Source organism: Elaeis guineensis, chromosome 1 (assembly GCF_000442705.2).
Source record: "Elaeis guineensis isolate ETL-2024a chromosome 1, EG11, whole genome shotgun sequence".
Lineage (NCBI taxonomy): Eukaryota > Viridiplantae > Streptophyta > Magnoliopsida > Arecales > Arecaceae > Elaeis > Elaeis guineensis.
In genome coordinates this window covers 128,798,565-128,942,743 of record NC_025993.2, presented here as the reverse complement: position 1 = coordinate 128,942,743, position 144,179 = coordinate 128,798,565, and the positions used below count along the sequence as shown (strand labels likewise).

Genomic DNA, 144,179 nt, shown 5'->3' with positions numbered 1-144,179 from the left:
TTGAGAAAGAAGGCTTTACTTTTGCAAGTAAAATTAAAAATCAAGGATGGAAACTCTATTGCTCTCTTAAGGAAGTCACCTATGTTGACCTAGTAAGAGAATTCTACCAGAATCTACATTATGGAAATGGGTCAGTGACTTCAACTGTAAAGGAAATTGATATCTGCTTGGATTCTAGGATATTGGGAGAAATACTTCAGTTGCCTAGTGAAGGATATTCATATATGGAACTCCCAATTAAAGAAGAGGGGATCAGAATGATCGTAGGAGAAACTTATTCAGGAAGTTTAAACAAGTTAAAAGCAAAGATTTTGTCCATTGAGATGAGGGTGCTGCATCAGATAGTTTCAAAGCTCTTCTTTCCTAGAAGTGGTAGACATGACTTACTTTCCAGCAGAGATGTATGTGTCATATTTCATGTCATCACTCAGACCCCCCTGAACCTCCCTGCACTTATGATAGAGGCCATGAGAGAAACTTTGAACAGATCCAAGGCACACTTGCCTTATGGTATGGCCCTTACTAGAGTATTTAGGAGGTTTGGAGTTAGCTGTGAGGGGGAGGCACCTACCAAACTCTCACATGTGGACACTTTCAACCAACACAGCCTGCACCGAATGGGAATTACAAAGACTGTTGGTGGTTGGATCAAGGGCTCTGAAGAAAGAACTGAGGATAGAGCTGAAACAAGAGCTGAAGACAGAACTGAAGGCAGAGTAGAAGAAGAAGGTCCATCTTCTCCTGTACATGACTTCAGGGCAGCTTCACCAGATACCCAGTTCATTCCTGATACTGAGGCTGGCCCTTCAGAGTTTACTAGGATGCCCACACCAGTGTATCAGCCAGAGAGCAGAGCACCTCATTCAGAGTTCAGACTGGCTGACGATCAGATCGAGCATATATCTCAGCGTGTGGCTTCTTTGCTGTCTAGTCAGTGGGGTAGTACTTCTTTTGCACCTGGAGCCACCTCTTCTGATCAGACCATTACTCCCCACATCTCCACTGTGTTTCAAATGATATCAGATCAGTCCATCAGGATCCAGCAGCTTGAGGACACAGTCTGAAGACTTACTGGCAGAGTTCTTGACTTGCAGGGGCAAGTCCTTGCTTTGGCCCATCCCCAGCCACAGGAGTCTACTATTGAGGTCACAGACCTCACTGCAGAGGCTGGCAGGCTCAGAGGAGCACTAGAAGGTGGATATGAATTACTGAGGAAAGAGATCCGAGGATCGAGTGAGCATGCTACCACTCAGTTCACTGCTCTACTTCAATCTGTTTCCAGAGCACTGAATGTACTTGATTCTATTAGACTCACCCTTTCTGTTCAGTCCCTAGCATCTCAGCGTTCTCAGCCACCCAGTTCATCTCGCTCTCCTGCTCGTGGCAAAGGCAGATGGGGTAGAGGATGCACTTCTGATCCATCATCTCCTCACCCTATCTCTGATGACTCCGATCATTGACTTATCTTGATCTTTACTAGATCCTAGGTGTTAGTATCTTGTTCTAGGATCTATACCTTGGGGCCATGTATTGACAATTAGCTGGTTGAATTTTATTTTTAAGAATTATGTATTGAAATAATTATGATATTAATGGAATCATCTTTTACCTATATTTCTACCTTTTGTAATGATATTGATCATATTTTGGTTATATATATTCTCCTTGTTGAAATATTGTTGTTGTTTGCTGTTGATAATTGCTATATTAAGGGGGAGCAAACATCTGTGATATACTCTAAAAGGGGAGAAATTAAAGAATATTTCTGAAAAAGAAAAAGTTAACCATGTCTGATGATGTCAAAAAGGGAGAGAAAGTAAACAATTAAACAAAAAGCAAGCAACTCATTAAAAGCAAAACCCTAAATTATGAAAGAAAAAGGGGGAGAAATTAAACAAAATGCAACTCATCAAAGGCAAAACCCCAAAAGCAAAATTACAAATTATGAGAAATTTGGCATCAAACAGAAATTAAACAAAAAGCAATTCAATTATTGAAAAATTAAACAAAAAGCAACCCATCAAAAGCAAAATTACAAATTATGAGAAATTAATTGAAGAATTTAAAGAACAATACCAAAAGTACAATGCTAAGTACAATAACTTTTAAATTACTTCTTTACATATGCTCTGATTTACCTTAAAAATTTAAATATGCTCTGATATATTTCAAAATTCAAACTTGCTCTGATATATCTTTTGAAATTTACCTTGATACATCTTAAGAAATTTAACTTACTCTGATACTCCTTAAAATTTCTTTTAACTTGCTCTGATACATTATAAAATTTGCTCTGATACAGTGTGAAATTTTCTCTAATACATTACAAAATTTGCTCTGATACAGTGTGAAATTTTCTCTGATACATTACAAAATTTGCTCTGATACAGTGTGAAATTTTCTCTGATACATTACAAAATTTGCTCTGATACAGTATGAAATTTTCTCTGATACATTACAAAATTTGCTCTGATACAGTGTGAAATTTTCTCTGATACATTACAAAATTTGCTCTGATACAGTGTGAAATTTTCTCTGATACATTACAAAATTTGCTCTGATACAGTGTAAAATTTTCTCTGATACATTATAAAATTTGCTCTGATACAGTGTGAAATTTTCTCTGTTATATTATAACATTTACTCTGATACATTGTAAAATCTTTTCGGATAATATTGTAAAAATTATTTTTTTTGCTCTGATATATTAAAAAATTTATTTTTCTCTCTTGCTCTGATATATCTTAAACTCAAAATGATCTAATACTCTTTTCAAATGTTTATGAAAATGGACAAACTATTTTTGCATATGACCATTTATATCACATGCCAAAAGAATCATATTTTTCAAGCATATACACCTATAGTGCATTTTTTTGAAATTAATGCATTCACATAAATGCTTTTGTTCAAGTATTTTGTCATCATCAAAAAGGGGAAGATTGTTGCTCCTAGATTGATTTTGATGATTACAAAGCAGATTGAAGGGATACAAATAATTTTAAAATAAAAAAGTCCTTATGCTCTTCAAGGAAAAAATCGTAATTTCACTAAAATCCTGATTTGATAGTACCATTTGGTAGAACAAATGATTTGAAATCTATTGGTGAAAATTTCATTGTGTTTGGACTTATATTTTTAAAGTTATGAAGGTTTGAAGTGCATGAGTCGACTCATGAGTCAACTCATGGCACTGTGAGCTGATTGGCACGCAAAAATTCTCCTTGGCACGCTAGTTTTCTGGCTTGGCACGACCTGTGAGTCGACTCATGAGTCGACCCACAAGGCATGAGTCGACTCATGAGTCGACCCCTGCTAATTTGAGCCAAGAATTTCCAGAAACGCATTCTCTGATTTTTGCAACAGAGGTCGACTCATGAGTCGACCCCTGAAGCATGAGTCGACTCATGAGTCACCCCTGCGACGGGAAATGTCAGCAACGGCTATTTTTTTGCCCGTTTTAATTGCCTTTTATGCTTCCTAAAATTGCTCTAACGGCTCTTTATCTGCCTAAATTGTTTTCTCTTGCTTCTAATGTCATAAAATGCTTTTAATGGTGAAAGAAATTGCAGATTAAATAGCAGATCAAACGTGAAATCAAAAGAAAAAAAAAAGAAGAAAGGATCCGAAATCTGCACGAAAAAGCCTGAGATCAACGAAATATCCAAAAAAAAAAAGAGAGAGGATCCACAATATACAAGAGAGATTGTGAAAGAGAAAAGCAAGAGCATTCAAGAGGATCTTTCAAGCCTATTGTTCAACCTTGATCTAGAGATCTTCCAAAGCTTTCAAGAGATCTTCAATCAACAAACAACCTCTTCTCAAGCATTCATTCAAGCGTTCATCCACTTTGAGAAAATTCGAAAAGGGTTCTTCATTTGAGTAAAGTTTTTATTGTTATATTAGCTCATTTAAAGGAGTTGTTATTGTATTAATCTGTGCTCAAAATTTTCTAACTCTTTGTGAGTTTTAGTTCTTATTTTTGGAGGATTTCCAAAACAAGGAAAGGTTGATCCGAACCTGAAATTGGAGTGTTTTGGGTTTACTTGTATCCGGGAAACAAGTGATCTAGCTTGGGATAGCTAGTGTCGGAGTTTCCGACGTTTTGTATTCGGGTTGAATACAAAGTATGGTGGATTGAAATTCCCAAGTAGGAGCTTGGGGAGTGGATGTAGGTGCAAGGTTAGCACCGAACCACTATAAATCCTTGTGTTTGTGGTGTGCTTTATTGCTTCACTTTATTTCTTTATTATATTCTTGCATTCCTGCTTTAGGTAATTAATATTGAATTAAAGTCTTTGTTTTGTTCTTCATAAGTAATCAGTTGGGGCTTAAAATTTTTAGAAACCCAATTCACCCCCCCCTCTTGGGTTGCATAGCTGGGCAACAGTCTCAATCAACTAGGACTCTTCCTAATTGATTTTAAAATTAAACTCTTTTAATTTTGTTGAGTCCACAAGTTAAGATTGACATCTAGTAATGTTTCATGACTATCCGAAAGATTTAAAATTTGATAGAAATATCAAAATTATCCTTGTGTGATGAAGTACCGTATAATTCAATCTTTCGATCACACAACATCCCAAAAAGATCATGGGTATAGAAATATGTCAAGCCCAAATACCTAACTATATGTATCTCGATCTGATGATGATGATAACTCAATTGATGAACCAGTAGAAATTATTTTTACTATTCATCTCTGCTCTGGTCAGAGACTCTCAGAGTCACCATCCTATGAGATCACATAGGATATTCTCTCCTCCTATAAGGAGTGATCGATTTTTTGTTGACCACTCATAACCTCCATGCATACTTTGCCATACCCAAAATATCTTGCACACATCTCAAAATGGTGTGCTAGAGAATAAACCAAAGTAAGGATCCATGTACATAAGGTACCATGGTGATCTCAAGTCAAAAGATCACATGCACCACTCCCACTGAAGAACTATCTGCTGACATGTTGTAAGGCTCCATCAGATGTTCTTTTATAGATCAGTTCAGTGAACTTATTCTCTAATGAGCACCTACATCTTTGTATTAGTGTCACCACACAAGTGCTTGTGAGATCAACCATCCTCTCCGTCGAGCATATATAGGATGTACTAGTCTTACCGGAGTTATTGATCCTCGACTCGATGATCCAACAGCTGAAAATATTTTAGATTGGGATTATCAAGATTTTAGATCTCACTGGTATGATCTCATCATGGTCCTAAACTCATTGTCCTAATCTATGGAGTTTATCATAATCATATAAAAATGATACAGTAAATGATAAAATATAATACCTCATATAAATAAAATAACTAATATCATGCAAATGAGCAGAAAGATAATGAAGAAATATCCCATCACATCTCATGCGATTGGCTTGTAGGGCACAATTCTTTCAATCTCCCACTTGCACTAACATCAATCACCCCTACACCTGATGTCCGTGCAATCAGGATGGTGATTACACTGCTGTTGTGTATGGCTTAGTGAACTGATCTTATTACACTGTTCTTTAATATTAACTCATTTTATGATCATATCATGAATGAGGTGAAAGTGCCTAGTATGTGTGTGGGTACTCGGTGAGACCAGACCCAACTTAATGATGAACCCTTCATCAGGCACCTTTCCTAAGCAATCTTTACTAACAGCATTTAACTGAAACAAATACAGTATGCTGTTTGGAACATTTTCAATTCACTGCTCCTCTTTTTCAAGTACTTTGAGAATACTTTTCACAGTTTTCAAAAGATCATATCATGGATCAGCCCGAAATCAATGATTATACACAAGGCATAATTCACATCAAGCTTGATACATTAAATGTATGGGTAAGTAAATACCTTTACACCTATTCATGTTGAACCCTTTCAACATTAAATTCTATGTACCTAGACTGGGACAAACCCTGCATCCATTAACATCTATCCCTATAGATACTAAGTATATTGAATGCTTAACTTAAGTCTATTCTATGAAAACTTCTGTGATAAGCAAGCCATTGACCGAGTGCAATATCGAGCTCATCATCCCAATATGCTGTATGTCCTCCACATACATAACTAAAAAGTTAGTGAAACTCCCACTTATTTTCTTGCACACATATATGGTTCATCCATATTTGATAAAATTAAATATTTTGACTGTCCCATCAAAAATAGAAGTATCCACTCCTCATAAACTACTCGAATTCATAAAAGCATTTGCTCTCCCACTAAAGACAACTTCTCTAGATGGTGTACGGCAATAGCAAAAATTCGAATAGGTATCCTTGACAGCAACCTGTTGGGTCATACCTATAGGTGCTTCAACCATAATCCAAACTTGGTTGATGTACAGGGAGTCGATTTCGAATGTCAAGATTTCAGGCCAACTGTTAGAGTCTCTACTCATAACATTCTCCAAATGGGTCAAGTAAAACATCATTCACAATGATGTATGGTGTACTGTCATTCATAATGACAAACCCATATTTTGAGTGGTACATTACTCACTCGGATTGATCATTCGGTGAGGAGGTGTGTATCATGGTCGTGCCTCATCACTGGGCATATTTGGTTGAAAATTAACTTATGGATACTCCACAGGTTAAGATAGGATAGTTTATAGGTCTTGAACTTTTCAAGTTTAATTATCCTCCCACTGTCTCCTTTCAAAAAAAACTTTTTTCCTAAAAGGTGGCATACCTACTGACAAAACATCTTTTGTCAAGTAGGATGATAGAAATAGTATCTCATACTATTCTTTTAGGATAACCTATAAACTAATAAAAACCTGTTCTAGCACAAACTTATGTACATCAACTCTTTTCATATAAGTTGGACAACCTCTCTTTTGTCTTTTCTATATCTCATATGAAGTGCTCCTAATAGATTTTGATAGTGTCTAATTTATACAGCAATTTCTAGGACATTTCCCAAAAAGAGACAATAATATTTGTAAAGTATTTTAGAAAACAAATCATATCACATATAAAGTGTAATCTCTGGATCAAGATATTATTAGTCTTTGAACATCTATATGTTCAAGACCTAACACCTTGCTTGTCCTGAGATATATGATCATTACATATTTATTTCTTGTTCTCATAAATATGAAGAACATCATCATCGAGTGACTGAAACATAAGACCATTATAATAAAACCATAGCCACAACGTTTACCAGATGTCGAGTAACTTTTACTCTTAACATTAATTTCAAAATTATGCTACAATAGCAAAAGATTTGAAATAATATTTTTGATAAATTTAGGCTCATATCAATAGTCTATTAGTCTCTAAATAAATAGGTTTCTACATCCTTAGCATCAATGGACTATCCATTAGTGCCAAAAGTAAGTAGTCACCTCACTTCAGCTTTATAGGTTCCGCAAACACTTTGCATAAATGGAACCTATATAAGGTATCACATACCTAAAATTTTAAAGTCGAAACACTCAATGATTTATTAATTTGTATCACATACAAACTATTAGTAGATGCAACTTTTGCATCCTGCTATTGCTTCACACTTACAAAATAATTCTTGCAATTTATTACTCATCAAAGCTGTAATGATATTAGATATTCTATAGTGAAGACATTCTTCACTTTCTATTCCTCAACCACTCCATGACATTCGATCAATTTTAAAGATATCTTAAGTAGTGAATATAAAGATGCAAATGTATATATAAGAACATAAACAGGACTACTCATGATGACATGCACAAGTTAGACGAGGATTTTTATCTAATTGTGTCTCCCACTATTTTAACGAATTTCATAGCTCTCAAGTATAAAATCGAAGAATCATATCATGAAGTTTCTTAGTGAGGTTGAGATCCTAATTCCTCATAAAAAATCTTGTGAATAGCACAACAAGCTCCTATGAGTTCAAAGATAAGTAATTCTTTACTAATTGCATCTCATACAATTTTCAATATAACTTTTATCTTTAAAATATTTATAGCCTTGTGGATAGCACAACAAACTATAGCATTTTAGTTAAGTCATACCCTTCAATCTTATATAGTCATACCTGAATAATACTATCTTTGTGGATAGCACAACAAGACAGCACTACCAGAATATGCCATAAGCATTACTAGATCAACATCATACCAATCACTATAGCAAGCCTTGTGGATAGCACAAAAAACTCACTACAGTTCTTGATATATTCTATTGACTTAGTATGAGCTAAATACAATTAGCTTCATAATGCACCAAGACAGTATTAAGCCAGACCCCATAGCAAGTCTTGTGGATAACACAACAAGTCTACTATAGTTCTTGACATAATAGTGACTTAGCATGAAGGAAGGCATGGATAGTGTTCTTAACATTTTGCCATTAAGACAACATAATTTAATTGAGAGACTTAGGTCTCAAGCACATCCTAAATATTTAATCATACATCATATGCAATTTAAATTTAATTTTTTTTTTAACTACCAGCACATATGAGCATATCAAGGAAAATAAATAGTTATGAATTTTTAAAAAAATCATCCGAGCCATAGGATGATCTTTGGGTCTAACCCCAAGTGCATCATAGATTGAACCATCTCATGGTCAATCTTAATGTGTCTCAGCTCTCCAAAAGCCTGGTAGTTCAGTCTTCATCACCATGAAGACAACCATGAATGCTTGATCTTTTATTTAAAAATAGAATAAAATAATTTCAATCTTTTCTATAATTTTACATCATTATGTAAAAATCTCAATTAATAGTTGTGAATATAGAAAAGAGAGATTCAGCTAATAATATAATGCATCAGGAACGCCCAGCCCCTATTGCAACTCTTGTAGATGCATTAATATAATCAACTAGCATGTAAGCATTCATGCATATATCCATCACATGAATATTCTATAGTCCATAACAATTCAACATAATATTTTATAATAATTATAAAATATTATAACAAATAACTCATGTTATTTCAATTGTGATATCATTCAAACACATGTCAATTATGATGTTCAAAAATATGGGCATAGGACTCATCTTTGGGTTTTCAATTCGGATTCAACACTTGACCCAAAGTTCAATATTAGATCAAAATCATTTATCATCCATATGAGTTAGGTTGACCAATTCTTAAGTTAAACCTAATTCAATTAGGTTAACTCAAATTCGGTCACCCATAACTTAAACTCTAATCTAATTAGGTAAATGACAAAATTTGATTAACCAAAATTAAACTTAGCTTCTAATCAAATTAGAATAATAATTTTGGTTTAATCTATAAACATTAATTCTAATCACATTAGAACAATGAATTATAGTTAAACCAATCTATCGGTACAAAAATCCTAATTGATATCTGATGCATCCTTTTCATGACCAAAATTTTTTGACCCCACGCATGCCTCAGGCAACAACCAAAATGGTCGACCGACAATGGTGAGTCCCCAATAACATGGTGGTCAGCCCTTGGATCTTAAGTAAATGCAATGCAAAAATCTTAATCCTTGGCAATGTACATCTATTTGCAGCATTCCAAGGCCCCTGCACATCTCATGCACTGAATTTTAATTCCATCGAAAAATAGATCATAGGATCTAAATTAAACTTGTCACACAAGTCTATAAACCATGAAATTTCATATCTAAAATTTGATCATAAATTGATAATACTTTATCAAAAATAAAAATACATCAAAATCATCAATGAAACATCAATCAGAAAAACTGATTTTGACATAGTTCGAACTGGATCTAATCTATATCACAAAAATAACATGAAATTTGACTGAATCTATCAAGGGTGGCTCTGATACCACTGTTAAATTTTGATGATATAGCAGAATATAGATTTTAAAATTTTTTAACATACATACAATAATGAAAACTAAATTTAACAATTAAACTCATCCACCGAAACTCAAAAACCCTAGGAACCCCTTGACAATTACAATAAAAAAAAATAAAAACATGCATATGAGGAGAAGATCAGAAGTCATATCCTACCATGAAGATCATGAACTAGTAATTTTAAGATCTCCATGAGACTCCAAAGCAGAAGCCCTCCAATAGTGATCCACACAGGATTGATCAGGGCCCTTCCCAACTCATCATGGTGCTGCAGCCTTCTTCGCAAGTGCACTGCCGATTATTCTTCGCAAGAACACGATGCACCATTGCTTGTATGCTTTCATAACCTCCACAAGGAGCTCCCTAGAAACCCTTTCCCAAAGTATCAAACCACACTCTAATCAGATTTTTTATTCAACACATGAACAATCTGATTTTTAAGACAAGTATCTCATACTTTCCTTTTTTCTTCCTCTCTTCCTTTCTATTTTTCTCTCCCTTTTCCTTTCTATTTTTACTTCAGATTTTTATCACCTCTTTATCATCTAATACCATGTCCAAAACAAATTTTGGATGAATTTTATGCCATATGGGGCATCCCTTAAATAAAGGATGAAGGGGCACCACACAAGACATCAAGGGGTGCCAACTCTTGGCGTCCCAACTCCCTTACATGCTCCATATTAATTTTTGCATGTAATCCCATAGGTTAAGGTATGAAATAGGAAGAGTTTAACAATTAGAAGGACTCCTCCTCTGTGTAGAAAAATTTGGACACCAAAATAAGGTGTGTGGAAAGGGAGAACGTGGAAATACCAAGAGTCCATGACAAGGTGGACTCTTCCATATCCAACACATAAATAAATGACTTTCATTTATTTGTGGTGTTCAAACTCCTTGTCAGAGAAGGACTCTTTCTTCTCTTCTGTGCCCATAATCCCAAGAGACATCTATGTCATGAGGATTTAAGAAACACAGAGAGAATATGAAAGGAAATAAGAGTCCAATGTAAAATGGACTCTCCATTTTCAATGCCAAAATGAAGGGATGTCCCATATTTATTTTTTGCATGGAGTTTCTTCTCAGAGAAGGTCTCCATCTCCTCTTCCACACCCACATTATCCCAAGGCATCATCACATGGTGCACAAAATTAAGGGACAGGTAGATCATGTAAGAAAATTAAGATAAGTAAAGGAGAAGGACTCTTCTCCTTAACTTCCCGAAATAAATGTGATGCCCATAATTCTTTGGTGTGTGGTTTTTGACATGGAGGAGGTTGGTTCCATGTGGAATACTTCTACAAAATCAGATAAAATTAATTAATTAATTAATTAGTTCAAATCTAATCACATTAGGTCAAGGCAACAAGACTAGGTTAGCACAAACACCTTTGCACTGAACCCAATTGGGAACTTGGGTTATTTCATGTGCAAGTAATTTAATTAACCCATTGAATTTATAATAAATTCAAATTGATTGGATCAAGATCAAATTTTTATTATGTGTGATCCATTGGGTTTCAAATCTAGCCAGCAGTGGACCCAAACTCTCGATGAAACCTTAATCCGATTGGATTAGGTCAGCTCAAGAGTCTCAATCAACTAAGATTCTTTCTAATTAATTTTAGAATTAAATTTTTTAATTCTATTGAGTTTACAAGTTAAAATTGATGTTTAGCAATATATCACGACTACCCGAAAGATTTAAAATTTGATAAAAATACTAAAATTATCCTTTCGTGATGAGGTACCGTACAATTCAATCCTTCGATCACACAATATTCCAGAAAGGTCATGGATATAAAAATATATCATATCTAAATATCTAACTATATGTATCTCGATCTGATGATGATGATGACTCAATTGATGAATCAGTAAAAACTATTTCTACTATTCATTCCTGCTCTGATCAGAGACCTTTAGAGTCACCATCCTATGAGATCACATAGGATGTTCTCTCCTCCTACAAAAAGTGACTGATTTTTTGTTGACTACTCATAATTTTTATGCATACTTTGTCATATTCAGAATATCCCACACATATCTCAAAGTGGCATGTTAGGGAATAAACCAAAGTAAGGGTCCATACACACAAGGTACCATGGTGATCTCAGGTCAAAGGATCACATGCACCACTCCCATTGAAGAACCATTTGCTGACATGCTGTAAGGCTCCATCAGATATTTTTTTACAGGTCAGTTTAGTGAACTCATTCTCTAATGAGCACCTATATCCTTGTATTAGTGTCACCACATAATTGGCTATGAGATCAACCACCCTCTCCGTCGAGCATACATAGGATGTACTAGTCTTACTGGAGTCATTGATCCCCAACTCGATGATCCAACGACTGAAAATATTTTAGATTGGAGCTATCAAGATTTTAGATCTCACTGATATGATCTTATCAAGACCCTAAAATCATTATCCTAATCTATGAGGTTTATCATAATCATATAAAAATAATACAGCAAATGATAAAACATAATACCTCATATAAATAAAATAACTAATATCATGCAAATGAGCAGAAAGATAATGAAGAAATATCCCATCGCATCCCATGCGATAGGCTTGTAGGGCATAATTCTTTTATAGTTACCATAGATCTTTAACTCTTGATGGTAAAATCAAGAAGGGGCTTAAGCACCAGACTCTGATACCACTTATTACCCAGCTATGCAACTCAAGAAGAGAAGTGAATTGGGTTATAAAAAAAAAATAAATGAGTAAACCATAAAAAGTGTCTTGAATGTGATAAGTAATGTATAGTGACAATTAAGAATAATGTACAGGATATTGAGACAAGCAATGGAGAAATTAACATAAGAGAAAAAAAGAAAAAAGCAACACACCATAAACATAAGGGTTTATACTGGTTCCATGCCAACCCAGTGCCTAATCCACTCTCCAAGCTCCTACTTGAAAATTTCAATCCATTAATCATATGATTACAATGTCAGATCCCACCGACCCTAGCTTGCTAAGCTAGACACTTATTTCTCAAGTACAAACCAACCCTATATACTCTGATTTAAAGTTTGGATCAATCTTTTCCAAGTTTTGGAACCTTCCAAAACTTTACACAAGAAAAGTAAGCAAGAAGAGGATATATATAACAATATAGAATAGATTTAGCTCCTTAATAAGCATAATAAAATTTTAAATACATTTTACTCAAGGTTGGAAAAGTCTTTAAGAATACTCTCAGATGGAATGGAGAGTTGAATGTACTTTGAAGAGGTGGTTGAGCTTGAATTGAATGCTTCTCTATCTTGGAGCTGTAATTTTTTAAGAATAGATTTTTCTCCTAATTTTTCTTTTATTTTTTCTCCTTTTGAATGGCTTTATACCATCAATTAATGCTAAAGAATGAATAGTAGCCGTTGGAGAGCATTTAATGGGTATTTATAGCATCAAAAATGGGCTAAAAAACTAGCCATTATGTACATTTCTGTCTCAGAGGTCGACCCATGAGTCGTCCTCTACAATAGAACAAAAAATTGTACTTTCTATTTTTGGACTGCAGCACAGCAGGGGTCGACCTATGGGTCATCCTCCGACATAGGGGTCTGTTGAAATTCGAGGTTTAGGGCATGTATATGCATTTCAAATTTTTTTTTTAAACACCGTAGTGGAATACAAGACTAAAATATTTTTAATCTGAATTATGTATAAATAAAAATAAAAAATCACAAGGATCTAGTTCATGTACTAAAATTGACATATATTGAAATTCAAATTGTGATCAAATCGAATACCTGTTTCTAAATTTCTTTCTTCAAATCTGGATCTGAAAGAGAAAAAATTTTCTTCTAGCCGTACAAGTGTCTGTCCTCTACGGGTATCCACTCAAGATTAGTCTGGAATAGTCCACTTCAAATTGAATTTTTTTCTCTAAGAAAATTTAGCCTGTTGAATCTGAACAAAGTTTAGATCGCGATCAACACTTGATCTCTTTTCTTGATCTTCTTTTTCTCTTCTTCTCTTGTCTTTTACTCTTGCTTTGTGCTGCTACCAAACACCAGGAACCAGCAAGGAGGGGGTGCCCAACCAACCTTAGGCATGAGGAAGAAGGGATGCCCAAATATGAAGGACATGTGGGACGTCCAAGGGAGAAGGAGAAGGGAGAGGAAGAGAGTGTTGGGAAATGTGTCCTTAAGTCAATCATCTAAATTGTAGATGATTGTGTTCCATACAAATACATGAATTATAAAATGATAAATATTATGTGACAGATTCATCATAAGAAATACATCTTTCAAAATAGAACTCATATGTTATGATGAAGTCCTTAGAACTACTATCAAAATGATAAAAGAGGATTTATTATGTTGTTCTTAAATCCTGCTCATGATCAAATGATACAATTATTACAAAGACGATAATTATATCGAGTGTAGGTCATTATGTGCCATATTAGTTGGTTGTCCTCTTAACCAAGATGTGTAGTGATACGGATATGGCATACAGATGATATATAGGAGTACATTTCACTAAGCGTGATCACTTTCGAAGCACTCTACTATCAAGGATTGCTTTGATGGGATATGGGTATATATGTCCCTCTGACTTGAGACTACCTTGATGACTTGCAAACAACTTACTGTGCTTTGGTGTCAGACTATCCGAATTTCTAATTCAGTGACGAAAGATTTTTGGATACAATCAAGTACTTATGAAGTCTGAGTATGAGTCAAGATGGGATTGACCGCTTCAAGTAAAATTAGAGATGATGCATCACTGTGTTTCAATTTAGCAAAATTTTGACCAAAATAGTTCTAGTGAGGAGCCACAGGATTTTTGAGGTTGAGACACAATGTGGACCACTCATCCTGGATTAACAGTTTAACCCAAAGTCATCCTTGAGCATCAAATGTTAAAGAGATAAATTATATGGTAACTATATCCACATGGGTTTTAAAGTGTTATTGAGTATACATTCGGCCTATCCGGATATCAGGTCCCATTGCTAGATGGTTACATTGAATAGTACAGAAATTATTTTTGTGCTACCAACTTAGGTTCGAACCTATGGGATCACACACATAAAAGTACCTATCTGATCAAATGACTAATCGATGATTATGAATTATTGAAGGATTTAATTATCAATTTGATTGATGATTAATCCTTTGCAAAGGTTGTAATAAAATATTTACTAATAGTTGATAAATTAAAAAAATAATTAATTAATAATATGATTGTTAATTGACTCAATTTGATTGAGCAATGGAGATTAGATTAGATCTAATTGAATTGCATTCAATTAGATTGGTTTTAGATTGATTGGATGCATCTCTATTAAAAAATAAAGCTTATTCTAATTGATCTCAAAGATGCATGAATATGAAATTATTTTTATATAGGCTTGGATTAGATCTAACCCTATTAGATAATAGGCTTTGATTTGATCAAATATCATTTGATAATAGGCTTGATTGGATTAAGCCCTATTATTAAATAGCTTCTCTGATATCCATCAAGAATCAATCTCTGGATCCATAGGATTTTAATCTAACTAATTATAAATTCAATTGGAGTCTAATAATTGGGCTAGGATCTAATTAATTAGTTTATTATAACTAATTTCTAAATTAGTTAGGATTTGATCCAAGAACTAGTTAGAATTTGATCAAAATCCTGAATCCTATTTGAAATAGGACTAAACCCAAACCAAGCCACCCTATGTGATAATTAATTCCTCATGCCCTACTCTCATTAACATGAGATATCCTTGCCCCAAGTTGTGTGCCCCCTCTCTTTCTTTTATGAAAAAAAAGGAGGCATCCCTCCCTTCTCCATGTCGCCCAAAATAAGGAGGGGGCATCCAAGAGTGGGATGTCCCAACATCCACATGCTATCTCTCCTCTTCTCCTCCCATCTTGAAAAAATTTTGTGAGAGTTTTTTATTGATTTTTAGATATTAAAAAGAGACTTCTCTGCTAGTTATACAGTAGAAAATTGGAGAAACAAAATTCTTTCCAAGGAGAGAAAGATCAAGGAAGAAGATGGGTCTTTTTTCTTGCGTGCAGCCTTGAAGAAGGAGTTTTTCTTCTAGATTTTTTTTTCTCTAAGATAAAATTAGATTTAATCTGATTTTTAATATGAAGATTTGAAGAAAAAATATCAAAAAAATCTGGTTGGGCATTTGGAGCTTCTTGGAGTTCTAAATCAAGAAAGAAGATGGATCTTCTTTTTTTGTGCACAGCCTTTAAGAAGGAGTTCTTCTTTCAGATTTTTTTTATATTTTTTTTAAGATAAAAATTAGATTAAATCTAATTTTTAACATAAAAATTTAGAGGAAAAATATTAAAAAAATTTGATTGGGTGTTTGGGGCTTCCTAGAGTTTTAAATCAAGAAGAAAAAAGGAGAAGAAGAGAGAAGAACGGTTCTTCTCTTGGATCCCTCTTTTGGTTTTTTTTGGATCTCAAGATTTCATACAATTTTTAGTATGAGAAATCAAATTAGATCAGATTTTTATCATAAAAAATTAGAGAAAAAAAGTTCTTCTTAAGGGTGTGAAAGGAAGAGAGAAAGGTTCTCTCTTATGCGTGAAAAATTGAGAAGAAAGGGTTCTTCTCTTGATTTCTATTGTATAGATCAAATGCATGGATCCAAGAAGAAAAAGAGAGAGTCTCTTTATTCTTCATCTTTATCATATTCCTCTTAGATCAACCAAAATATGGTATCTTCGTGAGCTAGCACTCTCGGAGAGATCGATCAGCACAAGGACTTCATGTGGATATCCGTAGAGGTCGGATGCGTATGCGACTGTCAAACATCATGAAGAATCATTTATCATGAATTTTAGCTATGGTGATCTATTACTCATGCTCAGATATGAGGTTTTAATCTCAATTAATATTTAGATGTGATCTAAATATCAATTAGATATGTTTTATACTTGCTGAATTTTAGATTTCAAATGTACATACATGCATATTAATTCATATCATAGATCCTGTATGATGATTTTAGATTTGATCTATGTATGCATTCTAGATTAAATTATTTAATCTATGTAAGTTTCACTGTAAAATTTTAAAATTGTATGCACATCACCCACCATGCTTCCCTACAAATGGTATCAGAGCAAAGGTTTATTATGACATGAACATATATGTATGAAGAGTTAAAATCTAGATTTAGCAATACATGAGATGTGTTATGATCTGATTTTAGGTATGATCTAATGTAAAATCAGATCTAATACAATTTAGATTTGATCTAAATTTTTGTATATATGATATGCGAATTAGATTAAATATTCTAAGTAGCAAAATACTCAGATTGGATAATCATCAGGCCGTCCGATCATAGGAGCAAGTAAGGTTATATGATCCTCTCTTCCATTCAATGGGATGCTCTTCATAGCATGTAGGGGTGCCACTGTGAGGTCTCACGAAGAAGAAAGCGAAAAGAGAAAACTTACTTTCTTATAAAATCCTAGATCTTGAAACTCTAGGTATTGTTGTATGTGATACAAGTTGCGAAGAAACTAGTTACATCTAATCTTGATTAATCAAAATTACTTTGATTAAAAATCATGAAAATTTAAATTTGATCTAAAAGATTTTATGATTTAATGTAAAAGGTTTTGTTGGGTATAAAGTACCCCCCGACCGAAGTTTATAAAGATTGATCCCTCCAGGGCTCTTCAAGCTCCCGACCTTATATGTGGTGCCTCTCCGAACTCCCTCGGTCGTTCGGACTTCTCCGACAATGAGTTCCTCCATTCGTCTACCGGGCCGCCCTAAAAGCTCCCTGGGCCTCGCTGACAGTCAATCTCCTACAGCAGCCAACCATTCCCCGGATCTCTCCTGGACTTCTTTCGACCACGGACGACCCTGCTTTGAACTTCTTCCGAGCTTCATCAGCATCTGGGCTTCCCCGACAATGAGGTTTCTACAGTAACCAGACTCCACCCAAGTTTCTATGACGATCGACCGCCTCTCGGATCCTGATCGAGCTCCCATGAGAGTCGAACTTCTGCTACGAACGGTCTACTCCGAACTCCTACAGCGGGCCGTCTACCCCAGATACCTACTGTAAGCAAATTTCTTTCGAACTCCCGTTACAGGTAGACTCCAGTCGAGCAACTCCGTAGCGAGTGGGCTCTAGATGAACTTCTAGAGTGGGACACTACTCTGAGCTCCTACGACAATTGATCTTCGATCGAGCTCCAACAACAAGCGGCCCCCTTTTCGGCCTCCCACGAGAATCAGACTCCGTCCGAGCTCCTACAGCGGATGGATTCCGAATGAGCTTTCGCAACGGACGGGCTCCAGTAGCTGGATTTCTACAACGGTCAATCGCCCCCGGATCCCCTATACTCCTTCAGCAGGCGAGTCTCTCCAACGCTATCCGAAGTCCATCACCGGCCGACCTCCTACCAGGCTCCCAGTGAGACCGAACTTCCCTAGCAGTTGGGCTCCTATCGGACTTCGCCAATCGAAAGTCTTCATCCTAGTCTCTACAGCAGATGGTTCTCACCTATAACCTCAACGCCCAAGGCCTCCGACCGTAGTAGGCTCGTCAGCGACCTTGAAAACATCCAAGCTTCTCCTGGATCGATGAGACAGAGAGCCATTCCGCTCCCTCAGACATCCCAGCCGAGCTTCAGCTGACAAATCCGAACTCCCTGACAAGCCATGACGAGGGCCGCTACCCTGCTCTACTCTCTGCAATGGATTCCATGTGGCTCCACCCCTCTCTGACAAGCCACGACAAGAGCCGCCATCTTGCTCCACTCTGCAGCGGATTCCATGCGGCTCCACTACTCTTTGGCAAGTCCCGACAACGGACACCACTCCACTCTCTGCTACAAGCTCCACGTGGCCCTGAACGACCCCTGACACCACTACTCTCTGTAACAAACTCCATGTGGCTCTGAGCGGTCCACTACCAGATGGTTGCAGGCATCGCTGTCGGTTAGTTATACCCTCCGTCTATAAATAAGGACCCCCAATGCATTCTTCTCTAAGCTGGTAACTCTGTCTCGAAACTCTGTCAAAATTTTTGCTCGAGCACTCCATTTCTGTTGAAGCAGAGTACTGACTTGAGCGTCGGAGGGTCTTGTCGGAGCAACCCCCACTCCGATTTAGACTTTCTTTGCAGGTCCCAGTGGCGGCCGCAGTCATCCCAGCTCCAGCTTCTCTGACTTCAGTGGAATTCTGCACCAATAGAATCGGTGCTAGAGGAAGGGCATGTGTCTTTGCAGTATCCTTGTTCTTAAAGGAGTGCTCAACGGGACTGATTCCGATCATCTTCTCCGACATTCTCTTCTCTTTCTACTAGATTTTCACCTGATGCCTCCCCGTAGAGCATCCACCAGGCGATCCACGACCTCCGTGGCCAGATCTCGAGCTCCGACCTCATCTCCAGCTTTCCAGGCTCCTCCTCCTCCTCCGGCAATAGTGGTCGACAAATTCATCCGACGTCGGACTGAAGGTAGGGAGAATCGGTCGAGGGCCCTGCCGCGATCGGAGCCACCGAGGAGAGAAGAACAACCTAAAAATGACCTCCAATCAGGATCATCTGCACCATCCCTGGAGAGCCCCAGAAGGAGCGGCCAGCAGATCAACCAGACCACCCAAGCGACAAAGAACCGAAGGACCCATAACCTTTACTGAAGAAGACGCCCGAGAGATACGGTTTCCCATAATGACGCGATTGTAGTTTTTTAAATATTGCTGATTATGATGTACAATGCATTCTTGTCGATAGTAGAAGCTCGACTGATATTTTAAAATTACGACGTCTTCTCAAAAATGTCCATCCCTAGCGGTCGTTTGGGGCCGATTAGCTCTCCTTTAGTAGGGTTTACCGGTGATGCTATCCTAGTGGAGGGAGTAATAACCTTGATTGTGGTTGCAGGTCGATATCCAAAACAGTCTGGGGCTCTGGTGGATTTCTGGTGGTGAAGGCGCCGTCAGCCTACAACGCAATTCTCGACCGACCTGACCTCAACGCTCTCTGGGCTGTAGTATCAACCTACCATCTGAAATTGAAATTTCCTACTGATCAGGGGTCAGAGAAGTTAAGGGAGATCAGGCCCTGGCAAGGCATTGCTATAATATAGTCCTGCAGGGAAGTAGTCAGCCTGACCCCTATCCGGTTGATGGATTGGACACCCATGACGACCTGACGGAAGAACGGGATGGGCCAATGGAGGACCTTGTCTCAATTCTTTGAATGATGGGAACGAGGAACACGTGGTGAAGATCGGCTCCAACTTGGGGAAGGAGGTGCGGACGCAGCTTATTAATTTTCTGCAAAAGAATGCGGACATTTTTACTTGGACTCCGATGGATATGCCAGGGATCGATGCTGAAGTCATACAACACCGCCTGCCCACCGATCCCAAACATCGATCAACGAAGAAAAAAGTTCGAAGTCATGCGCCGGAGAGATAGGTGGCAATAGCTGAGGAGGTTGATAAACTCCTGAAAGTCGGGTTCATCAGAGAGGTCAACTATCTGAGCTGGGTTTCTAATGTGGTCTTGGTTAAGAAGGCGAACGGCAAATGGAGGATGTGTATAGACTTCAAAAAACTGAATAAAGTCTGCCCGAAGGACAGTTACCCCCTGCCCAGAATCGACCAACTAGTAGATGCAACCTTGGGCCACGAGCTTCTCACCTTCATGGATGCATTCTTCGGCTACAATCAGATCAGGATGATACCTGAGGATGAGAAAAAAATCACTTTTATAACTAATCGTGGCCTTTATTGTTACAGGGTCATGCCTTTTGGACTCAAAAATGCCGGGGCGACATATCAGCGGCTGGTGAATAAGATTTTCAAAGAGCAGATCGGCCGCAACATGGAGGTCTACGTGGATGACATGCTCGTAAAGAGCAGATCCTCGATGAACCATGTCGCCGACCTTGAGGACACCTTCAGCGTCCTTCGAAGATACAAGATGAAGCTGAACCCAGCCAAATGCGCTTTTGGAGTAACCTCAGAAAAATTCCTGGGCTTCATGGTGTCGGGGCACGGGATCGAGGCAAATCCGAAAAAGATTCGCACCATCCAGGAGATGACCGCCCCGAGGTCAATAAAGGAGGTTCAGCGCCTCACCAGAAAAGTAGCGGCCCTAAATCGCTTCATCTCGAGATCTGTCGAGCGATGCCTACCTTTCTTTCGGACCCTCAAGCAGCCTAAGAACTTCTATTGGACCGTTAGATGTCAGCGGGCGTTCGAAGAGCTGAAGAACTACCTCGGCTCATCACCATTATTGGCAAAGCCCGAGCCTGGAGAGGAATTGTTCTTATATCTGGCGGTTTCCCCTGTGGCCCTCGCTGCAGTTCTGATCAAGGAAAAAGCGAAGATCCAACGGCCGATCTACTACATAAGCTGAGTATTGAGGGACACCGAAATCAGGTATACTAAGTTAGAGAAACTAACTTACGCCTTATTGATTGCAGCTTGAAGGCTCCAACCTTACTTTCAAGGACACACCATAACGCTGCTCACCGACCAGCTGATCAAGGCGGTTCTGCATCGAGCAGATGTCTCAGAGAGGATCGCGAAATGGGCAGTCGAGCTCACAGAGTTCGACATCAACTATCGACCGCAGTCAGCGATCAAAGCTCAGATATTAGCGGACTTCGTGGTGGAATGCACTATCCCAGAGGAAGTCGAACTTGGACAAGATGAAGCCGACAATCTCGGGCTCCGACCGAACTCCCCCGAAGAAAGAGCCGATCTCCCTGATGGTTCTTGGGCCCTCTACATGGATGGTTTCTCCAACATGTCGGGTGCAGGCGCGGGCCTAATCTTGATCAATCCAGATGGAATTGTCGCAGAATATGCACTGCGCTTCGAGTTCCCCGCAACGAATAACAGAGCAGAATATGAAGCTCTGATTGCGGGACTGAAGGTCGCCAAAGAATTAGAAGTAGATCGGCTTCAAGCCTACAGTGTTTCTCAATTAGTAGTGGGACAGGTCAGTAAAAATTATGAAGCTCGGGAGAACAGTATGGCTAGATATCTCGAAAGGGAAAGGGAGATCATCCCTACCTTCGGCAGCTTCGACATCAGGCAGATCCCGAGATCGAAAAATATCAGAGCCGACCTTCTCTCCAAGTTGGCTACACTGGCTCCGACCGAACTGCCTAAGGAAGTCTTCTTCGAGGTTCTGAAGCACCCAAGCATGGAAGAATCATAGTCTGTGATGGAGGTCAGCTACGAACCCAGTTGGGTCGACCCACTAGTTACATACCTCAAGGACGGGGTTCTTCCTCCTGATGCAAAAGAGGCTCGGAAGCTTAAGAACCAGGCCTCCCGATATATTCTCTACGAAGGCAAGCTATACAAGAGGTCGTACTCCTTGCCCCTCTTGAGATGTCTCCGACCTTTCGAAGCCGACTTCGCCTTGAGGGAGGTACATAAGGGAGTCTGTGGAAGTCACATGGGGGCCAGATCTTTATCCCATAAGCTACTTTGACAAGATTATTATTGGCTTACCATGTACCATGACTCCGTTGAATATGTCCGAAGATGTGACCGGTGTCAAAGATATGCCAATATACAAAGGCAACCCGCCTCCGAACTGACACCATTGAGTGCCCCGTGGCCGTTCGCACAGTGGGGGATGGATATCCTCGGACCTTTTCCCATGGCATCAGGGCTGCGAAAGTTTCTCCTGGTGGCAATAGACTATTTCACCAAGTGGGTCGAAGCTGAACCCTTGGCAAAAATCACGGAAGCCAAAGTGCGGGACTTCGTCTGGAAGTCGATTGTCTGCAGGTTCGGCTTACCCAGAACCCTCATCACTGATAATGGGCGATAATTTACTGGAGCAAAGTTTGCTGAATTTTGTGAGGACCTAAACATCTTCCATAACTTCACTTCGGTGGCCCACCCTCAGGCAAATGGCGAGGCCGAGGTGACCAACAGGACTCTGTTGCAGGGCATCAAAGCGAGACTTGAAAAAGCAAAGGGAGCTTGGGCTGACGAGCTCTATCATATGTTGTGAGCATACCAGACTACTCAGAGACTGCCCACGGGGGAGACCCCCTTTGCTTTAGCTTTCGGGACAGAGGCCGTGATCCCAATAGAACTCAAGCTTCCGTCAGCACGAGTCATGGCATTCGACGAACAGTGCAATCCACAGGATCTCAAGGCCCACCTCGACTTGTTAGAAGAAAAGCGAGAGACGGCTCGAGTTCGGATGGTGGCCTACAAATAGAAAGTAGCCTGCTACTACAACTCCCGGGTCAAAAGCAAAGTCTTCAGAGCGAGGGACCTGGTGTTACGGTGAGCCGCTGCCTCACAACCTCAGAATCGGGGGAAACTTGCCCCAAACTGGGAAGGCCCGTATGAAGTCAAGGAGGTAGTCCGGCCCGGAACATACTTTTTAAAAGAGCTCTGAGGAGCAGAGCTTCCACGACCGTGGAACTCGAAAAACCTACGAATGTATTACCAATAGCTCCGTCTTAAATAAAAGTTTCATATTTGCATATCTTTCTTTCAGCATGAGTTTATAACGACGGGAAAGACTCTCCCATGCAATTGGAATTAAGCCTTGTTAGGAACAGAAGGAGAACCTCGTCCTAACATGAGCAAAGTCGAAGGCCCGATGTCCTAAAAGACTGGATGGAGGGAGAGGCCCTCACAACGGCCCTGATGTGCCCCCACAGCCTTGTTAGGAACAAGAGGAGAACCTCGTCCTAACATGAGCAAAGTTGAAGGCCCGATTTTCTAAAAGATCAGATGGGGGAGAGGCCCTCACAACGGCCCTGATGTGCCCCCACAGCCTTGTTAGGAACAGGAGGAGAACCTCGTCCTAACATGAGCAAAATCGAAGGCCCGATTTTCTAAAAGATCGGATGGGGGAGAGGCCCTCACAACGGCCCTGATGTGCCCCCACAGCCTTGTTAGGAACAGGAGGAGAACCTCATCCTAACATGAGCAAAATCGAAGGCTCGATTTCTTAAAAGATCGGATGGAGGGAGAGGCCCTCACAACGGCCCTGATGTGCCCCCACAGCCTTGTTAGAAACAGGAGGAGAACCTCGTCCTAACATGAGCAAAGTCGAAGGCCCGATTTCCTAAAAGATCGGATGGAGGAGAGGCCCTCACAACGATCCTGATGTGCCCCCACAGTCTTGTTAGGAACAGGAGGAGAACCTCATCCTAACATGAGCAAAGTCGAAGGTCCGATTTTCTAAAAGACGGGATGGAGGGAGAGGCCCTCACAACGGCCCTGATGTGCCCCCACGGTCTTGTTAGGAACAGGAGGAGAACCTCATCCTAACATGAGCAAAGTCGAAGGCCCGATTTTCTAAAAGATCGGATGGGGGGAGAGGCCCTCACAACGGTCCTGATGTGCCCCCACAGCCTTGTTAGGAACAGGAGGAGAACCTCATCCTAACATGAGCAAAGTCGAAGGCCCGACTTCCTAAAAGATCGGATGGGGGGAGAGGCCCTCACAACGGTCCTGATGTGCCTCCATAGTCCTGCTAGGAACAGGAGGAGAATCTCATCCTAACACGAGCTGAATCCGACTGTCGAGAATATGGGGAAGACCTCGTCCCGATGCAAACAAAGACTCGGTTGATCAACAAGGAGGAAAGCTTCCTCAACACTACCTCTACGCTTTCACCGCCCCGTTAAGAGCAGGGGGAGAAACCCTCACTCGAACACGAAAGGGAAAAGGAAAGATAAAAGAGAAAGGCCGACAAACTACTTCTACGATGGATAAAAACAAACTACATCAAAGACATAAGGAACTTCATCCCAGTCGCTAAGAGGGAACCTAACATGGGTCGAGGATAAATCGACCTCTTCAGGGTAACGGGAAGTTCGGACCCCTGAGCTCGTATACCGGGAGAAAGCGTCAAACTCAAATGACCCCGAAAGAACCCAGGGTCATAAACTAAAGAGCAGATCGACACTGCAATGATCGGGAACCCCCAAATAGCGTCGGCATCGAACACGACGAAGGCCAAAAGGAGTCCGGTAAATAACCGGTTAATACCAGAATGGGCGAGGTAATAAGCAATTTCATTCTTATTTCATTGGTGAAATGTACATTACAAAGCCTTGAAGGCCCAAAAAAGAAGGAGAAGGGGACGAGGTAACGGAAAATTCTCTTCTCATTCCATTGGCAAAGTGCATGCTACAGAGCCTTAAAAAAAAAATTACTCCAGCATTATCTTTGAAGTACATGTAGATGCCATGATGACGGCAAGCATGATCGACAATTACTCCAGCATTATCTTCGAAGTACATGTAGACGCCATGATGACGGCGAGCATGATCGGCAATTACTCCAGCATTATCTTCGAAGTACATGTAGACGCCATGATGACGGCGAGCATGATCAGCAATTACTCCAGCATTATCTTCGAAGTACGCGTAGACATCGTCTTTGCCATGCCATGGTTTTCGCTGCCTCACGGTGACGGCGGGCATGACCTTCTTTCTAAGGTCAGGTTCCCCCTCACAGTGATGGCGGGCATGACCTTCTTCCTGAGGTCAGGTTTTCTCTCACGGTGATGCGCACCAGGAAGCCCTTCGGTCGAAGATGTGGCATAAGCGCGGGCTCCGGGCCGTCAAGGCGAAACATGGCCAGATCTGTCTCTTCTACCCTCATCTTTTTCACCAACTCGAAAGTTGCAGCGTCTTTCCGCTCGCGGGCTTTCAGGCTTTGGGCTAACATCAGATCCGCATCCGCGCCCATATCGGCAACGAAGGAAGATCAGCGTAGTCTACGAACGGGGCCGCAGAGGCAGAGAAAGCTTTGAGGCTAACCCAAGCTAGTTGAGGGATGTGAGGGTACAGAGATGAGGACGACTCGACGGATGCCTAAAGCCAGGAAGGAAAGACTGAAGAAGCTCCCGTACAAAGTGAGATCCCCAAAGGGAGGGGGAGGCAAGTTTAAATAAGCAATGAGAGCCGGTGCAATAATGACTGCAAGACTCCTCAGATCAGTCCGTGACTGCCGCATGGCCCACTCACCGTGGCAGGCGGCTAGAGGTGGCCGATAATTAGTAAAACCATTATGGCACCGTACCTAGGGCTGCATTCCGGCTGAAATTCCAAAAAGAAGAAGCCTTTTTCGAAAAGTTTCAGTACCAGTGTACCAAACGTCAAAATATCTCGCGACTGCTGAGTATGAAAATCAAGGAGAGTAGCTCCGACCGTGAGAATTTCTCTGTACTTCATTCGAAATCCAAACTCGAAAGTAGGGGGACCGGTGTTGGGTATAAAGTACCCCCCGATCGAAGTTTATAAAGATCGATCCCTCCAGGGCTCTTCTGGCTCCCGACCTTATATGTTGCGCCTCTCCGAACTCCCTCGATCGTCCGGACTTCTCCGACAATGAGTTCCTCCATTCATCTACCGGGCCGCCCTAAAAGCTCCCTGGGCCTCGCTGACAGTCGACCTCCTACAACAGCCAACCATTCCTCGGGTCTCTCCCGGACTTCTTCCGGCCACGGATGACCCTGCTTTGAACTTCTTTCGAGCTTCATCAGCATCTGGGCTTCTCCGACAATGAGGTTTCTACAGTAACCAGACTCCACCCAAATTTCTACGGTGATCGACCGCCTCCTGGATCCTGATCGAGATCCTGTAAGAGCCGAACTTCTACTACGAACGGTCTACTCCGAACTCCTACAGTGGGCCATCTACCCCAGATACCTACTGTAAGCAAATTTCTTTCGAACTCCTATTACAGGTAGACTCCAGCGAGCTACTCCATAGCGAGTGGCTCTGGACGAACTTCTACAGCAGGACACTACTTCGAGCTCCTACGATAATTGATCTTTGACCGAGCTTCAACAATAAGCGGCCCTCTTTTCGACCTCCCATAAGAATCGATTCCATCCGAGCTCCCACAGCGGATGGATTCCGGACGAGCTGTCACAACAGACGGGCTCCAGCAGCTGGATTTCTACAACGGCCGATCACCCCCGATCCCCCATACTTCTCCAGCAGGCGAGTCTCTCCAACGCTATCCGAAGTCCATCGCCGGCCGACCTCCTACCAGGCTCCCAGTGAGACCGGACTTTCCTAGCAGTTGGGCTCCTATCAGACTTCACCAATTGAAAGTCTTCATCCTAGTCTCTACAGCAGATGGTTCTCACTGTAACCTCAATGCCCAAGGCCTCCGACCGCAGTAGGCTCGTCAGCGACCTCAGAAACGTCCAAGCTTCTCCTGGATCGACGAGACAGAGAGCCATTCCACTCCCTCTGACATCCCAGCCGAGCTTCAGCTGACAAATCCGAACTCTCTGGCAAGCCATGACGAGGGCCGCTACCCTGCTCCACTCTTTGCAATGGATTCCACGTGGCTCCACCCCTCTCTGACAAGCCACGATAAGAGCCGCCATCCTGCTCCACTCTGCAATGGATTTCATGCAGCTCCACCACTCTCTGGTAAGTCCCGACAATGGACACCACTCTACTCTCCGCTACAAGCTCCACGTGGCCCTGAACGACCCCTGATGCCACTACTCTCTGTAACAAACTCCATGCGGCTCTGAGCGGTCCACTACCAGATGGTTGCAAGCATCGCTGTCGGTCAGTTATACCTTCCATCTATAAATAAGGATCCCCAATGCGTTCTTCTCTAAGCTGGTAACTCTGTCTCGAAACTCTGTCAAAATTTTCGCTCGAGCACTCCATTTCTGTTGAAGCAGAGTACTGACTTGAGCGTCGGAGGGTCTTGTCGGAGACCTCCAACTCCAGTTTAGACTTTCTTTGCAGGTCCCAGCAGCGGTCGCGGTCATCCCAGCTCCAGCTTCTCCGACTTCGGCAGAATTCTGCACCAACAGGTTTATATAAGAAATTGTTTCATAATCTTAACCTATGTTGATGCTAACTTAATTAAGAATTAAGAAATATATTTTAGATCTAGAATTATGATTAAAGATCTAATGACATTGCATAAAACATGGGCATGGGTTAGCTCAAATCAGATCCTTTTAATTGGATTAGACCTAAGATTAGAATCAAAGACTTAATGGACTAAAAAGAGTAGTTGATCTAATCTAACCAATAGTTGATTTAGATTAGATCAAGGGTACTCTAAATCAAAAATAGTAGTTATAGTTGATTGAGTCAATATTTTTGATTAAACCAAATGGACTTTGATTCAGGCTGAAAGATTGAGCCCGAGTCATTAGGCTTATTAGATCGTTAGATGACTCGAGCTTATCCATGTTGTTGAGGTTAATCAGTATGATTGATTTAGGTGCCCTGGACCGACTTGTCTCTAATTTTTCTCATGACTTGGTAAAGTCAGTAGGAGGATCTACGACATATCGGTTAGACCCACTAGTCACTAATCCTTTTCATGACTTGAAAAGTCAGTGGGAGAATTTATGACTTGTAAGTTGATTAATATTTTATAAAATAAATTAACCAAATTTTTTAAATTATTGGATCTATAAAATAAGCTAGTTATGGAGATAACTAGATCATAGCCTCCCATTAAGGTGAATAGTAATAGATCTATTACTTTAGATTGACATTACAAAAGCCATTCATCTGGTGTTCTTTCTGAATGATAGAATTATCATTCATCATATGATGACTCTATTGAACTATCTAATGGTGGTCAGGTTGATCAGCCATCCTCGGACTTGATCATTTGTTGGTTAGAATCACTGAGTAGGTTCATGTTAATGGTTGGACCTAACCGAGACTTTCAGTGGAGGCCCATCACCTACTGAAATGAAAGCTGAGGCAAAATTAAATACTAAAAGTTGTTTGAAGAAATAATTCATTGAGAACCTACCCATGGATGTATATGAATTGATCGAGCCATCCTCGAACTTATATGCAGTCTGTGTGGATTCTAGTACCCACTAAAGAATTACGATAATTCTTCAAATTGGAGGTAGAGGCTATCAATTTGTATTAAATAGTGGGAGAACCTTTAGACTGAAGAGCTACTAATAGATCAAAAGTTCTCTTTTCAAAAATGGCTAGAATATTATCGCTCTGTTCATTGTCAATAATGACAATGTTATCAGATCTGACTTCGATAGTCAGTATCGAAAGTTGAATATAGTTTTTGAGAGAATTAATCAAGAAGTCTTAGGCTAATCCAAATAGGCTTAAAAGAAAAATCAGCAAATCGTTGCTGGTCCAGATGTTATGTGATAACTCCTTGAAGTTTTTCTATTGGTAATACTACTATCTGGGTATAGGATATCGATAGTGCAAGTCATATTTGCAAATAGTTGCAAAAGACTTCAGGATAGTAGAAGATTTGAAAATGGCAAGAGATTCCTAAATGCAAGACATGGAAGTCTGTTTCAGTCTTAACATTAAGAATCATCAAGCTTGTTCTCAATCCTGAAGATGTCATTTTAAGTGATTGTCACTATTATCCAATCTTATTGATAGTGTCAATAAGTATGATTGTTGTAATATCATTGTGAATGATACTGCAATAATGAGTGAATAATTGAAAATAACATAAATTCAGTACCATAGTCTGTTAGTGTAAAGTATACATCTAATTAGCATCCTAAATTAAATAATGTCATTGAAGCCTACTTTTGGTATAGTTAACTTATTCATCTTTTATTAAAAAAGATGAACGAGACAGTGATGTTCTGAGTTTGATACATATTGATGTATTTGCACTCATGAACATAAGTGCTAGAAGAGAGCTTTACTACATTAAAATCTTTGACGACCTATCTTGGCATGGGTGTATTTTGCTTATGAAGCATAAATCTGAGTCGATTGAAATATTCAAATAATTTTGCAATGAGGTAGAAAAACAAACTACAAAGAATATTATAACTCATCAGTTAGACTGATGAAATGAATACCTTTACAATAAATTTTTGACATATCTTGAAGAGAATTAGATTCTCTCTCAATAGACCTCTCCTGGGACACCACTGTTTAAAAAGAAAAATTAAACTTTGTAAGACATGGTTCGATCCACTGTAGGTTTGCCAGTCAGTCGGAAGTTATGCTTTAGAGACTACTTGATATATGCTCAAGAACGTTTCGAGCAAATCGATTATCAAAACTCCATATAGGATATGGACTTGGATAATTCGATACTCTCTGACTTTGACATTTGAGATGTCAAACTTATGTGAAATATTCACAAACTGACTAGCTTGGATCTTGATCTGATAAATATTATTTTAAAAATATTCCTTCTACCTTTCAGATGGAATGAGATGTTCATGAATCTTAAGGCATTCTTTTTGGAAAAGAAGTTCCTTAGTGAACAAATTAATACCGTTAAGAGCAAGCTTGGTGAAGCTTGATAAGTAGAGGAACCGACTCTAACACAAATCAACAGAATCAGAGTTGATTAGATCAAATTCGGAGCCCAATGTAAAGGCATCTCTGAGTAGATATGGTAGAGTACCGTATCAACCGAATAGATACTTCAGTTTCTAAGTTCGGAATAGAGATTTGATCTCCCATACAGATGCTATACAAGGATCTAATTTTGAGAAGTGACTTGGAGTCATTAAATCTAAAATGAAGTCCATCAAGATCGACGATGTATGGATATTCGTTGATTCACCTGAAGGGATAAGACCCATAGAGTGTGAGTGGATTTCAGATGGATAAGAGGCACAGACAAAAAGATGGAGACCTATTAATTCTGTTTGATTGCCAAAGAATTTCATCAAAGTTATAGTATTGACTATGACGAGACGGTTTCCTTATGGCAATCTTTAAGTCCATTCGATTGAATCAAACTTCTCAGAGTTAGAATATATTTTTGAATATAAGGCTTCATTAAGAATGAAGCAGAATCCTGTATGTATAAATGGACTAATAGTTCTGTAAAATCATTCTTTATACTGTTTGGATGAAATTCTCTTAATAAAAAATGACATCTCTATATTACAGAGAATAAAAGCTTGATTGTCATCTCTGTTCTCCATAAAGGTTTGGAAGGTTATGAGAACCATCCTTAAATATTTATGAAATACTAAGGACCAATGGCTTGTTTATGGAGAATCTGACTTAAAATCTATGGAATATTGATTCTAATTTCTAGTCAGAAGGAAATGACAAATTGTGTCAGATTATATTTTTATCTTAAAAAGATGAGCGACATGCTGGAAAGTTCTATACAGTATTTAGTAGCCAATTTTATTTGCAATACGGAGTTCTTTTCGATATTTGATGCTGATAAAGAAGTTGTTTGATTATAGAAGTTTATTAGCGAGCTTGGAAAGGCACCCTCCATTGATGGTCCAGTCCTTCTGTATTAACAGCACTACTAGAGCCATAGCTCAAGTGAAGAACTGATGTTCCATCTATGAACCAAACACTTTCTGCATTACAATCACCTTGTTCGATAAGATCGAAATAAAGTCGACCTTAGGAAGATCGACTGAAAAAAAAATTTGACCGACTCATTGACTAGAGTAATCGAATCTAATGAGTTCGATGATCTCAAATGAAAGATGGATATTTGATACCGATCTGATTGGCTTGAGTCTAAGTGGGAGTTGTTAGAAAATATGTCCTAAAGCCAATCATCTAGATTGTAGATGATTGTGTTCCATACAAGTATATGAATTATAAAATGATAAATATTATATGGCAGATTCATCAAAGGAATACATCTTCCAAAATAGAATTCATATGTTATGATGAAGTCCTTAGAACTACTACCAAAATGATAAAGGAAGATTTATCATGTGGTTCTTAAATCCTGCTCGCGATCAAATGATACAATTATTATAAGGACGATAATTGTATCGAGTGTAGGTCATTGTGTGTCATATTAGTTGGTTGTCTTCTTAATCAAGACGTATGATCGTATGGGTATGGCATACGGGTGATATGTAGGAGTACAATTCACTTAGCGTGACCATTTTCAGAGTACTCTACTTCAAGAGTTGCTCTGATGGGATATGGGTATATATGTTCCTCTGACCTGAGACTGTCTTGGTAACTTGCAAGCAACTCACCGGACTATTCGAATTTTTAATTCGATGATGGAAGATTTTTGGATACAGTCAAGTACTTGTGAAGTCTAAGTATGAGTCAAGATGAGATTGACGCTCCAAGTAAAATTAGAGATGATGCATCACTGTATTTTAATTTAGCAAAATTTTGATCAAAGTAGTCCTAATGATGAGTCACAAGATTTTTAAGATTGAGACACAATATGGACCACTCATCCTGGATTGACAGTTTAACCCAAAGTCATCCTTGAGCATCAAGTGTCAAAGAGATGAATTATATGTAACTATATCCACATGGATTCTAGAGTGTTGCTGGACATACATTCGCCTATTCGGACGTCAGGTCCTATTGCTAGATGGTTACATCGATTAGTAATAAATTATTCTTGTGCTACCGACTTAGTTTGAACCTATGGGGTCACACACATAGAAATACCTGTCTGATCAAATAGCTGATCGATGATTATGAATTGTTAAAGGGTTTAATTATCAATTTGATTGATGATTAATTCTTTTCAAAGGTTGCAATAAAATATTTACTAATGATTGGTAAATTAGAATAATAATTAATTAATAATATAATTATTAATTGACTCAATTTGATTGAGCAATGGAGATTGGATTAGATCTAATTGAATTGGATTCAATTAGATTGGTTTTGGATTGATTGAATGCATTCCTATTGAATAACAGAGCTTATGCTAATTGATCTCAGAGATGCATGAATATGAAATTATTTTTATATATGCTTGGATTGGATCTAATCCTATTCAATAATAGGCTTTGATTTGATTAAATGTCATTTGATAATAGGCTTGATTGATCAAGCCCTATTATTAAATAGCTTTCATGATATCCATCAAGAATCAATCCCTGAATCAACAAATTTTAATTTAACTAATTATAAATTCAATTGGAGCCTAATAATTGGGCTAGATCCAATTAATTAGTTTGTTATAACTAATTCCTAAGTTAGTTAGAATTGGATCCAAGAATTAGTTAGAATTTGACCAAGATCCTGAATCCTATTTGGAATAGAACTAAACCCAAATCAAGCCACCCCATGTGATAATTAATTCCTCATCCCTACTCTCATTAATGTGAGATATCCTTGCCCTAAGTTGTGTCCCCCTCTCTTCCTTCCATGAAAAAAAGGAGGCATCCCTCTTTTCTTCATGTCGCCAAAAATAAGGAGGGGGCGTCCCAACTCCACAAGCCATCTTTCCTCTTCTCCTCCCTTCTGAAAGGATTTTGTGAGAGTTTCTTGCTAGTTTTTGAACATTAAAAAGAGACTTCTCTGCTGGTTATACAGCAGAAAATTGGAGAAGAAAAGTTCTTCCAAGGAGAGAAAGATCAAGGAAGAAGATGAGTCTTCTTTCTTGCACGCAGCCTTGAAGAAGGAGGAGTTTTCTTTCAATTTTTTTTTATTTTTTTAAATAAAATTAGATTTGATCTAATTTTTAATATAAAAATTTGAAGAAAAAATATAAAAAAATCTGGTTGGACATTTGGGGCTTCTTGGAGTTCTAGATCAAGGAAGAAGATGGATCTTCTTTCTTGTGCACAGCCTTGAAGAAGGAGTTCTTCTTTTAAATTTTTTTTTTATTTTTTTTCAAGATAAAAATTAGATTAGATCTAATTTTTAATATGAAATTTAGAGAAAAAATATCAAAAAAATTTGGTTGGATATTTGGGGCTTCCTAGAGTTCTAGATCAAGAAGAAAAAGGGAGAAGAAGAGAGAAGAACGATTCTTCTCTTGGATCTTTTTTTGGATTTTTCTAGATCTCAAAATTTTATATATTTTTAGTATGAGAAATCAAATTAGATCTAATTTTCGTCATGAAAAGTCAGAGAAAAAAAGTTCTTCTTAAGGGTGTGAAAGAAAGAGAGAAAAGTTCTCTCTTATGCATGAGAAATTGAGAAGAAAGGATTCTTCTCCTGATCTCTATTGTAGAGATCATATGCATGGATCCAGAAAGAAAAAGAGAGGATCTCCTTATTCTTCATCTTCATCATTTTTTTTTAGATAAACCAAAGGATGGTGTCTTCACGAGCTAGCACTTCAAGGAGATCAATCAGCACAAGGACTTCGTGTGGATATCCGTAGAGGTCGGATGCATGTGCGACTGCAAGCATCATGAAGAACATTTATCATGATTTTTGGATGTGGTGATCTACTACCCACACTCAGATATGAGGTTTTGATCTCAATTAATATTTAGATGTGATCTAAATATAAATTAGATATATTTTATACTTGCTGAATTTTAGATTTTAAATGTACATACATGCGTATTAGTTCATGTCATAGATCCTGTATAGTGATTTTAAATTTGATCTATGCATGCATTCTAGATTAAATTGTTTAATCTATGTAAGTTTCGCTGTAAAATTTTAAAATTGCATGCACATCACCCACCACGCTTCCCTACAGAGAGGGCGTGGGGGGATCTAAGAGGCATGGAGGGCTGCTGTTTGGATGCTCTAGAGACCTTAAGGGAGATCCCTTTAAATAGGCATGAGGATTGAATCCTATTCAAACTCATAATATAAGTCCTACTTGCATTGGGTTTCCTAATAACTTAAGTTCTTTAACTTACATTAGGAATCCTATTAGGTGCCAACTCTTGAAGTCCTTGTACCCAATTAAATACACCCTCTTTTGTACACAAGGGACACCCCATATCAGATTAAAAGGCCTTCTAATCATAAGACACGCCCAACTTGATCCAATTAAGGTGGCACCCCATAATAACTATCAAGGAATATTAATTAGGAACTTGCACCATAATTCAATTGATCCATAACCTTAGACACCCAATAATTGGAGTCCAATGAATCTAATTCATGTAGGTTATTAGTAAGTAATTAAGTTTGAATTATCTTATCAAATAAAAATCCAAATAAAAAGAAAATTGGGTCCAATCATGTGCTAGCAAGGTTACCTAGAATCCAATCAGATTTCTCTAAACACAATTGACACTTCACAAGCTCAATTACTAATTTCTGACCTAATCCCTTTATTATGTGACCCATAAGTTTAATTATATCTGGTAGTGAGATATACAATGATCTCTATTAAAGTATTTATTAAAACTCTTTTCAATAGGTTGGAATAATTTCACTCTAACTCATCAAGGATTGTCGATCCAGAAAACCCTAGTGAGCTCTCACAATCCACTAGTGCCACCTAGCAGTATGTAGTGCAACTCAATAGAACCAAAATGAACCTCTAGATGTAGTTAACGTGTGATTTAGTCCTCTATCATGAGTCCCGACTTAATGGCAGGTCATGGATAAATCGTCAAACTTCAACATCACTCATATGATAGATTCGATTAGCTCAAGTCCAAATGTGATTCCAATGAAAACTCTTTTCTATCAATCACACTACTATGGCCATAGATTCTTGAATTTAGTCTTTCAAATTCCATAGGACTACTCCTCTCTATCAAGGTTGATAGATCCCATCTTGATGCACATCCTACTCCTACAGTGGATCAACTGTCACCAATATCCACTACAAGGGCTCATTAAGATCTATGTTTATGTGTCAGTTAAACTCCAGCAGTCTCACTACGAGTAGTAATACAATCTCAGATCAAAGGATCATTCATATAACTATAGCATCGAGACAATCACTGATGATTGAATAAAAATCAAGTGATCTCTCATATGGTCACACTCAGTACTAGTTATTCTCTAACAACTACCCACACTCATCGTCCAGTGTCTCTATACTGTAGACTAGAGATCCATTTATTCCAAAAGAAGCATCTGTGCATCAGTCTATCCGAATCAATCACCATCCTCATGATAATCCTATGATCGAGAGCATTTAAGAATTAAATATATGTCTCTAATTCTCAACACCTTGAGAATATGTATTGAAAGTTAATTTTATGGACGATTCAAAGATACATCATACTTGAATGAAAAGTAAATTTGCCTTTTATTGATCAAATCAATGTATTAAGTATAAAATTATATCCAAGATTTATTACAATATGTCAGCCATATTGGCTTCTAGGACATACATCTAATAATTTTCACTTGGACTAAAGTCAATTGGCAACAAATCTAAGTCCTATCTTCTCAAGATGGATTTTCATTTTTGGTTGGCTTAACTGCTTTGTCAGTAGGTTTGCCATATTGTCTGCAGAATCTACTCTTCACATCTTAATATATTTTTTTCGAGGTAGTCGCATAAGATGTGATATCGTCGCTCAATATGCTTTAATTTTTTATGAGATCTTGACTCCTTAACAAGTGCTATGGCTCCATTGTTGTTGCAGTAGAGTAGTATGGTATTCAATGTCATAACCTCAAGTTCCACGATGAACTTCTTGAACCAAAAGTCTTCCTTTACAGTATCTGAAATAGCGACATACTCAGCCTCTGTGGTCGAATCTGCTATGATGGGTTGCTTGAAACTCTTCCAGCTGACTGCACAACCATTGCAAACGAACACATATCCTGACATAGACTTTTTATCATCATGATCAGACATGAAGTCTGAATCAATGTACCTCTCAACTCGCAACTCAGAGTCTCCTCCAAAATTAAGAACAAATCTTAGTCCTTCTTAAGTACTTAAGGATGTTCTTCACAGCTATCAATACTTCTCGTCTGGATTCAACTCATATCTACTCGTGACACTCATAATAAGGATAATATTAGGTCGAGTACACAGCATGACGTATATGAGGCTCCCTATAGCCAAGGCATAAAAATCCTATCATGCGCTATATTTTCTCAGATGTGGTCGGACACATCATCTTGAAAAGATTAATACCATACCTAAGAGGTAAAAAATTTTTTTAAAATTTTTCATACTGAACATTTTCAGCACCTTCTCTATGTATAGCTTTTGTGACAGGCGTAGCATCTATTTAGGTCCGTCCCTATAGATCTTTATACTGAGAATATAGGATGCTTTCTCTAGATCTTTCATGGAGAATTCTTGGATAACCATCTTTTGACCGTGGTCAGCATGAGAATATCATTCCCAATGAGAAGAATATCATCCACATATAATATGAGGAATGTTATTCGCTCCCACTGACTTTTTGTATACACATGGTTCCTCTTCATTTTTAATGAAATCAAATTATTTGATTGCCTCGTCAAAACGATGATTCCAACTTAATAAGCTTGCTTTAATCCATATATGGATCTTTGCAACTTGCAGACTCTGTGATCACCATTATCAGATGTGAAACCCATAGCCTACTCCATATAGATATCTTCCTCAAGATATCTATTCAGAAAAGCAGTTTTCACATCCATCTATCAGATTTCATAATCGTAGTAAGCTGCAACAACAAGCAAAGTGTGGATAGATTTTAGCATGGCTACAGATGAGAAGGTTTTCTGATAGTCAATGCCTCGTCCTGACTATAATCTTTAGCCACAAGCCTAGCTTTATAGGTCTCTACCTTACCATCGACACATATCTTCCTTTTGTAGATCTATTTACACCCAATAGGTAAATACCCTCAGGTGGATCTACTAAGGTCCAAACTTGGTTCGAGTACATCGAGTCAATTTCTAACTTCATCGCATCTAACCATTTCTTAAATTCAATGTCAGACATCAACTCATCAAAGGTATTAAGATCATCACTATGATCCCTATCTCCCATAAGAAAATTTCTTTTACTTTTTCTATAAACATAGCCATGTACCTTTCAGGAGGTCGAAAGATCCTACTAGATCTATGAGGTGGTTGAGGAACGTCTACTACTGGAATAATGGGTTCCTAAAGATCTATAGCTCTTTGCTCTTCATAGATCTTCTCTTCGAGCTCAACTAACCTCCCACTGCCACCATCCTGGGTAAACTATTTTTTAAAAATATGGTATTTGACTCACAATTACATTGTGATCTTGTAGAAAGTAGAAGTAATATCCCATAGATTCTTTTGATACCCTATAAAATGAGCTATAATAAATCTATCCTCTAACTTATCAGCTATCTGTCTCGTGACATAGGTCGAATATCCTCAAGTCTTAAGATAATCTAGACTCGACTTCTTACCGAACCATATCTCATACAGTGTGGTAGGAACGGACTTCGATAGAACCCTATTCAATAGATGAATTACAGTTAACAAGGTATATCCCCAAAGATATAAGGATAGATCAGTGAAGCTCATCATGGATCTGACCATATCCAATAAGATCCTGTTCTTCCTTTCGGATATCCGTTGACTGAGATTTCCAGAAGGCATTCATTGAGAGATTATGTTATTGTCCTTAAGATATCTCAAAAATTTTCGACTAAGATATTCACCTCCTCGATCAGATTGAAGAACCTAATGGATTTATCAGTTTATTTTTCTATCTCATGTCTGAATTTCTGAACCTTTCAAATACCTCAGACTTATGTTTCATCAGATACACATATCCGTACCTAAACAAATTATCGATAAAAGTAATAAAGTAGCTATAACCACCTTTGGCCTGCACATCAAATAGCCCACACATATCGATGTGTATCAGGACAAATAACTCGATGGCACTTTTTTATATCCTACAAAGGATAACTTGGCTATTTTTTTTCGAAGACAAGATTCACAAGCTGGATACACTCTGGGTTAAGAGAGCCAAAAATTTTATTTTTTTTCAGTCTGTTTATCCTGTCCTCTCTAATATAGCCTAGTCTATGGTGCCACAAGTACTTCTGATTAATTTCATTTTGGTCTCTTTTGGCCACGGCACTCATTATTTACTCGTTTAAGTTTACATTCACATCAACATGTAAGTGATAAAGACCATCAATTAAAAGATCTCGTATAATTAATTTATTTCATAAATAAATGAAACAAAAGTCTTTATTAAAATTAATTTTAAAATCTTTCTGTGCTAGCACAAACATGGAAATCAAATTCGATTAGCTATAAGAATAAAATAACAGTCTTTTAAATCTAATCTAAATTCTGACAGTAATCGAAGAGGATAAGTGCCAGCAGCCTCTACGATAACTTTTGCTCCATTGTCGATCCGAAAGATCATGTCACCTTTCCTCAACTTCTTACTTTCTATCAGACATGTATTTAGGTACATATATAAGCACTCGAGTCAGAGTCTAATACACAACTAGAAGTAGAAGAAACCTTAAGGTTAGATTCAATTACGAGCATACCTTCGAAAGGTTTATCATCTTTTTTGATCTTTAGGCTCTCCAGGTATGTTGGACAGTTCTCCTCCAGTGGCCTTCAGCATGACAGTGGAAATATTTTTCTTTTATTTCAGCCTTCTTAGAAACTTTCATCTTTGGCCTGTTCTCATTCTTCTACTTTTTAACGGATTTAACCTTCTTCTTCCTAGTAGACTTCTCTTCGAAGAAGTTTGCTCCACAACGAGAACAGTGCCCTTTGAACTCTTCAAGGTTCCTCCGTAGTGACCAACATGTTGACCAATTCGGATATAGTGTAATCGAGCTTGTTCATATAAAATTTATAATAAATTGACTATATGAACTCGTAAGAGATTGATGGATCAGATCCATCTGTAATTCTTTTTATATTTCAAGTCAAGCTTTCCAAGCTCCTTAATGTCCTTGATCACTGTCATACAGTGCTCATGGACAGACTGCCTTTCTCGCATCTTCAGATTAAAGAGTCTTTTAGATACCTCGAAGTGTATTGTACGACTCTGCTCACTATACAACTCTTGTAGATAAGTTATCATAGTCCTGGCAGTGGGCATATGCTCATGCTGACTTTACAACTCATTTGACATGGATGCCCACACATAACACTTAACCTGATCGTCTTCATCCGTCTACTTCTCAAAAGCAGCCCTTTGCTTAGCAGTAGGATGGTTTGGTAATACTATGGGTTCCTACTCGAGTACATGACCTAGTTTTTCTGAGGTCAGGACAATCCTGAGATTTCTGAGCCAGTCTTTATAATTGGTACCGATCAAATAATTGATTTCAAGGATGCGAGCTAGAGGATTTGAGGCTGACATTGTTTTACTACGAGAGTAAAGATTCAAGTTAACTTTTGTACTTAAAGTTAAATTTACTTCTAAAAATTTTAAGATACAAATAATGACTCCCACTAATTTTTCAGATCTCTCCACTTCCCGAAAAGGAAACAAAAATCCTAACACAATAAAAGATTCTTAGTGGGTGCTGTGGTTCCACCAATGCCATGCACCTCACCTAATAGTTATTGGTAACATGCATATCGATGCGTAGTCAACTCTTTGCCCAAATGCTTCTCTAAGCATGTTGCAGCGACTTGTCTCTAAGTCATGTGGGTTCATCTAACAGTTATTGTCCACACTTCTTAGTTAAGTCTGACCCACCATTCACAAGTAGGTACAAGGCCGTTATTGGGTCTCTCACCCAACAGTTATTGGGTCCAACCCCATCCTTACCCTGAAGCAACTCTTTGCTAATAGAGTGGTTGTGAGTTTTCGATGCAATTGAACCACTATGACCAGCCGAGAACAATCAACACCGGTAGCACGTCCGAACTTCTACAACGGTAGAAGACCTATGGACTTAATATTTGTGAAGAGGTTTAGGTTTAGGTCTCATCTAATCAGTCATCATATAATCGATCTAATTGGCATGGGCTAAACCAAATCGCTAAGCAACCCAATTCAAGACTCAATCTTCCAAATTGGTCAGATAAGTCGAGATCGGTAGGAGTCCCCCCATTGCTTTCCTTAGACACCAATAAATTGATTAGATAAGTGAACAGAATCAATTAAATAACCACATCTCAGTTACTTTCCTTAGACACCAATAGATCAATTGGTCTAAATAGGTTAACTCAAGTGAATCAGGCTAAACCAACTAGCCAAATTAGTCATTAGGTTAATCGATTCTACATATGGGACTCAAACGATTTAATCAACAACAATTGCATGATCATTGAACTTAATTGATCTAACTCTAATCAATACTTGACTCGATTTGATCAATTACTTAATCAAATTAGACCCATATGATTCAAATCAAAAATCCTAGATGCAATCTTATGACATGACCTAATTTTTGATTTTTCTATAACCAAAATCCTCATGCATAAATACTAATTTCGATTCTAAAATCAAATTTCAGATTAAAATTCTTTGCATGAAAGTAAGTTTTAAATTATAAAAATAATTTTTAAATTCAACATAAGAATATATATCATATATATACATATAAAAATTTAGATCTAAATAAAATTTAGATTTAAAATATGATATCATATATCTCATATACTAATTGTGAATCATCTTAAAAGTAATCTCATGACCTAAACATGCAATCATATATCTCATACATGAATCATAAATCAGGTCATAAAAATTTCAGGTTTATGCATGCATCTATATATCATGTGAACATGAACTAGAAATAATTTTAGATCAAAATTCAGATCTATGCATGCTTTCACATATCAACTATATGTTCTAAAATCAAATCTTAAACAAAATACCAGATTCAAAGATTTATCTATACATCTCATGTATCAAGAAAAAATTAGATTTTGAAATTATTTTCAAAATATATATGATAATTTCAGCAATATAAACTTGTGGCTCTGATACCACTGTTGGAATTCGAGGTTTGGGGCATGCATATATATTTCAAAACTTTTTTTTTCTAATATCATAGTAGAATACAAGATTAAAATATTTTTAATCTAAATTATGCATGCATAAAAATATAAAACTACAAGGATCTAGTTTATATGCTGAAATTGACATATGCTGAAATTCAGATTGTGATCAAATGCAAATCTGTTTCAAAATTTTTTTCTTCAATCTGGATCTGAAAGAGAAAAATTTTTTCTAGCTGCACAAGTGTCCGACCTCTACAGATATCTATTTGGGATCAGTTTAGAACAGCTCTCTTCAAATTAAATTTTTTTCTCTAAAAAAATTCAGTCTGCTGAATCTGAATGAAGTCTGGATCGTAATCAACACTTGATCTCTTTTCTTGATCTTCTTCTTCTCTTCTTCTCTTGCCTTTCTCCCTTACTTTGTGCTGCTACCAAATATCAGGAACCAGCAAGGAGGGGATGCCCAACCAGCCTTGGACGTGAGGAAGAAGGGATGCCCAAATATGAAGGACTGTGGGATGTCCAAGGGAGAAAGAGAAGGGAGAGGAAGAGAGGGCATGGGGGGATCTAAGAGGCATGGAGGGCTGCTGGTTTGGATACTTTAAGGACTTTAGAAAAGGTTCCTTTAAATAGGTATGAGGATTGAATCCTATTCAATCTCATAATACAAGTCTACTTGCATTGGATTTTTTAATAACTTAAGTTATTTAACTTACATTAAGAATCTATTAGGTGTCAACTCTTGGAGCCCTTGTAGGACATGCTCTCTAATCATATTATTTAACTCAAGGGATGCCCATATCAGATTAAAAGGCCCTCTAATCATAGGACACGCCCAACTTGATCCAATCAAGGTGGCACACCATAATAACTATCAAGAAATATTAATTAGGGACTTACACCCTAATTCAATTGATCCATAATCTTAGACACCTAACAATTGGAGTCCAATAAATCTAATTCATATAAATTATGAAGGAAAAATTATCTTTTTTCTTGTAGGATCTTCCAGATCTAATGAGATCTGGGGCGGAATATTTAAAAAAAAATATCCTATTTATTTCAGATCTAAGGTCTATTAGATCTGATTCTTATTATCTGATATTTAATCTAAAATTTGAGAATTAGAGGAATACCTCTAGGGTAACTAGATTACCTGTAGATGATTGCAGCAATGCCCGAGGTTCAAAAATAGCCACGCAGTCACCTGGCTCTATCGGTATCCACTTGAGCAAGATCTGGATCATCTTCTCCTTGTAAATCTCTGCTCCAAAAATTAGATCAGGATCTGATCTGAAAGATCTTCAAAAGATCTTCTGAAGCTGGAGCAGCAACTTCTCGACAAATCCCTGCAGCCTTCTAATCAGAGAGCCACCACGCCTTGGACAAGCACCAGATGGACGTCCAACTTCTTGGACATGAAGAGGGGAGAGAGAAGATCAGAGGAGATATGGAGAAGTGGAGGGATATTAGGCTTTGCTGGGGATTGAGTAGATACTCTAAACCCTAGGCGCAGACAGGGTTTAAATAGACCCTGCTGCGCCATGCAGTGCCACATCATTCGATCAATCAAAAAATTTTAATTAATTCTGAAAAAATTTTGATTGGTGGAGTGATGTCATCTGATCATATTAGATAAGAACCCCACCAAAACCTCCTACTGTTGCACCAACACTGGATAAACACAGTGAGATTGGCGCCTAATAGTTTGAGTCGATCAAGACATAGAGTCCTCATCTCATGGGACTCTATCCTTATCCACTTGGGATGCACGCCAATCTGATCTTGGCACCCACTTTGAGGCCTAATTTAGTAGGTGGACACTCCACAAAAACTCTCCAATGACCTCTTGCCAAGTGCCTTCAGTTCAAGATCCATAAGTCAACGTTTGACCGATGTCCTAAAACGAAAATGGCAGGTGAAAAATTGACAGATGTTGTCTTAAATTCATTTCATGAATTAAGATAAGACTTTTTTGAGCTGGACTGGCTCCAGTCAGACTGAAGAAATCTTCTCAAGATTCTCTGAGTGAGTCAAATCACATTTGGCTCAGTCGAGATGAAAAAAATTGCACGAGGAGAAAGTTAGGCTCAATCGTGTGCTAGCACGATTTTTTTGAACCTAATTGGATCTAATCCAAATCAATCGAACTAGGCTAGCCCAATTGATGACATCCAGACCCTAACTCTTGTTTGTGTGATCTAGTTAGATTCATTTTTGTATAGTAATGAGACATGTCGTGATCTCATCATCGACATCATCGAAACTCCTTTCAATGGACCAGAACTCTTCTGATTCAGACAATTAGAATGATCGATCATCAAGATCATTCTAATTGCTTCCAAAATCCACCAGTGACACCTAGTAGTATATGGTAGCAATCCATCAGAAATGAAGACGAACCTCTCGGTGCAGCTACCTGTGTGATTGAGTTCTTCTATCATGAGTTCTGACTGAATTAGGATTAAGGTGAACTCGTCAAACCCAACATCAGTTATATGCATCAATCGATTGATCTAAGTTCGATGTGAAACCTTAATGAAAAATTCTTTTCATTATTTCACTCTGCCATGGCCATGGCTTAAGGACTCAATCTTTCGATCATCACAAGACTACTCCTCTTATCTATCGAGGTTGATAGATCCCATCTTGGTGCAATCTGGTTCCTACAATGAATATGCTACAGCCAACATACACCTTAGGATTTCGAATGGCTAGGAGATCGAGTTATAGTGTAGTCAAACTATAGCACACTTAAGATGAACTATCGATGTACCTCAGATCAAAGAACTAGACACACAGCTGCAGCATCGAGCTAGTCATCACGAGAAGGTAGACTTCCTTATGACTGCTCGAGGTGGTCACGCTCAGTACTCTCGTTCTCAATGAATACCTGTACTCTCGCTCGATATCTCTACACCATAGACTCAAGACTCATCTATCCTAAGAAAGTGATCGTACACCAACCTTCTGGATCGATCACCATCCTCGTGATGATCCTATAGTCAGGAGCTGTTTATGAGTTAGTTATGTAAATTCATGCCTTAAATTTCTAACTCTTGAAAATATGAATAACATTCTTACTAACTCAAAGGATGTATCACAGATATAATGTACAAATGTGATAGTAGAATAACCCTTTTATTCATTTATAGTCAAAATTATAAATTTATCCTTACATTTGTACATGAATGTGTCAGCCAATCTGACAGCTAGGGTATACATCTAACAAACTCCCACTTAACCTAATGCCAATTGGCTACATATCTAAGTCCCATCTTCTCAAGGTGGGTTTCGATCTTCTGTTGGCCTAATGGTTTTGTCAGTGGTCTGCCACATTGTCTGTGGAGTCGACTCTCTTAACCTCGACATAATCTTTTCGAGGTAATCACGGATCAGATGGAATCGCCGCTTGATATGCTTGGACTTCTGGTGAGACCTTGGCTCCTTAGCTAGGGCTATGGCACCATTATTATCGCAGTAAAGAGGGATGGCATCCGATGACATCACTCCAAGCTCTGTGGCAAACTTCTTGTACTAGAATACCTCCTTCGCAGCTTTCGATGCAGCAATATACTCTGCCTTCATGGTGGAATCAACAATCACCGTCTGCTTGAAACTCTTCCAGCTGACTATACCACCATTACAAATGAACGACTTCAGATGTCGACTTTCGATCATCTATATCAGACATAAAGTCTGAGTCTGTAAATCCCTGAACCTGGAGTTCTCCATTCCCAAAGACTAGAAACATATCTTTAGTCCTTCTCAAGTACTTAAGGATACATTTCACAGAAGTCCAGTGCTCTTCGTCTGGATTCGACTGATATCTACTTGTGACACTCACAGCATGGGCTATATCAGGTCGTGTACATAGCATGGCATACATGAGGCTTCCTATTGCCGAAGCATAAGGGATCTTGCTCATGCATTCAATCTCCTCAGGTGTGCTAGGGCACATCTTCTTGGAGAGATGAATACCATGTCTAAAAGGTACTAAACCTCTTTTAGAATTTTTCATGCTAAATCTTTTTAGCACCTCCTCTATGTACATCTTCTGTGAAAATCTAGCATCCTATTTGATCCATCTCTATAAACCTTAATACCCAATATAAAGGATCTTCTCCTAGATCTTTCATAGAAACTCCTTAGACAACCATATTTTGACTGAGGTCAATATGAAAATATCATTTTCAATTAGGAGGATATCATCAACGCACAGTACGAGGAAGACAACTGTGCTCCCACTAACCTTCTTGAATACACATGGTTCTCCTCATTCTTGATGAAACCAAACATTTTGATTACATCATTGAAATGAGTATTCCAGCTCTGAGATGCTTGCTTAAGTCCATAAATGGACCTTTGCAGCTTGCAGACCTTGTGATCATCATCATTGGATGTGAAACTAAGCGGCTGTTCCATATAGATATCTTCCTCAAGATATCCATTTAAGAACATCTTTTTACATCCATCTGCCATATTTTATAATCGAAATAGGCTGCAACAGCAAGCAATGTGCGGATGGATTTTAGCATGGCTAATGGCGAGAAGGCATCCTGATAGTCAATGCCTTCACACTGACTATAAACTTTCGCTACGAGCCTAGCCTTGAATGTCTCTACATTTCCATCTGCACCTATCTTTCTCTTGAAGATCCATTTATACCTAATAGGTACAATACCTTCAGGTGGATCTACCAAGGTCCAGACTTGGTTTGAGTGCATCGAGTCAATTTTTGATCTTATTGCCTCTAACTATTTCTCAGAGTCGATATCTGATATCGCCTTGTCATAGATCTTGGGGTCATCACCATGAGTCCCATTTCCCGTGAGGAATATTTTTCTACTTCCTCTTGTATAGTACCTAAGTACCTTTCAGGAGGACGGAAAATCCTAATCGATTTACGAGGTGGAAGAGGTTGTGTTAGGACTGGTTCTAATTGATTGGTTCCTCAGGTTCTTTAGCTCGTTGCTCTTGGGAGATATTCTCCTTGAGCTTAATTATTCTTCCGATGTCACCATCTTGAATAAACTATTTTTCAAGAAAAATAGCATGTCAATTCACAATCACATTGTGATCTTCCAGAATATAGAAATAGTATCCTAATGACTCTTTAGGATATCCTATGAACCGAGCTCTTAAAGACCTGAACTCTAACTTGTCCGCCTGCTTCTCTTGACATGAGCGGACAACCCCAAATTTTGAGATGACTCAGACTTGGTTTCTTACCATGCCATATCTCATACGGTGTGGTAGAAACAGTTTTAGAGGAAACTCTATTCAATACATATATTGCTGTCATGAGACAATATCCCCAAAGAAACTCGGGAGGTCCATGAAGCTCATCATGGAACGGACCATATCTAATAGGGTCCGGTTCTTCCGTTCTGAAACCCCGTTGAGTTGTGGCGTTCCAGATGGAGTCCATTGAGAGACTATGCCATTATCCTTAAGATAGCCTAGGAACTCCGACTAAGGCATTCACCTCCTCGATCTGATCGAAGAACCTTAATGGGCTTTCCTGTTTGTTTTTCTACCTCATGTCTGAATTTTTTGAACTTTTCAAAGACTTCAGACTTGTATTTCATTAGAAACACATATCCATACCTAGACATATCATCGATAAAGGTAATGAAGTAGATATAGTTGCCTCTAGCCGGCACATCAAATGGACCGCACACATCCGTATGTACTAGGACAAGTAGGTCTGTGACCCTTTCCCCATATCCCACAAAAGGGAGCTTGGTCATTTTATCTTGAAGGCATGATTCACAAATTGAATATGACTCGAAAGTCAACGGACTCAATAGTCCGAATTTCTTCAATTTGTTAACTCTATCTTCCGCTATATGACCTAGCCTTAGGTGCCACAGATACCTATCATTTAGACTATCTCTAGGCCTTTTAATTCCTATAGCATTCACATTTTTCTTGATATTAAAAACAGATACATCAATATGTAGCTGATAGAGATCATTAATAAGAAAATCATTTACAACTTTATTATTTTCATAAAATATGTTACAATGATCCTTATGAAAGCTAATCACATAGTCTTCTTGTGCTAAACATGAAATAGAAATCAAATTCCTACTTACTGCAGGCACATAATAACAGTCTCTAAGAACTAAATCTAATCCTAACAGTTATCGCAGAGGGTAGGTTCCCACGACCACAGCAGCAACTCTTGCTCCATTCCTGATGCGTAGGATCATATCCCCATCCCTCAGCCTCCTGCTCTCCTCAAGACCTGAATAGAAGTGCACAAATGAGCACTAGAACCAGAGTCAAGTACCCAACTGGATGCAGAAGAAACTGTAAGATTAGATTCTGTAATGAGCATACCTCTAGAAGGACCATCCTTCTTGTTCTTCAGGATGGTCAGGTACTGAGACAGTTTCGTTTCCAATAGCCGTCTGAATTACAGTGGAAATATTTTCTCTTTTTAGCAGCCTTCTTCTTCGGTTCCGTCTTCTTCCTTTTTCCATCCACTTTCTGCTTCTTCGCAGACTTTTTCTTCTTTCCAAAAGACTTTTTCTTGGAAGAAGTCCGCTCCACAGTAAGGACTGAGCCTTTTGAACTCTTCAAAGAAAGTTCAGCCGTAACCAACATGTTCATTAACTCAGCCAAGGTACACTGCATCTTATGCATATGAAAGTTCATGATAAACTGACTATATGCATCGGACAAGGACTAAAGGAACACATCAATCTAAAAATCTTTGTTAAGATGATATCAAGCTTCTCAAGCTCCTCAAGGTTCTGGATCATTGTCAAATAATGATCTTGGACTAACTGTCCATCACGCATTTTAGCCTTAAAAAGTCTTTGGCAGACTTGATACTTGGCTGCGCGACTTTGTTCACCAAACAACTCTTGTAGGTGAGCCAATATTTGGTGGGTAGTCTAATATTCTCATGCTGGCACTGCAAGTCATCAGACATTGCATCCAACATGTAGTACCTGGCTTTGTTATCATCATCCGTCTACTTTTTCAGAGATGCTCTCTGTTCAGCAGTCGGACGTGCTGGTATGACAGGTGGGTCCTGGTCCAAGACTTGAGTCAGTTTCTCGAAACCCAGAATAATTTTGTAGTTCCTCAACCAATCTTTGAAATTAGGTCCAGTCAATCTGTAGGTGTCTAGTATTTTGGTCATGGGGTTGGATGCAGACATGTTTCCTGTAAGAGTCAAAATTTCTAATTAAATTTTGTAATCAAACTTAATCAATTTATTTAGGAGTTTTATTTTTAAACAAATTAAGCTCCACTATTTTCTTAGATCCCTACACTCCCTAGGTAGAGATGTGAAAATCTCTGTGATTAGTGATTTCTAGTGGATGGTGCAGTCTCACCGACTGGCTCACCACCTCACTAACAGTTATTGATGATGGATCAACCGATGAGTGGACAACTCTTGTCCAATGATTCTCTAATCATGGTGCACCCAAAACTTGATCTCTAATTCATGAAGCTCACCGTGCCTGAAATATTGCTCCAATCCTTAGTTAAGTCAGACCCACTATTTGCACGAACTAGATTTCTGATTGAGTCCCTCACCGTATCCGGAATATTGAGCACAACCATCCTCTAATCCGTAGCATCCAATGCCTAATGACATGGTTGTGTCTTCCCGATGCAACTGAACCACTGTAACCAGCCGAGAACAATCAATCCGGAAGGGCCCGCACATCCACAATGGTAGAAGATCTTAGACTTAATATTTTCTTAGGAAGATTTAATTTAGGTCTCATTAAACTTGACTTGACATAGTCATAATAATTATGACTAACCTAGTGGCATGGTTAGCTCGAATTGTTAGTCACCTCAAATCAGAACTGGATCGACACATATGGCCAGGTAAGTGAGACCGGTGGAAGGGATATGCCATTAACTCGACAAGAACGCATTCGAGTCGAGTAGCTCCCAATTAAAAACCAGTCGGTCGCATCTGTCCAACTTACCTTAGACACCAAATTGTCGAACCAGAACCAATTGGATTAATCTACAATCCAGGCTTTAACCACTGAGCCAAATTAGGTCTTAACTTGATCGAGTCACATATAAATGTGATTCAACCTTGACCTAGACTTAATCCTATTAGGCTGATCAATTATTAGCTTTCATGATCCCACCTAACCAATTTTTGATTTGGTTTGATCAACCGTTAGACCTAATTGAGCTACCCAAGCCCGAACCCAATTTTATGAAAATGGCTTAGATCTAAAATTCTCAATTTTAGACCTAATTTGATTTCATAAGCTTAATTCATTAATTAAGTCTTGGGTTCATAAACAAAATATGTAAAATAAATCCTAGGATTTAAGGATCTAGGATTTTGCAGAAAAGTAAGTTTGATTTCTGATTAAGGATGAACACGCAGCACCCCTACACGCCATAAGAACACCCATTGAATGGGAGGAGAGGGTCTTAAATCCTACTTTGTTCTTATGACCGGACGGCCATGAGGAATACTTTAATCAAAATATTGATTTAACTATAAAACTAGTTAGATCTAAGTTACATATCACATATATAATTTCAGATCTAACTTATACATGCTTTGCATACATCTCATGTATTAAAATCTGATCTAATTAGCATGCTTTCAGATCTGATACATCACATATAATATCTGAAAAATAAAATTTAAATTGAACTATTCAATATAAAATCTATTCTAGACAGTTACTAGAACAATTCTACAACTAGTCTAGGCATGCAGCAGATCAATCTTATGAATTAATTAAATTTTATTTTCTATTTTTTGATCTGAATATAATATTTATAACATCAAAAAATTAAAAATAAATTAGATCTAATTTATATTTTAATCATATTAAAATATAAAACTTCAAGACTATTCATAGTTTAAACTATTTCTAGTCTAGTCATGCATCTCATACATGTTAGATCTACTTAGATTTAATTTTAAATTTTTTAATTTTAGATCTAATCATATCTGATGTGATATTTGAAATCTATTAATATTAGATAAATAAAAATAAAAATTAGATCTAAATTAGATCTAAAATAGAGCCATCAATCTGGCTCTGATACCAGTTGAAGAAAAAATCACCTTTTTCCTTGTAGGATCTTCCAGATCTAATGAGATCTGAGATGAAATATTTTAAAAAAAAATTATCTTACTTTATTTCAAATTTAAGATCTATTAGATCTAATTCTTATTATTTAATATTTAATCTAAAATTAAATCTAAAACTTGAGAATTAGAGGAATACCTCTAGGGTAACTAGATTACCCTGTAGATGATCGCAGCAATGCCCGAGGTTCAAAAATAGCCATGCAGTCGCCTGGCCTCTATCGATATCTACTTGAGTGGGATCTGGATCAACTTCTCCTTGCAAATCTCTGCTCCAAAAATCAGATCTGAATCTAATCTGGAAGATCTTCAAAAGATCTTCTGAAGCTGGAGCAGTAGCTTCTCGATAAATTCCTGCAGCCTTCTGATCAGGGAGCCACCACGCATTGGACAAGCACCAGATGGATGTCCAACTTCTTAGATGTGAAGAGGGGAGAGAGAAGACTAGAGGGGATATGAAGAAGTGGAGGGATATTAGGCTTTTGCTGGGGATTGAGCAGATCTCTAAATCCTAGACGCAGACAGGGTTTAAATAGACCCTGCTGCGCCATGCAGTGCCACATCATTCGACCAATCAAAAAATTCTAATTAATTTTAAAAAATTTTAATTGATGGAGTGATGTCATCTGACCATATCAAATAAGAACCCCACCAAACTCTCCTACTGTTGGCGCCAACACTGGATAAACACAGTGAGATTGGTGCCCAACAGTTTGAGTCGATCAAGGCATAGAGTCCTCATCTCATGGGACTCTATCCTTATCCACTTGGGGTGCATGCCCAATCTGATCTTGGCACCTACTTTGAGGCCTAATTTAGCAGGTGGACACTCCACAAAAACTCTCCAATGATCTCTTGTCAAGTGGCCTTCAGTTCAAGATCATAAGTCAACGTTTGACCGATGTCCTAAAACGAAAATGGCAGATGACAGAAATTGGCAGGTATTGTCTTAAATTATCTCATGAATTAAGATAAGACTTTTTTGAGTTGGACTGACTCCAGTCAGACTGAGAAAAATCTTCTTAAGGTTCTCTGGGTGAGTCAAATCACATTTGGCTCAATCGAGATGAAAAAGATGGCACGAGGAGAAAGTTAGTTCAATTGTGTGCTAGCATGATTTCTTTGAACCTAATTGGATCTAATCCAAATCAATCGACTGGACTAGCTTAATTGATGACATCCAGATCCTAACTCTTGTTTGTGTGATCCAGTTAGGTTCATTTTCATATGGTAATGAGACATGTTGTGATCTCATCATCGACATCATTGAAACTCCTTTCAATGGACCAGAACTCTTCTGATTCAGACAATTAGAATGATCGATCTCAAAATTATTCTAATTGCTCCCAAAATCTACCAGTGACACCTAGCAGTATATGGGAGCAACCCATCAGAAATGAAGACGAACCTCTCGGTGCAGCTACCTGTGTGATTGAGTTCTTCTATCATAAGTTCCGACTGAATTAGGGTTAAGGTGAACTCGTCAAACCCAACATCAGTCATATGCATCAATCGATTGATCCAAGTCCGATGTGAAATCTTAATGGAAAACTTTTTTTCATTATTTTACTCTGCCATGGCCATGGGCTTAAGGACTCAATCTTTCGATCATCATAAAACTATTCCTCTTATCTACCGAGGTTGATAGATCCCATCTTGGTGCAATCTGGTTCCTACAATGAATATGCTACAGCCAACATATACCTCAGGATTTCGAATGGTTAGGAGACTGAGTTATGGTGTAGTCAAACTATAACACACTCAAGGTAAACTGTCGATGTACCTCAGGTCAAAGAACTAGACATACAGCTGCAGCATCGAGCTAGTCATCGACGAAAGGTAGACTTCCTTATGACTGCTCGAGGTGGTCACGCTCAGTACTCTCATTCTCAACGAATACCTGTACTCTCGTTTCGATGTCTCTACACTGTAGACTCAAGATTCATCCATCCTAAGAAAGCGATCGTATACCAACCTTCCGAATCGATCACCATCCTCGTGATGATCCTATGGTCTAGAGCTGTTTATGAGTTAGTTATGTAAATTCATGCCTTAAATTTTCAACTCTTGAAAATATGAATTAACATTCCTACTAACTCAAAGGATGTATCACAGACATAATGTATACAATGTGATAGTAGAATAACCCTTTTATTCATTTATAGTCAAAATTATAAATTTGCCCTTACATTTGTACAGGAATGTATCAGCCAATTTGACATCTAGGGCACACATCTAATAAATTATTAGTAGATAATTAGTTTAATTATCTTATCAAATAAGAAATTCAAATGGAAAGAAAAATTGAGTCCAATCATATGCTAGCAAGGTTACCTTAAACCAATCAGATTTTCTAAACTCAATTAATACTTCATAAGCTCAATTACTAATTTCAAGCCTAATCTCTTTGTTGTATGACCCCATAGGTTCAATTCTATCTGATAGTGAGATATACAATGATCTCTAATAAAGTATCATTGAAACTCTTTTTAATGGATCGAAATAATTAATTCCACTCTAACTCATAAGAATTATCGATTCAGAACAACCCTAGTGAGCTCTCACAATCTATCAATGACATCTAGTAGTATCTAGTGACAATCCAGTAGAACTAAAATGAACCTCTAGATATAGTTAACATATGATTCAATCTCTCTATCGTGAGTCCCGACTTGATGGCAGGTCATAGATAAATCGTCAAACCTCAACATCAGTCATATGATAGATTCGATTAGCTTAAATCCAAATATGATTCCTATGAAAATTCTTTTCCATCAATCACACTACTATAACCATAGATTCTTGGACTTAGCCTTTCAAATCTTATAAAACTACTTCTCTCTATCAAGATTGATAGATTCAATCTTGATGCGCATCCTACTCTTACAGTGACTAACTGTCGCCAACATCCACTATAAGAGCTCATTGAGACCCATGTTTATGTATCAGTCAAACTCCAGCAGTCTCACTACGAGTAGTAATATAATCTCAAGTCAAAAATCATTTATACAACTACAGCATCGAGACAATCACTGATGATTGAATAGAAATTCAAGTTATCTCTCGTATGACCACGCTCAGTACTAGTTGTTCTCTAATAACTATTCGCACTCATCGTCCAGTATCTCTACACTATAGACTAGAGATCCATCTATCCCAAAGAAAGTGATTTATGTGTCAGTCTATCCAGATCGATCACCGTCCTCATAATAATTCTATGATCGAGAGTATTTAGGAATTAAATATGTCTCTAATTCTCAACACCTTGAGAATATGTATCGAAAGTTAATTTCATAGACGATTCAAGACACATCATACTTGAATGAAAAATAAATTTATCTTTTTATTGATCAAATCAATATATTAAGTACAAAATTATGTCTAGATTTATTACAATATGTCAGTCATATTGGCTTCTAGGAATACATCTAACAAGGTCGACCAAGGGTCATCTCCTTATGTGTGCCAGTCCAAAACCAACCTACTGACGTCCCATTTCAAAAAGGATCGACCTAGGGTTCGCCCTTTTGGTCTAGATTTATTTTTTTTCAAAGTTTATCTTCCAAAACTCTCAAAATTTCTTCAAATGTTTTAAGTCTTCTTCTCTCGAGGCTTCCAAAAAATATTGTCTTAGTCTGCAACTTGATGAAATTATAGCTTTGGCCTTTTCAAGCATTTTTATCAGTTCAAAAATTTTTAAATATCTTGAAATATACATTTAAGCTTCTTCAAAAATAAAAAATTATTAATATTCTTCTTAAATATTTTGTGGCCATCAAAATCAATTCTTAGGATAAAAAAATAGATTGTAAAATATCTCAAAAAGATGATTCATTATTTATCTTAATAAAATATTGATGGATAGATTTAATTAAGTCTAAAAGTATCCTTCAAAATCTATTATTTAATATATATTTTTTTAGTTTTAAGATATAACTAATAAAAATCTTAAGTCCTAACACCCTCATAAGATTGATAAAGTGGTATCATCTAATGTCCTAGTTGGTCCAACCAAGATAATTTTATCTGATCATGATTAGAATAGAAAATATATGGCTCAATAGAGATTGATAGTAATCAAATCTATTAGTGTCCGACAAAAGTCAAAGTGGAGGTTGGTACATCAATTGACAGTCAGAAATCAATTTGATCAAGTAGCTTTATCTAAATTAAGGTCACTTAAAATATAATGATTTAATTTAGTTTAACAAGGATCAGATCTCATGATACTTAACAAAGGCTCGGATGGTGTGGACACATTATTTAACTGACAGAGTGGTTCAAAATCTCCTACTAGAATCAACTCAAATTTAAAGCAATATGGCAGGTTCACTAGGTTCATAAATCATGTAGAGAGAGAATATCAGAGGAGAGAGAAACTAACAAAGTAGAACAAGATTGATCAGACAATACTATCCAGTATCCCGATCAATCCAATCAAGATGATTTTAATCAAATTATATTTGAACTAGTATGTAGATGGTTCAATATAAATTATAGATGATCAAATCTAGAGGTACTGAATTTGGCCAAGGTCAATGCCGACGTATTGTCCAACGATCATGATTTAGAACTCTCTTCATTAGGGTCAGATTAGATTATTAAAAGAAAATCTATTACTAGATCAATCATGAAGAGAGAAATACATGAAGAGGATAAATATTTTAGAGAGAGAAAGTAAAACTTTCTAGAGAAAGAAAATAATGGAAGCATATGAAAAGAGAAAAGGGAGAGAGGGAAGGACATCTCTCTCTCTCTTTTCTTTTTTTTTTCTTTTTCTTTCTTCCTTCTTCTTCCTCTCTTTCTTAACAAAATAGGAGAACCCTTCTTCCCCTTGTTCCTAAAGCAAGGAGGCTCTCCCCCTAGCCGACAACATGCGTGGTCAGAAAAGCAGACCGTGATGGTGACAACCGACCTTGGTCTGATGATTGGCGGTGGCAAATATCACCAAAAAATTAAGAACAAAGTATGTATAAAACTAGGGAATCAATAATAAAAACTTAAAAAAAAATTAATAGGAATATGGTGAAAATTCAAGCTTTAGGAATTAGCGGAGATTGAGGAGAAGTTGATTTGAATGATTTACCTACTCTTCGATGAGGGTTGATCTAATTTTTAATGGCTGAAACAAAATTAATCTGTCAGTAACCAAGAAGAAAAGAGGGAGAAAGTGTAGCGAACATCGGCAAATCTTTGATAAGAAAAATCAAGGGGATTAGGCCTTTAAATAGACATCCATGAGAAGTATTTAAGTTCTATTCCAACTAAATTTCCCAATTGATTTAGGATTTATCAGTCAGAGGAAGTACAGAAGGAAGAGAACTCCTTCGGGAGTTCCTTCTTACCATATTTCCAGTACGTGCCATGCATGTGCTGGCTTTTTTTTTTCAATGCTTTAAAAGTTGGGCTAGGGTATCATAGGCGCTCTCTGGTTCCTTCAAGAGTCGACCTATGGATCGACCCTCTGCTCTATTGAGCCTATAATGACTAATTTTTTATTGCCAAGAAAGTATATTTAATGAATCTCAACCACTCTTCAATGGGCTTCAATAGCTAGTATTCACACTTCAGCAACTCCTCTTGGGCTTCCAAAATATAAAAAATATAAGCTAAGGATCGAAAGATAAAGCACATTCAAAGCAAAAGAACATCACTGATTGAGAAGCATTTAATACAACTTCAACTACTACTTTAAGAACTTTGATTGAAGATTTCCTATTGAAGTGTACATCAAGAGGGCTTCTTCAAATGGTTCAAAAGAGCTTTAATTGATTTTATTTTTGCTCATTAAGGAGTTTTAATTACATTCATTTTTTTCTCATTGTACTTATGGGGATAAGTTTTAGTTGAGCTGAAACTTGGGGGTAGGTTGATACATACTTTAAAATAGAGTATATAGAGCTTGCTTGTGCTTGAAAAATGAATGGCTAGCTTAGGCAAAGCTAGAGTTATGGGTTGGTGGTATCTGATATTTGTAATTATGTACAAATAATTAGTAGATTAAAATTCCTAAGGGTCTATTTGGACTCATGGGCCCAAAATCCCATGGATTCATAGTTTAAGCCTATATAGTTGGAAAAAATGAGCTTGTATTAGGCCGTATTCAGAAAAAATTTGGATCGGCCCACTCTATAGGCTCCTAGGTATTTTTGAATACAGGACCAATCCAAACTCATTTTTTCCAACTATATAGGCCAAAACCATGAATCCTTTCAGATTTTGGGCCCATGAGTCCAAATTAGCCCTAAGTAGGAAGTTTCAGAAGTGGATGTAGATGCTGAATTTGGTATCAAATTACTATAAATCTCTTGTATCTATAGTTGCCTTAATTATTTACATTATGCATTCCATGTTTTACTTTATTTACTGCTTATAATTGTCATTGCACATCATACACCTTTGCAAGTTATTTTTCTACTACACATAATCCGTAAAATATATAAAAAACCTAATTCACCTCCTCTTGAGTTGCTTCATTAGGCAACATTTGCCTACTATTTTTCCTTTTTAATTCCAAAGCAAATATAATTTAACTCTATGTTTGATTGGTGCTATGAGAGGGAGGCTGGATGGGGTTGGAGGTATGGATGATCTTTATCACCATTTGATTCAAAAGAGCCTTAGGAATGATGAACGGAAAGGAGAGATTGCATATTTATCCTAGCCCACCAATTTATGTCCTCCCAAATTGGAGGATGCAAGGATGGATGAAGTCATCTTGCTTGTTTTTGATGAAGTGGTTCTTTTGTATAGAATAAGAAATAACAAGTCAATTTTTGAAAATTTTGACAAAATAGCCCCATAACTTCAGGAGAAAGGATGCATCTTCATAAAGGGGGATGCAATGATCAGATCCAAGCGATTGTTTACCAAAAACATAAGTCTTCACAAAGTCATAAGGTCATATATCGGGTTGATGCCTATCCAGTACGGAAGGTTAAGAAAATTGGTGACATGATGAAAGGAGAGCCGAAGCACTAAAAAGCAAAGAGTTTAGCAATTTTCTTCTTGCAACCGACTTGACTTTCTTCCTTAGGCTTGTTAAGGCTAATGCATATAGTGGAAAATCCCATCAAATGCAACCATAGCAGGGCTTATTAATTTTTTTGGGTAAAATCTTAATACTACTTTTATGTTTCCATTTATACATACTATTTTAAAATTAACTATTTATATAAAATCAATTAATTTTAAATTTAATTATGAACTAATTAGTTATTTATATAATTAATATATAAAATAAGTTCTTATATAATTAATTTATAAATTATTTATTAAATTAAATTAAATAAATAAATAATAAAATAATATTTATATAATTATAAATTATAAAGATTATAAATTTATATTTTATCTTATTTATTTAGTATAAATAAATATTATGAAGAAAAAACTAATGAGAAATATCTAATCAAGTTTAAATTTAAAAGTAGCTATTCGCTTAAGTTTTAAGTTAAAAATCCTCTCCATTTGAAGCATAACTTAAAAATAATTATTCAAATAGGATGAAATGATCGAATTATCCTTACAGTTATAAAGCAACACTATACTATTATGAAGTAATACTATATTATTATAAAATAATACTGCACTATAATAAAAGCAATACTATACTATTATAAAATAATACTGCACTATTATAAAGTTATACTATACTATTATAAAGTAATATTGTATTATTGTAAAGTAATACTACAATAAAGGAATACTACACTATGATGATGTAATACTACTTTATTATAAAGAAAAACTACACTAATATAATACAATAAAGCAATACTACATTATTATAAAAGAATACTATATTAATATAATATAATACTACTTATTGTAAAATAATACTGCATTATAATAATATAATACTATAGTATTTTAAAGAATATAAGATAATTTCAATCAAAATGGATAGTTATTTTTAACTTATAAGCTATTTTTATATAAAACTCATTTGAGGGGTTATTTTTGAGTTGAAAATAAAGTTTGAGATTTATTTTTAATTCTCTATATTATAAATTAATAATAATAATATTTTTTTATTATTAAAAAATAATTTAATAAAATTATAGTACAAAAACTATCCACCCATTCTTTTATCCTTCCCGGGTGAGAGGCGCAAATTATATTTATCCTTATAAATATATTGAAAGATCAACGCAGGATCCAACTATTCTCTTTCTTATCAATTTTTTTCATGTAACTGACCTTCCATATCCATTCTTCCTTTAGAACATCATTCCTGCCAAAAAAAAAAAAAGCACGCGTGGTGTTGCCCACGGGAAACTAGTAGCCAGATCGAGTCATTTCTAGAATGGTGGTTGGAAATTCTCTGTATCTTTCTCCTCCTCTTCCTCTTCTAAGCTGATCCATCTCATTCTTTTTGTTACAATACATGAGCAGATCCGCTACGAAAATGGCATGCCGGGCAATCGAGAGCTGGACCTTGTGCTCTCTGGTGGGGTCCTACGTCGATCTTGCCCTCGCCTACCTCTTCCTCTGCGCCTCCACCCTCGCCTTCCTCGCCTCCAAGTTCTTGGCTGTGTTCGGGCTCGCGCTGCCCTGCTCCTGCAACGGCCTGTTCGGGCGACAGCCCCGCTGCCTTCAGGGCCTTCTCATCGACTACCCTGCCAACAAGATCGCGGCCATCCACATGTCCCTGCGCAGCCGATTTCCCTTCGATTGCCCCCGCAGAACCAGCGGCTGCCTTCGCTACGATGTGAAGTTCATGACTGATGGCGGCGGCGGGCAGCGCCTTTCGGAGATGGGCCGAGGGAAGGAGGAGTCGTGGGGCTCCACCTCTTATGATCCTCGCAGCTCCAAGGATTTGAGCCTGGTGAGCCCTACGCCGGTGAGTGGACTGGAGTCGGTGGCCTCTCCGAGAAGAGCCTTCCTGGATGTGAAGGGTAAAGGGGTTCTCCTCGGGAAGAGGCCACCGTCCGTCCTCCACCGGCGGCGCCGCCGGAGACCTCCTCTCAGTTGTCGAGGGAAGTCCCTGTCCGCTGCGTCCCCTTCTCCGCCTCTGCAGTTGGGTTGGCAACGGGAGGGCACTCTCTGCACGCCCTTCAGCATCAACGGCCAAGTGCCGATGTCTGAAGAAAACGGAGATGGTCGTTACCTTTTTGGTGGGTATTTAAACATGTATTTTTTTTTTTTTTTCTCAACTTCCATATACGGTCATAGCAGAATTTCCATGACAAAAGCCGATAAATTCCAGTGATTTTGTCTACATGTTTGGAATAAGAAGGCCATACGGCACAGTTTAAATGTGTTATGTCAAAAATTCAAGCATTAGTTGATATAAATGCCATGACAGGTCGTAGTTGGTTGTGTATTATTATTTCAGATGAATGCCTTGGATTGGTTGAAGGAGCTGCTTCTGCTAATGAATGTAATTCTATGGAGAAGGATATATCAGCTAGTGCCAAAGACGTTGGTGGATCCGAGGGAAATGTCACTAGTGTTATAAAAAATTTGCAGCGGGCACTTAAAAAAGAGCAGTCTACTCATGCGGTTCTCTCTCTTGAATTGGAGAAAGAGAGGAATGCTGCTGCTACGGCTGCTGATGAAGCCATGGCAATGATACTGCGTCTCCAGAAGGAGAAGGCAGAGATTGAGATGGAAGCTCGGCAGTACCGAAATATTGTTGAAGAGAAGTCTGCATATGATGAAGAAGAGATGTTGATTCTAAAGGAGATCATTATTAGGCGGGAGAGAGAGAAACATGTCTTGGAGAAAGAAGTTAAAGCTTATCGGCAAATGATGCTTGATGGTGGCGAGCAGCAATCTGACAGTGATCTGCATGATATGACACAGCTGATGGGTCAGAGGTCTGGTTTTTCCTTTGATCCATTTGATGATCCTACATCGTTGTTACAACAGATCTATGAATCCATTGAAAAGAAGGAAAAGGTGAACATGATGTTCGAACAAGTAGGTGATGATGGGCCTTTAGTTGCAGAGAAACAAAGTTGCAGTACTGGTTTTGGCAGTGAATCACTGTCACTGTCCTTGGATGGAAATGCTGGCTATTCAATTCATGGGCATGTTAAGAAGGATGATAGTATCGAGAGGCATCAGGAAGAAGTATCAACCATTGGAGGTGAATGGAACATTCAGTTTCAAGAGAAGGGCATGGTCACAATGCAAAACTTATGTACGCTAAATAGATCCCAAGAATGTGGGTCTCATGATGTTACCTCACATTTGATTGATGAAGATTGTGGAAGGGTCAGAGAAATTGAGATCAGACTTCCTTTGGATAAATTATATAGGGACAGTTGTCAAACATCCGATCAAAGAGATGATGGTTTATCTCAGTTTGAGACTGAAGCATGTACACATGATGTACATGTCATTGATGACAAAATTAATTGGGATGACAAGGGAAATGAAAAGGAAATGGACCTTTCTCGGACAGGACTTGTTTCGGGCACATTTGGGGACAGTATTATGAAAAATAAATTATATGGAGATAACTCTGTTTCCTGTACAACTAGTAATTCAGTTACAAGGTGGACAAATGGGGAACCAAACATCCACAGAAGTTGCTCAGACATGACAAAGGGCGGGCAATTGATGGAGAGTTCATTTGACAAAGCTTCATGTGTTGATTTGAGGAGGCATTCGGTGTCCGCAGTTGACTATGAAAGGTATATACTAGAAAATGAAGTTGAGCGATTAAGGAAAAGACTAAAGATCATTCAACAAGGAAGAGAACAGATGAGTTCTTCTGTAGAGCGCAAGGAGAAGGAATCTGACCACTTGCTGCTCTTAGAGGAAATATCACATCAACTTCAAGAGATCACGCAAGTAACAAAACCTGAGAAAAATGGTCGCCAGGCTTCTTTGCCACCTATATCATCCAAGGTATGGCACTAAGATTTGAGCTGGATTTTTTATCTGATAATAATTTGCAACAGTTGCATTTTTTTGATGGTTTCTTTTGTCTAACTTTTCTATTTGGTGTTATTCTGGCAACATTTATTGACATGCTATACTCTATCTTGGCTTATTAGTAAGGAATTATCATAAATTGATTGTTGATGCAGCTAATTAACATAAGGATCTATTTAAAATACAAGCCTTTGCTGTGTTTGCCCTTATGAGTCATCCATCTAAGCATCACTGCCATATAAGAGCTATTCATGTGGCTCTTGTGTTTCCTGACATTTGGCATGATGAGCATCTGTTCAATTAGTAAAGCACTCATAGTGCTTGCCCTTCATTGGGGATCCTCCTTTGTTGGGCTCTGGATTAACAAGCTGCTCATGGAGATCTCATGTTTGGCATAGGGTGGGCATGATTAGGACTTGTTTTGGCCTTAGATATTGGCGTAATAAAATTTTTAGGTGAACTTGCAAATTGACTAGCCCATAGTTTTGAGCTGAGCCTGCAAGTTGCCTAGTTCACTCATGTTCGGCTTAACAAGGCTTAAAATTTGCCTGAACACATACATGCGTATGTTTGTGGGGCCATGTAGGTATATGTATAAAGCTTGATAAAATTTCCATACATATTTATGTCTATACCTGAATATAAAGATTTATGTTGCTGGTTGTGTATGTTTTCATATATGTGTAAGTATTTATATGGTAGGTAGTTGTGCATAATTTAAGGTTGAAAATAATCTTAGTGAATGATAAGCAGCTCAGGCTTTGTAAGCAAGCAAGATCAAGCTGCATTTCAGGATCCACTAATAGCAAAAACAAATTTAAACAGCATTCAGCTATTAGACTGATGCGCATGTAAACAAGTATGATCATTCTGTAACTATTGGACTGATGGTTATGCCTTATTGGCCTTTTAAAAGACGTGAAAATGATTGTTTATTTATGTATTTGATTTCAATGAATTCTTGGTGATACAGTAGAGTACAATTTATAGAGAAGGGATACAATTAATCTAGACTAGAATTATAACTATGTACACAAGAAGGAGATATCAAGAGATATCAAGGATCGACATAATATCAGCATGGTCTTCAGAATATAATCTGCATGATTCTTGATATCACAGAGTATCTAATAGATATATATAATCTTTAGAACATAATCTGCATGATTCTTCATATCATACAATATTTGGAATATAATCTGCATAATGTACATGATTCTTCGTATCATAGAATATCCGAAATATAATCTACATGGTTCTTCCACACTCCCCCTCAGCTGGCTTGAAGATATCTTCCATGGCAAGCTTGCTTACTAGATCCTCGAATTGTTTCTTATACAATCCCTTAGTGAGAATATCAACAATTTGATCAATTGTTGGAATGTATGGCATGAAAATTATTCCATTGTCAAGCTTCTCCTTGATGAAATGTTTGTCCACTTCTACATGCTTTGTTCTGTCATGGAGGATTGGGTTGTGAGCAATAGAGATGGCAGCTTTATTATCATAGTAGACTTTTATTGGTGAGCAGATAAAGAACTTTAATTCTTCAAGTAATCTTTTTATCCATATCACCTCACAAATTTCATGGGCTACTAACGGAACTCAGCTTTAGCACTACTTCTGGCTATCACATTCTGTTTCTTGCTTCGTCAGGTGACAAGATTACCTCCCATAAAGGTACATAGCTGAAAGTTGATCTTCTATCAGTTACACTTCGTGCCTAGTCTGCATCGGTGTAAGCTTCTATTTGCAAATATCCTCTGTTTCGAAATAGCAATCTCTTTCCAGGTGTCCCCTTTAGGTACCTTAAGATTCTATAGGTAGCCTCAAAATGTTTTGATCCTGTTAAATACATAAACTGGCTTACCACACTTACTGTAAAAGCTATATCAGGATGAGTATGTGATAAATAGATGAGTTTATCCACAAGTCTTTGGTACTTTTTTCTATCTACCACCTCCTTGGTTTCTACAGGCTGCAACTTCAAGTTGGTGGGCTCTATTGGAATTTTGGCTGTCTTGCATTCGAGCATTCCAGTTTCACTAAGTCTAAGACATACTTTCGTTGGTTGACGAAGATTTCCTCCTTGGATTTTGCAAATTCCATGCCAAGAAAGTACTTTAGAGCCCTCAAGTCTTTGATCTCAAACTCTTGTGTAAATTTTCTCCTAAGTTTTACAATTTCGGCACTATCATCACCGATCATTATTATATTGTCTACATACACAATCAAAATAGCTAGTTTACCGATTTTCGAGTGTTTGAAGAACAGTGTATGGTTAGCTTGACTTTGGATATAACTGTAGCTTTTTATTGCCTTCCCAAATCTCTCGAACCACACTCTAGGTGACTGTTTGAGTCCATACAAGGATTGTTTTAGTCTACATACCTTATTTATCCTGAAGTCCTCAAAACCAAGTGGTAGATCCATAAACATTTCTTTCTCCAAGTCTCCATTTAGGAAGGCATTTTTTACGTCAAGTTGGTATAGAGGCCAATTGGAGTTTACCGCCAGAGAAAGAAGAACTCAAATTGAGTTTATTTTTGTAACTGGGGCGAAGGTCTCTGATAGTCAATACCATAAGTTTGAGTGAATCCCTTGGCAACAAGTCTGGCCTTGTACCTGTTAATGCTTCCATCTATCTTGTACTTTACAGTAAAGACCCACTTGCATCCCATCGTTGTCTTGCCTCTTGATAGTTCTACAATCTTCCAAATCTCATTCTTTTCAAGAGCATTCATCTCCTCCTTCCCTGCTAATTTTCAATCCGGATCACTTAGGGCATCCTGAATAGATCTTGATACATGCAGGTTAGAAATATTTCAAATAAATGCTTTATGGTTATTGGATAATTTTTTATGAGACAAATACTTGGCAATAGGATGATTGGTACAGGATCTTGTTCCTTTTCTAAGGGCAATTAGAACATCAAGGTCAGACAGCTCAAGAGTAGATTTAGAATTATCTTTAGTGCGATGAAGGGCCGCATGGTCCGTCGCTTTAGGGCTGGTCAAGTAGCATGATCTAGTGATTCGACAATTAGATCCGCACCATTGGTGGTATGTATAAATGGACCATCTGTCCAGTGAGATTTTCTACCATCTGACTGTCAATTGCTCTCTTGTTGCTATAGTCGTCAGAGAAAGATTTTCTTTTCTTTGTCTGGTAGTCATGAAGCCATTGCCGTCATCCATTGAGTTGGTTGTCATCCTCTTGTAGGGAGTCCTCATCCAAGAGGGCAAGGAGCATCCAACTGGAGCTTTCCATCTCTAACTCGTTGCAGTCTTTGGTGGGGACTAGGTCGGTTGCGGTTATAAGGCTGCACGTTGCTACATTGAGGTCACTCCAGGCCCCTCCATCGGGTTGGGCCCTGCTTCCCTTCGGAGGGTCAGCAAGGTTCAAGGTGGATCCTTGTTTGCCTGGGGGCAGTCAGGGGTTCATCGAGGCTGCAATAGAGGTTCTTGCTGAGGTCAGGTTCTGATGCATTGAGGAGTTCAAAGCCTCAACAGACTTTGAAGATGAGCTTGTTGAGGCATCTTCGATTGGGTTCATCTAAGGCTTTGAGGATTGCAAGGCGCGTGTGAAGATGGTCTTGAAGCTGGATCTAAGGCGCCTCTAGCCTTGCAATACTAAGGGGAGGTCAGGGTATTTTCTTCAGATGAAGACTAATTCTTCATCTTTTTGTATATGCTTTTGGTGTCTTTGTCTCGACAAAATTCTATAATAAATTTTCAATTAATAAAAAATATATTTTAACATGTTTACTATTCATTTGAACCTTTTGCTTCTCTGTGATGTTGGTGGGGTTGGCTCTTTGCCTCGATCAAGAGCTCGGATGGGTCGGCCTGATTAGTTCCATGCTCGAGCTAAAATTTTTCTTGACATTGTCCACATTTTGTGCTTCGTTTGCATGTGATGAATGAATTTTTGCAAGTTATGGGTTTGCGTGCGTGCTAATCGTTGAATGCTAATTGGTGCTGCATTGCTTTTGCAAATCAAAGAAGATGATTCACCTTGGCGTTGTGCGGAAGGGAGCCGTATAATTCGGAGATCGGGTGGGACTCGTATTTAATGCTGGTATCTGCTTTTTAGGAAGGCATAGCTTTTGAGGTCTTTATGGTAGCGACATTTGTCGTACAACTAATGGGGCCATAATTCTCAGAACCATCCTGAATCGAACTGTTCGGGGCGTGCTGAACTGGACCGGTGGAGGACTAGGACGGTTTCGATGGAGAAAACGGCACACGCCGGTGCCGGAAAAAAAAGAGAGGGAAACAGAGGTAGAGGAGGAGAGGGAGAGGCTGTCGAAGGCCGGCGGTGGTCCTCTGTGGCTGTCGGAAGGTGGCGAAAGCCGCTGTAGCTCGGTTCGCCTGATGGAGTTGCTGCAATGAGCAAGAAGAGAGAGAGAGGGGGGAGATCATCGGAGATGGGAGGATGGGACGGTGGAGAGGCCGTTGGAGGTCTCTAGATGGCCGTCGTGGCCATCAGGCGGTGGAAGCGGCGCGGGCGGAGTCGCGGAAGCGGTGGGCGTCGGCCCTTTTTTAAAAGTGAAGAACAGCGAAGCCGGCACTTCGTTTGCCGGCTTCACTTTTTAAGATTTTTTTTAAAAATTAAAAAATAGTGAAGTCGGCAATCGATTTATCTGTTTTACTATTTCACTTTTTAAGATTTTTTTTAAAAATTAAAAAATAGTGAAGTCGGCAATCGATTTATCTGTTTTACTATTTCAATTTTTTTAAAAAAAATAGAAAAAGCCGACTTCATTGTTATCGGGTTTTTTTAAAAAAATCTATGAAAAAGGGGCGATCGCCCCTGTTTCACACTGCGAAGCCGTAGGCGGTGTTTACGCTACCCGACGGCCACGGTGGCCAGCCAGAGGCCCTCCAACGGCCTCTTCGGTGGACCCCGCTCTATCTTTCTCTTCTTTTTTCTTTCTCTTCCTCTCTCTCTCTTTCTCGGAACGTCCTTTCCTTTATCGATTCGCCCCAGTCCGATCCGGTACGGAACCTTACCGGACCGTGTCGCCAGCTGATCGGAATGGCCATCGGTATCAGAACTGAGAACTTGGAGTGGGACATTTGAATTCGCCTGGGCCTACCCCTTCTATAAATAGGAGCTTTGTTGCTTGGGGCTGGTATTACCTTAGTTATCTTCCTCAATATCATGGTGGAGTTGTCTTGTCCAATGTCGAAGGGCTGTCGGCGCTTTTCTCGGACTTCAGAGATCTCCTCCCCTTGATCAGTTGCTGTATGTTTTGAGGGAGGTTTTCAGTGGGTTTCCCAATTTGGCATGGGAGGTATTGAAAAATATCGCCGCTTCGGTTCAGGGGTTGTAGAGGCGACCATCTGGGCTTTTTAATGCCTTGTCCTCCACAGTTAGGCCTTGGATCTTTCTAAAGGGCTTGTTTTTTCTCTCGCTCAGAGTTGTTTTCTGGTGTTCCCTAGAGTTGCATCTTGAAGGCGAATGGGATTCCAAAAGGGAAGCATCCACATCATCGCTGATGCCTTTTTGGAGAGGGTCGGTGAGTGTCGCAAGATGGGGGGTCCTGTGTTCTCCATCGAGAATTGTGTTGTGTCAAAGCTTGGCCCATGCTTCAAGGGTGTTGGCCGGGCCCTTTTGATATCTTCTTTTTTATTGTAATGAGCTTCACTTGATTGAAATGTAATGAGTTTCTCTGAAATGTATATGAACTTTCTGAATGAAGTATTTCTTTCACTGAGGCTCTTTTTGGTGTGTCATGTAGTGGTTCTTATTGCTTTGGGATGAGTCAACTTTTCTCCTGTAGTCGTCATCGGCTTCTAGTGGCAATGTAAAATCTCCAAGGGACTAATTCGTATGGTCTACAATGGACCACTTGTAGCTACAGTGTGCCACGTTAATGGCTACAATGGGCCATGTGGCTACAGTGGGCCGTCTCAACTACAGTGGTCTGTGTGGCTACAGTGGGTCACGTTGATGGCTACGGTGAGTCGTCTCAGCTATAGTGGGCTATGCAGCTATAGTGGACCATCATAGCTACAGTGGGTCATGTTAATGGCTACAATGGGCTGTCTCGGCTATAGTGAATCGTGTGGCTACAGTGGACCATCCATGACTGTAATGGGCTATGTTGATGGCTAAATTAGGCCATCTCAGCTATAGTGAGCTATGTGGCTACAGTAGACCATTTATGGCTATAATGGGTCATGTTGATGGCTATAGTGGGTCGTCTCAGTTATAGTGAGCAGTGTGGTTATAATGTGCCATTTGTGGCTACAATGGGCCATGTTGACGGCTACAGTAGATCGTCTCGGCTACAATGAGCCGTGTGACTATAGTAGACCATCCGTGGCTATAATGGATCATATTGATGGCTACAGTATGCCGTCTCGGCTATAATGAGTTGTATGGCTATAATGGGCCATTTGAGCTTCTCAATTATAGGGCCTTCACATCATAAGAAGCCTCGTGGAGCCTTTCGCTCTCTTCTAGACGCTGAGTCTTGGGAGGCTCGGGGCTTCATCTGCATGTGGAGACCAGCTGATCGCTGTCGTAGGCGGTTAAAAGTAAATCTAACTCAAACCATATAGATAGGATGAGTCAGAATTGTATCTACGGGGATCAAAGGGCTGAGACGCAATTAACAAAACAAAAAACAAAGTTTGGATTCTTAAAAATTGGTAATATTTTAATTAAAACTAATTAATTAAAATCAAAGATGAAATTGAGGGATATATATGATAAAAAGACGTCTTCAGGTTTTCAGATGATCATAAACATAGATTCCAATATTTGTTCTAATCTAAGCAATCAAAGTTCATAATTGATTAGGAATTTTACAAACTAACCCCTAGCATAGGCTATTTTGCCAAGTACGAACCATATCCTATCAAGATCATAGTCCGTCCCACAAGTATAGGCTATCCAATGATTAAGTTGCACAGATCCTAACATATTATGTAAATATAAAATCTCTGAATTAATTATCTATTTGAGCATGGATCATATCCTGTCAAGATCATAATCCATCCCACCTTTAGATAATTTATTCAGGAATCAAACATAAAAGAAAATAAAGATTGAAAGCATTTATTTAATTGCAAAGAATAGAAAACAACTATAGGAATCGATGTAAGGACAACTGTACTCTCCTACAGACTGCACCTTAGCCAAACATGGCTCCTGGATACATCTTCTGGAAGATTTGGGACTTTGTCACAGCACCTCCTCTTTCTGAAGCAATCTTCTTCTCCACTCTCCCTTTAAAGCTTAAAACAAAGTCTAAAATAAAAAAAATAAAATCAGCTGCCAACTGTCTACTTTTCTATTCTGTTGCCTCTTGCTCTATGTTCTGTTCCTCTTGTTTCCCGTAGCCCCCTTTTTATAGCTCTTAGCATCTCCCCAAGTCTTGGCAGTCCACGGAGTCTTAATTCCTGTCAAGTTCGTGTCCCAACCGCATCCCAGCTTTCTGGTCGTCTGATCGAGATCAAACGCCCCACAATCATCCTTAAACAATCCCAAATTAGGTCGGGAACGATATCAGTCGTTGGATCTTTCCCCAAATCGAACCGTAGCCATTGGATCGCGCAAAAGACTTCTTTCAGCTGACAGCTTCTCCCCATCGTCCAATCGTGCATTGGATTGATGCCAGCCATCCGATGGCGCAAAACCCAACCATCGCCCCATGCACCGCAATAAAAGACCGACGGGACTTCCCGTGAGCCGCGAGTGAACCCGAGGTGTGCCGGCTCATGGATTGCGCGATAGATCGTGCCTTGTTTCGGTGGACCGCACCTGCTATTTTGTGGACCGCGGTGGCTCTATGGATCGAACAATTTTGGGCTGGTTTTTTTTGGCCTTTTTGAGCTCCATTTTGCATCCAATTTGTGTTATTTTAACCTGCGACTCGAGCTTGTTGCTTTGACAATCATCTTTTCTGCAAAACGCAAGGAAAAACATCAATTCTTAAGAATAAAGATAAATTAGTGGATATTTTGATGCTTTTTATCGGATATTTGTTATACTTATCACACTCCCCAACCTAAGCTTTGCTTGTTCTCAAGTAAAGAAAGGAATTAGTGTTAGATACCGTCATACTTTGAAATTGATATTTTATCAAGTAATTTTTTAAACAGTCTATTGATATTCAGAAGAATATTGTTGAGAGAGGTTATAGGGGCATTAATACTCACTAATATGGTGGTTAAATATAGAACAAAAATTATTTCTAAGCCTTTTCTAGATCAATTCCTACTTTTACCTCCAAATCGTCTACTTTAATACAAGCAAGTGCAAAGTAACTCTTGTCCCCCCCCTTTTTTTTTCTTTCTCTCTTTTTTTTCCTAAAAGAGACATCTTCACATTGCCCATTTTTTGACGCAAACATCAATGCTTCCTGAGGCAAAGAGGTTCAATTACTCGGTGGGAGACTAATGTTTAGAACTTGCTCTCTTTTTTTCTTTTTTTTTTTTTAATATTTTACAAAGGAACATATAGATACTCTACTTATGCTTATACAAAGCGGACTCTTCTTTGATACTAGTAGGGAGAGTTAGAAATGCTAGAATGATTTTTGTTTTAGATTTAACCATTTATTAAGTTTTCTTAATACTGGATCCCTCGGTGTTTCAAGAATTTTCTAGATGAACATTAATTGCTGTTTTAAAATTTACTTGATTCAACTCAAATCTAGGTTAATCGTGTGCTTAAATACTAAATACTTGCTTATTCGAGGAGTTTAATTTTTTTTTTAATTTTTTTATTACCCTCACTCCTAACTTAATTTTCATTGTCCTCAGTGGAGTACGAAAAATAAAATAGAGAGGTAAATAAAACAAGGAGAGATGTCACTTGATTGCAGTCTGCTCTGAAGTTGAAACTGATCTAGGGTGAAGGTGGCTTGGAAATGTCATTTCGAATCTTTAAGGTGGAGTAGCTTTCTCCATAAAACCTAAAGAAATAAAAAGAAAAGAAATTGGATTGCCTCCCAAGAAGCGCTAAGTTTAAAGTCTTCAGCCAGACTTTTATTAAGATGACTCCAAAGAAATTGGGTTGCTTCTCAACAAGCGCTAAGTTTAATATCTTCAGCCGAACACTATGAGGGAGCCCTATCTATAACCAACTTGGTACATCTCTCAGCGTTTCAAAAGGATAGGGCCAATCAGGAGGCCTTGTCATCATGGCAGTAAAACATCCATAGAATGCTCTAAGACGATTAGCCCGGACCATTAGAGTGTACTAGACAAGCGCGCTATACCAGAGTTTAAAAATGTTAAAGTCAAGAAGGGATGGTATTTGCTAGGCTTAGATCAAGGGTGGTAGTTTAAAAATTTCTTCAATTATAGCCTAATCTATCGCAATCCCTATTTTGGGTATGCTATGTCTTGGCATAATCCCTTTTTGATTTACAATCTAGCATTTTTTCAAATTAAAATTAACTCTGTCTCCATACATCATTTTAGTACTGCAGATAAATTTTGGAGGTAGTCCTCGAAAGTAGTGTCGAATATAGAAAATCAGTCATAAAAATCTTGAAATCATTATCCCTTATTTCAATAATATCTCATCTGACAGCTTTTTTATGTGATTTTAAAACACCTACAAGTTGAGCTCTCTAGTTAGGGATCACTAGTAGAAATTAGTGGGTGCATCAGAAAGTGGCTTCAATTCTAGAACAGTTGATGATTCTGACAAGAGAGCTATTGGGGGATTAGGTGATGGTTCATATTTTTCAATCCAAAATGGGGTGGTTTTGGGGTAGAGCGTACTACTAGGTCATTTACTTCAGTAATATATCCATCTTCATCAAAATCGTCTATCCCAAAATGAGCCAGACAGAGATTTAACGAATTTTGGGAAAGAATTATGGGCGTAGCTTCTTCTATTATGTTGTTCATTTGTGGTCCTTAGGAAGTCTCAATTACTTTCATTATTTCATCAATTTGTCCTCCTTTCCTGTTAAAAGGAATTGGTGATTTTAGGACACTTGAAAATAGGACCATAGATAGGTAAGGTAATGATGGAGTTGATTTGTCCCATCATCCTAATTCTTCCCTATATATTTCTGCCTTAGTCAAATTGTCTAAGTTGGTCTTTTTGGTTGTGCAAGATTGTTCTATGACCACTTCATTTTCGAGAGTTATAATTGACTGTTCAGAAAAAATTACCAAAACATTAAAATTTCTAGCCAAGTATGATCCCTCAGAGTTACTCTCGAGCTGATTAGGCAACTTTCTTTCCTCTCGATTGAGTGTGAGCGCTAGCTTCTCCAGTTCTTTTAAGGATTGCATAGAGGAGTGAAGGGTCTGATGGCTGAGTTCTAGCCTGTCTAATGCTTGCTGGAATCTCTTTTCAAAAGTTGGGTCATAGTTAGTTAGAGAAGGTTGATTTTGTGAATAGGGCATATCGCAATAGGGTGCGTCCATGAATGTAGGTCTTTGTGTTATCGGGGTAACCACTGGTCGTGGTTTTCACGAAAAATTTGATTGAGCCCCCTAGTCCGGATTATAGGCATTAAAGTACAAGTCATTTCTTGGTCTGTAGGCCATTTGGGTTTGATCTTGATGAATAAACTCAGAAAATTGATGTGCGGCTGGGCATTCACTCACAAAGTGAGTGGAGCTCAAAGATATTGCGCAAACTTGTTGCGTAGGAAGAAAAGATGGAGAGAAAGAGTGTCTGATAGTCGTTAGACGATTTAATCTACGGGACAGCTCATACAATCTACTATCGAGATTCATCTCTGTTCTGATTATTCAGATATGAAATCAAGGGGTCTAGATCAAAATAATCCTCTTCTCTTTTTTCTTTTTTTTTTTTGAAGAATGAGAAGAGGTACGAGGGAAAAGAATTCTAAACATAGGAACCTAGAGGATCCTAGATCTAAGAGATAGGTGCGAAGAATTAGTTAATGTTTGGTGTTAATTAAAATCAAGTTAAACAAGAATGAACTCTCTATCTTAGGGTTAATCTAGATCTAGATAGCTCCTAACTGTTCCAAAATCACCTTCAGGAACTTCAAGTTCAAAATCAACCAACCAAATTGGTCAGATAAGTGTAAGATTGATGGGGTCCCTCCGTTGCTTTCCTTAGACATCAATTAAAATTGATCAGATAAGCGAACAGAACCAATTAAATAATCACCGTTCTTCAGGACCAAGTCCTTAAACTACTTTTCTAGACACCAATTGGTTAGTCAAAGTCAAATCCGATCCAACCTTCCGGTTCTCGTTCTATTGAGCTCGGATGTCCCTAGAGTTGAGGTCTAATTGATTTTAAATTAAAGATTTAGGTCAATGCAATATGAAGCGTGGTGGTTTTTGGGCTAAGGAAGGATGATCAAATTTCTATCTTATCTTGTTTAATTGGGTTAAGTGCCCTTAAGATATTTTATGAACATGCAATGCAAATAAGACAGGATGTCCATGCATAAGTAGAAAGTTTTTAAATTTTAATTTATTTCTCTATATTAGTTAAGAATTATGATTCGTATATTTTGTTTTTTTTCTATTAGGTTATTTAAAGCAAGGAAAATAAAAGGTAGATTTTAATTAAGTTAATTAAATTTGAGGGGATTTAAAGAATCTAACTAAATGGGAAATAAAATTATGCTAAGATTAAAAGGCAGCTAGATAGCCTACAAATAAAGTAAGAAATCAAATCTACTTTCAAGGTAGTAAATTATTCTAAGCTATAAAAAGCAGTAAATCACTAGGAATAATAAGCAGTAAATTACTTACGTAAAATAAGGTAATTACTTAACTATGCAAAGAAAGTAATCTAGTTAAAAAGCAGTAAACCAATATAAGGTGAAAATAAGCACTAAAATATTTTTTTTCTTATGCTTAGTCAACACAATTGTGCCAATGATTCTCAACAACAGCGTTAAAATTTGATCACTGTCTTAGATAGTCAGAAATAAACCTAACTCAAACTATAAAGATAGGGTGAGTCAGGGCCGTATCCACGGGGATCAAAGGGCTGAGATACCATTAACAAAGCAAAAAAGAGTTTGGATTCTTAAAAGTTGATAATATTTTAATTAAAATTAATTTAAATTAAAGATGAAATTGAGGGATATATATGATAAAAAGATGTCTTCAGGTTTTTAGATGATCACAAACATAGATTCGATATTTGTTCTAATCTAAGCAATCAAAGTACGTAATTGATTAGAAATCTTACAAACTAACCCTAGCATAGGCTATCTTGCCAAGTACGAATCATATCCTGTCAAGATCATAGCCTGTCTCACAAGTATAGGCTATCTAATGATTAAGTTGCACAAATCCTAATAGGTTACATAAATATAAAATTCTGAATTAATTATCTATGCTGAGCATAGATCATATCCTGTCAAGATCATAATCCATCCCACCTTTAGATAATTTATTCAGGAATCAAACATAAAAGAAAATAAAGATTGAAAGCATTTATTTAATTGCAAAGAATAGAAAACAACTACAGGAATCAATGTAAGGACAACTGTACTCCCTTACAGACTGCACCTTAGTCAAATATGGCTCATGGATATATCTTCTGGAAGATTTGAGACTCTGTCACAGCACCTTCTCTTCTTGAAACAATCTTCTTCTCCACTCTCCCTTCAAAACTTAAAACAAAGTCTAAAATAAAAAAAAATAAAATCTGCTGCCTACTACCTACTTTTCTGTTCTATTGCCTCCTGCTCTCTATTCTATTCCTCTTGTTTCCCACAGCCCTCTTTTTATAGCTTTCAACATCACCCCAAGTCCTGGTAGTCCACGGAGTCTCAATTCCTATCAATTTCGTATCCCAATCGCATCCCAGCTTTCTGGCCGTCCAATTGAGATCAAATGCCCCTTAATCATCCTTAAACAATCCCAAATCAGATTGGGAACGATATCAACTGTTGGATCCTTCACCAAGTCGAACCGCAGCCGTTGGGTCACGCAAAAGACTTCTTCTCTTAGCCGACAGCTGCTCCCCATTGTCTGATCGTGCATTGGATTGATGCCAGCCATCCGATGGCGCAAAACCCAGCTATCGCCCTATGCACCGCGATAAAAGACCGATGGGACTGTTCCCGTGAGCTGCGAGTGAATCCGACGTGCGCCGGCTCATGGACCACGCGGTAGACCGCGCCTGCTATTTCGTGGACCGCGGTGGCTCTATGGACCAAACGACTTTGGGCTGATTTTTTTTGGCCTTTTTGAGCTCCGTTTTGCATCTAATTTGAGTCATTTTTACACTCGAGCTCGTTGCTTTGGTAATCATCTTTCCTACAAAACATAAGGAAAAGTATCAATTCTTAAGAAATAAAGATAAATTAGTGGATATTTTGATGCTTTTTATGGGATATTTATTATACTTATCACCAGCAGAGGATCCGGTTATCCAATTGGGTTGTCATGTGCCGTATGAGCTTTCCGAGGTTGCTTTCGAGGATACCATCGCTGAGGCTATGCATCGTTCGGCATGGCCTTTGCTCTAGCCTCTCCTTTTGTGGGTCGATTGGCAATTTTATCCTTCAGACAATATTATAAAATAGGTCAAATAGGTTTTCATTATAAGTGAAAATCATATTTACATCATGGTTGGCTATCGTCGGTAGAACCACTATGGTGCCATTAACCTCAAGAATCAGGAAGGATAGTGATTTCCCCAGGGGCGCAATTCGCTTTCTCTCCCTAATTTTATTTCCTGCCCCCTACGCCTCCAGTTGGGGTGGAGATGGCGTTGATGATGCCGTCGTTGGTCGGTTGTTGTTCTCATCGTCGGAGGCTCGATTTTGCCGCTCCTGCACATATTTGTCAAGGTAGCCTTTGCGGATCAAGACTTCAATCTCGTCCTTAAGCTGGTGGCACTTCTTGATGTCGTGATCGTGGTCGCAGTGGAAACGACAGTACCTCCTCTTGCTCTTGTCTGAAGGAGATTTCATCAGTTCAAGTCATCGCAGACATGTCTAGCCTTCGATCTCCATGAGAATCTAGGATCGGGGGGCGGTCAGAAGTGTAGTTGTCAAATCGCTGGGAGGACTCGGGTGGTAGCTCTTTCATGGTCAGAAAGATTTCCTCTCGGTCCGCACCATCCGAGAATTTTTCCTACTCTTCTTATCGGGGATCTTCTTCCCTTCTACCCGTCTGCAAAGCTCATGTGCTTCCTTCGCTTGGACGTACTTCTGAGCTTGGACCAGCAAGTCAGCATAGTCGTTCGGAAACTTCTTGTGGAGGGAGAAAGCAAGGCACTTATTTTGTAAGTCTCGCTTGAACACTGACATTGCCAATGACTAGTCAAGATTGTGCACCTCGAGTGTGGCAGCATGGAAGCGCGCAACGTAGTTATGCAGTGACTCATCCTCTTCTTGCTGGAAAGAGGAGACTGTCTGAGTTTCTCGATTGGGGTCGGCAGCTACAAAGTGAGTAACGAACAACCTGTCGAGCTGCTCGAATAAATGAATGGATCTTGATCGAAGTCTAAAGTACCATATCCATGCTAACTTTCTGAGGATGGTAGGGAAAGCGAGACAGGAGAGCGTCTAAAGCATCTTAGAGCATCATGAGAGTTTTATAACTCTACAAATGATCAAGAGGATCAATGGAGCCGTCATATGGCTCTGAGATACTTTGAATTTGCTCGGGATCGGTTCCTTTAGGATGGCCTGGGTGAATGGTGGTCGAGAGTTGAAGTCGAAACCATCACTGTTCTAGTGAGGCCCATTCTTACTTCATCGAGATGATGCTCGATGTCCTGAACTCTCTTCTTGAGCTCCTCCCGTCAGGATCTTCTGGGCTTAGGGAAGTAGGACGAGATTGAATCACTCATGAAGGAAGAGCTTTTCTGATGTGCCCTTTCCCTCAAGCTCCGATAGGAAGATGAACGAATCAAGATGGAGTGGCGAGAGTGCTGTCGGAGGGCGGATCTCGGACTTTAAGAATGAGACTGCCAGCTAAGATAGGAGGGAACTGCTCGAGTGTTTGGTTCCACATACTGCTACTGCTGCTCTATCGCTTGTTAGAGCCACTGCATAGCACCGATCAGTGTTTGGATCTGGTGAGCTGGGCTTTGAACGGCGGTGGATCTATTGTGGTCGGAGGTTGCACTACAATGGATCCATGAGCAGCGTTGCTTCAACTATGATGGGCAGATTGTTAGTGGGAGGCAGTGGAGCTTTGTGCTCTCATCCGCACCATATTTTCTTCTATCAAAGGAACCTAAGGCCCTTCCTCTAGCGTTAATGTGTTGCCGTAAGGCCTGGGGAGATGCTGATGTGGCTGGAGCTAGATGCTGGTCGAGATGTATGATGCCAAAGGATACCTGCAAAGGAAGTCCACACTCACCAAGGGTGTTTCAGCGGGGGACCCTCCGATGTCTAAGTTAGTCGGAATTTTGAGAATAGTAGAGAGAAAAGATAGCAAGGGCGGAGCCGGAGCTCCGGAGTCTGTTGGTGTTCTTACTTGCCTTTTCTTGCCTTACTTGAGGATCTCCTTCGTACCTCTTTTATTTGGAGGTTGAGCCTGTAGACCAGTAATTGGCATCTGTGTTTGTTAGGCCTAGGTCTGCAGGCCATTAGACCACGTTTTGGCCTTCATCATGGGGGAATCTCTCTCACTTCCCTATATCAAGATTATTAGTCATGGATGTGTTGGATTTCAGGATTTCTGCATGCATATGTATTTCAAAATTTTTATTTTCTAAACACCGCAGTGGAGAATAAGATTAAAACATTTTTAATCTGAATTTGCATGCATAAAAGCATAAAAATATAAAACCACACGGATCTATTTCATATGCTGAAATTTAGATTTGATCAAATCACATTTATTTCGCAATCCCTTTCTTCAAATCTGGATCTGGAAGAGACGAGACTCTATTAGCCGCATAAGTGTTCGACCTCTACGAGTATCCACTCGGGATCAGCTTAGAACAGTCCTCTTTAATCTGAATTTTGGTTCTCCAAAATTCAGTCTGTTGAATCTGAACGAAGCCTGGATCGTGATCAATACTTGATCTTTCTCCTTGATCTTCTTCTTCTCCTCTTCTCTAGAGTTTTTTCTTGCTATGTCTGCTATCAGATGTTAGAAACCAGCAAGAAAGAGGCACCCAAACTCCTTTGGGCATGGAACTCCATGGGACGCGCGTCCCAAGGAAGGGGTGTATAGAACACCCAAGAAGAGAGAAAAGGAGAGAGGGCATGGGGAGAATCTTTGGGTGTGAGGGCTGTTGGTTTTGATGCTCTAGGGACCTTAGGAGGAGTCTCCTTTTATAGACACAAAGATTGAATCCTATTCAATCATATAATACAAGTCCTACTTGTATTAGGATTCCTATTAACTTAAGTTATCCAACTTATATTAGGAAGTCCATTAGGCACCAACTATTGGAGCCCTTGCATCCATAATTAGACACCCTCTTTTGCATCCAAGAGACATCCCATATGAAAATTAAAGGCCCTCTAATTAATGGACAGACCCAAATTGATCAAATCAAAATGGTGCCCCATAATAACTATCAAGGAGATTCATAAGGGATTTGCACCCTTAATTTATGTGATTCATAACCTTAGACACTCAACAATTAGAGTCATGAATTTTATTCATGTAGGTTATTAGCAGGTAATTAAGTTAGAATTAACTTATCAAATAAGTAATCCCAACAGAAAGAGGAATTGAGTCCAACTATGTGCTAGCAAGGTTACCATGAATCCAATGGATTTCTTTAAATCCAATTGACACTTCATAAGCTCAATTACTTATTCCAGGTCTAATCCTTTGTTATGTGACCTCATAGGTTCAATTCTATCTGGTAGTGAGACATACAATGATCTCTATCATCATATCCTTGAAACTCTTTTCAATGGATCGGAACAATTCCACTCTAACTCAATAAGGATTGTTGATCCGGAACAATCCTAGTGACTCTCATAATCCACCAGTGACACCTAGCAGTATGTAGTGGCAACCCAGTAGAAATTAAATGAATCTCTAGGTATAGTTAACGTATGATTCAGTCTCTCTATCGTGAGTCCCGACTAGATGGCAGGTTATGGATAAATTATCAAATCTCAACATCAGTCATATGATAGATTCAATCAGCTTAAGTCCATATGTGATTCTATGAAAATTTTTTTCATTAATCACACTGCTATGACATAGACTTGAGGACTCGTCTCTTAAATCCCATAGGACTACTTCTTTCTACTAGGGTCGATAGATCCCATCTTGATGCACACCCCACTCTTACAGTGGACTAACTGTCGTCAACATCCACTACAAGGCTCTTTGAGATCTATATTGATGTGTAAGTCAAACTCCAGCAGCCTCACTGTGAGCAGTAGTGTCATCTCAGGTCAAAGATCAATCATACAACTGCGGCATCAAGAAAGTCACTAACGAGTGAGCAGACATCCATGTGACTTCTCGTGTTGGTCACGCTCAGTGCTAGTTTTCTCTAACAATCACTTGCACTCTCGCTCTAGTGTCTCTACACTGCAGACTCGAGACCCATCTGTTTGAAAGAAGCGATCCGTGCACTGGTCTATCCGGATCAATTACCATCTCCATGATGATCCTATGATCAGGAGCAATTTAAGAATCAACCATCAATGACATATGCTTCAAATTCTCAACTCTTTGAGAATATGTGTCATCATCTTGTTAATCCCTTGGATGATTCATGGACACAGACATGAATGGTAATATAACTGTCCAATAAGTACAAAATCATGTTCTAGAGATATGAAATGTGTCAGTCAAGATTGGCTTCTAGGACATACATCCAACAATCTCTACTTGCACTAAAGCCAATCTGCCATGTATCAAGCCCTGTCTTCACAAGACAAGCTATAGTCTTAGGCTAGCTAAGTGACTTACCTGTGGGTCATCCACATCACATGTGGAGTTGCTCTTTGCACCTCTATGTATTTTTACTTGGTGGTCGCGTGTTTTGCTGCTCTATGTGCTTGGATATCTGGTGAGACCTAAGCTCCTTAGCAAAAGCTATGGTGCCATTGTCTTTGCAGTATAGTGTCACGGCATCTAATGGTATGATAACTAATTCTGCAACTAACATTACAACCAGAATGCATCCTACACATCTACAGTATACTTAGCTTCCATTGATCGATTATTTGAAATCCTTCCAAGATATCGACATAGGAACACATCCATGATGTAGATATTTACCATCAACATCAGACATAAAGTCTGAATTGGTGTATCCTCCTACTCCTAACTTTGATCCTTCTCTGAACATATCTTCAGTTCTTCTTAAGAGCTTAAGGATATTTTCACAGCAATCCAGCGCTCACAGCCTGGATACAACTGATATCTACTCGTGACAATCATGGTATAATCAGTTCAAGTACTTTATGGCATACGACTATGTCCGAGAGGGTAGCAGATCTTCTCTGAGATTTCTATGTTGAACCCTTTCAGCATCTACTCTCTGTACTTTATTTGTGAAAACATAAGCATCCAATTACATCTATCACTATAGATCTTTAGGACACTCGCTTTATGTCTTTTATGGAGAAATCTATATTCAACCATATTTTGATCAATGTTAGTTTTAGACACTCCTACTGATCTTTTTTTAAACCCATAATTCCTCATATCTAATCAAACAATTTGATCATATCATTGAAATGAATGTTCCAACTCCAAGGGTATTGTGGTCTTTGTGATCACCTATCACAAGAAGTAAAATCCATATGCTATTCCATATAAAAATCTTCAAAAGATCTCTACTCAGGAAAGCTATTTCATATTCTTTCTTAGAGTCGATGTCTCACATCATCTCATTGTAGGTTCTGGGATCATCTCTATGTTCCCTATCTCCCATGAGAAATGATTTTCTCTACATCCTCTGTTAAATATTCAAGTACCTTTTGAGAGGATTGAAAATCCTACTATGTATATGAGGTGGAGGAGGAATACACCTCTACTGGCTTATGATTAATATGTTCTTAAGGTCCCAAGGCTCCCTGCTCTTCAGAGACACCCTCTTAGAGCTTAACTTTCCTCCTACTGCTTCATTTTGGTTAAACAGTTTTTCAAAAAAATAGCATTGAGTCACAATCACATTGTAATCTCATCGGAAAGTAATATCTCAAACTCTTTTAGGAAGAGCTTTATAGACCTATCTTTTAACATATCCATCTGCTGTCCTAGACACAGGCTGGACATTCTTGAATCTTAAAATAATCAAGATTCAGTTCTCATCATGTCATATCTTATATGGTGTGGTAGGAACAGGTTCAGAGAGAACCCAATTTCATAGAAATAAAGTATGTCCCTAAAGAAATATAAATAAATCAGTGAATTTTATTATGGACTAGATCATATCTCATATAGTCCTATGACTCTTCTTATCTCATTGAGTGAGATTTACTAAGAGGGGTCTAATATGAGACAATGCTATTTTATGAGATAATCGAAAAAAATTTTCAATGGTATTGCATCTTCGATCTGATCGAAGTACCTTCAAAAATTTTTTGATTTGTTTCTCTACTTACATCTGAATTCTTTGAACCTTTCAAAAATTTCAGATTTGTATCTCATATACAAAGTAGAGATAACTCCTTGGTTAGCACATCACATGGGCTACATACATCAAATGTATATAAGGATAAATATCTCAGTAGTCCTTTTTCTCTTGTCTCACAGAGTAGCTTGGTCATATTTCCTCAAAGAGATGATGCACAAACTAGATTTGACTCAACAGTCAATGAGTCCAAGCTCATATTTTTTCAGTTTGTGAATCATTTCTTCTCCAATATGACTTAACTATAGGTTCCACATATACTTTAAATTTTATCTCAATTTTGGATTTCTCAGATCAATGGCATTCACTGATTGCTCAATTAAGTTCACATATGCATCAACATGCAAATGATAGAGACTATCTCTAAGAACTAAATCTAAACGATGATCGCAAAGGACAGATACCCATGGCCGCAGTAGCAACTGTTGTCCTATAGTTAATTCAAGGATTACTTCCTCAGCCCTCTACCTTCTCATCGACTCTACACTAGAGTCTGTAGCTCAACTAGGAGAAGAGGAAATCGTAAGGACGATATTGAGCAATTTCGACATACCTACTCTAGGTGTATCTTTGTTTCTTTAGGCTCTTCATGTATTTGCCTCTGAACTCTTTCAAGATTCCTTTGTTATCAACACTTTGATCAATTCAGATAAAGTGCCATGATGGTCTTTCATATGATAGTTTACCATAAACTATCCATATAAACTAATCAGGAATCGCAGGATTAAATCCATAAGCAATTCCTTATGTCAAGTCTTTTAAGCTCTTTAATGTCCTCGATCATTATCAAATAACGATCATAGACTGACTGTCCATGATGCATCACATGCGCTGTGCGACTTTGATCACCTCACAACACTTGTGGATGAATCAACATGTCGTTGGCAGTGTTTATATACTCATGCATAGCACCTATCTTTATTGTCATTATCCATCCACTCATCAAGTATAGCTTGTTGACTATGGGTTGGACGGGTTGTTAACATTAAATAACTTGGTAGAGAACATTGCTTAATTTTCTAAAATTAAGAATAATTCTTAAGTTTGTAAGTCAGTTTATGTACTCGATTTCGATTAATCGGTTGATATCTAGGATTCAAGTTAGAGAGTTGGAAGCTGACACAATGAACAGCAGAGAGCAAAGATTCTAATTGGATGTTTGTATTTATTTTATAATTTTGCTCAAAGAACTTTTAAATGCAAAAAGAGACTCCCACTATTTTATTAGAACTCTCATACTCTTCGGATAGAGAAAAAAAATCCTAACGCGACAATTGGATTTCTAGTGGGTGGCGGTCCCACCAATACCGTGCACCTCATCTAACAGTTATTGGTAACACGAATAAACACCAATGCATAGACAACTCTTTGCCCAGATGCTTCTCTAAGCATATTGTAGCCATTTGGTCTCTAAGTCATGTGGGCTCACCTAACAGTTATTGTCCGCACTTCTTAGTTAAGTCAGACCCACTGTTCACAAGCAGGTGTAAAGTCGTTATTGGGTTCCTCACCTAACAGTTATTGGGCCCAATCCATCTTTACCCCACAGCAACTCTTTGCTAATAGAGTGATTGCATGTTTCCGATGCAACTGAACCACTGTGATCAGTCGAGAACAATCAACGTCGGTAGCACGCCCGCACATCTACAACGATGGAAGATCTTGGACTTAATATTTTGTGAAGAGATTTGGATTTAGGTCTCATCTAATCAGTCATCACATGACCGATGTAATTGGCATGGGCTAAATCAAACCTCCAAGCAACCATATTTGTGACTCAATCTTTCAAATTGATCAGATAAGTGAAGATTAGTGGAGGTCCCCCCATTGCTTTCTTTAGACATCAATAAATTGGCCAGGTAAACGAACGGAACCAATTAAATAACCACCTTTCAATTACTTACCTTAGACACCAATTGGACAATTGATCAGAATTGATTAGCTCAAGTGAATCGGGCTCAAATCAACAAGCCAAATTAAGTCCTTAGGTTAATCGATTCTACATTTGGTGCTCAATCGATTTGATCAACAACAATTGTATGATCATTAACTTAATTGATCTAACTTAATTCAACACTAGACTCGGTTTAACCAATTACTTAATCAAATTAGACCTATATGTCCCAAATCAAAAATTTAGATGTAATCCTATTACATGACTTAATTTTAATTTTCCATGATCAAAACCCTCATACACAAACACAAATTTCAGATTCTAAAATCATATTTCAGATCTAAATACTTTGCATAAAAATAAGTATTAAAATATAAAAATAATTTTCAAGTTCTAACATACAAATATATATCACATATATGCATGTAAAATCAGATCTTAAACAAAATTTTAGATTTAAACATGATATCATATATCTCATATACTAATCATAGATCAGATTAAAGTCAAATTTATGATCTAAATATGCAATCATATATCATACATATGAATCAAAATTTAGATCACAAAAAAATTCAGGTTTTATGCATGTATCTATTTCACATAAACTAAAATTCTTTCTAGATCAATTTTCAGATCTATGCATGCATCAACATATCAACTATATATTCTAGAATTAAATCTAAAATCAAATTTCAGATTTGAAGATCCATCCATACATCTCATGTATCAAGAAAAAATTGATTTTGAAATCTTTTCAAAAATATGTATATTAAAATTCAGCATATGAAAACTCGTGACTCTGATATCACTGTTGGATTTCGGGATTTCGTGCAGCATATGTATTTCAAAATTTTTATTTTTTAAACACCGCAGCGGAGAACAAGATTAAAACACTTTTAATCTGAATTTTACATACATAAAAACATAAAACCACATGGATCTATTTTATATGCTGAAATTGATATATGCTGAAATTTAGATTGTGATCAAATCACATACCTGTTTCGCAATCTCTTTCTTCAATCTGGATCTGGAAGAGACGAGGCTCTCTGTTAGCCGCACAAGTGTCCGACCTCTATGAGTATCCACTCAGGATCAGTCTAGAACAGTCCTCTTTAATTTGAATTTTGATTCTCTAAAACTCAGCTTGTTAAATCTGAACAAAGCCTAGATCGCGATCAACACTTGATCTTTCTCCTTGATCTTCTTTTTCTCCTCTTCTTTAGAGTTTCTCCTTGCTATGTGCTGCTATCAGATATTAGAAACCAGCAAGGAAGAAGCACCCAAACTCCTTTGGACATGGAGCTCCTTGGGACGCGCGTCCTAAGGAAGGGGTGTATAGAACACCCAAGAGGAGAGAAAGGGAGAGGAAGAGAGGGTGTGGGGAGAGCCTTTGGGTGTGAGGGGCTGCTGGTTTTGATGCTCTAGGGACCTTAGGGGAGGTCCCCTTTTACAGGCACAAAGATTGAATTCTATTCAATCATATAATACAAGTGCTACTTGCATTAAAATTCTTATTAACTTAAGTTATCCAACTTACATTAGGAAGCCCATTAGGCACCAACTATTGGAGCCCTTGCACCCATAATTAGACACCCTCTTTTACACCCAAGAGACACTCTATATGAAAACCAAAGGCCCTCTAATTAATGGACACGCCCAAATTGATCAAATCAAAATGGCACCTCATAATAACTATCAAAGAGATTCATAAGGGACTTGTATCCTTAATTTATGTGATCCATAATTTTAGACACTCAACAATTGGAGTCTCATGAATCTTATTCATGTAGGTTATTAGCAGGTAATTAAGTTAGAATTAACTTATCAAATAAGTAATCCCAACAGAAAGAGAAATTGGATCCAACCATGTGCGAGCAGGGTTACCATGAACCCAATGGGTTTCTCTAAACCTAATTGACACTTCATAAGCTCAATTACTTATTCCATGCTTAATTTCTTTGTTGTGTGACCTCATAGGTTCAATTCTATCTGGTAGTGAGACATATAATAATCTCTATCATCGTATCATTGAAACTATTTTCAATGGATCGAAATAATTTCACTCTAACTCAAAAGGATTGTTGATCCGGAACAACCCTAATGAGCTCTCACAATCCATCAATGACACCTAGCAGTATGTAGTGGCAATCCAGTAGAATTGAAATGAACCTCTAGGTGTAGTTAACGTGTGATTCAATCTCTCTATCATAAGTTCCGACTAGATGGCAGGTCATGGATAAATCGTCAAACCTCAACATCGGTCATATGATAGATTCAATCAGCTTAAGTCCATATGTGATTCTATGAAAATTTTTTTCATTAATCACACTGCTACGGCCATAGACTTAAGGACTCAGTTTCTTAAATCTCATAGGACTACTCCCTTTTGCTAGGATCGATAGATCCCATCTTGATGCATACCCCACTCCTACAGTAGATCAACTGTCGCCAACATCCACTACAAGGGCTCTTTGAGATTCATGTTGATGTGTCAGTCAAACTCCAGCAGTCTCACTGTGGGCAGTAGTGTCATCTCAGATCAAAAGATCAATTATACAACTGCAGCATCGAGAAAGTCACTAATAAGTAAGCAGACATCCATGTGACTTCTCGTGTTAGTCACGCTCAGTGCTAGTTGTTTTCTAACAGTCACCTGCACTCTCGCTCCAGTGTCTCTACACTGCAGACTCGAGATCTGTCTGTCCGAAGGAAGCGATCCGTGTACTAGTCTATCCGGATCAATCACCATCTCCATAACGATCCTATGATCAGGAGCAATTTAGGAATCAATCATCAATGACATATGCCTCAAATTCTCAACTCTTTGAAAATATGTGCCATCATCTTGTTAATCCCTTGGATGATTCATGGACACAGACATGAATGGTAATATAACTGTCCAGTAAGTACAAAATCATGTCCTAGAAATATGAAATGTGTCAGTCAAGATTGGCTTCTAGGGCATACATCCAACAGGATGTTAGGCACAGGCTTTACCTACGCGGCTAGCTGAACGGGTGGTGTCTGGGTTCACAGTGTGTGACCTCTCCACATCGTTTTGGGCGCATTTCTATGGAGGATTTGTTTCGATCGATGGGATCTCATGCGACACTTACCATCGCCTGATGATCTGGACGATCAATCATCAGATGGCTTGCTGGTCTCTAAATTGGAGTAAAGGGATTCCTTAAGTTAAAAACTATTTAAATTACATTGTAATTAAAATCTCGCCAAATTAGCCTAGAAAAATAACTATATGTTATCTAAATGTAATACAATTTTTTATAATTTCTACACCTAATTAAATAATTTTAATAAATTTTTATATAACAATTTAATATTAATTCAGAAAATATATACATTATTTTAATTTAGAATAATGTAGAATCATAGCAGGGATACTACGTATAGTATTATTTTAGAGTATCATTATTTAATTTATTTCTAAATAATAGTGAATTTTCAATGTAGTGTAAAAATTAGTTTTCTACTTCAGAAAATAATTCTGAATTAGTAATACATAATACTCATTTTTATAACTTCTATTATTTAAATATTTTTTTAATAAAATTTATATTTAAAATAATATTTAAATATAAAATATTCAAAAACTACTTAAACTTTGGACCAATGTAGGACCCTACTAAGGATGCTACAAATATTTTGGCCATGCACAAAATACCACTTATTTTTCAAATTTATTCAAATTTTGGTCTATGTCACGATGAACATGATCATGCCAAATTAGATAAATTGATACAAAATTTTGATAAGCATGCATACCTCTAATCATGCTACTAATTTTACCAAAATCTTTTGTTAGTTATTTTGTTTTTTAAATTTTTAGTCTGAAAATGTATTTTTTAATTTAAAAAATTATAGAGTTAAAAAAAAATCATCAGTTTGGTGGCATTGAATGGATCATCCGTAAATCCACAACATATCATGAAATTGTACCGAAATCAAAAAATTTTGGCATTACCTCCTATTTTTTGAATTTATTGTGATTTTAGGCTTTTGAATGAAAAAAAGAAATGAGGCTTGGGAGTGGGTCATTACCTAGTTTTAGCTTATATGTGGTTCAAATCTCTTGAAATCTGGCATTTTCTTCTTGTTTTCAAGATTTGAAAACTAAAACAAATGAGAGAGAGGGGTTGAGAAGGAATGGGGGGCCTTCTCAGCCTCCGTCTTCTTTTGCTGAAGAGGTCGAACCAAGGTCGAACCGGTGCAAACCACGCGGTTTGCCTTGGTACCTTCTAAACTGCTTGGTTTGCCTCGGTAGAGCTAGAAACTATTCAGTTCAGAGCAGTTCAAACCAAGGTTTTTATATCGTGCCGAACCGGCTGGTACACCCCGGATCGTATCGGACCGGCGGAGAACCGGCACGATTCTGCCCGTAAATTCGGTACACGGACGGTACGGAAGGAAAAAAGAGAAAAGTGAGAAAGAGAGAGGAGGAGAGGGAGGGAGGTGGGAGCCGTCGGAGGCCGGCGGTGGTCGGCTGCGATCGTCGGAGGGCTTCCGAGCCCCGTATCGCCCGATAGGGCTTTCAAGAGAGCGAGAAAGAGAGAGAGCACTCGGAGGGGGCAAGGGACCTACCGGACAGACGGCGCCTCCGTCGTGAGGCTCTGATGGCCGGCGAGCCGACGGCCTGAGAGCAGTCGAGCGGGCGGAGCCCCGGCTTCTTCTTTTTCGAAACAGACGACCGTCTGTTTCGATTTTTTATTTTTTTTTTGTTTTAAACTAATGAAATCGGCAACCTAGTTGCCGACTTAAGGAATTTAAAAAAAAAAATACAAAAATTGTGAAGCCGGCAAACTATTTGCCGGCTTCACTTAAAACTAGATTTTTTAAAAAAAATTGTGAAACAGGGGCGACGCCCCTGTTTCATGCCCGCGGCGCCGCGCATGTGGACTGCGCCCTCCAGCGACCACGACGGTCAGTCGGAGGCTGTCCGACGGCCCCATCGGCTCCTTCCCCTCCCTCTTTTTCTTTCTTCCTCTTTCTCTCTCTCTATTTCTCTCTCTTTCTCTCTTTTTTTCTTGCGGTTTGGGTCCGCTTGCTTTCGTCGGTTCGGTACGGTATGAAACCGTACCGAACCGTACCGCCGGCCGGCCGATACGACCGGCGGTACTGGTTCAGCATACCTTGGTTCAAACCTTGCTTTGAATTGACAGGCCGAACCATCTCGATTCACCATCAGTTCAGTTCATTATGCCTCGAATGGGTGGGTTGGGGTGGCACAATTAACCATAGATAAAATTCTGCATGAGAATATGTTGGTTTGATTTAGTATGCCTTGAACTGGTGGTTTAGGTGGCATGGTGAACTATAGATAAAATTCTACATGATTAGGACTTTCGACCATTCAAGATTGCTCTACCATAGTGTAGTGCAGTCTGTCAATGCACCTACTTAATGATAGAACGTGTTGAGTTCTCCATTTGATGGTCTATACACTCTTGTGCATGCACTATGAGTGGGCCCAACTTGATGGAGTGGATAGCATTCATCCATCCACCCTTTAGTGAATATTGATATTGTGAATGCCATAATCAACACCTTAATTCCTTAGGTCACTCATCTCCTATCCTGTCCTCTAAGGATACACCTATGCCTCGAGGTTACCATTGTACCCTTCAATTACATATGACTCATCATCTCGGTTTGGAGTCAAGATCTCTTGTTGAGCACTAGTAGGGCTTGTACTGCTATTCAATAGCTCTTTCCTGGTTCGCAAAATACTACAAGCATACTAACACAAATGAGGTTGCCCTTTGCTAGGGCATGCAGCTTACTCCTACCGTATACTGGCACCTCATAGATTAGATAGTGGAGAGCCATGATGGCTTAAATCTCATTGACAAGAAATCATGTGCTTCTATACTAGCTGAAGGACATTGTGGGCCCTTTTGGATGATATCTAATAGTGAAAAAACATACAAAGCACGGAAAAGATCACTCTTTTTAATAAATCACCATGATAGCATTAATATCATGCATCATGCATCTGTGAGAGAAGTATACTTGTTAGGAGATGCTAATGCTGCAAAAACATCTCTCTGAGAATTACTATCCTAGCCTCTTCACTCTACACACCTATTTAGATCTTCGTCTGGGTCTGAGCCTTTAGTACTGTAGACTAAGGGGATGCACTATTAGATAAACTTGTTTTATAAACTTCTTTCTTTCTCTTGCATTCAATCTATTAGAAGTTAAAAACCCTATCCACGATGCCACCTCTCTCTTTCTTGGTGTGCGTATGCATGAAACTTGGATGCTTAACTAGGAGCCACCTCTCCTATTTATAAGGAAGCGGACACCTCCCCTATTGAGTCCTAAAGGACTTGGCAAGAGTGTGAGATAAGAATGGGCATTGATGTCCATTTCTTATTTCGGCTTCCTACTTGTGGAGTCCAAATTGGACTCCACGTTGGAGAGCTAGAGGGCTCCGACCCTAGGTGCTGCTCCTTTCTCCTGTAGGTCACATTGTTCCCTTGGGGTGCTTTAGAAGATAGGGGCGCTGGTCACTAGGGCTGCCTCGTTATCTTCTAGACATGCACTGCTTTGGGTGCTTCAATTAGAAGGGTGGCAGCAACCTTCCCTGGTTGCTGGCCCATGGTTGACTCAGGTCCAGTCTTACTTTGCTAAGCCGAATCCTTGTAGTATTTCTCTGGTTGATCTATTCTCCAATTAATCCTGATTTGTAGTTGATCTAATCTATAAGAGAATAGTTGATTGGAATCTCATTCCAGTTGACTTGGAGATAGATGTTATATGCTAGATTTATTCCTGGGATAGGTCATCAAGACTTGCCTCTTTAGCATGGAATGCTGTACCGTGCCGAACCGGCCAGTACACCCCATACCAAGCCGGACCGGCGGGGAACCGGCATGGTTTGGTTGGTTCAAATGGTATACCAACGGAAGAGGGAGGGAAAGAGAAGGAAAGTGAGAAAGAGAGAGAGAGGAGAGGGAGAGAGGCGGGAGCCGCTGGAGGCCGGTGGTGGCCTGCTGCGGCCATCGGAGGGCTGCAAAAGTATTCGCGGCTCGTTGGTTTGTCCGATAAGACTTTGAAACGAGCGAGAAAGAGAGAGAAAGAGGAAGATCACCAGAGATGGGAGCAGGTGGCATCGCGGTCGCGAATGCGGACTTTGTCAAGGCCAGGGGAGGGGGGTGGCAGAAGCGGCGCGGGCAGTGTCATGGTCGCAGAACAGGGGGCTGTCGCCTCTGTTCACCCGATCCCTTTTTTTAAAAATGAAGATCAACAGTGAAGCGAACAAATCATTTGCCGGCTTCACTGTTTAAAGATTTTATAAAAAAATTAAAATCAATGAAGCGGCAAACCATTTGCCGGCTTCACTTAAGTTTCGATTTAAAAAAAAAAAATCGCGAAATAGGGGCATCGTCCCTGTTTCACGCCTGCGGCACCGCGCGCGTGGACTGTGCTGTCTGGCGGCCGTCCGGCGGCCCCGCCCCCTCCTTCCCCTCCCTTCTTTTCTTTCTTCCTTCCTCTCTCTCTCTATTTTTTTCTCTCTCTTTTTCTTCTCCCAGTTCGGGTCCGGTGCCTTCGTCGATTCGTTGCCGGTTCGCTGCAGTACAGTACGGAATCATACCGAACCGTACCGTCGGCCGGTCGAAACAGCCGTCGGTACCGAGACGCCGAACCTTGCCCTTTAGTATACCTCTATTAGAATTTAGTATATCTCTATGCTCCCTACAAAGGACAAGTCCAGGTTGTCATGCTCAACATAGGGTTGGTCGCAAATTTGCTGATACTTTACAGTAATGTATCCCTACCTTCAAGGGTATGGGGCTGCTTGCACCTGGTTTGCACCTCTCCCTAACAATATTTTGTGAGGCAGATTGCCAATGTTGGATGCTTAGTGTGATAGCATACCAGGTGTTAATGTGAGGTCCAGTCTCAATGAAAGAGGAACTCTATGCTGCCATTGTTTATCTTGGCAGCATTATAGGTGTGATGCCTAGCTTCATCCATAGCTTTGAGCATGTTTCAAGTACTTCAGAATATCCAATCCTCCTTGTGCAGCCTGTCTATCTTGGATAAACCCCCGGAGTACCTGTAGACTCTTTTCTAGCTCTATGCCATTTTCTAGCTCTATGCCATGTATGACATATGTCCTGTACTATATATGACTGTGGGAATAGGGGATAGATATGAATTTTTTCAATTATTCTTGATGTTAAATATGCAAATGGCTTTTATTACATGTGCCACTTCCAACCAAGAAGAGGTAGGAGAGAGAGGAGAAAATGGAAGAGGAGGGCGGCTGGAATCTTCCACTTCCTTTTCTAACTGTTTCTGTACCCCAGTTTCTTTCTAATGCAGGGAGAAATGGGCTTATATAGTTTAATAACAGCTGGCCTGGCAGCTGTCTGTCAATTCCTTGTTCATGGGCTGAGATAGTGACAAGTATCACGGAGACCATCAGTTAATGGGCTCTGGGCCATAAGCAATCCATAGATCCACTTCAATACATTAAAGGAGCAGAACAGACCCAAACTTACACTCATCTTGACTTGACCCAGAACCTGGTCTAACGAAGTTCCAGGCAAAATGAAGCCCAATTTTGATAAAACCTGAACCACCAAATTGGGTCAAGTGAGAATCTGGGAGGGAAAAAATTGACTTTATTTGGCAAAAGTTTCACATGGGGAAATAAAACCCATGATTATATGCTCTAAAGTAAGTCTTTAACTAATGATGCATACAATATTGAGAAAACCATGGTTGGATTCCATACTATACTGCCTGGCTGGCATTGGGATGACGTGGCCTTCTGAATCAGTCCTTGGGCCAAACTGGGCCAGACCAAGTGGAGCCATCCGGTTCTGCCTGGTATTGGGTGAAATTAACTGACAAATGCCTGTTTGCCAGCCATCCCAACCTGATAATGAGAAAAAGGGTCTCCTAAACCCTTTTCTTCATGTTTCGTGGCTTCTCTGTGGAACTATGTGGATTAGGGTTTCGCTGTGGGAGTAGACTTACCTTGCAATATGTAAATGAACCCTTGAAATAGGTGAGACAAGGTTTGAAAGCAGTTCAGTTGCTTGCTGTCCAAACCCTGAGAGAAGGACATATCTGGTCATTTTTTTCCGTAATTCAATAGAAAAAGCTAAGAGGGATAAGTGGTTTATGGGTCCTTGTAGTTGTTCAGACCAGGAAAAAGTTGCAGCAAAATGCATAGGTTTTAAATAACAAGCAAAGTTCTAAGAATTTAATCAGAATCAAAGGCCACAATACAATTATTCCAGCAATACTAGGTGATACTAACAATAAATAGAAGAAAATCAGATACTGATGGAGAGGAGAAGAAAATAGAGGAGAGATGAAGGGGACATAACCATATGAGGCTTTGGTTTTTTTCTTCTCAAAACAGTAATGACAACTAATCCGAGAACCAGCAATAACCCTTTCTAACAGTTGATAACCAGCCATAATGTGACCTATTTGAGTCCAATTTGGACCCTGTGAAATAATAAAGAAGGCAAATACTTGCTGGCCACAATTACTGGAGCATGAACAGTATGTGCTAAGGTGCCATGAGATCCTAACAAACTTATCTATTTATGACCCATTAACTAAGGAAAACAAGAAACTACATAAAATCGAAGCACCCAGCCACTTCCTAAACTGAAATAAATAGAAATAATGAGTTAAATACCAAAAGTGGCCTGTCAATCTCTTCTATATCTGGGACTGCCTGCAATTTTTAGAATCTGAGAAGAATGTGGACCATTGGATGAAGCTTGGAGCTTTGATGCATGTTGATTTTCCATCCATGGTGGAAAACAAGCAAGGAACCCTTCGTTGATTCTTATGCTCCCAATTGACTGCTTAAATATTTGTGTCCTATCTGTTCATCTACCTTTAGGCTTTAGAAGACTTTCTTCAATATTGATATTATCAGTTCCCCCCCGTTCCTGAGAATGCTATGTGTTGAAGAAGAAAAGTACCAGCTATTTTTTGGAGCTTCATCATGGGCAAATCTCAAGCTGGTACATACATCAAGAGGTGTCCATGTTGAAAAGATTAAAGTGTTGGTGTAGCCATGATGTTTGTATCTTATGACAACAAATCTATGGCCATCCAATTATACGTGACATTCACAAGCAGCACATTATGCTATACTGTATGTATCAACAAGCCCTTCAGTGGAATAAATAACCGAATGCCTCTCACCGAGTCTGAGATTGGTGTTATTTACTCAAGCTATCTTGTGAAGATTTGGATGTAGTTCTGTCTTCAGCTTGTATTTTTAACTGCATCCCTAGATACCATTCTTATGCAGCTTCCTGAATCGATCATTGTCATGCATAACTGTCTATTGCACCACATACAAGTCTGGAATATAATGGTCCTTCACCAGTAGTCATTGTCACATTCCTGGCATGCAGTTAACAATGGTCTCATAAAGAAACGATGACATACTACTTCCTTTCAGCATCCTCAATTTTGTCATCGTCATTTTTTGGCTCCGGTTCCAACACCATTGCTTCTCTTGCCTGGATTGTAGAGGCAATAATAGCAGACTTATCTACAGAAGTAACCAAACAGTTGAGGCATTAAGATGACCAAACCCCTCGCATGCATAGCATTGAATTTCAGTCCTTGTTTTAGAATTGGAGGCCAAACAACTCTAGAAGAAGCAGAGGATCGAATTAATCTATTATTATACAGGCAATAGAACCAGCTTGGGCCTTCTCTTGGCTTGAATTTGACAGACATCAGCTTCAAAGCAGATGGTAGAAGGGGTCCTTGCAGTATACCTTTTTCCTACTCTTCCTCCATTTGATAAGCCACACGAGCTGCATTTTATTGGTGTATAGCCTACTGGCAGCCAATGCCACAAAGATAGATGCATTCACTCCTTGCCGATACATAAAAATCATGGCATCTTTTTTCCAAGGTGTTGAGCTTTTGGGCCTAGGCTGGGTGCCCATGATGGAACAAATCCGACCCAGCCAGGTTGAGCTAGAAAAAAGGAGGATAGAAGAATGGGGGGAATAGTTTTGGGGTGGTTAGCGATGGTTACCACCTCTCTCCACTTCTTAAATTCAAAAGAAATAGGTGAACTCCCTCTAAATATAGACATTCCTTCTGTACATAACATTCTCTGAAATTCCAGTAAATAAATTCAAAGAAAAAGGGCAGTTTATGAGTCCTCTACACTGAAAAGCGGATCCTCCATCATCACAAACACGTGGCAAGATATTTGAGTGGTGAAAAGGTATTGATCTCCATACTGTGGCTTCACACACAATCTGCTGTTTTGGTGGTGATGGTATCATGCACGTGAAACTATTCTAATCGAGGTTTTAAGTCATGGTGGGACAGGAGGTGCCCTTGCTGTCCCGTCCCATTCCTATGAGAAAACGGGACTTGGATAGGGTTGGGACTTCGAAAAGGGTAAAGAAAAAGAAAAGAGGAAAGAAAGAAAGGAAGGAAAGATGAAGGGAAAAGTAAAAGAAAAGAAGAAGAAACAAAAAAGAAAGAAAGGAAAGATGAAGAAAAAGAATAAAAGGAAGAAAATAAAGAAAAAAAGAGAAAGAAGAAGGAAAAGAAAAGAAAGAAAGAAGCAAAAGAAGGGATAAGAAAAAGGAGGTGTAAAAGAAAGGTAAGGGAAAAGGCAGAAAGAAAGAACAAAAAGATAGAAAGAAAAAAGGGAGGAAAGGAGAGGAAATAAGAAAGGGAGAGAGGAGGATGCCTACAAGACTCTCGACTAGGACTACGTTGGATGAGGCGGGATAGTAAGGCATCATGTTCCATAGAGAAATCGAGACGAAACCGAGACACCTTTGTCCCATGAGATTTAAAACCTTGACACTAATGATCCTAAACTACCTATGTTTTGGTCTGAACTAGTTAAGTTCGTCTAACTTTTATTTTTGTTGAATTTTTTTGTTCTACATTTTATTAGAGCATTCTATTGTCTTTGTGGCTTATGAGTGATGTATATATGCTTTTAAACGCATGTGCAAGTCTTTATTTATATTGTTTCATCACTTGCAATTTTCTTAAACCTTTAAGCTTGCTTATGGAAACTTTGTGTAGAGGCGGTACGAGGACTTGGTTTTTATGTAGATTATAGCCCTTGATGAATGCATCTTGCCTGTAAAATTTGCAGTTAGTCATATGCTTGTACATTGTATTTCATAAGATGAATTTGGATGAAAACTTAGCGAGACCGCAACTTTGTGGCCATCTATCTTTCACATGATACATCATTGGACTCCAAAAGTGGTATGGTTGGAAAGTATGCTTTACAAGCTTTAAAGCTGTATATCATAGCCCAACTTCGTGGTCTGTAGAGAGTGGTCAAGGATTTGAAAATGGTTCAGGACCTAGGATTATCTAATACAAAATCATGGTTTAGAGGTTGAGGAAAAACTTGACCATAGTAAATCCCACACTTAGAGGCACGCATTTGATATAACACATCACATGGATAAAACCTTAGGCAGAATGGACCCTACTATTGGACTTAGCTCGTTGAGACAGCTTGAGCTTAGCCAGTCCAATCTTAAATGGAGGCTTGAAAGGTGGTGCATATCTTACATGCACCATCCTTGACATATTAAGTGCCTAAAAATGATTTAAGTAAATAAAAAAGTGGTTTTCGGTGCCGTAGTGATGCATAGATGTGCTAGGCAGTGCATGCGACCTACCAGAGGTTCTGTTTTTTATGCTCCAACCACCATTTTGTGTACTTTTGAATTTGTTATTTTTCTATATATTAAATTATTTTACTTGTTCATTAAAACTTTATTTGTGAATTAATTAGGTGACGATTATTGGAAATTTAGAAAAGGTTTCTTCTGCAAATTTTGTGTTGCAAAAATTTTGTTTAGGCTTGCTTGGACTTGTTTTTTGGGGTTGATGTCCAATGGGAACAAGTGGGAGCTCCTCAACATTATTGGATGAAGAGATTTACATGGAATAGTCTATAGGTTTCATTGTGAGAAGCCGGGAGTGCAAAGTTTCCAAGATTCAAAGACCAACATGTGGTCTAAAACAATCATTCAGACAATGGTACTTGAGATTTTATTGAGCCATAACATCTTTTGGGAGGATCTAGTCCAGTCTGGTTTGGACGTATGTCCTATGTATGCTTTTTTTTATTGAAGGCTTGATCTTCCTGATGCACGATCCGGCTTTCTTTGGCTTGCATATACTTACGGGCTCGATCCAAAAGATCGGTATAGTCCCTCGGATACATGTTGTTGAGAGAATAGATGAGTCGCTTGTTGCGGAGGCCTCACTTTAAAGCCGACATGGCGACGGCTTCATATGGGTTGTGCGCTTCTAACGTGGCCGCGTTAAATCATGCCACGTAGTCGCATAGGGACTTCCTTTTCCTGATGGAGGGAGAAGAGGCTATTCGAAGTCCTCGATTGGACTCGGCTATTCCCAAAATGAGCAACGAACTGGCGTCCAAGTTGCTCCTAAGAAGAGACGAACCCAGGCTGAAGCTCGGAGTACTAGTTTGTGCCAACTTCTTCAGAGTTGCAGGGAAGGCGAAGCATAAGAGGGCGTATGAAGCATCCTAGAGCATCATGCGTGCCTTGTAGCCCTTCAAGTGATTTAACGGATCGATGGAATCATCATATGGCTCCACCATCGACATCATGAACTGATTCGGAATCGATTCTTGAAGAATAAAGCAGGAGAAGGGTGGCTAGGAACTGAAGATGAAGAACTCATCGTTCCTTCTGCCGCCTACCTGGAGCTCGGCCAAGCGGTGCTCGATCTGGTAGATCTTCTGCTCGAGATCCTCCTCCTGACGAGATCGTTCAAGTTGAGGCAAGTAGCCCGGCATAAATCTCTGTTGGAAGAGGCGGGGGATCGTCGTTGTCGTCTGTCATGGGTGAACCCATAGTAAGATGGCAATCGCCGATCGAATGAGATCGATCGATGCGTTCCTCGTGGAGGATTCTTTAAGATCGAAGATTGGTCCCGACGGTTGTGTCGAGACGGCACCATCTGAGGAGTGAAGTGGGGCGGCTGTTGCTGTTCTGTCGTTTGCTGTAGATGTTGAACAGCGTTCATCAGCTTTGGACCTGACGAACCAGGTTACCGAATTGTTGGGGGTCCACCGTCAGGAGTGGCTGCATGGACTCTGCAGGCCCGTGAGAGGCGGAACGATGGGTGGCTTTATCCTAAGTTGACTATTAGTGGGAAGCAGTAGAGTACTTACGGCGAGGCATTCTTCCTCTCTTTGATTAGGTTGCTGGTCTTTCCTTTAGCGCCAAACTGTTGCATCATAACTCTAGGGCGAGCTGATGTGGCAGAGGAGAGACGTTGGTTGGAACACCGGGGCATCGGTGGAGACCTGCAAAAGAAGTCCACTCATGATGGAGGGGGTGCTCCGGCAGGGACCTTCCGATGCTTAAGTCAATCAGAGCTTTGAGCATAGTGAGGGAGAGTAATAGCTTAGTATGGCATTGTATCCGTTACCTTTTAGGGATCCCCTGATTACCATTATATAGAGGAGGTGCCGAAGTTTGTTATGCTTAAATCCATAGGTTGTCAGGATAGAGTGTCTGCCCGCTAACCAGATTGTTAGTTGTGGGCGTTTGACGTGTCACATTCGGAGAGTTTGTTGGGAGATTCCAACTAATTGCCCATGTGACCCAACTGGTCGGTGCGTTGAGGTTGGTCCATGGCCAAGGTGTTGTTCTAGTCAAATCTGCCTTGGGGTGGATCATGGATCTTGTCTCTTGTGGTCGGCAAGATCCCGACTTGCAGATGGACAGGAGTCTGAGTCGGCGTTGATTGCAGGACTTCACTCCTGTCGTCGGTAAGATATCGACCTGGAGGTCGGTGGTCCTCCGAGCTATGGGTTGGGCAGGAGCCAATGAGATTGTTTCATCCCAGTGCTCTGAGGTAGATTTGATGGTACTCACGGTCAAGGTTCACACCGGTATCTCCATCGGTCCGGAATTTCTAACGATGAGTCCTGAGGACATCGACTGAGGTGATATGACCCCATAACATTTTTTAATTGGAACTCCAGAGAATGTTATGCTGAACTGAAGTTATAGCAGGAATGTCTATATTGATAGGAAGTTTTCCCATTCTTTAATTTTAAATTGGGAGGGATGTAACCACTGATAACTACCTAAAAACTTCCCCCCTCTCTTCCTCTTTTTTCAAAAAAAAAAAAAAAATCTGCCCAAGCAAGGTTGGGGCTTCCCATCATGGCACCCAACCCAAGCCCAAAACCAACATGCTGATACTTGATCCACTAAATTTTTGCTGTTCCTTTCAATTTTGCCTTTGCAAAAAACAATTTTCTTTCATTGAACTTGTACCATGAAGAAGCTCTCAATACTGTGCAACCAATAAAGAAACCCATCCAGATCATGTTCTCGATAAAAACCAGCAACTTCAAGATTTGCTCCTCACGCATTTTTGACAAGTTCGCTATTTATTGAGCTGTCAGTTTTGATTTTGTGGAGAGATGTGTTGTTGTACATGGAAAGATTGAAGGTCGATAAAGGGGGACCCATGTCTGACTTTTCTGTTGGAGTGCTTTTGCAGCTGAGAACTGCTGCAGCAATTGCTTCCAAAGCTGTCTTGATTGGCCGTTAGTGTCTCCAGAGGGGCAACTCAATCATTTATTTATCCTATCAATGGTTTTCTGTCTTCATAATCTTGAGTCAAGGTGTCAAGTGGAGAATTTAGTTCAGCATTGATAACCATGATAAAGGAAAAAAATAATACTTTTTAAAGTGGAAGAAATCAAGGAAAAAGATAGGAAAAGAAGATTAAAAGTTGTGCAGGGATTTGGCTCTAATACCAAACTGATGCTGGACCACCAAGGGTTGCCTTACAATACGTAAAGTGGACCCTTAGAATATGTGAGATAAGGGTTTAAAGCAATCCAGTTTCTTGCTATCTAGATCAAGATATGTGGTACTTGTATTGGCACCTGTATTGATTGGCTAGCAGTATGGCATGGTATGGTATGGTACGGTACTGTGCCATGCCATTCTGGTGCATATCGACAAAGGAAAACCAGAGAGGGAGGGGGAGAGCGAGAAGGGGAGAGAGAAAAAGAGAGAGGGGGGGAAGGGAGAGAGAGTGAGAAGGTGAGGGAGAGGGAGAGAGTGACTGAGAGAGGCAGAGGAGAGCTAGAAGCCCTCATTGGCCCTCCTCCATGCGGGGTTCCTCTGTTTAGAAGGGTGTTTTTTGAAATTTTTTTGATGTAAACTGAAGTCAGCAAAGGCCCTCTAAATGTTTGGGTAATGTATATCAACGCTTAATAGGCAATCAGCAAGAAGAATAAGACTCAATACTTCCCTAAGTTGACTGACCGCGGCTTGCCTAACCATATTATTAGTCCATTTGAGATTTTCTGCTAGAATTTCATTATAGCTGCTCGTGAACTCCTATCTTGTCCAGGCCAATGCTAGGGTGCATCAAGGTAAGGTTAAGTGCAATGTACAACTCTGATGGTGTCTTGGCATCAGCATGGCACACACCAAAAGCCATGCCAATGCTTGGCACAAATTAGCATGCTGTAGTCACATAGACATTTTTTATTTCTTTTAATTTAAACTATCTTAGACAGTTTAGTTGTATGAACTAAAAGAACTGAAGCCAATAATAGTTTCATACAATCCAAATTACTCCATGTATTGATAAACGTGAGGAGCCCATATATATCATGACATGGCCATGCTATAGATGAAGCTAGATCTAGAGGGTATGAAAGTCAAGAAAGAGGCTTGGTGATAGATTCTATGTGCATAGGGATTTGGTGCAAGGTCCATACTGTGTTGAACCCTTCAGACACCAAAATTATAAGTAATCATATGTCAGACCCTTGTGTCACAATTCATGAAGCACAGATACTTCAACTTGCATGATGTGTTCGTATTAATTAATATCGGATACTGATACTTATTGGATACTTCTAGGATATGTGTCTAGATTTTTATTTTAAGTATCTTATTATTCAAAATTATAACAAGAGCTGTAAGTATTTCCCAGATAACTTGAGATACTTGCTCCATGTCTTGGATGTTAAGGAGAGGGCTTTTTGTTTCTTCGTTTTCATGATGAATGTCTGAACTTAAGTTTGCGGTTGTTGGGTATAAAGTGCCCCCCCGGCCAAAGTCTGCAGAGGACTGATCCTTCGGGGCTCCTCCGGCTCCCAACCTTGTATGTGACGCCTCTCCGAACTCCCTCAGCCGTCCGGACTTCTTCGACGATGGGCCTCAGTGTTCACCCATCGGGCCGCCCCAAAGGCCCTCTGAGCTTCGCTGTTAGCCATCCTTCTACAGCAATCGACTACCCCCGAACTTCTTTCGGGCTTCGTCAGCATCCGAGCTTCCCCGACAACGAGATTTCTACAGTAACCAGACTCTTTCCACATTTCTACGACGGTCGACCGCCTTTAGGATTCCAGCCGAGCTCCTGCGATAGCCGAACTTCTACCGCGAGCGGCCTACTCCGAACTTTCACTACGAGTGGTCTGCCCCGAACTCCTGCTGGAGCAGTCTACTCCGAACCCTTACAGCGAACGGCCTACCTCGGATCCCTACTGTAAGCAAATCCCATCCGAGCTTCCGCTGTAAACATATTCCTTCCGAACTTCCATTACAGGTAGACTTCAGCCGAGCTTCTTCGTAGTCGGGTCCCACGACAACTGACCTTCGATCGAGCTTCCACAATAAGCGGTCTCCTTTCAGCCTTCTACAAGAATCAGACTTCGACCGAACTTCTATAGCGGTTGGATATTGGATGAGCTTCTACGACGATCGGGCTCCGACAGCTGGATTCCTACAACGACCGATCGCCTCCGATGTCTGCCGAACCTCCCCAACGCCATCCGAAGTCCATCACTGGCCGACCCTCCACCAGATCCTTCATAAAATCGAACTTCCCCAACGGATCATCTTCAGGCGAGTCTCCACATCGGGCGAATTCCAGACGGACTTCTCCAACAATCGGATTCCTACCGGACTTCGCCAACGGAAAGTTTCTATCCGAGCTTCTGCAGCAGGTGACTCCCATCCGTAGTATCAGCGCCTAAGCCACCCGACAACAGTAGACTCGTCAGCAGCTTCGGAACATCCGAGCTTCTCCCAGACCAACAATAGAGAGCCGTTCCGCTCCATCAAATGTCCCAGCCGAGCTCCAGCCGACGGATCAGAGTTCTCTGACAAGTCGCGACAAGAGCCGCCCTCCTGCTCCACTCCCTGCAACGGATTCATGCAGCTCCACCACTCTCTGACGAGTCGCGACAAGAGCCGCCCTCCTGCTCCATTCCTGCAACGGATTCATGCAGCTCCACTCTCTGGCAAGTCCCGACAACGGACACCACTCCACTCTCCGCAACGAACTCCACGTGGCCCTGAACGACCCCTGACGCCACTACTCTCTGTAGCAAACTCCACGCGGCTCTGAGCGATCCACTACCAGACGGTTACAGACGTCGCTGTCAGTCAGTTACACCCTCCGTCTATAAATAAAGAACCCCCAGACATGTTCTTCTCTAAGCTGGTAACTCTATCTCGAAACTCTGCCAAAATTTTCGCTCGAGCACTCCATTTCTGTTGAAGTAGAGTACTGACTTGAGCGTCGGAGGGTCTTGCCGGAGCACCCCCAACTCCGGTTTAGACTTTCTTTGCAGGTCCCGCGGCGGCCGCGGTCATCCCAGCTCCAGCTTCTCCGACTTCGACGGAATTCTGCACCAACAGCGGTGTTCATAATATAGAGTATGGATTAGCATCTAAGGATTTGAATGATGATAAAATCATGAGTTTGTGGAAGTTAATGTCATCGTATCCTTTTTTTTTTTGAATTTGTTGTATCAACGTTCCAATGTCATATTATATCCATATTCTATACCCATATCCTTGCTTCATAGATCATAAGTGTGCATGAGCTTAAGTTTTATAGTTCTAGTCCTGAAGAACATGCCTTATGTTTGCTGCCTTGACAGCACCAAAGCTCATGGAGATCTTGAAGATCAAATAACTTTTATTACATCTGACATTGAGTTAGCTTTCTAGGATAACCTAAGTAAATAGCTTTCCTTATGTTGATTTTGGGTATGTTGTTGGTTTGGTGGCTCCTACGATGCTTTTGATATTTTCTCTTTCATACTCTTTCAAATATTTCCTTTGGTACTTCACTGCAAGTTCCTTGCATTGCACTTTGTCATTGCATTAGTGCTATATCGAAAATGGTGTCTTTTGTTAAGGATAATCCTGATGCTTTTAGGACATTGTAAATTGGCCCATGGGTACCATGTAAGAAAAGATAAACTAACTGCAGTAAAATCTGCTGGTTTGGGGCCAAACCCAAACATGCCTCAAATTAAGCCAAATCATACCAATTAAGGTACATATGCACATTTGTAGTGCAAGCATGCTGCCATAATGTATTTTCAAAAGGTATTTACTTCACAATCTTGTTATTCTTTTTTAGAAAATTATATTCAGTTAGAATATTTTTTGGTAGGGCCGTGGATGGGGCCCAATCCAACAAAATATCTGCAAGCCAACTTAGTGAATGTCATTCTCTCAACTTACTTTCAAAAATGTGGTGCATCTAGAAAAGGATTTTGGGTGGATTGCAAACTCTCCCAAATCGGTTGATCTGATCTGTGAGTCATGCTTTTGTGCATGAACCTGACATAAAAAGGCATTGGTGGACATAAAGAATTTGTTGAGGGTTTAGGTCGAGAGTGGCTGCCTTGTCACAGAAAAAAGGAAAAACTGTTCTTTTTTTGGGCATTTGTAAAATCCACGGAGTTAAAGATCTCTGTTTTAGGTCTGTAGATGAGGTGTAGATCTAAATAACATCTTTTTGAAGTAAAATTGTGAACTCATAATGGTTTGTAGTAATCCTATAACAGAAATTCAGATCATAGAGTTTATGCAAAAATCAATAGTAAAATGAGGTTTAGAAGATCAAAGACACAGATGAAAATGAAGGGAGAGGGGGTTCGGGAGAGAGATAATAATGGCCAAACTTGGCCTGGAAATTTCTTTCTTTCAGAACAAAAAAAAAAAAAAGAAAACATCGATGGGAGGGAATGCCACACTTATTTTAGGCGGAGACATCGTAATCTAGGAATTGTGAGATTTTAAATAATTGAAAGATTATTGAGAGATTTTTTCTTGTTTCCATCTTATTTGAGAGATTTTTTCTTATTTCCATATTGAGATATATGATTTTCACTTTTATTAGGATGTGATTTCATTTTCATTTTATTTGAGAGATTTTATCTTATTTCTATATTGAGAGATATAATTTCTACTTTTATTAGGATGTGATTTCATTTTCATCATTTTTTTTGTCTATTTAAAGACTCCTATCGTATTAAAGGGATAGTTTGGAATGACAAATCGAAAATCTTAAAGTGTGCTGTTTTTTTCTCTCATGATTTTCTTATTTTTCTTTCATTATATTTTCCTTTCCTGTTTGCTTTCTTGAGTTTTTTTTGGTGCCACATCAATTGATATCAGAGCATTGTCAGATCACTTTCTGTGCACTATGTAAATTGCTTTGAGGTAATTGATCTCATCTTGTATAAGGTAGGTTCCTTCATTGAACCTTGTGACTTTTTCAAATTATTGGGTAGCTTTTACGATTGCTTAAGTCCTTTCTTTTATTTTTCATATTGTCCTAAATCACTTTATTTCATACGTCTCTAGACCAAAAAGAAGAAGAATCCGAATCATTTTTTGGCCTCATTTTGTTCACATTTATCTTTAGTAGCTCGATTATATCACATTATCTCTTTGATATTGCATGCACTAGAAATATACGCACTGCATTTGACCTTGCATTCTTCATTGTGAGCATTGTGGTTGAATTTCTCTATGATTACAATATTTTAGTCTAATAACACTTTTGTCTTTGTCCTTCCTTGCTACCATGACTATTGGCAATTTAAAAGATTTTCATTCCGCTATGGAAAAAAGATTTGAATCAGTTAAAAATATCCAAACCGCATTCCAAAAGACTTTAAATCAAATATGCCAGTCAATAGACCGACTTCGAAGTGAGCTTATTGAGCTTCGTACTAATTTGGTTGATCATTGCATGGATATGGCTAATCTCATCAGCAGTAGGTTGAACGCCTATTGTCCCCGAGAGAGTCAAGATTGGATAAACAGCCTTTAGAGGATAACCATATAGTAGTCAACCTATTTATTAGCCTCCTCCCCATATTCTTAAGCCACCTGGCGGTCCAAGTCATGTCTTGCAGATGAGCCAGTTCTTTCAGGCACCTCTAATCTATATGTCAGTCCCTCTAATTATCCACCATTCAATAAACAATTTTCAGAGTCTTTATAATCGTAGGATTCCTTTACATTATATAATAGAAGCTAGGGATGATGAGTACTGTGGATATAACGATGAGGGAGAAGTGGAACCGTCTATTTCTCCATCTAGATGTCATAAGCAACCTATTAGGTATGATCGAGGTCCTAGGCACTTCAAACCCCGAGGTCAATAATTTAGGCCGTATCCACCTAGATGTGAGGAGTTTGAGGAATCATCTTTAGTCCACATCGGCTATGAGTTAGAAGGACTTTGGCTTATATGGCCAAAAATTACTTTACTATCATTCCCTGCAAAATAAAATAATATGATTAAAAAATAATATATTGATTTCTGCACAGAAATGAGAACAGTTTGTTTTAGATATACTCCTTTTTGCAGGATTGTTGATGCAGTTTTTATGAAGAAAGAAATTTGAATTTGTTAGAGGTTAATACTGGGATCAGAAATAAGGGTGAAAATTTCTGTAATTTTAAGCATGTCAATTTATTTAGAAAATTTGTTCTTCGTGATGTACATCTGTAGGAGTGAGAAGACTGGTTCGTGAGGTATCTCGAATCTGACTTTGTAAGGAAATGATGATTGTGATCTTATAATTGAACTAGAAACTGGAAGTCAATGCAGAATCTTGCTCATGATAAACAAATGTTTGGAAGGCAATGATATTTATATTTATTCATGATGTTGGACAAAACATTTGAGTGGTCTGGAAGTCTGAGATTATCACAAAAATGATCATGACTGGATATATTGCCTTGACATGTGACTTGAAGTAAATAAGGACAGAGCTGCCTTGACCAGGAAATTTCAATTTCAATATTTGGTAATCGAGGATCGCAAATGTTATGATGTGGAATGAGTATGATGGTAGAACTTATTTAGAATTTGTTAGTGAATGCATAAGAAGATGTATGATAAATGACATGCAGGGTTCACTAGACATTTAGAGCAGTAGAGAATTTTGTGATGGAATCTACGAAATATGAGTGAAAATTGTCATGATGTTCTGGGTGATATGATGGAAAATATCTTTGAACCAGAGGTAGCAAAAACTTGTTGTTACTTTTACTAGGTTTTGTCCTCTAGCAGTTATAAGAAGCTTATATTTCAGGACACTGTTACTATAACTGGCTGGCTGAGGGAGCAAATGGTAAACTGTCAAATTTGTTGAAGGTTAGGTTACATTATTTGGTATCTATCAGACAGCAGACACTTCCAAGGAAGCAAGAGGTCATGGTGATTTGTTATGTTGTGTGATGATGGCAGAGGATGCATGGGCAACGTACGTCCCAATAGTCCTTATTGCAAAAAGTGCCACTGTATTTTTTTTTTTTCCCCCTTAAATAAGGCTGCCCAGTGCATGAGGCTCCTGCCACAATGAGGTCCAGGGAAGGTCAAATATACACAGCTTTACGCGAAGAAGCTATTTCTATATTTTGAACCCATTATACCCAGATGATTCAATGGAGCAATCTTACTGTTGCATCAAGGCTCATCCTCTATTTTTTCTATAACACCATAATATTTAAGTGATGTTGCATTGTTATTTAGTTTGCAATTATATGCCTTTGCTTCTACTTTGTACTTTGTATCTTCTATATGATGTTAATTTATTGCTATCTAAAAAGGCCCATTTTTCAGGTTAATTTAAGAAAGAGGCGCTGTTGCTGTGTTTCTCGGGGACTGAATGATAGCACATAATTCATGAAAATTTAAAAATCACATGGTGGATCAGAGCTGACACTTGAATGGCTACAGCTTGGAATAGGATGATTTTGTTTGCTTGAAGTTGTGGCGATGCACTGTTTGATTAGTCTTGTTAATACTACAGAATTTCTAAAATAATCTAACAAAATGTGGGGCTTAACTGAGCTCAATCATTATGTTCAGGATCTACCTTGAAGATGATCATGGGGGGTCATATAAACAGTCTGGTAGCCTTTTGGACAAACATATACTGCGGGACCTCACCTGTGAGCAAGACATGAATTATCCCTTGGAAGTATGTTCATGGCTTTAATTGAGGGATTTGGCATAGGCTTTCCAATGGTGGTGCTTGTCTTGGGATTTTCTGATTTTGTACAGCTTTGCATTGAGGTTTCATATATACCATTTGCGTTTGTATAAGTGAAAAAGCTAGGATTGATGTCAGCTGTATTGTTGTTGTTGCGTTTTTGTACCTCTGTGAACAGTATTGGCTATAATTTGATTAATTAAGTCTAATGAACAAATTTTCTATCAAGCAAAATTATTTTGAAATGTATATTTTGAAATGTGTTTTGTATGAAGTATGGTGCTGGGTCACTTATTTCAAAAATAGTAGCCTTTAACAGAATGGAATGTAAGAAAAGGGTTCACGTAGCCAATACTAACTAATGTAAAATTAAGGCTAAGTTGAGTTGAGTACTTGGTCACTTCTAAGAGTATTGTTATAGTTTTTTCAAATTCATAAAAATTTTGTAGGAGGATCGCATTTTTAGTTCCACATCAGTTATGAGTCAAGAAGAATTTTGGTTCATGTGGGATTGAGGCTGTCTTTTTTTCTAGCAATGAGCCTTTTAAAGAGTAAAATTGCAAGATCTCATGCCATGGGCTTGTTGAAATGGACAATACTTTGTGCGGGCAAGCATAGAGAATAGATCCATCTTACCTGTCCCAGTCACAAGCTTTAACCACAAAATTGGTGCCCATTATGGGGCCTGCCTTCTGTCCATGCATAGTTTCTCTTGATGGGGGGGGGTGCTATTATTGTGGAAGGATATTATCTTTAGTTTCACATCGGTTGTGAGTTAAGAAAGATTATGGTTTATATGAGATCGAGGCCTTTTCTTCCTCTAATGAGGTGTCTTTTAAAAGTCAAAACCGTAAGGCCTCGTGCTATGGGCCGGTCGAAGCAGATAATACCATGTGCGGGCTACCGCAAAGAACAGATCCATCCCATCCATTTGAGCTATAAGCTTTTGACCGCAACATTATATATATGGATAGGAAATCCTGCCTCTACCTAAGCCAAAGAGGTGAACAACCTTGGTCACTACTGACCCTGGCTCCAGTCAACCATGGCTTCTGCCAACCCAAGGTACTTCAATCGATCTTGATTGATATAATTGAAAGGGTTGATCTTAAGCTCTTGCGCAAATTTTCAAATCCCACGACTGCCAAAAATAGCTGGCGATGAAGCAGGTAAGGCAATAAACAAACCACCAAATCTCGAAAGATCTATTGGAAATCTTAGGGACATCATGCTCGAAATGGCGGGATGACCTCCTGCACTTTTGCCCTCTCATGACTCTCACCTCTATTTATAGATAGAGGCTAGTAGGGGATAGTCAGGTATGCAATCTCTCTCGCTCACTCCTTCCTATCTATTCCGAGTTGTTGATTTGAGCGTCAGAGAGTCCCTACCGGAGCCAACTCCGATCGAAACTTCCTTGCAGGTCTGGCCATTATCGTCTTGTCATCACCGTCCACCCAATTGTGCGGATCTCTGAGTTAAAAATTTGCAATAATAGATTGACGCTAGAGGAAGGGCTCTAGGCCCATTTTCGAGAAAGAGCATGAGACCAATAATAATGCCACCATGCAGAATCTCTTCACGGCATTCCAATGCTATGACAACTTAGCTGATCGAAAATCAAATCGAAAACCACACCTCGGCGCAACAACCGTCCTAATCGACTGTGGGAGTGAATCCAACCCAATTTAATTTACTGGTCGAGTAGGTATAGATGTTGACCATAGCGATTCGTGCCATTCAACAATCAATCCTTCATCACAAGAGATGCCCCAGCCAAAACTGCCTCAACCTCCTCTGTGCAATCCAAGCGAGAAGGCGACACAACTGAGTCAGCCCAGAAATCCCGAACGGAGGAGGTGATCTCCTACCCCCCATTCTGAAAAGGGCTCTACTCCGAAGTGATACCTATTGCACCACTCAAAGGCCTATATGGCTCGTGATGTTGACGTCGATTGAAAACTCTAGGAGATGAACTAGTGAATCGAGGCATTATGTCATCAGTCCTTGGATCAAAACGATGGGTTCAGTTTTTGCACTGACCCCCCCTTCAGCAGTAGGATGATGCATAAGCCACTGCCTAGCCATTTCAAAATGCCACAATTGGAAGCCTACGATGGGTCGACCGACCCAATGGAGCATTTGGAGAGCTTCAAGGCTCTTATTCTCCTTCATGGAGCAAATGATGGAATTTTGTGCCGAGCCTTTCCCTCTATATTGAAAAAGGTAGCTCGAGATTGGTATTTAGGCTTGAAGTTGTGCTCCATCCATTCATTCGACCAATTGAGTTGATCATTCATAGCCCACTTTATCAGTAGCAAGAGAGCACCGGGGATCCGATTCCCTGATCATTATCAATCAGAGGAAAGGAGAGTCCTTTTGAGCCTACGTGAGCTGCTTCAACATGGCCATAATGGAAGTATGTGACCTGGACCAGTTGGTCGCAATGACCACCCTAAGGGGCGGGCTTCAAAAGAATGATCTCCTTTTCTCACTAGAGAAGAGATATCCGAAGGACTTCATCGAAATATTGGCTCAGTGGAAATGTGTGCCCAGCCGAGAAAATCCTCAGGATGCATGGAACCTTGGCTGATGTCACAATCGAGGAAAAGAAAGTAGAAGATAGGAAGCTCTCATCAAGGTGAGTGGACACCCAAAGGAGTCAGCAGTGATCTAGACTCCACCCCAGTGCTAACAATCTAGAATGCCTCCTTGGAACCAAGGACCCCAGAGTCCTAGAGGATAGCAGCACCTGCCACCGCCAAGGAGATTCACCAACTATACTCCCTTAAATACGTCAAGTGCATAAGTGTTGATGGAGATCAAGGAGCAACTTCTCCAGACAATGAGGATGCGATCCCGATCAGGCTAGCATAACTTGAACAACTACTTTCTTTATTATCGTGATCATGATCATAATATCGAGGAATGCATCCAGCTCCAAGATGAGATCAAGGAGTTCATTTGATATAGCCAACTAGACTACATTTGGCATAAGAGGGAGCAGCATGAGGATCCACTGAGGCTACCTCGACTGCTAGAGCCACCTAGACTGCTGGAACCACCTCACCAGAAGATCCCATGAAGAATCGACCAACATTTGGGGTGCTCAATGCCATTGCTAGGGGGCACAGTGGCAGATCGGGGGAACTTGGAGGGTCGGCCAAAAGGCAGAGGTTTGAAGAAGCCATCACCTTCTTCGAGAAAGATGTGCAAGGGATCTAGTTCCCACAAAATAATGTGCAGTTGTATCTTTAGATGTTGCTAATTATGATGTACATGGCATCTTGATGGATAGTAGAAGATCTGCTGACATTTTATTTTATGATGCATTCTCCAAGATGGGTAGTTGCTTAGATCGATTGGGCCAACTGGGTTCCTTACTTGCAGGGTTCATCGAGGATGCCATATCCGTCGAAGGGGTCATCACCCTGCTGGTCATAGCTGGTCGGAAGCCCCAATAATCCACTACTCAAGTTGACTTTCTGGTGGTCAGGGCACCCTCGGCATATAATGCTATCCTTGGGTGATCGGGGTTGAACACTCTTCGGGCCATGGTATCAACATATCATCTACTAATGAAGTTTCCAACAAGGCAAGGAGTCGAAGAGGTTTGATGAGATCAGATGCTGGCACGGCAATGCTACATGATCGCTCTCTAAAGAACAAGGCTACCCAATGCTCTTCCTATCGAAGGGCTGGACACCTGCAACGAATTGATTGAAGAACGTGAGGAGCCAGTGGAAGACCTTGTCACAATTTCGTTGGAAGATGGAAACAAAGAGCATACGATTTGGATCGGATCAAATCTGAATGAGGTAACCAAGAACATCTCAATTCTATTTTGCAGGAGAACACTGATGCTTCACTTGGTTGCCCATTGACATGTCGGCTGTCTAACCTAAAGTTAAAGTGCAGTAGCTGAATATGAACCCAGTCTATCGACCCATTAAACAAAAGAAATGAAGCTTCATCCCGAAATGACAGAAGGCAATTATCAAAGAAGTAGACAAATTAATCAGAACTAGTTTAATCAGAGAGGCAATCTATCCAGACTGGCTTATAAATATCATCTTTGTGAAGAAGACAAATGAAAAATGGCAGCTCTATATAGATTTCATCGATCTAAATAAGGTACGTCCAAAGGATAGCTACCCCTTACCTCTGATAGATCAATTGGTGGATGCCACCTCAGGTCACGAGCTCCTCACCTTCATAAATGCCTTCTCCAACTATAATTAAATCTGGATGGCATGTGAGGATGAGGAGAAAACTACTTTCGTTACTGATCAAGATCTCTTTTGTTACAGGGTTATACCCTTTGGCTTGAAAAATGTAAGTGCTATATATTAATGACTAGTGAATAAGATCTCCAAAGGAAGATCGATTGGAATATGAAGATGTATGTGGACAATATACTGGTTAAAAATCAGGCCTTGAAGAATCATGTCGACGACATCAAGAAAACCTTCACCACCCTTCACGAATATCTGATGAAGTTGAATCTGATGAAGTGTGCCTTTGTTGTTGCTTTTGAAAAATTTTTCAGATTCATGGTCTTGTGTCGAGGCATAGAGGCTAATCCTAAGAACATCTGGCTATACAAGAGATGAATCCCTTGAAATTTGTAAAAGATGTTCCATGCCTTACGGGTAAGGTGGCCACCCTCAACTGATTCATCTCTAGATCAACTGAGTGCTGTCTCTCTTTCTTCAAGATTCTGAGGCACCCAAAAGACTTTGAGTGGATCAAAGAAAGCTAAATTGAAGAGCTATCTCAACTCCACGCTTACTCCATAGCAAGCCCGAGCCAGGTGAGGAGTTGTATCTCTACTTAGAGGTCTCGCTAATCGTGGTAAGCTCGATACTCGTTTGAGAGGAAGGCAAGGCTCAAAGGCCAATTTATTATATCAACAAAATCCTTCACAACACGAAGACTAGATACACGAGACTCGAAAAGCTCATTTTTGCCCTCATCGTCTCAACCCAAAAACTTTGATTCTACTTTTAGGCCCACACGATAGTTCTCCTGACTGATCAGCCTTTGAAGCCCATCCTACATCGATCGGATACATCGGATCGAGTAGCAAAATGGATAATTGAGCTCACAATATTTGATGTGAAATTTCAATCTTGACCCTCCATCAAGGCACAGATATTAGCTGATTTTATTTTGAAATGCACAATTACTGAGGAAAGCCCCATGAAGATCGAGCCACCAAAAGAGGATTAGCCCAAAGAAGAGCGAGAGGAACTATGGGTCATCGAACTCCATCAAGTTAGGAGTAGGGCTAATCATCACCAGACCAGAGGGGACCATCACAAAATATGCTTTATGCTTTTAGTTTTCAACCACCAATAATGAAGTAGAATATGAAGCTCTCACCATCGGGATTAAAATAGCAAATAAACTGAGAGTTCAAAATCTGAAAGTCTATAGTGACTCTCAACTGGTGGTCAGTCAAGTCCGAGGAGACTATGAAGTCCAAGAAGAAAACATGAAAAGGTACCTACTAAAAGTAAAAGATCTAATCTTTATATTTGCTAGTTTTGATATCTAGCAGGTGTCGAGGTCGAAAAACTCTCAAGCCAACCTATTATCGAAACTGGTGACCTCCACATTGGGAGTCCTACCCAAAGAATCTTTTTTTGAAGTTGTGAAAAGGCCCAGCATTGAGAAACCCTCCTCAGTGTTGTAGGTAGATAACAAACCAAGATGGATAAACCTACTGGTCCGCTGCCTCAGAGACGAGTCACTACTAATAGATCCAAAGGAAGCTTGAAAACCAAAGAATCAAGCATCCCGCTACATCCTCTACAAAGACAAGCTGTGCAAGAGACCATTCTCTTTGCTACTCCGCAAATGCTTATGCCCCTTTGAAGTCGATTATGCTCTATGAGGGGTGCACGAGGGGATATGCAGAAACCACCTGATGAAGGAAATCCAATAGTATGTATGATACAAATCATTAAATGCAACGGAAAGTAAAGAATATTAAAACCATTTAATCTAATATGCATGCAAGAGATCGCATCTCTAAAATATCAAGATCCCTCATAGTTAAGATTAAGATAAAAACAAAAGGAAGAAAAATCTGATCTTCACCTTGCGCAAGTAAATCATCACCGCGATTTGATGATCGTGGATGTCTTCAAGATTCTTTTAAAGCCACACATGCATTCAATCTCTATAGAGGATGATCTGATCAGGAGATCTTGATCTCACCGGAGTGCTAGCTTTCTTATAGAGATCACTTTTTGGATGTTGAATGTATTCTTTTTTTTCTTCTCAAGAGAACAACAAGGAGTAGGAGGAGGAGGAATATGGGAGAGGAGATGGGCGTGGAGGCTAGGGGGCATCCAAATCCTTGGACGTGGCATGGAAGAAAAAAGAGAGGCATCAAAAAGGATGGAGCATGCAACCCTTTTATTTCTTTTCTTGTGTGTATAGATGTGAACCCTTTCACGCCTTCAGCCTTTTATTTTCTTGTGCTACTTATCTCCACATTAAATCCCCATCTCAACGCCCTAAGGTTTTAGGATAGGAGTCTTGGGGTGTTGGGACTCTTCAAGATAGAGTCCTATCCCTCCTTTCTTAGCACTACCTCATCTCCACATAGAAGAAAAGGGAACCGGCACTAATTCTTTTTGGTGTGGATCTGATCTAAGGCATGATCTCCCCTTGGACCAAGTCAAACACTTGGTCAAGGGCATGGTTAAAATTCAAACCAATTTGGATTTCTTAATAAGTCAAATACTTATTGAGTCCAAACTTTTTTAGACCTGTGAAATCCAATTTGACTCAAACTCAGACCAAGTCCAATCAAATTAAAACCTAATTTAATTTGATTAGGACTCAACCCCAATTATTTGATCAAATCAAATAATATAGCAACAATTGTCAATAAGTCCTCCTTTAACTCACTAACTGTCAGTAAGTCCTCTCCTGTAGCTTTTTCAAATTAGTCCAATTATCAATCATATTGATAATCAGATCCTACAGCAAATTGAAATTGCAATTCAACTATCTAATCAGTCAGAACCTCTTATGTATGTGATTCCATGGATTCTATTCTGTCTGATAATGAGATATATTATGATCTCCATCACTAATATCATTAAAAAAAATTTTAATAAATTGAAATAATTTCAACTCACTCAATGAGAATTATTAACCATCAAAATAATTATCATTGATCTCACAATCCATCAGTAATGTCTAGCAGTATGTAGTGGCAATCTAGCAAAATAGAAAGTATTGAACCTCTTAGGTGTAGTTACTATGTGATACAGTTCTTTTATCGTGAGTTCTGACAAGATAGAGATTGTGAAAATCTCATCAAATCCCATCATCTATCATATATCAGATTTATACAACTCGAGTCCATACTGTAAAATCTTATAGAAATGCTTTTCTATTATTCACACGGTTATGGTCGTGATCTTTAGAACTCAATTTCATAAATCACATAGGACTATTTTTTATCTATCAAGATCGATAGATTCTATCTAAATGCATATCCTTTCTTACAACAACCTACTATAGCCATCATGCACAGCAAGGGCCCATATGGCTAAGGACCAAGTGTATGTACAGTTAAACTACAGCAACCTCATTGTGAATAGTCGAGGCACCATAGATCAAAAAATTAGTCACACCACTACAGCATCGAGAAAGTCATTGACGAATGAGTAGACATTCAAGTAACTTCTCGTATTAATCATGCTTGGTACCCTTATTTTCTAACAAGCACATATACTCTCACTCCAATATCCTCATACTGTAGACTCAAGACACATCTACATAAAAAGAAATAATTCATGCATTAATTTTATCAGATCAATCACTATCCTCATGATGATCCATCGATCGAAAGTAATTTAGAAATTAATCATCAATGACACGTCTCAAATTCTTAATTCTTGAAAATATGTATCATCTTCTTATTAATTTTCTAGACGATTCATGGACACATGCACAACATGAATGAAAATAAATCATCCAATTTTATTAATAAATAATAAGATCAAGTACAAAATTATATCCTAGAAAGAATAAACGTGTCAGTCAGATTGGCTTCTAGGGTATACATCTAACACCTGGGGGTAGATCACTAGCCTACAAGATACTTTGGTAGGGATACTACTGGCCCACTATACAGTAGAACTCGATCGATCTGGTCAGGCGATGTGATAGATGCCAGTGGAACATGAGTATTCAGTACTAACCTACTGCATCATTGACTCCAATCAATGCACCCTAGCCCTTTGTATAGTGGGAAATGGATATCCTCAGAGAATGAATATCCTCAGACCATTTTCTCAAGCATTGTACCAACAAAAGTTTCTACTCATCGTCATCGATTACTTCACCAAATGGATGGTGGTGGAACCTTTGGCCTATATCACTAAAGTCAAAATAAAGGATTTCGTCTAAAAGTCTATCATATGCCGATTCGGCTTTCTTTGGATATTGATCACAGATAATGACCGTTAGTTCAGTAAACTCTTTGAACCAGTTCTGCAATGAACTTCTTGAACCAAAAGGCTTCCTTAGCGGTCTCAGAGACAGCGATGTACTCAGCTTTTATGGTGAATCTGCAATGATCGGTTGTTTGGAACTTTTTTAATTTATCGATCTACCATTGCACAAGGACACACATACTGATGTAGATTTTTTATCATCAACATCAGACATAAAGTCTGAGTCAGTGCATCCTTCTACTCTCAACTCTAATCTCCTTTAAAGATCAAGAATAAATTCTTAGTCCCTCTCAAGTATTTAAGGATATTCTTTATAGTTGTCCATGAAGAAAAATCTGGGGCATGCATGCTAGATCAACAAAAAAAATTTTATTATGTACTGAAAGAAAAACTAATCTAACATGCATCTGTGAGATCTCATCTCATGAGACCATATCTATTATGTCCTTAAAATTCCAAGTAAAAACTAAATCTATCAAGACATAAACATGAAGATCTCATCTTCATCTAAGCACGAGTAGTTATTCACCATGATTTGATAATCGTGGATATCTCTTCAGATTTTTTGAAGAGCCGTATAAGTGTCTGACCTCTACAGGTATCTATAGAAACAATCTAAATTGCTCCTCTCTTATTTCTTCTCCAAAAAATCAGCATGCACCTCGAAGAAAAGATGGAAGAGGAAGAGAGAACACCTTCTCTCTAGACTTGAAGGTGGAACGCCCAACACTTTGGGTGTGGAGGCATGAAGGAGAGAGAGAAAGGAGAGGGGCATGAGGCAAAGAGGGGGTGGCACCTTTGGTTCTCTAGGTTATGGTTTTAAGATCACATCTCAAGGCTTTTTTATAGACCTAAAAGAGTCCTTCTTGGTTTAAAACTTTAATCAAATCAAATCCTTATCTCATAGAAATTTTGACCAAATCAAAACCAACTTTCTTAAGGACTCTGGGGTGCCTCTCTCTTGCTCTTTTTGGCATCAAAATTGGATGAGGTGTGCGCCCCATCAAGCCCTCCTCCTTGTCACACAAGACCAAGTGGGGCACCAATTATTGGCACCCCTTGGATCTAATCTAATTGGGCATAAACCCAATCTCCTCCAAACTAAATTAAGATGGAAAACCAACACTTGGAAATCCATTTAGCATGCAATTGACTTGGTCCAATCCCTATCAAATAAGAATTTCAAGTCTCAAGAGGATTTGGATTTAACCATATGCTAGCATAGTATTCCTAAATTCAATAGAATTTCATAAATCCTAATCCAATTGAAACTACATAAGCCTAATTGCGCAATCCAGACTAATTCTCTTTGTGTATGACCTCATAGGTTCAATTCTATCTGATAGTGAGATATATTATGATTTTCATCGATAATATCATTGAAACTCCTTTCAATAGATTAAAAACTTCTAAATCAGCCAATTAAGAATTATTGATCATCAAAATAATTCTTATTGATCCCACAATCTACTAGTGATATCTAGCAGTATGTAGTGACAATCCAACAGAATTGAATGAATGAACTTCTAAGTATAGTTATCATGTGATCCGATTCTTCTATCGTAAGTTTCGATAAGATAGAGGTTATAGATAGCTCATCAACCTGATCTTGTCATATGTAAGACTCAATCAACTTGAGTTCTTAGTAAAATCTTATAGAAACTCATTTTCATCATTCACACTTACCATGGCCATAGACTTTCGAACTCAGTTTCATGATCCTCAATATATTTTTTTTTTCTATCAAGATCGATAGATCCCATTTAGGTGCACATCCTATTCCTACAATGAACCTACTACAGCCAACATACACCTTAAAGCTCTATATGACTAGGAGACTGAATTATAGTATAGTCAAACTACAGCAACCTCATTGTGAATAGTCAAGGCACCGTAGGTTAAAAACTATTCGCACTACTGTAGCATCGAGTATGTCACTGACAAGAAGGTAAATATCTAAGTAACTACTCATATTAGTCACGCTCGATATTTTTGTTCTCTAATAATCACCTGCACTCTCGCTCTAGTGTCCCCACATTATAGACTCGAGACTTGTCTATCCTAAGAAAAATGATCCGTGTACCAACCTATCCGAATCAATCATCATCCCCATAATGATCCTATGATTGAAAGCAATTTGTGAGTTAACCATCAACGACACATACATCAAATTATCAATTTTTAAGAATATGTGTCATCATCTTGTTAATTCATTGGATGATTCATAGATACATCACACAATATAAATAAAAAAATAATCAAAATTTTATTTTCTTGATAAGTTAAAATTATAAATTATGCCCTTGGAAAGATTACATGTATCGGTCTAATTGGCTTCTAGGGCATATATTTAATAGTCCAATACTTTTTATCTGGATTTGACTGATATCTGCTTGTGACATTCATAGCAAGGGATATATCAAGCCATGTATATAGCATGGCATATATGAAGCTCCGAAAAGCTAAAGCATTAGGGATCTTGCTCATGTGCTGAATCTCCTTAGATATGTTAGGATACATCTTCTTGAAGAGATGAATTTCATGTCTAAGAGGTAAAAATCTCTTCTTAAAATTTTTTATGCTGAACCTTTTCAGCACCTCCTGCATGTACATTTTCTGTGAGAGATCCAGCATCCTTTTAGATCTATCTCTATAGATCTATATTTTCAGAATATAAGATGATTCTCTAAGATCTTTCATGAAGAATTCTTTAGACAACCATATTTTAACTGAAGTCGATATGGAAACATCATTCTCAATCAGAAGGATATCATCTACATACAATATGAAGAACGTGATAACACTCTCAATAACCTTTTTATAAACATATGGTTCCTCCTTATTTTTGATGAAATCAAATGATTTGATCACATCGTTGAAACGAGTGTTCCAACTTCAAGATACTTGTTTTAGTGCATATATAGATCTTTACAGCTTGCAGACCTTGTGATTTCTATCACTGGAAGTAAAATCCAAAGGCTATTTCATATAAATATCTTTCTCAAGATATGCATTCAGAAAAGCAGTCTTCACATCCATCTGTCATATCTCATAATCATAATATGCTGCGATAGCAAGTAATATTCAGATGGACTTCAACATGTTCACAAGTAAAAAAGTCTCCTAATAATCAATGCTTTTACATTGACTATAACTTTTCACCACAAGTCTTGCTTTATAGGTCTCTATCTTTCCATCCAAGCCTATCTTTCTTTTATAGATCTATTTGCATCCAACAGGTACTATACCTTCTGGCAGATCCACTAAAGTCCAGACTTAGTTGAAGTGCATGGAGTCAATTTTTGACTTCATTGCATTCAATCACTTCTTGAAATCGATGTCTGACATCATCTCGTAGTAGTTTTTAGCCTCATCTCTATGTTTCTTATCTCCTATGAAGAATATTTTTTCTACATCCTCTATAATGATACCCAAATATCTTTTAGAAGGATGGAAGATTTTACTAAATCTATGAGCTAGAGGAGGTACTACATGTACTGGCTTAGCATGAATGGGTTTTATAGATTCTATGACTCGTTGCTCTTCAGAGACTTTCTCTTTAAGCTCAATTTTCCTCCCACTACCTCCATCCTGGATAAATTATTTCTCCAAAAATATAGCATGTTGGCTTATAATCACATTATGAACTTTTGAAAATAAAAGTAGTATCATAAAGACTCTTTAGGATACTCAATGAAATGAGCTTTCATAGATCTAGCCTCTAATTTGTCTGTCTATTATCACTTGACATGCATCAGACATCCTAAAATTTTGTGATGATCAAAACTTGATTTCTTACCATGCCACATCTCATACAGCATGATAGGGACAAACTTAAAGGGAACTCTATTCAGTATGTAAATTGTAGTAAGTAAAGTATGTCCCCAAAAAAATAAGAAAAGATTAGTGAAGCTCATCATGGATTGGATCATATCTAATTAAGTCCTATTCCTCCTCTCCGATATCTCGTTGAGTTGAGGTGTATCAAGAAGAGTCCATTATAAGACTCTACCATTTTTCTTAGATAATTTTTAATTTTTTCACTAAGATATTTACCTTCTCGATCTGATCGAAGAATTTTGAAAAATTTTCTGTTTGCTTCTCTACTTCATATATAAATTTTTTAAACTTTCAAAGATTTTAGATTTGTGCTTCATAAGATATATGTACCCATACCATAAATAGTTATCGGTAAAGGTAACGAAGTAAAGATAACCACTCTTGATCTGCACATCAAATGGGCCACACACATCACTGTGTACTAAGATAAGTATCTCAATGATCCTCTCTTTATATCCTATAAAGTATAGTTTGACCATCTTTTCTTGAAGACAGAATTCATAAACTGGATATGACTCAAGAATTAATGAGCCAAAGAGCCCATGCTTTTTTAATTTATTTATTTTATCCTCTTCAATATGATCAAGTCTGAAGTGCCACATATACTTTTGATTTATCTTATCTCTAGATCTCTTAGATCTTACAGCACTCACTACTTGCTCAGATACATTCACAGATACATCCATATATAAATGATAAAGACTGTCAATCATAAAACTATGTGCAACCAATTTATTTCTTAAATAGATCATACAGTAATCTTTATCAAAATTAAAAATATAATCATCCTGCGCTAATGATGAAATAGAAATCAAATTCCTGCTAGCAATAGGTATATAATAATAGTCTTTAAGTATCAAATTAACTCTAGACGATAATCACAGAGGATAGGTGTCTATGGCTATAACAGCAATTCTTATCGCATTGTCAATCCGAAGGATCACTTCACCTTCCCTCAGCCATCTACTTTTTTTAGATCCTGCATTAAGTATATAAATGAGCACTTAAATCAGAGTCTGTAATCCAACTAGAAGTAGAAGAAACTATAAGATTAGTCTCAATAATGAGCACATCTGATATACCTGCTGAAGGCATGTTCTCTTTGCTTTTCTTTAGGCTCTCTAGGTATATAGGATAGTTTCTTTTCCAATGGCCATCAACATTACAGTGGAAACACTTTTTCTTGTCAGCAACCTTCTTAGGAGCTTCCTTCTTTGGCTTCCTTTCAGGCTTTTGTTTCATCATGGACTTTTTTTCTTCTAAGTAGACTTTCTTTTAGAAGTAGAAGCTCACTCCATAGTGAGAACCATATCCTTTGAACTCTTCAAGATCTCTTCAGTAGTTACCAATATATTCAATAATTCAACCAAGGTACAATCGATTTTATTCATATGGTAGTTTACTATAAACTACCTATAAGAACTAGTAAGGGATCACAGGATCAAATTCACTTATAATCTCTTATACATGATCATGTCGAGCTTCTCAAGCTCCTCCAAGTCCTTAATTATTGTCAAACAATGATTATGGACAGACTGTCCTTCATGCATCTTGGCATTGAAGAGCCTCTTGGACACCTCATACTATATAAATTGGCTCTCTTCATCATACAACTCTTACAGATGAGTCAGCATAGCCTTGGCAGTCTTCATCTCCTCATGTTGGCATTGAAGTTCATTGGACATCAACACCAAGATATAGCACCTAATTTTATTACCGCCATTGTTGTGCTCTAATACCACTTGTTGAGGGAGGGAAAAGAAAAAAGAGAGAGAAAAATACTACAAATAAATCAAGATAATATGGATTGGCCTCAAACTTACCTCTATGGAGCATGCAAGCTTCACTATGAGAGAGAAAATTAAATAAATATAAGAGAACTCACCACTCAATCTTTGTATAAAGATCTCTCAATAAGAAGTCTTAAATTTTTATAAAAACTTTCTAAAATCTCTCTTGAAGCCTCTCTACATGATCAGGATGTCACCAGCTATCCTATGTAACAAACGACTCATCAATCGGAGCTATATAGGCTCCAGAATCTTTAAAACAGTATCTCACTAGGATAGCAGGTCCAAAATAAACCATAGAACCCTTCTGGACCATCTGATCATGATCGGCTCAAACTGTGGCCATCCGATCATACAATCAAGCCTCCATGAGTCCTGATCAAACCCAAAAATCACCCAGACCATTTGATTGTGATCGACTGCATCGCCAGCCGTCCGATCACGCATTCGCACCAACCATTAGATCGTGCACTTGATGAATGGCCGTTGGATCTCCACCACATGCAATGCCCATCGTTGAATTGCACAATTACAACTGCCATCCAATTGCTCCTGAAGGTCATCTCGATCGTCTGTTGTGACAATATCACTTGCCATCAGATCGCTCGTAGAGCAATCCCTGCCATCTGATCCACCTGCCACCCGATAGACCATGATGCAGTGCGATCCATGGTGGACCATGATGGCTGGGCGGGCCTGGACCTATGCTCACGGTTGTTTGGGCCTACCCAGCATGCTGTTGGCCCATGCACTAGTGTGCTATCAGGCCTGGCCCATATCGCCACTAGCCTGCACTGGCCCATGGGCCGTACCAACTACTTTTGGTGCCTTCTTTCATGCGTAACTTCTCTGTCTGGACTCCGTTTGGCTGATTTTGGGCTTGTTGGATTTCGTTCATCATCCTGGATCTCGTTCTTAACTTATTACAGATCAAATCTCAAGACATTTTCTTCAACAATCTTCATCTCAACTCGATATTCAGTCTCCACCTGTCTCTGAGAGCCTGTGATCCGTCTGACCCCTATACCGTGGGGCATGCCTACTATCTCAAAAATGAGCAAACATGGGAGTCGAGCCAGGCCACTTGATCCCACCTTCGTCATGGGCTGTGTCCACTCTGATCAAAAATCTGCTCGAAAAAATCTCCTATGGCAATAGAAACTTCACTCTGCGATGTCGTCTCTTATTTTTTTGAGTCTCGTATCTCGTGCCCGATCTACCTCCATCTGAAGCTCCACCTTGCATTAGGCTCTCCTTAGCTCCTGAAACTCCACCTCGTATTAGGCTCCCTGTCAGGCAGTAATGTCCTCTCATCCTCTTCTCTCCCTCTAGAATAATCCTATCTCCGTGCATAACCTTGAGGATTCCATCACCAGCTACCCATCTGTAGCCATTTGAATCCAGTCTACTCAGTGAGATAAGATTCCGTCTGAAATCAAATATGTATTGAACCTCATCTAATTTCTCACTGCATCATCATGTGTCCTCTAGCTAACCATCTCAATGCCTCTGATCGCATAGCTCAATCCATCCAGTAGATGAATAGTACCTTACTGCTCTTCAGGAAGTCAAACAGCTCCTCTTTGCAACATACATGATGGATACATGCAGAATCTAAAATTCACTACTGAAAAAAGTAGATACCTCATTAGATATCACTAGGACATTATTCTCTGACTTGTTACTAGCCGTTGCTGCATAGCTCTCATCCGATCTCTGAGTTGAGGGCAATCTCTGACACGATGCCCCAATTCATCACATCGGTAGCATCTGTTCTTGCTGCAGTCCCTTATTTTGGACCTGCTGCTCTGCCATCTGCTCCTCCAGAAACCATCAAAGCTGAGCTGCCACCATCTCGACCATCCGTTAGCACCAATATCTCCTATCATCAGATTGCTCCTAGAGCAATCCCTACCATCCGATCCACCTGCCACCTGATAGACCATGATGCAGCACGATCCATGATGGCTGGGTGGGCCTGCACTCGCACTTGCAGTCGTCTGGGCCAGCCTAGTTCACTACCGAGCCTGGCCCTCATCGTTGCCGGCCTATACCGGCCGTGGGCTCCTTCGATGGTCCGTGGACTGTACCAGCTACTCTCAATGCCTTCTTTCATACGTAACGTCTCCGTCTAAACTTTGTTTGGACTAATCTTAGGCTCGTTGGATTTTGTTCATTATCCTAGACCTTGTTCTTAGCTTATTGTGGACTGAATCTCAAGGTATTTTCCTCAACAGTCATCCATCCATTTATTTAGCGCTTTTCGTTGGTCAATGATTGGATGATTTGGCAATACAGAGGGATCCTGGTCGAGTACATAGCTAAGCTTTTCAAAGCTCAAAATAACTTTTAAGTTTCTTAGCTAGTCTTTATAGTTAGTTCCAGCTAAATGATCGGTATCGAGGATGCGGACTAGAGGGTTGGAAGCAGATATGGTGAATTACAGAGAGTAGAGATTCTAGTTAGATATTCATACTTAATTTTAAAATTTATTTTAGTATCTTTTAAAATAAATATGTCTTCCACTATTTTTTTGAATCTCTTATTCTCTTCAGATAGAGAAACGAAAACCCTTCATGACTAAGGTTTCAAATAGATACTACAATCCCACCAATCTATGTGCACCTCACCTAATAGCTATTGGTAACATGCAAACTAATGAGTGGACAACTTTTGTCCAATACTTCTCAAACATGGTACAGCGATATCCGATCTCTAATTTAAGTAGACCTCATTTGACAGTTATTATCTCCATTCCTTAATTAAGCCAGACTTACTGTTCAAATACGGATGCAAAGCTGTCATTGGATCCCTTACCTAATAGTTATTAGGCCCAACCCATCTTTATTCCCTGGCATCTCATGCTAATAGAGTAGTTACATTTTTTCGATGCAATCAAACCACTGTAACTGTCAAGAATAGTCAACACCAGTTGGATACCCGCATATCTATAATGGTGGAAGATCACTTGACTTAATATATGCGAGATTTAATTTAGGGCTCATCTAATTTTAATTATCTACATCTCATGCAAATAACTAACTAGCAAAAAATTAATTGGTGATGATCATAGATCCATGATTCGGGCTCGAGCCACTAAGCTGGAATTGAGTCTTAAGGTTACTACTACAAGCACATGCACATCAATTGATTTGATCATCTTCAACTCTTTGATCTGATCCTGAGCATCCTTGATCCAATCATGATCAACTCCTTAATCTAGCATCGATCAACCGCCCGTCTCGATCTACATTCATCACATGCGATAGGCTTGCACTTCAATCAATCAATTGATATACAAATACATCATAGAATATACCCTAGAAGATTAAGAGTAATAACAATTATTACAATCTTTTTTAATGTGACTCGTAGATCTCCAAATTACATGAATCATATGATGCATGCAGGCACCCAAGATACAAACATTAGATCTAATCTAATGAGATGCATAGGTCTCCAAGTATAGAAATTTAATGGTGCTCATAGAAACCATGATTACATCATAGAACAAATCATAGATCTAAAAAAAGTCTATCCATAATCATTACCTCATGCATCTCATACATGAAAAATAAAAATAAAATTTGGATCTGAATATAATTGATTTTTATGCTGTTAAATGATTTGTTGATCATTCAGTTCATGATTCTGATTGCTTGTGATCAATCATCACGGCAACAGAACCATGAAAATCAGCAAACATAATTAATTATTTTCAGATCTAAGATCCAAATCTTAATCATATGAGGGTGGCTTTGATATCATTTGAAGAAAATTCGGTAGCATGCATAATACAAATCATTAAATGCAATGAAAAGTAAAGAAGATTAAAACTATTTAATCTAATATGCATGTAAAAGATCGCATCTCTAAAACATCAAGATCTCTCATAGTTAAGATCAAGATAAAAATAAAAGTGAGGAAGATCTGATCTTCACTTTGTACGGATAGATCTTCATCATAATTTTATGATCTTAGATATCTTCAAGATTGTTTTGAAGCCACATACATGTTCAGTCTCTACAGATATCCATATGCGGATGATTTGATCAGAAGATCCTGATCTCACTGAGGTGCTAGCTCCCTTACAGATATTGCTCCTCGGATGTTGAATGTATTCTCTTTTCTCTTTTAAAGAGAATAATCGAGAGAAGGAGGAGGAATATGGGAGAGGAGATGGGCATGGAGGCGAGGGGATGTCCAACTCCTTGGACATAGCATGGAAGAAAGAAGAGAGGCATCAAAAAGGATAGAGCGTGCAACCCTTTTATTTCTTTTCTTATGCATGTAGACATGAACTCTTTCATGCCTTCACCCTTTTATTTTCTTGCGCCACTTTTTTTTCACACCAATCTTCCTCTTACCAAATAAGAGGAGGCGCTACTTATCTCCATGTTAAATCCCCATCTCAACGCCCTAAGGTTTTAGGATAGGAGTCTTGGGGCGTTGGGACTCTTCTAGAGAGTCCCACCCCTCCTTTCTTGGTGCTACCTCATCTCCACACAGAAAAAGGAATCAACGCTAATTCTTTTTGGCATGGATCTAATCTGAGGCATGATCTCCCCTTGCACCAAGTTAAACACTTGGTCAAGGGTCTAGTCAAAATTTAAGCTGATTTGGATTTCTTAACAAGTCAAATACTTATTAAGTCTAAACCCTTTTAGACCTATGAAATCCAATTTGACTCAAACTCAAACCAAGTCCAATCAAATTAAATCTTAATTTAATTAGACTAGGATCCAACCCCAATTATTTGATCAAATCAAATGTTATAGCAACAATTGCCAATATGATCAATGCATTAATATGACATAAAAAGTATTAAAATTTTTATTATTTAATCTCTATTATTTAGTATTTGATACTTCTTATGCTCTTTTCTAGGAATTGTTAATTGTGAAGACTTAATCACATACCAACTAGCAAAGGCCCTCAATATTTACAATGATGAATCCTAAGTTAGCCTGCCTCTATTGATAAATTTTCAGCCAACATGCACATCCAGACCAAAGAAAAATAGAATAGCATGGCCCACAGAGGCATAAGGCCCACAACAAAAGACATGGCCCAAAGAAGCCCACGCAGTCCATGCATGCTAACTCATAGAAACAGCCGTGCGGTCCACGCATGGTGCATAAAGAACTGCCATATGATCCACGCAAAGTGCACAGAGAGCAACTGTGTGGTCCATGCATGGCTCACAAGAACAAACCACACGGTCTTTCACACAGGCGCAGGCGTGCAAGTGTGGGTGCAGGTACAGGTACGATTGATGTGCAGGGACATGGGCGTGCATGCGAGCACGAGATGGGGGCAGGCATGGTTTTAAACCACCTAAATGCGAGACAGAGATTTAGGTTTTTAAAAGGCTTTTGAGAGAGAGTGGGATGGCTAGGGTTTGGGGTGTCAAAAATCAAAATAGGAAAGAGGGGAGACATGAGACAAACCAAGACTTGGGGTACCTAAGGTTTGAGAAGGTCTTGAAGGCTATAAAAAGGGATGTGAGGAGGTCCAAAGTAAGAGAGAAATTTTAAGGAAGAAATTTTGGAGAGAAATTTTGTAGAGAAAGAGAGAGGAAGAGAGGGAGGCTGTCAAATTTTGGAGTTTTGGGAGAAAGTTTTTTGGCGGCATAAGAAGGTTCTGCATCTTTTTCTTCTTCAAGATCTACCCCAATATTCAAAGGAGATGGATCTTTTGGCGGCGAACAAGATCCAACCCATGAGCAGCTAAACCCTTCATCCTCAGGGGAGTAGATGAACTCTTTAAGATCATATTTATATTTAATTTTTTGAATCTTATTGTGTTTTTTTTTTATGCAATCAACTACTTAAATGTTGTAAGATCTAATCTAAAAATCATAGTTAGGATCTTGATATGAACAAGCAACCACGATCTAAAATCTGAAAAAAAAAGTAATCGTTAGTCAAAATAAGTTGGAGATCAGATCTCCAAACCTCGGATCATGCGGATGTCCCGAGTTTTGATCATAGCCATGTACATGTCTGACCTCTGCTGGTATCCACATGAAGATATCTGATCAGAGTACTGAGATCACCGATGTGCTAGCACCTTGCAGATCTCACTCCTCATCTTTGGATCTAGATCTCTTCTTTCAGATCTCAAAAAAGAAGATCGCTGCACGAACTCTTTCGTGCTGATCCAACGGGATCTAAACCAGATCACCATGAAGAGAAGAAGAATCTTCTTCTTCTTTTCTTCTCTCTCTTTTCTTTTCTTAGATCTGATCACCATCAGATCTGAGCATTGAATGAAGGGGAGAAGGAAGGAGAAGGCATTGAGAGATGAAGTTGTGATGTAAGAAAGAAGACTCTACTTCATGTCTCACGCACGCCTACTCTTCACATTGAGTTTTGTCACACAAAACCAATTCCCTTCTTCCAACTACTTCCTCACACCATAAAAGATCTTCTTTCTCCTTGAATCATAACCATTCAAATCACAAGAAAAGATTAGATGGGCATGAGATAAGGAAAGAAGAAAGAAACATATCTCACGCCAACAATTAGCGCACACCCTCCTTTCTCCAATTTTTTTGTCACACAAAAAAATTCTTCCATGCCCCAATTAGATGGATTTCTATCATATTTTGAATTAAATTCAAATAAAAAAAATTTGGAAGAAAAAAGAATTTCAGATAAGGTGGGGCGCCAACCCCTTTCACGTATAAGAAAAGAAGGACGAGAAAAACAACATCCCTCTTCCTTTCTTGGCATGATTTCTAGAGAGATCCTAGGAGACCTGGGCTCTCCAAGTCATGATTCTTCTAGTTCAAGTTGGGACCTAATCTGGTTCAAATCGAGTCTGAATCGAATCGAATTCAAAAAGACTGTCAAGCCTGATCCAATCAAGTTTAAAATCCAAATCTGATTTGGATAATTGAACTCAATTAACATTAAATAAATTAAGTCTAACTAAATTAAATTTGATTTAAATTAATTAAAACTTAATTCATAATTTAATCATCTCTAAAAAATTATAATATTTATAATTAAATCCCTACGCTGATAATTAGCAGCTGCCAAAACTGTAATGATTACAAATTAACAGTTTCTAAAATTCAAACTATCAATCCGATTGATAATTTGAATATGATCCAAGCTATTGATCAAGTCATGCTTCTTTTGTGTGTGACCCCTCAGATTCTATTCTATCTAGTAGTGAGACATACCGTGATCTCCATCACAGTATCATCGAAACTCTTTTCAATGGGCTGAAACAATTTCAACTCACCTCAACAAAGATTGTTGATCCAAAAATGATCTTTGTGAGTTCTCACGATCCACCAGTGACATCTAACAACATGTAGTGACAATCCAGCAGAATAAAAAAATATGAACTCTTAGGTACAGTTATCGTGTGATACAATCCCTCTATCATGAGTCCCAAATTGATAAGGTCTGGAGAACTCGTCAAACCCCATCGTCAATCATATGTTAGATTGGCTTGACTCAAGTTCATCTGTGAATCCTGTGAAAATCTTTTCCAATATTCACACTTATGCTGGTCAGAGATTTTCTGAACTCAATCTTACGAATTGCATAGGACTTCTCCTTTTCTACCAAAGATGATAGATTCTATCTAGGTGCATCCTACTTCAAACAGTGAATCTGAACCTATAATAGTCAACATACATAGCAAGGACCTGAATGGCTAAAGATCAAGAGAACGTGCAGTCAAACTAACTAGCCTCACTGTGAATAGCCAACACATCATAGGTCAAAAGATCAATCACACCACTACAGCATCGAAAAATTACTGACAAGTGAGTAAACATTCAAGTGATTTCTCATGTTGGTCACGCTCAGTGCAAGTTATTCTCTAACAACCACCGCACTCTCACCCCAATATCTCATACTACAGACTCGAGACTTATCTGTCCAAAAGAGAGGTGATTCGTGCATCGATCTCGAATGGATTAATCACTGTCCTCCGTGACGATCCTTCAATCGGACGTATTTAGAAATTAATCACTAATGATGTATGTCTCAAATTCTCAATACTTTGAGAATATATAAAATTATTTTTATTAATTTTTAAGATAAATCATGGACACGTATTACATGATTGGTTATAAAGATCGACCATCAAGTACAAAAATATGTCTTGGAGAAAGATATGTGCCAGCCATGATTGGCTTCTAGGGCACACATCTAACAAACTCTCACTTGCACTGAAGCCAATCTGCCATATATCTGAGCCCCATCTTCTGAAGACAGACTTCAGTGTTTAGCTGGCTAAGTGACTCGGGCCTACCATATTTTATGTGTTGTCTACTCTCTATACCTCCACGTATTTCTAGTTGAGGTAATCGCATATATCTCTGCTCTATGTGCATGGACTTCTGATGAGACCTTGACTCCTTAGCAAGGGCTATGGATCATTATCTTTACAGTACAATGTCATAGGATTTAATGGTATATGACATCAAGTTCTGCAACTATCAAAAGAATCAGAACACGTCCTGCACATCTATAGCATATTCAACTAGATGCTATGACATCAAGTTCCACAACTATCAAAAGAATCAGAATGCATCCTGCACATCTATAGCATATTCAACTTTCATTGGTCAATTACTTGGAACCCTTCCAACATATCGACCAATATTACATAAGAATATATACTAATGTAGATATTCTACCATCAGCATTAGTGTATCCTCCCACTATTAGCTCCAACTCTTGTTCAAAGATGAAGAATAATCCTTTAGTGCTTTTCAAGTACTTAGGGATATTTGCACAGTAATCCAATGCTCCTAGTCTGAATTTGACTAATATCTGCTCGTGACTTTCACAGCAAGATATATCAAGTTGAGTACATAGCATGGTATACACCTATCCCAATAGGATAACAGATCTCTCTTGAAGATTTCAATGCGGAACCCTTTCAGCATCTCTTCTATGTACTTGTCTGTGAAAATCAAACATCTTTTTAGGATCTATCTCTATAGATCTTTATTTTCAGAATGTTTGACTGAAATCTTTGAAAAAAAAAATTTATATGTAACCACATCATCACTGATGTCAGTATGGGACCCTCCCACTGACCTTCATGTAACTACATAATTCCTCATATCATGTTGTTGTAGGTTTTGGGTTCATCCCTTTGTTCCCAATCCTCTCAAAAAATACTTTTCTAAATCCTTTGTAAGAATACCAAGTACCTTTCTAAAGGATGGGAGATCTTACTAGATCTACAAGATGGAGGAGGTACTACATATACTGGCTCATCTTAAATAGGTTATATAGGTCCTGTGACTCATTGTTCTTTAGAGATTTTTTCTTTGAGTTCATCCTCCCACTATTTCTAAGAAAAAAGTATGATTGTTCACAATCACATTGTGAACCATCGGAAAGAGAAAGTAACATCCCAAACCCTTTTGGGATACCCCATAAACGAGTTCTCACAAACCTATCCTCTAACTTGTCCACTATATCATATCTCATATGGTGTGGTAAAACCAACTTTAGAGAAAATCTAATTTAAATTTTAAAAATTAAATCTTGCTCCAAAGAAATAATAATTAAATTAGTGATATTTATGATGAATCGGATCATATCTCATACAACATCATTGCTCCTCATATATACACCATTAAGCTGAAGTGTATAAGGAGAATTCCATCATGAAACTATACCATTCTCTTTAGACAATCGATAAATTTTCTATTTGGTTTACATCCTTGATCTAATCAAAGTACCTTTAGGGTTTTTTTAATTTATCTTTTCTACTTCACATCTAAATTCTTTAAATCTTTCAAAGTCTTTCATATTTATATCTTACATACATACCTATATCATAACTGCTCATCGATAAAGGAGATGAAGTAACGATAATCTCCTAGTCTGACTTATCAAATGGGCCATGCACATCGTATGTGTACTAGGGCAAGTATCTCAATGGTCTTATTCTTTTAACCCATAAAGGATAGCTTGATCATTAATCCTCAAAGAGATGATTCATAGACTAGATATGACTTATTTGTCAATGAGTCCAAATATCATTTTTTTCAGTCGGCAAATCATTTCTTCTCATATATGACCAAGCCATAGGAACCATCTATATACTTCAGATTATTTGGTTCTGATTCTTTTAGGTGCCTATGGCTTGGTACAACTTTTGCACCATTACCGACTCAAAGGAGTCACTTCACCTTCTCTCAGTTCTCTTTCTTTCTTAGATCCTATATTAAAGTGCGTAATATGCACTAGAGTCTAGTGAAAAAGAAAAAATTGTAAGATCAATTTTGAGCAATTCGACATACTTTTTGAAGGTATGTAAATGTTTCTTTAGATTCTCTAGAGATGTACCTCTGAACTTTTTAAGGTTCCTTAGTTACCAGCATATCGATCAATTTAATTAAGATGCTATAACATTTATTCATATAATAATTTTATAAACTATCTGTATGAATCAGAGATTGCAGGATCAAATCTATTAGCAATTTTTATGCATGATCATATGAGCTTTTCAAGTTTTTCAATATCCTTGATCATCGATCATGGACAAACTGTCCATCACGCATCTCATGCACTATGCGACTCTGATCATCTCACAACTATTGCAAATGAATTAGCATGTTATTGGCAGGCTATATGTCCTTATATATATTTTAGATTTCATCAACTATGAAGTCCAATTTATAGTACTTAACCTAATTGTCAACATCCAACCATTTGTCAAGTATAGCTCGTTGAGTATAGATTAGACAAGCTGATGATATTGGGTTAACCTGATTAAGAACATGGTTTAATTTCTAAAAGCTAAGAACTATTCTTAGATTTTGAGCCAAGAATATGTAATTGATTTGATTAAGTGGTTGATATCTAGAATTCGAGCTAAAAGATTGGAAGCTGAAAATTTGATCATAGAAAGTAAAGATTTAATTAGATGATTGTATTTATAATAATTTATTCTAGGGACTTTAAAAATAAATAAAAAGCTCTCACTAATTTTTCGAGTCTCTCACACTCTTCAGTGGAGAAACAGAAATCCAAACATGATAAGTGATTCTAATGGGTGTTGCAATCCTATTAATATACGCATCTCATCTAACAGTTATTGATAACACGTATATCAATGCGTGGATAATTATTTATCCAGATGCTTCTCTAAGCATGTTGCAGTGACTTAGTCTCTAAGTCCTGTGGCCTTACCTAACAGTTATTAACATATTTCTTAGTTAAGTCCGATCCACTGTTCACCAGCGAGTGCAAAACCATCATTGGATCCCTCACCTAACAGTTATTGGATCCAACTCCATCTTTCTCCGAGGATATCTAATGTCAATAGAGTGGTTGTGCCTTTCCGATGCAATCGAACCACTGTAATCAGTCGAGAATGATCAACGTCGAAAAAGGCACCCACATCTTTACAACGGTAGAAGACCAGTAGACTTAATATTTATGAGAAGATTTAGGTTTAGATCTCTTCTAATTAATTACTTACATCTGATGTAATGACTAATCTGATTTGGATCAGCATATTTTATGTCCGACCAATCTAGTCGGTATGGGTGAACTTGAGTCAGTAACTTAATACAAAACATAATCTTCCAAGATGATCAGATAAGTAAAAATGAGTGGGGGTCTCTCCATTGCTTTTCTTAGATACCAATGAATTAGTCAGATCAGATAACAAAATCAATTAAAGAACCACCATCTGATACTTGCCTTAGAAATCAAATTGGTTGATTAGAATTAATTAGGTTAACCTATAAACCCAAGCTCGAATCACTGAACCAAATTCGATCTTGACTTAATCAATTTACATCGCATGTAAATCAATTTGACCAACTACAACTAAATTCAATTTTGAGTCCCTTTGACCTAATCCCAACCAACTCTTGATTAGATTCGATCAACTGCTCAAAATCGAAAAAGATTCTAACCTGATTTAATCAATGACCTTAGTTGTAGTTTAGTCTCAAAATCTAATTTGTTCAACCCATACCCGAAGCCCATATTTTATGTATTGAAATTTAGATCTTAAATTTATAATTTCATATCTTATAATTTTAAATCTTAATTCTCAATTAAGTACATTATGTACATGGATTTAAGTTTAGATCTAAAAATAATTTTTAATCTAAATAATTTATAATGTATCTCATACAATATCGCAGTTTGCAAAATCGAGTCGAGTCACCCTGGCACATGAATTGACTTGTCACAGTGAGTCAGCACAGCACTGAGATAAATAAAAATCTGTAGACCTAGTCTGCATAATTAAATCAGCTCATCAGCAAATGAGCTGACCTATCAGAGTCTCGAGTTGACTCCAACAAAAAAGAGTCAACTCACCAAGCACTCGAGTCGATCCAATTGAAAATCGAGTCAACTCCACAGGCATACCAGTCACAGTTTCATATTTTCATGCAAATATAGCCTAAGATTTTGGATCTAAAATTTTATAAAAATTAAGTTTTAGATTGTGTGCCAAATAATATATCAAATATAATATTTTAGCAATATAAAACATATAAAAATACATACATAATCTGATTTAAATCTAAAATATATATCATATATAATTTTTTATTCACTGTTCATCTTCATAGAAAATATCATAGTCGGCACCACTACATGTCATAAGAGAGAACCCATCGAATGGGCAAGAGAGAGATTTTAATCCCTTCATTATCTTATGACCAGACGGCAATGGTGACTATCTCAATTCAATTACTATGCTACTAAGAGTTTAATCAATTAAAATCAGATTTAATTATCTTTCACATGTCAAATATATGAACAACAACTATGAATCTATGTATGTAAAAAAAAATTCAGCAATCATACTAGATCCAAATTAAACCTTAATTAATATTTTTAGATCTAAAACTAATTTCAGATCTAAATAATTTATGATTTATTTTAGACCTGAAATAATTTTAGATCTAAAATAATCTTATAATTATATTACAGCATGTAGAAAATTCAGATCTAACTTTAATCGATGTTCTACATCGTTCTAGGACAACCATTCAGCACAACATGATTATGTCAGGACAACCTTATTTTAGAATGAGTAGATCATTAAACTAACCTTCAGATCTAATTTTTATAAATCAGATTTAAGATCTGAGGGATTTTCATGTTTGTATTAGAATCTTATTCTGATACCACTGTTAGAAAATTGCTATGGTTTCGTATGTAAAGTTCAAATTTTTTTCTAAACATGAAGCTGCAAAAGTAAATAAATTAAAATAATTTTAATTTATACATGTACTAGATCTAATCTAAAAATTATAGTTAGGATCTTGATATGAAAAAGCACTACGATCTGAAATCTGAAAAAGAAAAATAATCATTAGCTAAAACAAGTTGGAGATCGAATCTCCATACCTCGGATCATATGGATGTTCTGGGTTCTGATCATAGCTGCGCACTGCCCAACCTCCACAAGTATTCACATGAAGATGTCTAATTGGAGCACCAAAATCATCGATGTGCTAGCACCTTGCAGATCTCGCTCCTCATCATTGGATCTAGATCTCTTCTTTCAGATCTTGAAAAAAAAATCGTTGCACAACTTTTTCGTGCAGATCCAATAGGATCTGAACCAAATCACCATGAAAGAAGAAGAATTCTTCTTTTTCTCTTCTTCTCTCTCTTGTCTTTTCTTAGATCTAATCACCATCAGATCTAGGTGTTGGATGAAGGGGAGAAGGAAGGAGAAGGCATTGGGAGATGAAGTTGTAATGTAAGAAAGAAGACTCTACTTCATGTCTCACGCATGCCTACTCTTCACATTGAGTTTTGTCATACAAAATCAATTTATTCTCCCAACCACTTCTTCATGCCATAAAAGATCTTCTCTCCTTGAATCATAACCATTCAAACACAAGAAAAGATTAGATGGGCATTGAGATAAGGGAAGAAGAAGGAAACATATCTGACGCCAACAATTAGCGCACGCCCTCCTTTCTCCAATTTTTTTGTTACACAAAAAAATTCTTCCATACCCCAATCAGATGGATTTCTATCTTATTTTAAATCAAATTCAAATAGAAAAAATCTAGAAGAAAAAAAATTTCAGATTAGGTGGGGCGTCAACTATTGGCGCCCCCTCCCCTTTCACGAGTGCAAGAAAAGAAGGATGAGAAAAACAATACCCCTCTTCCTTCTTTGCATGATTTTTGGAGAGAGTCTTAGAAGATCTGGGCTCTCCGAGTCATAGTTCTTTGGATCAAGTTGGGCCTTAATCAAATTTAAATCGAGTCCGAATCGAGTTGCATTCGAAAAGACTGTCAAGCTGGATCCAATCAAGCTTGAAATCCAAATCTAATTTGGATAATTGAATCAAATTAATATTAAATTAAATTAATATAATTAAATTAAATTTGATTTAAATTAATTAAAATTAATTCATAATTTAATCAATCTAAAAAAATTATAATATTTATAATTAAGTCCATGCGCTAACAATTAGCAGCTGCCAAAACTGTAACGATTACAAATTAGCAGTTTTTAAAATTCAAACTATCAATCCGATTGATAATTCAAATATAATCCAAGCCATTGATCAGGTCATGCTCTTTTTATGTGTGATCCGCAGGTTCTATTCTGTCTGATAGTGAGATATATCATAATCTCCATCACAGTATCATCGAAACTCTTTTCAATGGACTAAATGATTCCAACTCATCTCAACAAAGATCATTGATCCAAAATAATTTTAGTGATTTTCACGATCCATTGATCCGAAAATCATTGATCTAGCAATTTATAGTGATAATTCAGTAGAACAAAAAGATATGAACCTCTAGGTGCAATTATCGTGTGATATAATCCCTCTATCGTGAGTCTCGAATTGACGAAGGTTATGGAAACTCGTCAAACCCCATCGTCAGTTATATACTAGATTGGCTTGACTTGAGTTCATCTGTGAATCTTGTGGAAACTCTTTTCTAGTATTCACACTTACTATGGTCAGAGATTTTTTGAACTCAGTCTTACGAATCGCATAGGACTTCCTTTTTTCTACTAAAGATGACAGATTCCATCTAGGTGCATCCTACTCCAAACAGTGAATCTGAACTGTAATAGCCAACATACGTAGCAAGAATCTGAATATCTATGGACCAAGAAAACGTACAGTCAAACTAAGTAGCCTGCTGAAATAGCTAATATACCACAAGTCAAAAGATCAATCATACCACTACAGCATCAAGAAAATCACTGACAAGTGAGTACATGTCCAAGTGATTTTCGTGTTGGTCACATTTAGTGCAAGTTATTCTCTAACAACCACCAGCATTCTCACCCCAGTGTACTATATCGCAAACTTGAGACTATCTTCCAAAAGAAGGTGATCCTTGCATCGATCTCGAATAGATTGATCACTGTCCTCCATGACAATCTTTCGATCAGAAGTATTTAGAAATTAATCATTAATGATGTATATCTCAAATTTTTAACACTTTGAGAATATACAAAATCATCTTTGTTAATTTTTAGGATAAATCATGGACACATGTTATATGATTGGTTATAAAGACTGTCCATCAAGTACAAAAATATGTCCTAGAGAAATATATATGCCAGCCATGATTGGCTTCTAGGACACACATCTAACATTAAAATCAATTAGACATTAGTCCTTGAGGAATTCGAGCTCATTAGGATAAGAGAACCTGAAAGTTAGACTAGATTTAGAATTGATCAATCGATTGGTGTCTAAGAAAAGTGATTCAGAAACTCAGTCCTGAAGAACGATGGTTATTTAATTAGGACCATTGTAAAAGTACAGGGAGCCTCCCACCAATTTTATACTTATCTGGCTAATTTGATTAGTTAACTTTGAACTTGGAGGGCTTAAAGATAAACTTGGAACAATTAGAGCTATCTAGATTTAGGTTAAACCTTAGCTATAATTTATTTTTTGTGCGAAACTTATTTGCAATTAAAATCATAAAAAATTAGGATTCTTCTGATCTAAAACTCTTAGTTACATCCTTGGTCATCGATCCTAACAATCAGAATTGCAATCATTAAATCAAGAAATTGAAAAGACTCTTAGAACTATTCGATCTAAGAATATGGCTGAATATGGTGAATCCAACCCTCCTCATCAATTAAAAGAGTATTTCTCTCCATCCTCATACACATATTCTCTTTGTATTCAGGTGCCTCCTATAGAGGCCTCCCAATATGAGATTAAATCTAGTGTCATTCAATGTTACTTTCTTTCTATGGACTTAATAATGAGGATCCATACAAATATCTAGATAAATTTCTTGAGATATGCTTCACTGTCAAAATCTAAAATTTTTTTGATAATGCTCTTAGGCTGAAAATATTTTTCTTTTTGCTCAAAGATAAGGTCAAACATTGGCTACATTCGTTGGACTCAGTGACCATTTCAACCTGAAACTAATTTCAAAGAAACTTTCTCAAGAAATACTTTTCAATTAGAAAAACTAATCAAATTAGAAAAGCCATCACTAGTTTTTTTTCAAATGGATGGAGAATTATTTCATGAAACATGGGAAAGACTTAAAGACCTCATTTGTAAATGCCCATACCATGCTATCCCTAAATGATAATTAGTTCAGTGTTTGTCATTAGTTTAATCAAATATAAATGAATAGACTTTGTAACATTGAGTATCCTTTTGTTGAAGACTCTATAAACCTTACTGGATGTAGAGTATCCCAAGAAATACCTTAATCTAACTTGGCATCAAATTTTTTAATTTTATCTTTTCATTTGATTTTTCATCGTGTGGCCTCCTTGATCCTTATTTCTTTGAATTTTCAAGATGGAGAAACCATGGGATTCTTTGAAACATGACTTTAGCTTCCTGAAACATCTTTTCAAAAACTTAAACAACTCATTAGTATCAAATATATACTAAAATATTTTTTTATTAAAATCAATTCTAAGGCCAACACTTATTGGGTTGTCTAGCTCATCACTTTATATTTTACTATTTTATAGATTCAGAAGATTAGCTTGACTCAAGAATTTGATTTAAATGAGTAAATTAGAAGCAGAATTTAATATCATTATTTAGATCAGGATTTATTGATGATGATGATGGAAAACTATAGAATATTATTTTGTAAGATATTTGATTTAGTTATTTGAATTAAAATTAAATATTAATTATTTAATTTTTATTTTGCTATTGCTTTATGATATCATGATCAAATATCTTACATGCTTGTAAGGAGAGTTCTCCATGAGTATACAGTGGTTACCATAAACCCTATCTCATAATTTTAGATCGGGAGTATGACATGATCGTTAGATCAAATCCGACTAAGCACCAAGCTTTGATACCATTTATTTTCTAGAGAGACAATCCAAGAGGAGGGATAAATTGGATTTTTCAAAAATGTAAACTTACTGTGCATAATTATTAGATTATGTTGCGTGTGGTGAGTGAATACTATAGATAAATGCTAAATAATGAAGCAAATAAGAAGCAATATAAAGAAATAGGAAACCACACACAAACATCAAACTTTGATGGTGGTTCGGTGCCAAACACAGCACCTATATCCACTCCTGAAGTCACGCTTAGGATTATAACTTGCTTATTTTTCGAGCTCACAATCAAAACTTAGTTAATTTTCTTAATGAAAATCAATCAAAACCACACTATCAAACCAATCTTAGGCTATCACAACAAATCTAATCAAATTCCAAGCTTGGAAGGGATTTTTCCTAAGTTTTAATCCCAATTAAAATGTATTTACAATAAATAATGATAGATACAATTGTAAACATAAAAAAAGCTCTTAAAAGAGTAAATAAAAAGTCGATGAGCTCTTTGGAGAACGAGTTGAGGAAGCTTTGTAATCAATGTGTGAGAAATAATTGGAATGCTTAAGATTTTAAGTGGTTGAATGCTTGTAGCTCTCTCTTGAATACTCAATAAATATTCTTGAGTTTTCATTTTATTTTTCTTTCTTTTTTTTCTTAACTCTTAATTTTATTTGGTGGCCTTTAAATTCTCTAAAGAGTGAAAATAACCATTTCTAGCCATTAGAGATCAAAAACTACCTGTTGAAATATATCTAAATAATTTTAAATTTTTTGTAAAACTAGTCATAGAGCTGTCAGCCACAGTCAAGTCGACTCGAGATCAATAGAGATCGACTCGAGCAAACTAAAATCAGCTCGATAGAAATAGGAGTCAGCTTGAAGATTGATCCACAGAATGCACTTCTCTATTTTTCCTTAGAGAGTCGACTCGAGGTCAAGTAGTAGTCAACTAGAGGTCTGGCACTAAAAATTCTACTTTCTTTTTGATTGACAGAGTCAACTCGAGGCTAAGTAGAGGTTAACTCCTAGTCCGTGCCACTTCCATTTGTGTGCCAGAGTCGACTCATTGAATCTAGGAGTCGACTCTTAGTCTCTTCCTCTTAATGTTTTACGATCTGGCTTTATCCATTCAGCTTTCTAGGGCTCCAAGACTTGTCATTTAATACATGCTTCTCAATGATGATTTTAATTTTTTTAATTTTCTTCATAAGAACTTCAACAACTCATTAGTATTAAAATAATTATTCAAATATTTTATATTCATCAAAATTAATTTTTGGATCAATAGAGGGAGGTAGATTTTCACTTGAAATCAACTTTCCTTTGATGAGATTAGGAGGGAGAAGGAGACTCCCATCAGGAGTCTTCTTCTTCTACTTTTTGTTTTTTAACCTAGTTAAAATTTGTGTGGCAAACTTGGATCATTTTCATAGCGTTTAGATTGGGATATTACAAGGTCCAAGGACTCCAAGGGCAATCTTGGTGGTGATGGAAACAAAAAAAGTAATGGGCAGGAGATCGTTAGTATCTCCAACAAAGAGGTGGGCATAGCTTATGAAGATGGCTGCAGGGGAGGGTTCAAAGAGAGTCGCAACAAAGGATGGGGGTTAGAGAGGAGCCCTTGGGAGAGGAAATCATTGGTCACTTTGAAAGCTATGCATATTGGTGAATGAACACCGGTCGCTTTGAGATTTATATAGGTAGATAAATGAATCACTTGTTGCTTTGTAGGATTGAAACTAAATCGGATATGGATCGGATACCAATATATTTATATCTATATTTATTTTATTTGATAAATATAAATATGGATATAGATATTAGTAGGATACAAAAATTTATATCTATATTTATTTTAAACGAATACAGATACAAATCGGACACTAAAAATATAGATATAAGTCGAATAATTACGACTCATTTGATTCATAGGAAGTGGAGGGGGAAAGACAATTTTTGAGAAGTAGAGGGGAGTCCTCTTGTTTGGATGGAATTTTAAAAGGATAGAGAATAAAAAAAGCTCTTCCCATGGGAAGATATTTTTCAAGTTTCATGGAAGTATAAACTCACGAGGTGAACTTTTCATGGAATAAGAACTGATGGCCATTTTTGTCAAAAATATCTTTTTAATATTATCCTTATAAATATTAATATAATATAATATTATACTAATATAAAATATAAATATTATAGTATTTATGATATGTTAGTATTATTTTAATATTTATACTAATATAGTATTTTTGTTATGATTAATATATTATTTATATTAATATATTAATAATTAGTATTATATTAATGTTATGCCAATACATATGCATTAATATTGTAATAATATAATAAATTATTATGATGTAATGTTATATTATATTATATTATATTTATATAACTATAATGATTATATTAATATTTATACAGAGTTTGGGAGCAAAAAGGAATAGTCTTGTATTTATTAAGGGTATAATAGATATTTTATATAATTTTTTTCGTGAAAGTGCATGCTCAACTAAATATAAGTCATTTTGGAATAAGTTATTTTTCTATGATCAACCGATATATCAAAACTATATTCTCATACATCAAATTTCTAAGAAGTAATTTTTTAGGAGAAAAAGTTCTTCTCATGAACCAAATAAATCCTTAAACTTTATGACCATAGAATTAAAAAATATGATTAAGTAAATGATAAATCAAATTAATAGCATATTAATATGGTTATATGTTTTCTTTAAAAGTTAATAAGTGCTATATAAAATTAAATAGGATTACAAATAAATCAAATACTTGGATATAGATCGATAACTCTCTATCCATATCGATATCTATATTTTTTTATGGATATAGATACAGATGTTAATTGATGCTCAAATTTTTTGTATATTTGGATAGATCCATATACAAAACTGGATCCAAATGGATATTATCTGATTCACTTTCACCCCTATTGCTTTGATATCTCTCTAGGCAAATGAATGAACTAGTGATCACTTTAAGATTTGTGGAGTTGGATCGATAAACTACTAATCATATTGATCAAGTTTGAAGTGCTTTGAGATATGTGTTGTGGGTGATCCAATGGTGAATTCATGCAAAGGAAAGTGAATACTTCTTTCATCACTATAGGGTTCGATGAGCGCAATGAAAGCATAATGGATTTTAGAATTTTTTTAGCATAATGAAATCCTAATCAATTATTCAAATCCTAAACCCAAGAACCCCCTTGATGAAATTCAATCATATAAATAATAAGCATGGTGTAGATAAATATCATATCTTAAGCTGATGTAGATAGTATTGTGCAGGATCCGATATCACACGGTGCAGCAGGAAGAAAGAAGAAATAAAATAAGAAACATAATACAAATACATGAATTGGCCTCAAGCCTATCTCCATGGGACATGCAAGCTTCACTATGAGAGAATAAAACTCAATCAATATAAGAGAAACTCACCACTCAACCCTTATATAAAGGTCTCTCAACAAGAAGTCTCAAAATCTTCATAAAAGCTCTCTAAAATCTTTTTTGAAGCTTTTTATACCTCCACGATGTCACCAGCTATCCAATGCAATAAATGACTCGTCAATCGGAGCTATATAGGCTCTAGAATCTCAAAAATACTATTACACTAGGAATACTGAGACTCCATTAATTCTAGAACAATCCGGGTGTCCGATCGTGATCGGCTCACATCAGAGCGTCCGATCGTGCACTACAGCCTCTGATCATGCCTGATCACATCCGAAGTCATCCTTAGCTGTCTGATCGTGAACGGCTAACTCCAGAGCCATCGGATTATGCAAAAAATACTCATGGACCGCATGTGGACTGCATGATCGGCCCATGCGGCCTCCATAGACCGCCCAGCACCCTATGGTCCATGGTGGATCGTAGGGCGCTGGGCCTGAGTGCCCGCACGTGCATTGGCCGCCCACGCGCATGCCCCACTGGGCCAGCCCGCCTGCTGGGCCGCATGCACCTGCATGCATGCACGCATTCGTCGGGCCCGATTGCACCACCGTCGGCCTCCACCACCTCGTGCATCGTGCCACTTATTTTGAGCTTTTTTTGTGCGTATCTTCACCGTCTAGATCTGTTTGGACTGTTCTTAGGCTCGTTGGACTCCATTCATCATTCTGGATCTCGTTGTGGGCTCAATATGGATCGAATCATGAGATATTAAATCTCAACAATCTCTATCTCGACTCGATATTGACCTCCATCTATTTTTGAAAGCCTGTGATCCATCTCAACCCCATGCCCTGAGGCATGCCTACTATCTCATGGATGGGCAAATATGGGAGTCAAGCCAGATCGCTCGATTCCATCTCCATCATGGCTGTGTCTACTCTGACCAAAGACCTACGCAGAGTATTATCCTGCAGTAATAGGAATCTCATCCTGCAATATCGCCTCTCATCCTCCCGAGTCTCCCATCTAGTGCCCAATTCACCTCCACCTCGCTTTGGGCTCCTCCTGGCTCCTGAAGATCCACCTCGACTAAGCTCTCGATCAGGTAGTAATGTCTCTCATCCTCTTCTTCTCCTCTAGAATAATTCTATCATCGCATAATACCTTCAGGATTCTCTATCAGCTATCGTCCTGTAGTCTCTCGAATCCAATATACTTAGTGAGATAAGATTTGTCTGAAACTAAATATGTATCAGACCTCCTCCAATCTCCTCACTACACGATCATGTATCCTCCAACTGACCGTCTCGATACCTCTGATCAACAGCTCAATCCATCTGACAGATAAACAGTGCCCTCACTGCTCTCTAGGGAGTCAAGCTGCTCTCTCTGCAACGTACACGACAGGTGCATGTAAAATCTAAAATGCACTATTGAAAAGAAGTAGATACCTCATCAGATATCTCTAGAACATCATCCTCTGACTCGCTAACCGTCGCTGCAGTAGCCCTCATCCGATCCCTGAGTTGAGGACAATCTCTGGCTAGATGCCCCAACTCATCACATCGATAACATCTGGTTTTGCTTAATCTCTCATCTTGGACTTGGACTATCCTCGTCGTAATCTCTTATTGCTCCATCTGTCACTTTCTGCTTCTCCAGAAACCACCAAAGTCAGCTGCATCTAAGCTCGAAGCTGGTTCTTCCTCCTGAGAACCTCATTCTGAAGAATCGCCATAGTGAGCTCATCCATCTTGATGGTGCTCTTTTTTATTAGAAGAGCAGTCACTGAGGACTCATACGAAGGGGGAAGCGATGCTAGCAAGACCAGTGTCCCAGTCTTCTCCTCAACTTTCTCGCCAATACTGAGGAGATCGGTAAGGATTTTCTTGAAGTGACTGAGATGCTCCTGCATATTCTATCCCTCAATCATCCACAGCTGGTAGAACTACCTCCAGAAGAAGAGGATGTTGGTGAGAGACTTCGCCATATATAACTCTTGAACTTTGACCACAGTATCATCGGAGAAGTCTCGCCAAGTACATGGATCACCACCTTATCTGTTAGATACAAATGGATCGTACTTACCATCTGCATTTGGAGCCATCTCCAATCTTGTACCTTCATGATAGTCGGCTTCTCCTCACATAAGAGAGCATCGATCAACCCTTGCTGGATAAGCACGTTCTTCACCCTCGTCTATCATAAGAAAAAATTACTCTTTCCATCAAACCTATTGATTTTCATCTTAATTGTACTTATCTTCTTCATCTTCTATCTCGATCACCACCGTCGCAACCTATGCTCTAGTACCACCTTGCTCTGATACCAATTGATGTGCAGGATTTGGTACCACACAGTGTAGTAAAAAAAAAAAAAATAAAAAATATAATAAAATAAATAGATCGATCTCAAGCCTACTTCCATAGGGCGTGCAAGCTTCATTATGAGAGAATAAAATACAACCAATACAAGAGGAACTCATTTTCAACCCTTGTATAAGATTCTCTCAATAAAAATCCCAAAATCCTTATAAAAACTCTCTGAAATCTCTCTTAAAAACTTTTTTGCACCTCCAGAACGTCACCAGCTATCCAACATAATAAACAGCTCGTTAATCAGAGCTATATAGACTCCAGAATCTCAAAAATACTATTACACTAGGAATATTGAGTCCCATCAATCTTAGAACAATCTGTGCCGTCTGTTGCCCAGCTATGCAACCCAAGAGGGGGGGTGAATTGAGTTTTAAAAATTTTAAACTTAACTTATAACTATGAAGATTATTTAACAATGAGTAAAATAAGTATGGAGAGTGTAATTTATGTAAGGAGTAGAAGTTGGATGCAAGAATGCAAGAGGATAAAGAAATTTAAAAGGAGAGCAAGTAAGCACAACACAAACAAGAAGATTTATAGTGGTTCGGTGCCAATCTTGCACCTACATCCACTCTCCAAGCTCCTCCTTGGAAATTTAAATCCACTAGACTGTATTCAACCCGAATACAACGTCGAACCTCCGACTCTAGCAATCCCAAGCTAGAACACTTATTTTTCGGATACAAGCCAACCAATACAATTCGATTCAAGATTGGATCAAACTTTCTACATTTTGGATTCCTTCCAAAACAAACTAATCAACTCAAAAATAGAGTATAAGAGTTAATCACATAAAAGTACAGATGTAGCTCCTTAATGAGCAAATAATGCTTTAAATATACTTTACACAATTAGAAGGAAGCTCTTTCTGATTTTCTCAATGTGGTTGGAGACTTGAATGAGCTCTTGAGAGTTGGTGAACTTGAAAATAAAAGCTTTT

General features: G+C 38.3%; 1 protein-coding gene and 1 non-coding gene across 3 annotated transcripts; one reads left to right on the top strand and one right to left on the bottom strand.

The window, feature by feature from the left end:
- The first annotated feature begins 58,573 nt into the window (after window positions 1-58,573).
- On the top strand, window positions 58,574-106,286 carry LOC105061304 (uncharacterized). Of its 2 annotated transcripts, XM_010945313.4 has the most exons (4): window positions 58,574-58,715; window positions 58,802-59,523; window positions 59,745-61,267; window positions 105,669-106,286. In XM_010945313.4, exons 2-4 carry the CDS (start codon window positions 58,815-58,817, stop codon window positions 105,726-105,728), a joined length of 2,292 nt encoding a protein of 763 aa, XP_010943615.2. In that variant the 5' UTR covers window positions 58,574-58,715; window positions 58,802-58,814; the 3' UTR covers window positions 105,729-106,286. The 2 variants fall into 2 exon arrangements, with proteins under 2 accessions (XP_010943615.2, XP_010943613.2); XM_010945311.4 differs by lacking the exon at window positions 58,574-58,715 and having other exon boundaries at window positions 58,722-59,523; window positions 105,669-105,938.
- Window positions 106,287-136,604: 30,318 nt separating this feature from the next.
- Window positions 136,605-136,711, bottom strand: LOC114912754 (small nucleolar RNA R71). Its single transcript, XR_003798586.1, has one exon. It is a non-coding gene; the product is annotated as a small nucleolar RNA R71 (small nucleolar RNA).
- Window positions 136,712-144,179: the final 7,468 nt, after the last annotated feature.

Excerpts from the sequence above, each read along its gene's own strand:
- LOC105061304 (XM_010945311.4), top strand. The coding sequence starts at position 58,794 with ATGAGCAGATCCGCTACGAAAATGGCATGCCGGGCAATCGAGAGCTGG. Across the intron at positions 59,524-59,744 it reads AGATGGTCGTTACCTTTTTG|ATGAATGCCTTGGATTGGTT; the intron begins GTGGGTATTTAA and ends TTATTATTTCAG. Across the intron at positions 61,268-105,668 it reads TGCCACCTATATCATCCAAG|GTTAATTTAAGAAAGAGGCG; the intron begins GTATGGCACTAA and ends CCCATTTTTCAG.